The 144,179-nt window shown below is 37.0% G+C and overlaps 1 protein-coding gene across 9 annotated transcripts; it reads right to left on the reverse strand.

Annotated features, from left to right (window-relative positions):
• Window positions 1–34,322: 34,322 nt before the first annotated feature.
• Window positions 34,323–93,881, reverse strand: LOC104603155 (villin-4-like). 9 transcript variants are annotated; one of them, XM_088894044.1, is made up of 26 exons: window positions 93,218–93,792; window positions 92,541–92,579; window positions 91,320–91,383; window positions 89,015–89,136; window positions 83,356–83,455; window positions 80,137–80,205; window positions 79,781–80,017; window positions 79,510–79,687; window positions 79,292–79,424; window positions 78,309–78,471; window positions 78,073–78,220; window positions 77,836–77,936; window positions 77,477–77,671; window positions 71,783–71,851; window positions 71,601–71,669; window positions 71,335–71,472; window positions 61,205–61,333; window positions 58,165–58,312; window positions 58,001–58,011; window positions 56,604–56,744; window positions 56,156–56,281; window positions 55,999–56,064; window positions 35,546–35,867; window positions 35,255–35,463; window positions 34,985–35,174; window positions 34,323–34,709 (listed from the first exon to the last, which is right to left on the reverse strand). In XM_088894044.1, the coding sequence occupies exons 4-25, from the start codon at window positions 89,068–89,070 to the stop codon at window positions 35,061–35,063; spliced, it is 2,922 nt and encodes a 973-aa protein (XP_088750170.1). In that variant the 5' UTR covers window positions 89,071–89,136; window positions 91,320–91,383; window positions 92,541–92,579; window positions 93,218–93,792; the 3' UTR covers window positions 34,323–34,709; window positions 34,985–35,060. The 9 variants fall into 9 exon arrangements, with proteins under 9 accessions (XP_088750170.1, XP_010265403.1, XP_010265405.1 ...); XM_010267101.3 differs by lacking the exon at window positions 92,541–92,579; XM_010267103.3 differs by lacking the exon at window positions 91,320–91,383.
• Window positions 93,882–144,179: the final 50,298 nt, after the last annotated feature.

Genomic DNA, 144,179 nt, shown 5'->3' on the forward strand with positions numbered 1-144,179 from the left:
TGGTTTAGCTAATTGACTAAGTGTATCCTTATTGTTTAAAAATTGACTAACACTACCCTTAATATTTTTAACAATTGACTAATCATTCTTAATCATTAGCATGCGTCAACGGAGATATGAAAAAGACTATTTTACCCTCCACTATAGATTACTCGGATCTCTCCCTCTCCCTCTCATTCTCTTCGTTGGAACTACCGGAATGGCGAATGATGGTCGAATCTCAGATTTGAGTATCTCTCAAATCTCAGATCTAGGTTCCTTACTTAGATCTCTCCCTCTCCCTCTCATTCTCTTTGCCAGAACTGCTAGAACGACGAATGATGATTGAATCTCAGATCTCAGATCTAGGTTCCTTGCAGATATGAGAATATGAGAGATACTCATATATGGGTTCCTCACTCGGATCTCTCCCTCCCTCTCATTCTCTTTGCTAGAACTGTCAAAACCGCAATAGCGGCAACCACCGGTAGAGTGTAGTGGAAGATCTTCCTTGTTCTCCTTTTTTTCTTGTGTGCTTTAGTCAGACCAAGCGACAAAGAGTAGTGGTGGATCTCCCTTGTTTTCCTTTTTTCTTGTGTGTTTTAGCCGGACCAAGTAGTGGAGAGCAGTAGCAGATCTCCCCTATTTAGGGTAAAGGAGAGAAAGAGGGAAAAAGAAGGAGAGAGAGAGAAGGGGGAGGCCGATGGGGAAAGGAGAGAGAAAGAGGGGGAGGTCGGAGGTGGAGGGTAAAATTGGGTTTTTAAAAAAAATATATATCATGTGCCTATGAGTTTTGACGGAATGTTAACAGAACCTCATGGTAAGGGTAGAATTAGTCAATTGTCAGAAACAGTAAGGGTAGTGTTAGTCAATTTTCAAACAGTAAGGGTACACTTAGTCAATTAGGTAAAGCATAAAGGTAGTTTAAGAAATTTACCCTTTTTTTATATAAAGCTTGGTCCACATTTTCAATTACGATTTTTAAGATAGTCATTTGTAGGCAAGGTTTTAAAAACCAACCTAGAAATGGAAGTACTTTTGGCCTCTTAGGTTAGCAATTCAAAAGTCCGGTCCAAATGGATTAGCCCATGACATTTATACAAATTAAAAAAAGAATAAAAATGACCCAAAAAACAATGTTCAAGTTGAACAGTTTAGTAGTTCAATCCAAGGTTCAAAATATCGATATGCTCGCGTATCGATACTTGTTTTTTAGTTTTTTTTTATTTTTTCTCAAAACTGGTTCAGGGGAGACTGTCTAGGACCCCTCCATCCCCTGAACCAGTCTAACCCCCGATACACCCACTGTAAGGGTGTATCGGAAGGGTCCCAGAACGATACGTATCGGCCGATATGGGCCAATACGTAACAATACTTTGAACCTTGGTTCAATCGTTTGATTCAATAGTTTTATTGATCCTATGAGTTTTGATTATAATAGACTCATTGAAAGTTCTAATAGTTTGAAAAGTAAGTATACACTTGTAGCAAATGGATCCTCAATTAAACTCAAAAGACTTATAAAACAAATGATAATCGAAGCACAAAGGACCAGTTGATTCAAATGATGGGTTGAATACTATTTAAGAAAGAAGAAAGCTACAAAGAATAAAAAGAAAAAGAAGACATTAAGCTCTAGAGCCTTTAACATGTTTTAATATTTTTAGGATTTGATGCAATCAGTTGCAAGATACATTACACAGAATTAACTCAAACCTACTTCGGTTATACCAAACCTCAAAGACCAATGGTTAAACTTGAAAAGATTCTTAGGCTCTTCTTGGATTTAAAATTGGACTAAATTGTGAAAATTCTAAGTTTGGGAGGATAAGGAGTCGGTTTCTAAGCTCTAAGAGTCAACTACCATGAAGTTTTCTAAGGTTAGATGTTGTTAATAGTTGACTATCAAGAAGCAGTAATTGAATACCCTTGACAGTTTGATATTGGTGTCACCCAATAGTTGACTACCCTTATGGCAAAAGTCAACTACTTGTGACAGCATCAACAATGCTTAGGGAGGTAAGGTATTGACTATTATGTGTAAGAAATTCTCTCATATGATTTCTTTTTTGACCATTTGGGATACAATAATTCTTTACTCTTTGGAAAAAGTATGATATTTGTTAGAAATCATTTTAAGACTTCCCAATAGAGGATTGAGATCAGTTTCCAATGGCTAAAAAATGGTCATATTGCTTTAGCTATAAAAATCTGTGAGAATAAGAAAAAATTAGGCAAAAATGTGAAATTCAAAGGGCTTAGTAAGAAGAACAAGAGGGAAACATGAGAAAATACAAGGAGAGACTTGAGCCTAGACATTCTTGGTGTTATCTTGCACATTGGGTAAGTTTTGCTCAGTGTTTAAGAAATTAGACTAGACCAGATGGTTGGATTGGTTGAATCATGACATGGGGCCGTAGTTGGTTCGGTCACACTCCAAAAACCAAGAACCAAAATTGTTAAAAAGCAGTGAAAACTAACTAACTAACCAGTTTAACAAGAAAACCAACGAACCAATCCCAATTTCATGAAATCACTTAGGTCATTAGATAATTAAAATTTCAAAACATGTATGATAAGACTTAAAATCCATGACCTCTTATTTTCAAGTATTGCTTAATTACCATTAATCTACTTTTTTTTGTCTTACTTAATTTATTGTAAATATTACTTTATCACACGCATTTTAAAAGATTGTGAACTAAGAGGTTCGAACCCCAGTCATTTGCTTTAAAAATTAAGGAACTTTCCATCTATCAACCATATTTAAGATGATAAAAATTGTATAATATATAATATATATTGTTTATATAACTCGCAATATATATACATATATGCCATGTCATCATTGTCTAGTCTTGATTTGACCCTAATTGAACATCTTACTTGCAAACCTCTCCCTTTTTTGGTTTTATGCCCGGTTTGGTTCTCTAAACATTGTTTTTGCTTGTAATTGTCATATTAACTTATTAAAAGGCATTGTATTTTTTTGAGCTTTTATTGTCATATCTTTGAGATTGTAAAAGGTTTGGATATAACCTATAAGACTATCCGAGGACATCAAGTCTTCAAGGTGTGAATGTAGAGGCACAATGTAGGGTTGTGATAACACACCTAAGTCTATCCGATAAAGGTCTTGTTAGCACTTGTGAAATCCAATTGGCTGTAAAGGTTTTGTTGGTACCCAAGAGGTCCAGCTAGTTGGTGGACATTCTAAGGTGGTGTGCCAGGAGAGTATGTAGGCTGGGTTTGGCCATGCATTTATAAAAATCTTGTGCATTGTATTCTTGTTGTTGTTATTTAAATTTATTTCACAGACTATTGTATGTGTTACATGGTTCTTTGTATTATTGTTCTCCACAACATCAAAATAGCACTTAAAGGTTTTAAAAGGAGATCTGTAGAAGTGAGGAGAACCCAATTCAGCCCCCTCTTGGGTTAGGTCACCTAGCCTATCAAGTTCATTGGTAGATTTTCAATGTTTTTTAGGAAAAATCTAGGTTGGGTGAAAAGTGAAAGGGCAAATTCTTGATTAGTACCCTGAACTTTAGGGGTTGTCACAAGTCAGTCCCCGAACTTGAAACGTGTCTATGTAGTACCCAAACTTTTGGAATGTGTCTAATAGGTCCCCGTTGTTAAAAGTCTATCAGTTAATTTTGGAAATGCCAAAACTACCCATCATGTATCATATAATATTCTTTATCTACAACTTTCACATAAACCAATTGAATCAAAACTCCTCTTGATTTGAGCGAGTCAGAACTACCTGAACTTACATGTCAAAACTACTTGAACTTGTGGAATGCCAGATTATCAGTTACCGGTGATGAATTTGTGGATGGACGACGACAATAGTGGTGATTTCCTTTCTCCCCTCTCTCATTTCGCACTCGGTTCTCATATTCTCCCCTTCTCTTTTTCCCTCTCCCCTAGGTTTTCCCTCCTTTCTGTATCGCTTTTTTCCATCGCTTAGACATTGCCTATCCCTATTTTGCTATCATAGGGATGCTCAATAATTTTCCTGACAAGGGATGCCGAACTTTTGGTGGGTTCGCAAAGAAGGCCCAAAGTTTACACTCCATAGGCATTATAACTCAATTGAAATGGTTGGAGTCTACATCCTCATCAAAATTAAAACTTATCTAAGATAGAATTATCATCCAATTGGGTCTTGACATAGAATTGTGATCCTGCGTATGAAAAAAGGCCAATGCGTCGTGGGCTTAGCGCCTTGGCCTTCATTCAGTCCTTAAATCACAAAGAATCGGACCACACAAAAGCCCTTGTACTTAAGTTGGCATTAAAAGATTGAGAAAATGAGAAAAGATTTCAAGGTGGATAGACTCATTTAGCACCCATCAATAAGGATTGAATTGATACTAGACAATGTTTAAACTGGCGTCCTCCAAATCAATGTTGGGTATGACACCATAGAAATGAACTAGCGTCCTCCCAATCAATGTTTGTTTTGAACAATGGAGGCCAGTGTCGGTTCAATTGTAGGTTCTCACAACAGGAATGAACTGGTCGCCATCCGTCGAGAGGGAGAATCTAGCGTAAGTTCAAGGATTTGATCTTGAAGATTGGAAATGATGAATTCTTTTTTGTGGTTTGACAAGAACAATATCCCCTTGTTTCCATTCATATTTCTAGTGATTTCTCATTGCTTTTCAATGATATGAATTCGTTTAACTATGCAAACAGAATATTAGTTGCTTTTTTTGCATTTTATCTATTCTTGTAATGAATAGTGTCTTCCTTCAAGGTAGAAGACAATGAACAATCTTATTTCGAAGGGTAGTTTTGACATTTTCAAAGTTTTAAGTGGCATATGTCATCACATGATACAAAAAACTGACGGATTGTTAATTGTAGAGACCTATTAGACACATTCTAAAAGTTCAAGTACTGCATAGACACGTTTTGAAGTTCGAGGACTGACTTGAGACAACCCCTAAAGTTTAGGGTACTAATCAAGAATTTTCTAGGTGATTGGTTCTTGTGTTGAATGCTTTGGTTGTTGGGTCAATGATGATTATAAAACCAATGGTTATAAATCCAACATATTACTTGATAAGGACTATAACTTAGGTCTAGGCCCGACTTGGCTTGGATTCAAAGCCTAGTTTTGGGTTTATGACTCTTATATATAATATATTAAATATAGAATATTTTATATTATATGTTTATGATGTGTATAAAATTTATTTTTAATTATATAATACTAGTTTAAGGGCACATGCTATGCACATTTGCAAAGTTAAGGTAAAAGATAAAATTATATAATATTGATACTTTGATTTATGTTTTATGACAACACAAAAGTCAAGGCAACATTCACTTTATATAGTATAGATAATATATTACATATAAAGTATTATAGGTGTCATATTATAATATTTATATAAAAATATAAAATATAACATACAATAACATATACAAATTTGTATAAATATATGTGGGTTAGGTTAGGATGAAGTATCACGCCCAAGCCCAACCTAAGTTGAAAATGATCACTCCTAGTCAATTGTAAGTTTGTCCCTTGAACTCTATTTGTAATAGAGTGAAGATTAATTAGATCCAATTTGAATATGTAAAAACATTGATACATACACATGTTATATTAACAAAGGTGCTTTCTATTAGGCTCACAACTACCGCCCATAAGATAAAACCATGAAGTGCTTAGAACAAAATAGTAACACCCAATAGTAACAAAAATCCAAATAAAGATAAACAAAATGAATAACACTAGTAACATAGAATATTTATGTGCTTTGGCCTTATTGCTTATGTCTACGGAAGAAATGAAAACCATTTTTCACTATGAAAGAAAATAAAAAATATTATACATTACCTTGTGGATTGTTTCCAAACCAACCCAAACCATTATTTACTATTATACCTTTCATCTCTCAACCTAAAGAACTTAAATAGAGAAATGTGTACACTCTTATACCAAAAGTATTCATTCTCTTAACCGAATTTTTCCCCTTAACCTAAAGGAATAACCACACTAATTATTAGATTACAACTTAATTCAATTGTTGAAAAATAAAATGACAATCCCTACAATCTCTACATTGGCTTATTTTTCAACCACCCTGGAGATCCTCAATTTGTGCCTTCACTTGTTTGCAAATATCCCAAATATTCATTGGCTTGAGAAACACTACCAACTACACAACCAAAATCACTTAGTCTTAACAGTTCCTGATTCAAACACTAGAGATAATTCACTTGTGTATCTGCACTCAAGTTAACAACCCTAGTTAAATCTAGAGAGGGACCTCAATCATTCCCCTCTCCCAATAGGAATATTCTTTTTAGCATCACTTGTAGAGTTGTACCTTAGAAACATGTGATATATTTGCCCCAACTATGAAAGAAACTCTCTATGTGGCCACACTATCTTGTACATCTCATTTTTAGCAACTCATGGAGGTTTTGAGAACCTTTGTGCTCTCAACTAAATGTTATAAATCCTTTGTAATTTTTTCCCTTCATCAAGATTATACTATAGCGTTTGGTTTTCTTGACTTCACCTACAACATAGACTTTGCAACATTTGGAGTCCAACAGGCTAAATGATATTAGATTCATACACATCTTTGCGGCATATATTATCTATACTACTATTACAAGTGTAAATGAGAGTGTAGAACTTTTTGTTTTACTAAAATATCCCAATTTTTGAATTTTGTGTAGAACTTTTTGTTTTACTAAAATATCCCAATTTTTGAATTTTGTCTTTTTCTAATTGCAAGGATAAAAATGTATTTTAAACCACATTTCTCTTCATTCACATCCCACTCATTAAGGCTTATATTTAAGGTAATAAATCAAATTAACATTTATTGAATCCTATTTTTGACTCAAATACCACTATATTTTAATTTGGTCCATATCTAATTATGAGGTCACAAAATGTAATTTGAACTGCTACATTTCTTCTCATTCAATTCCCTCATTATGTCTTATATTTAGGGTATTAATTCCATTTCTTTCATTGAATCATATATTAATTAACCACATTAAAGAAAAATAAGTGTAACAAAGAATAGTTATTTTTATTGATGATAGAAATAAAATACAAATTTAAACCAACCCAAAATTGAAGTTGTTTATCTATTTGGTAGCAAGTCAACAATTTAACCTTTTTGGTCAAAATGTATCATTCCTTGATGTTATAGTTAAATAATATTAAAAATTAAAAAAAATGAAAACACACAAAAGTATAAAAATAAAAACGAAATTGTAGAAAACATTTGGGCACTTCTCTAATATCATATATTCATCATATTAAACAAAATTAAATGTGACAAATAAGAATAATTTTTAATGACATAGAAATATAAAAATTGTAAAAAAATTGGAAACATGTTATTTACTAACATTATCATCATAAAAAATTCCCATCTGCAAAGCACGTTTACTAGTACCACCAAAAGTGTGAACCACTAAATCAAACATTTTGATTTTCACAATCTCAACACCAGTGATGTCACAAATAGACCCATCACCAAAGGAGACACCATCGATCTTTATTTCTTGGAATGTATTAAAATATTTCTTTCTAGAGAAGACATGCATAGAGCACCTAGAATTTAAAACCTATTCATCTAGAGAATAAGTGTATATACCTTTAGAGACTATACAAACATATCCATCATCATTTGATGTAACCACTACACTATTAGATTCATCCCCACCCTTTTCCATATAGAACAATTTTTATTAGTATGATCCAATTCCTTATATCTATAACATTGTATCTTGCCCTTTCTCCTGACCTTGGATCTAGACTTACCATTCTTAGGTGTCGTTTAGGTGCATTGACGTGTGATCCCTAAAAAGCAAATCACATATGAAAAATGTAGTATGAAAAAGTTGCATTTATTTTTTGCTTTTTTTGACATTTGAAAGTAGAGAATGTTGCTCTGAAATCTAAATGCTAGATTTTGAGAATGATAGTTGACAACTTTACCCCAAGGGAGGAGAATGTTTGGTAATTGTTACTAGCAATTAATAAAAAAGGTTAAGAAAAAGAAATGGTTAAAAAATGAATAAACTAAAAACTAATTAATAAAGTTATTAAATAATAATAAACTGTATTAAAAATAACAAAATGAATAAAATTTGATAAATTACAAAATAATTAACAAAGTGATTAAATATCAATAAATTTAATTAAAATAATAAAAAGTAATAAGAAAAAATTAAAATTTTATTAAGTTGAATAAAAATTTATACAAGTTATAGAAATGAATGAAATGAATATAAATAATAAACTTATTTCAAATAATGAAATTGATTAGAAATTAATAAGCTGAATAAATAATAATAATAATAATAGTAATAATAATAATAATAGTAATAATAATGATAATAGTAATAATAATAATAATAATAATAATAATAATAATAATAATAATAATAATAATAATAATAATAATAATAATAAATTACTAAATTTTTAAGAATTAATGAAAATACTTAATAAATGGATTTAAAATATTGATAAAAGTGACTAAAATTTATAAAAATGAATAAAAAAGCTTTTGTTAATTATAAATGCAATTAAGTTGTCAGTAACATTTGGAGGTTTGCCCAACTTAACTCTATTTATTAATTTATTATTAATAGTAAATGCTTTTGTTAATTAGTAGAAACCAACAATTTTTAATTAACTATTAATTGTTTATCAACTAATAAATGACTTATTTCTTTAATTTTGTATTTATATATTTTTTTATTTATTATTCAAACTTCAAAGTTGGTGAAATTACATGACCAGTTTGTCTTTTTACGTGTAAAGTTGTCAAAATAATTTGTGGTATAGATTTTAATTTCAACAATGAATCAAGTGACAACAAGATATTTGAACAACTTTAAGTTCAACTCAACTCTATTTATTAATTTATTATTAATAGTAAATGCTTTTGTTAATTAGTAGAAACCAACAATTTTTAATTAACTATTAATTGTTTATCAACTAAAAAATGACTTATTTCTTTAATTTTGTATTTATATATTTCTTTATTTATTATTCAAACTTCAAAGTTGGTGAAATTACATGACCAGTTTGTCTTTTTACGTGTAAAGTTGTCAAAATAATTTGTGGTATAGATTTTAATTTCAACAATGAATCAAGTGACAACAAGATATTTGAACAACTTTAAGTTCGGTTAGAGTTATGAAATGAGGAACCTCTAACTTGGTAGGTGCCAAACGCCCAAAACATTGAAAGTTTTTTTACTGTTAAGCACTGGATACTTTTTTCAATGCAAGCAAACATCCCCTTAGATCTCATATTAGATGATCTTTCTTTCTAATGCTTTCCCTACATAACCATTATACAATCCTACTATTCCTCCTATCCTCATTGGATAGAAGAGATGCAATGACTTTCTCTAACTTTATATTGTCTTTTCTATACAACAATATCATTGTCACCTAATTTTCATATAAATTAGGAAGTGAGATAAGAATAAAAGATCCTTGTTTTTCTCCTCCACCCTAAGTGTTATAGGATTCACACCTTTCTTCTATCTTTAACCCATACAACTACCACTTTAGACATAACTCTGTGATTAAGCTTTACCTCAAATAAAGCTTTTTTAGTTTTTTTTTTTACAACTTTAGTGCAAAATTTTCCTCCATAACGTTAAACATAACATTATTAGCTAGAAGCAAACAATTCATCCTAAAACACCTTGACTCGATGCCCTAATTAGCATCTTCATGTCTTCTAATTTTCCATCATTTCCCTTTAATATTCTAACCAATCCATGTTGAATGGTTTTAACTAGATAAATAACCTAAGAGGGGGGATGAATTTGGTTGTTAACCGATTTTCAATTTTATCTTAAACCTATTATATTTGAATGATTCACAATGAGTTTCTCACTTACCATACTCTATTTGATAGTATGGAAGGTTTGATGAGATGTAACTAATTCAAGCCATCGTTAGGATGATGAATTTCTTGAGATTTTCCAATTTTCTAGACATACAAAGGTGATATCAATCAATAGAACATTTCTTATTAGCATTACCTAGGATGTATATTGTTAAAGGTGTTTATAGTCTTTTACTAACATATCTTTAGCAAATTCTTGCCAATGAGCTCAATTTGCTTGATGAACTAGATCTAGAAAATTAAAGGAGAAATAACAAATAAACAAACATAAGGGACACAAGGATTTATAGTGGTTTGGCCCACCTGGCCTACATCTACTCCCTAAGGAACGCCTTTTTTAAGTCGTAAAATTTTCTCCCAATGGAGGGGTGGCCATCGAAATTTTATTGATGTATGAGAAAAATAGCCTAGGAGGGGGAGCATAGAAGCCTTACCCCTATAACAACCTATACATAGAGCCATCAACTCATAGCTATACAAATTCAATATGATGAACCCTAGAAAAAGGCACTCAACTAACTCAAAGAAAAGGTATACCACTATCAATTTTATCAAGCACATCAGCTACTTGGTTAGATTTCTATAAACATGAATAATTTCCATCTCCAAATGCCTTAAGATATCTAGTGGTACACCCTTCCAATACCACAATCTCCACCGTAGAGGAGATAAGTCCTTCACTATGTTCTACAAAATTTGAGAGTTTGACTAGACCACAACTTTAGAAAGACCCAAGGCCTTGAATAATAGGTATAACTCATCAAGAAGTACAAGGGCCTCCAACACAATATTGGTATCTGAGCCATAAAAATTGTGAAGAACACCAGTTACATGATTATTTCCATCTTGGACAATGCCACCATTGAACATGGGCCTAGGTTTCTCCCTTGAGTCACCATCTACATTAAGCTTCACAAAACTATGCCCAACAAGGTTCAAATAAGAAACTTTCAGTTTCTATTGTTTAGTTGGGTATAATGACAACCATAAAATAGAGTTTGAGAGTTTTTTACCAATATTCAAGGTGTTGGCTCTATGTGTTTTGATAATAACAAACTCATTAAAGGTACCAATGGTTTCAAAAGTACGTGTTTAACTATAAAAAAACCAATCCTCATTTGAGATTAATAATAAGGATGAAGAAGAAATTATTCACATTATGTATGAAAGGACAACTAACAATCCTCATTTATGCTTAACAAAGATGAAGAAAAACTATTTACATAAGGAAAGAAAGAACAATGATTCCTATGATACAACAAAGATGCTTCAAGACACTTAAAAAAAGATAATCCTTAAAATAATAAAACGAAGACACCAAGCACCATCTACAAAGATTAGATACCAAAGGAAGAAGACAGAGAAGACATCAAGCTCCAAAGAACATAATTTGTTTTCATGCTTTTAGGACTTGATGTAACCAAGTGCAAGATATAGGATGGGCTTAAATGAAATCATACTCGGTTAACCAACCTTAGAGACCAAATGGTTAAAGTTGAGTTTGGTTCTTAGACTTTCCTAGACTTTAATTGAGTTAAGAATGTGAAAAATCATGTTTAGAATCCTAAGCGATTGATTTCCAAGCTTTTGAAATGAAAATATCTAAGTATTCTGGGGTTGGAGTTGTTAAAGTAGTAGACTACCCTTGATAACAGAGATCTAAATCATTGTGTAGTCAACTATTCATGAACCTATAGTCGACTACCCTTGACAACAATGACTTAGGAGCATTGTAGTCACTGATAGCTCATATCAATCGACTGATGTATGAAGAGAAATTCTCACATAATTTCTATTCGACCATTTGAATTTCAATGGCTTTATCCTCTTTAGAAAATGGACTACATTCAAATAAAGGTAAAAAATGACTACATTCTTGAGCCTATAAAAAATGTGTGAGAAGAAGAAGAAAGTGTGGTAACCATGTGAAGATTGGAAGGATTTTACAAGAAAACCAAATGGATTCCTATGCTTCTAAGATTTTAGATATTTTGTGCTTCCCTTGGGTTGCAAGGTGAAGATCCTAGAGCTTTTGAGAGAGGTTTGCCCTATTTGAGCCTTGGTTCTTTCATAGTATCATCTTACATTTAGGCTAGTTTGAGCTTGTATTTGTTTCATTAGCCTATTTGAGAGGCACCTTCATGTATTTGAGCTTCAATGTCATATCTGATGTACAAGAGTGGTGTTTAAGGATGAAAACATCAAAAAAGGTTTTGATTGAGACCTAAATGACCAATCAAGGTTTGGTAGACACTTGTAAGTTCTACTAAGTTTGGTTGAGCAAGCACTTGCAAGCTTTTCCATGACATTGCAAGAACTTGAAAGTCCTAGCTATTAGTTGTAACCCATGAAGTCCAACTAAGTTTGGTAGACACTTGTAAGTTCTACTAAGTTTGGTTGGCACCCGTGAAGTCCAACTATTTGTTTTAATGGAAATCCTTAGAGGGTGTTTGAGGTAGAGGATGTAGGTGGGGGTTTTTGCCGAGCCTTTATAAAAAATCCTTGTGTATTGTCTCTTCTTATTCTCTGTGTTTTTCTTTATTCTTGCCCTTAATTTTTTTTTTTTGCAGTTACTTACACTCCTTAATTTTCACTAGTTGCAATTCATTTGCACAGAGCCTTGTATTTTGTATTATTTTGTATATATTTGTATTGTACGTATTTGCATTTGTGCTCTTTCCAAACTGAGCCTAAGCTACAAATTTGTTGGCTTTTATTTACTTATTGTAGTTATTTAAGTCTGTTTCTCATCTACTACTCATACTTGCAACTACTACTTTATCATCTTGTTTGTTCACATTTTATTTGCAAGTTATTTAAAATTGTTCATTTTCTTCAATTATAACAGTGAACCAATGCACATACTATGCCTTAATTTCACTAGAATTAGTTCTAACCAATTAATAATGCTTAGAGAATTCTAGGATTTGGGGGAAGTTTTTTGTTCATACCCAATTCACCTCCTCTTGAGTCTAGAAAACCAAGCAACAAGTGGAACCAAAGCAGGTTATACAAGGAGTATAGATTAACAATTTGGAGAAAAAGATCTCCAATAGCCTAAGGTTCAACCTTTAATCTAGAAAATGGATTTACATAGAAAGTGAAACAATCCAACAAGAGGCATGAAGGATGTAGGACAACAAGGGGAAAGGAAGCTTAGCTCGGCTTGCGATCGAAAAGGAAAGTCTTCTTTAGCTAAGAAGGGTGATAATAAAGTCTTCAACAATCCATTTAGAAAGAAAGTATAGTCGACTACAATGAGGTTTGGCCAAAATTCTTCTTTATATGCTGACTAGTTGTGCTTTGGTGTTTAGGAAATGCTTACCATTGCTATTAATGATGTGCTGTGCTATTAAAGTTTGTCTTTTGGTAATTAGGTTACATTGTTATTGCTATGTTTGCATGACTTCTTTCGTATAAGATGTGGTTAGTATGTTAGTTTCAAACAAACGAAACATTGTATTGTTTTAAATGCTTAAATGAAGCAAGAGCCATTAGCATTTAGGTTTAGGTTTGATTAGAGGATCTGAAACACAAATTCAGATCTGAATTGGTAAGACCTGGTTTCATGTCTTATCAAAATCAAACACATTTCAGATGAGATAAAATGACATTAATGCCCTCTTTATTGTCATCCATTTAACAACAACAACAACAACAACAACAACAATAATAATAATAATAATAATAATAATAATAATCTAATAATAAAAATAATAAATTATTAATATTACTTATCTAAATAATATTATTAAACAATAATATGTTTATTGATAATGATAATTATTTAACATTATTTACTAATAATAATAAATCAATATTGTTATAAATATTTATTATTACTTAATTAATATTATTTCTTTATTTAAATAAATAATAATATTAGTAATAATATATATTTAATAATAATAATAGTAATATTATTATTTAATGATAATAATAAATGCATTACTATTAGATAGTTATTATCATACAATTATAAATAATATCATTTTAATTCAAATAAATATTAATATTTATATAGTAATAAGAAGAATATTTCATAATATATTTATTAGTAATAATTAACATATTTTTTATTATTATCATTTAATAATAATAAATAAATATTATTTTTATTTAAACAATAAATAATTATTTATTTCAAAAAATATAATATTTGTTTATTAGTAGAAACTATTTTTATTATTTACAATATCATCTAACAGTCCATTTCTAAGGGTAAAATAGTAAACTTCACAATTTCAGGTGTTGGAGAATTGCTCCAACTCAAATGATTTTATCATTTTTGAACCTATAAACAATAGAAAATCATTTCTACTTCTTTTCAAATTTTAGACCCAAATAATATCTTTTTAACTTCTTAAATTTTAGATTTCAGATTATCAAACGCCTCCTTAGTCTTTGAAATGTCAAAATAGTCTAGTTTCGAAAAGTCCTAGAGCTTTTATTGCAAGAATGAGAACCTATTCTCGTGATATTTAGGCCTATGAAATATTATTTGGATCACATGGATTTTATTGATTGGTGATCATTGCATAAGCATTCAACTAAACAATTCATGATAATGTTCTTGCAAATTGATCATTTACTTGGGGCAAGTGTAGTAAAAATGAAATTGTTAAGCTCATGTTATGAGTAACAAAATCAACTTCATTTGATGAAAGGTAAAGCTTCAACCATGGCATCTTGAATATGTGAGGATATTAGGAGTGTTAGAGCCATAGACTTAATCTCCTAGCTTAGGTCAAAAGGATATTGTGTGCTACACGAAAGTTTAAAAATTTAAAGGCTTAATAGAAATTACTACTACTTGAAATGATTGTAAGTATGGAGTTCAATATGAAAATCCATGCTTTTCTAATCTATCCTCACTAGGGCCATACTTTGTGATAGATACCTACAAAGGAAATAAATGAGGTGATGTATGAATCTTGTAAAAGTGCATGTATGAGTTCTCAACACGTATTGATCTTTGTCACAAATTTTCATGCAAATGTAATCGCCTTTTGGGACATTTGGACAACAATAAAAATTGTTGAGTTCAAACAAAAAGTTAAAACCTTAGCCTTGGCCTCCAAAACATAAGGCAAGAATGGCTTTTGACTCTTAGATATCTGTCTAGGAGGCTTATAAGCTATGTAGCCTTGACTAGCCCCATATGAGGTATTTGTGTCCTAAATGAAAACCTAGAGATACTAATCTTGGCCTAGGTTTAGAAGAATTCTTTCCTCCATTACTAAAGTTGAGTTCCATGAATGAATTCAGTCTTAGGATTGTGAAGTAGAATAGGATACCTTATAAATAGGAAAACCTAATCCAAGTTACTATTAAATTCCTGGGGTTGATTCGTTTGGTTCGTAGTTAGAATCAGAATTGGAATCAAAATCCTTCGGAATTGGAATCGGAATGGTCTATTTCCATATTCTGTTTGGCTCAAACGGGAATGAGAACAAAAATTTAAATAAGCAAGAATGGGATTTCACGCCCAAGGGAGGGGCAGGGAATGGACATTCCCTCAAATAGGGGAATGCCATTCCAGGAAGAATGGGAATGGGATTCTGATTCCGCCTAACCAAACAGTTGGAATTGGAATAGCCCATTCCGATTCCAATTCTAAACCCCTATTCCTACGAACCAAATGAGGCCCTACTTGTCTAGGTTTTTGAACAAAGGTAGGAAGCTTCCAAGTTGGGAAACCTAGGTATAGCATTGAGAAAAGGATTCAACACTATGCATATTACTATATAGTGTGTAAGGCATGATATTGCTCATTTTAGTAAATGAAAGTTGATGTTTCCATAAGCATGCAATAACATTTAAGAAGTGTTTAAACTTGAAATGAATACTTATCATTCTTGAGTTTAAGTGTCAAACTATTTTAACTTGAACAAAACAATTTAGGTGACCATGCCAACATTATTTAAATCTTACATCATCTTATAATCCTTTACCTTAAGTTGTATACTTGTTGTACCAACCTTTTTCTTAGGGATACTTCAAGGAAAACTTAAAACTATGAGCTACAAACAAGTAACTTCATAAGTAGTAAAACCTAATTAGAAGTTTGGGATAAGGATTAAAGTTTAGTAGCTTTGAAATAAGGCATAACACTAAAATGGAAGAAATTTAATATTCTTCATGAGCATGCTAACACCTTGGAAATTAAGTGCAGTCAAATTTGAAACAAGTATTTATTAAGATGTTTGTGCTTAAGTGTAAATCCATTTGAAATCATTAAGGTACACATGCTAACATTATATATATTGCCTTATATCAATAAAGAATCTTTTGCCTTATGTTGTCTAGTAGGGATACTAACCTTGTGCTTAGAATTGCTTTAAAGATAACATAGGACCATAAGCTTTCTCAAGCAAATGTAATTAATGTTTAAAGGGTTAGGATCCACCATATGGATGGCCGAACCATGATAGACCAGATTTTGAAAAACTGCATTTTTCATGATCGATCTTGCACTAAGCTAAACTAGATTTGAAACCAAACAAAGAGGGAGACTTGTACTTGATACGGATACCATAAAAGTAGATCCCAAGGTGGAAGTTCATGCCCAAATCAGTCCTAAAACCAGCCTCCACTGAAGATGGTGCAATGTATATGTGAAGTTGATTCAATAACACAGTTTTCAACAAAACTGAGATCCAACTACTTGAATTGAACTGAGGATGATGAGCCTGATATCCTTGAATTTTTCTTGCAAAAATCAGAGGAAAAACTGCTCTATATTAGTCCTAGATAGCTGATGTCAAATTAGGAAAATTTGGGAGACAAAAGGGTGCAAAGAGAATTAGAAACTGCAAAAATATGAAACTATCTTGGACTGGTCCGCCCTCTCTTCTTTTATAATCTTTTATGGAAGGCTTGGCCAAATTCACTACTAAATGTAGTGAACCCCTGAGCACATCACTATGGGCTCAATATGAGCCCAACATTTACACTTAAATGAATTTCTTCATCCATACTACTTATTATGCAACCTCACTTATGATAATGTGCTTGGTTTTGATCGTGAACTATTTTTCTTACTACAAAAGGTCCCAAAGTATCCAGATATAGACTTTCTATCATTTAGGTCAGGCTAAAAGTCGACATCAATATAACCAACCATCTGTAGTGAACTACCATCGAAGATAATACAATAGTCTTTAATCCTTCGTAGGTATTTTATTATGTTTTTCATAACAGTCCAATACTCTTATCCTGGGTATGATTGGTATCTACTTACAACACTAACAACCTGAGCAATGTCTAGTTGAATACACAACATAACATACATGATACTCCCTATTGCTGAGGCATAGGTAACCTCTCTCATGTCCTCAATCTCCTTAGTGGTCTTAGGTGACATTCATTTAGAGAGAATGACTTCATTCCTGAAAGGAACAAATCCCTTTTTGGGGTTCTACATATTGTATCTCTTGATGATATTGTCAACGTAAATAGATTGGGATAATTCAATTATCCTCTTCGATCTATCTCTATAGAGTTGAAGTCTCAAGATACAAAAGGCTTCTCCAAGATCTTTCATGGAGAATTGCTGCAAAAGATATACTTTCACCATAATCAACATTCCTACAACATTCCCAATGAGTAGAATGCCATCTACATAAAAAATCATAAATGTAACTTTATCTTCCACAGTCATTTTGTAAACATATGGAATCAAATTGTTTGACAGTTAAGTCAAATCAAATGCTCCAACTTCTGGAAGCTTGCTTCAACCCATAAATGGATCTATTTAGCTTACACACCATATATTCCTAACCCTTAGCAACAAAGCCTTGTGACTGTTGCATAAAGATATATTCAGTAAGATCTCCATTCAGGAACATAGTTTTAACATCCATTTGTCAAATTTCATAATCATAGTATGTAGCTATAGCTAATAGTATCCATATGGATTTGAGCATGGCCACCAGAGAAAATGTCTCCTCATAGTCGATTCCTTTCTAAGTGTACCCTTTCGCTACAAGATGAGCTTTATAAGTCTCAATAACTTTTCCACTATGGCCCTTCTTCCTCATTGTCCATAACTTTCATCAAATAATTTTCTTGATCATAGCCGTAACGTACTAGAGGTCTAGAAACTCGGGTAAATCTTCTAACCAAGATATTATTATATAGAATTAGTGGAATATCACCCACTATTTCTTAGCTCTCTTCATTAAGAACAAATTCCTCACGATGATTGTTCAGGATGTAGTCTTCCTCCAAAAATTGACATTTCAACTAACAAACAATTTTTGTTCTCGTGGGTCATAGAATAGATACCTTATGAGTCCTTGGGGTATCCTACAAATAGGCAACGACTAGATTTGGATTTCAATTTGTCTGCACTTGTCTTTTGGACATGCGCTGGACAACCCCATATTTTCAAGTGTCTTACACTTTGTTTCTTACTGGTCCATAGCTCGTAAAAGTCTTAGAAATCGACTTGGTTGGAACCTAGTTTTGTAGGTAAATTATATTCTGCAATGCATGCCCCCAAAAGGATACGGATAACTCTAAGTGGACGAGGAGTGATAAGACCATATCTAATAGAGTCTGATTTCTTTTCTCTTACACACCATTTATTTGTAGTGCAGCAGGAGGAGACAATTGTGCTTGAAATTCTTAAAAGTAGTTAGGGACAAGTAGAACCTAGGAAGATGTATAAAAATTTAGAAGGATTGCTAATGGACTACCAAATTTCAAGTAGTTTGACTATTTGAATGATTGTTGTTACAAAGAGACAACTACTTACTAGTAATAATCAACTACTTTGTGTAACCCTACTACATTTTTAGATTTCCTGATTCTGCTTCATCCATTCAAGGGTTTGTTATCAAGAAACTCATCAAATGATCTTAAGATAAAAGTGATTGTTTAATTATGTAGAGATAAATCTACATTGAGCATACTTATGGTTAAGGAGGTTAATTATCTGGGAGGATGAGATGATCACGAGAAATTTTAAAAAGGACTAGCCATTAAAGCATTAGAGCCATATAAGCAAAAATAAGTAAATCTTCTCTTAATCTAAGAGAAGCATGTTGGTCTCCTGTGTAATAGGATAGAATGTAGTTACCCATTAAAGCAAGTTTTTTCCTCAAGAGCAACTTTTTATTCTCCCTACTATTACCTATACTAATCCACTGGTCCAACAAAGAGTGATCATTTTCATTTGGGCCTTCAAGAGTTGAGTTAGTCGTCAACGATATTTGTTTTTAAAAGGAGAATTTCTTAAAAAATATGTTTAATACCTTCCTCATCTTCAGAAAACAACAAGATCCATCATTATTAACTCCGCTCTTCCTAAGGTTGCTTTTTGTAGGGAGTTTGTTGTTAAGAAGAAAATAGAAAAAGTTTTAATTTTTGGAGGACACTTGATGTTCCAAACATTTGCTAGCCAATTAGTAGATTCATTTTGACCCAATATTAAAGAGAGTTTAGCATATATGTTGATTTAATAGTAAATGACCCTTTAGGGTTACAACCCCAGATTACCTCGTCCTCCATTGATTTAAGTGAAACAAATATTGGTTTAATTTTCTGCCAAATATGGTTAGGGACCTTTTCTTGAATTTTTTCTTCAATCCAGCATGCTCTTTCATGATCTATCACGTCTAAAACAAGAAGGTCATTGTTCTATATATTTTCTTCGTTAATTGTTTCAGCTAGAGATTTATCGGTCACCCAATTATCATGCTAGAAATATATTGATCTCCCATTCCCACTAGCCACCAAATCCCTTTTTCAATAAGGCCTTGAGCATGGACAACCCCATATTTTCAACTGTCTTACACTTGAATTCTTGTTGGTCCATAGCTCGTAACGAGTCTAAGGAATCAAATTGGTTGGAACGTAGTTTAGCAAGTAAATTATAGTCTCCAATGCATGCCCCCAAAAGGATATGGGTAACTCTAAGTAGACGAGGAGTGATAAGACCATATTTAATAGAGTCTGATTTCTTTTTTCTCTTACACATCATTTAATTGTGGTGCAACAGGAGGAGACAATTGTGCTTAAAATTCTTAAAAGTAGTTATGGGCAAATAGAACCTAGGAAGAGGTTTAAAGATTTAGAAGGATTGCTAATGGACTACCAAATTTCAAGTAGTTTGACTACTTAAATGATTGTTGTCACAAATAAACAACTACGTACTAGTAATAATCAACTACTTTGTCTAACCCTACTACATTTTTAAATATCCTGACTCTGCTCCATCCATTAAAGTGTTTTTTATCAAGAAATTCATCAAATAATCTTAAGATAAAAGTGATTGTTTAAATATGTAGGGATAAATTTACATTGAGCATACTTATGGTTAAGGAGGTTAATTATCTGGGAGGATGAGATGATCACGAGATATTTTGAAAAGGACAAGCCATTAAAGCATTAGAGCCTAATAATCAAGAATAAGTAAGTATTCTCTTAATCTAAGAGAAACATGTTATTCTCCTATGTAATAGGCTAGAATGTAGTTAGCCATTAAAGCAAGTTTTTTCCTCAAGAGCAACTTTTTATTCTCCCTACTATTACCTATACTAATCCACTAGTCCAACAAAGAGTGATCATTTTCATTTGGGCCTTCAAGAGTTGAGTAAGTCGTCAACGATATTTGTTTTTAAAAGGAGAATTTCTTAAAAAATATGTTTAGTACCTTCCTCATCTTCAGAAAACAACAAGATCCATCATTATTAACTCCACTCTTCCTAGGGTTGCTTTTTGTAGGGAGTTTGTTGTTAAGATGAAAATAGAAAAAGTTTTAATTTTTGGAGGACAGTTGATGTTCCAAACATTTGCTAGCCAATTAGTAGATTCATTTTGACCCAATATTAAGGAGACTTTAGCATATATGTTGATTTAATAGTAAATGACCCTTTAGGGTTACAACCCCAGATTACTTCGTCCTCCATTGAGTAAGGCGAAAAAAATATTGTTTAATTTTCTACCAAATATGGTTAGGGACTTTTTCTTGAATTTTTTTTTTTCAATCCAGCATGCTCTTTCATGATCTATCACCTCCAAAACAAGAAGGTCATTGTTCTCTATATTTTCCTGGTTAATTGTTTCAGCTAGAGATTTATCGGTCACCCACTTATCATGCTAGAAATATATTGATCTCCCATTCCCGACTAACCACCAAATCCCTTTTCCAATAAGGCCTCGAGCATGGACAACCCCATATTTTCAAGTGTCTTACACTTAGATTGTTGCTGGTCCATAACTCGTAAGGAGTCTTAGGAATCGACTTGCTTTGAACCCAGTTCAGCAGGTAAATTATAGTCTCCAATGCATGCCCCCAAAAGAATATAGGTAACTCTAAGTGGACGAGGAGTGATAAGACTATATGTAATAGAGTCTGATTTGTTTTCTCTTACACACCATTTAATTGTGGTGCAACAGGAGGAGACAATTGTGCTTGAAATTCTTAAAAGTAGTTAGGGTCAAGTAGAACCTAGGAAGAGGTTTAAAGATTTATAAGGATTGCTAACGGACTACCAAATTTCAAATAGTTTGACTACTTGAATGATTGTTGTTAATAAGAGACAACTACTTACTAGTAATAATCAACTACTTTATGTAACCCTACTAGATTTTTATATTTCCAGACTCTGCTCCATCCATTCAAGTGTTTCTTATCAAGAAACTCATCAAATGATCTTAAGATAAAAGTGATTGTTTTAATATGTAGGGATAAATTTACATTGAGCATACTTGTGGTTAAGGAGGTTAATTGTCTGGGAGGATGGGATGATCACGAGATATTTTAAAAAGGACTAGCCATTAAAGCATTAGAGCCTAATAAGTTAGAATAAGTAAGTATTCTCTTAATCTAAGAGAAACATGTTAGTCTCCTATGTAATAGGCTAGAATGTAGTTACCCATTAATGCAAGTTTTTTCCTCAAGAGCAACTTTTTATTCTCCCTACTATTACCTATACTAATCCACTGGTCCAACAAAGAGTGATCATTTTCATTTGGGCCTTCAAGAGTTGAGTTAGTCGGCAACGATATTTGTTTTTAAAAGGAGAATTTCTTAAAAAAATATGTTTAGTACCTTCCTCATTTTCAGAAAACAACAAGATCCATCATTATTAACTCCGCTCTTCCTAGGGTTGCTTTTTGTTGGGAGTTTGTTGTTAAGAAGAAAATAGAAAAAGTTTTAATTTTTGGAGGACACTTGATGTTCCAAACATTTGCTAGCCAATTAGTAGATTCATTTTGAACAAATATTAAGGAGAGTTTAGCATATATGTTGATTTAATAGTAAATGACCCTTTAGGGTTACAACCCCAGATTACTTCGTCCTCCATTGAGTTAGGCGAAACAAATATTGGTTTAATTTTCTGCCAAATATGGTTCACGACCTTTTGTTGAATTTTTTCTTCAATCCAGCATGCTCTTTCATGATCTATCACGTCCAAAACAAGAAGGTCATTGTTCTCTATATTTTCCTGGTTAATTGTTTCTGCTAGAGTTTTATCGGTCACCCAATTATCATGCTAGAAATATATTGATCTCCCATTCCCCACTATCCACCAAATCCCTTTTTCAATAAGGCCTCGAGCATGGATGACCCCATATGTTAGTGTCTTACACTTGGTGTTTTGCTGGTCCATAGCGTAAGGAGTGTTTGGAATCGACTTGGTTGAAACCTAGTTCAACAGGTAAATTATAGGTAACTCTAAGTGGGCTACCAAACCTACTTCAACAGGAATCGACTTGGAAGTGGTTTAAAGATTTAGAAGGATTGCTAATGGGCTACCAAATTTCAAGTAATTTGACTACTTGAATGATTGTTTTAACAAGTAGACAACTACTTAGTAGTAATAATCAACTACTTTGTGTAACCTTACTTGATTTTTAGATTTCTTGACTCTACTCCATCCATTAAAATGTTTCTTATCAAGAAACTCATCAAATGATCTTAAGATAAAAGTGATTGTTTTAATATGTAGGGATAAATCTACTTTGAGCAAACTTATGGTTAAGGATGTTATTTATCTAGGAGGATGAGATGATCACGAGATATTTTAAAAAGGACTAGCCATTAAAGCATTAGAGCCAAATAAGCTAGAATAAGTAAGTCTTCTCTTAATCTAAGAGAAGCATGTTGGTCTCCTATGTAATAGGCTAGAATGTAGTTAGCAATTAAAGCAAGTTTTTTTCTGCAAAAGCAACTTTTTATTCTCCCTACTCTTACCCATCCTAATCCGCTGGTCCAACAAAGAGTGATCATTTTCATTTGGGCCTTCAAGTGGTTAGTTAGTCGTCATCCATATTTGTTTTTAAAAGGAGAATTTCTTAAAAAATATGTTTAGTACCTTCCTCGTCTTCAGAAAACAACAAGATCCATCTTTATTTACTCCCTTTTTCCTAAGGTTGCTTTTTGTAGGGAGTTTGTTGTTAAGAAGAAAATAGAAAAAGTTTTAGTTTTTGGACGACACTTGATGTTCCAAACATTTGCTAGCCAATTAGTAGATTCCTTTTGACCCAATATTAAGGAGAGTTTAGCATATATGTTGATTTAATAGTAAATGACTCTTTAGGATTACAACCCTAGATTACTTCGTCCTCCATTGAGTTAGGCGAAACAGATATTGGTTTAATTTTCTGCCAAATTTTGTTTGGGACCTCTTCTTGAATTTTTTCTTCAATCCCGCATGATCTTCCCTGATCTATCACGTCCAAAACAAGAAGGTCATTGTTCTCTATATTTTCCTGGTTAATTGTTTCAGCTAGAGATTTATCGGTCACCCAATTATCATGCTAGAAATATATTGATCTCCCATTCCCTTATAGCCACCAAATCCCCTTTTCAATAAGGCCTCGAGCATGAACAACCCCATATTTTTAAGTGTCTTACTCTTGGTTTCTTGCTGGTCCATAGCTCGTATAGAGTCTTAGGAATCGACTTGGTTGGAACCTAGTTCAGCAGGTAAATTTTAGTTTCCAATGCATGCCCCCAAAAGGATATGGGTAACTCTAAGTGTACGAGGAGTGATAAGACCATATCTAATAGAGTCTGATTTCTTTTCTCTTACACACCATTTAATTGTGGTGCAGCAGGAGGAGACAATTGTGCTTGAAATTCTTAAAAGTAGTTAGGGACAAGTAGAACCTAGGAAGAGGTATAAAGATTTAGAAGGATTGCTAATGGACTATCGAATTTCAAGTCGTTTGACTATTTTAATGATTGTTGTTAAAAGTAGACAACTACTTACTAGTAATAATCAACTACTTTGTGTAACCCTACTAGATTTTTAGATTTCCTGACTCTGCTCCATCCATTCAATGGTTTCTTATCAAGAAACTCATCAAATGATCTTAAGATAAAAGTGATTGTTTAAATATGTAGGGATAAATATACATTGAGCATACTTATGGTTAAGGAGGTTAATTATCTGGGAGGATGAGATGATCACGAGATATTTTAAAAAGTACTAGCCATTAAAGCATTAGAGCCTTATAAGCTAAAATAAGTAAATCTTCTCTTAATCTAAGAGAAGCATGTTGGTCTCCTGTGTAATAGGCTAGAATGTAGTTAGCCATTAAAGCAAGTTTTTTCCTCAAGCAACTTTTTATTCTCCCTACTTTTACCTATCCTAATCCGCTGGTCCAACAAAGAGTGATCATTTTCATTTGGGCCTTCAAGAGGTGAGTTAGTCGTCATCCATATTTGTTTTTAAAAGGAGAATTTCTTTAAAAATATGTTTAGTACCTTCCTCATCTTCAGAAAACAACAAGATCCATCATTATTAACTCCGCTCTTCCTAGGGTTGCTTTTTGTAGGGAGTTTGTTGTTAAGAAGAAAACAGAAAAAGTTTTAGTTTTTGGAGGACACTTGATGTTCCAAACATTTGCTAGCCAATTAGTAGATTCATTTTGACCAAATATTAAGGAGATTTTAGCATATATGTTGATTTAATAGTAAATGGCCCTTTAGGGTTACAACCCCAGATTACTTCGTCCTCCATTGAGTTAGGCGAAACAAATATTGGTTTCATTTTCTGCCAAATATGGTTAGGGACTTTTTCTTGATTTTTTTTTCAATCCAGCATGCTCGTTCATGATCTATCACCTCCAAAACAAGGTCATTGTTCTCTATATTTTCCTCGTTAATTGTTTCAGCTAGAGATTTATCAGTCACCCACTTATCATGCTAGAAATATAATGATCTCCCATTCCCGACTAACCACCAAATCCCTTTTCCAATAAGGCCTTGAGCATGAACAACCCCATATTTTCAAGTGTCTTACACTTGGTTTTTGCTGGTCCGTAGCTCGTAAGGAGTCATAGGAATCGACTTGGTTGGAACCTAGTTCAGCAGGTAAATTATAGTTTCCAATGCATGCCCCCAAAAGGATATGGGTAACTCTAAGTGGACGAGGAGTGATAAGACCCTATGTAATAGAGTCTAATTTATTTTCTCTTATACACCATTTAATTGTGGTGCAGAAGGAGGAGATAATTGTGCTTGAAATTCTTAAAAGTAGTTAGGGACAAATAGAACCTAGGAAGATGTTTAATGATTTATATGGATTGCTAACGGACTACCAAATTTCAAGTAATTTGACTAGTTGAATGATTGTTGTTACAGGTAGACAACTACTTAGTAGTAACAATCAACTACTTTGTGTAACCCTACTAGATTTTTAGATTTCCAGACTCTGCTCCATCCATTCAAGTGTTTCTTATCAAGAAACTCATCAAATGATCTTAAGATAAAAGTGATTGTTTAAATATGTAGGGATAAATCTACTTTGAGCAAGCATATGGTTAAGGAGGTTAATTATTTGGGAGGATGAGATGATCACGAGATATTTTAAAAAGGACTAGCCATTAAAGCATTAGAGCCTAATAAGCTAGAATAAGTAAGTATTCTCTTAATCTAAGAGAAGCATGTTGGTCTCCTATGTAATAGGCTAGAATGTAGTTAGCCATTAAAGCAAGTTTTTTCCTCAGGAGCAAATTTTTATTCTACCTACTATTACCTATCCTAATTCGCTGGTCCAACAAAGAGTGATAATTTTCATTTGGGCCTTCAATAGGTGAGTTAGTCATCATCCATATTTGTTTTGAAAAGGAGAATTTCTTAAAAATATGTTTAGTACCTTCCTCATCTTCAGAAAATAACAAGATCCATCATCATTAACTCCCCTCTTCCTATGGTTGCTTTTTGTAGGGAGTTTGTTGTTAAGAAGAAAATAGAAAAAGTTTTAATTTTTGGAGGACAGTTGATGTTCCAAACATTTGCTAGCCAATTAGTAGATTCATTTTGACCCAATATTAAGGAGACTTTAGCATATATGTTGATTTAATAGTAGATGAACCTTTATGGTTACACCCCAGATTACTTCGTCCTCCATTGAGTTAGGCGAAACAAATATTGGTTTAATTTTTTGCCAAGTATGGTTACGGACTTTTTCTTGAATTTTTTCTTCAACCCAGCATGCTCTTTCATGATCTATCATGTCCAAAACAAGGTCATTGTTCTCTATATTTTCCTGGTTAATTGTTTCAGGTAGAGATTTATCGGTCACCCAATTGTCATGCTAAAAATATATTGTTCTCCCATTCCCCACTAGCCACCAAATCCCTTTTTCAATAAGGCCTCGAGCATGGAGAATACCGCTCCATGCCCAAAGGTTATCTTCATCACTTTGAATTTTCCATGCTAACTTGACCAGATTTTCCTCATTAATCCAATGAAGTTTTCCACTTCAAGATATGCGTGGGTTTCTTCTCCTTGGAATTAAATAATAGAAAATCTCTCTGGAGTCTGTCTATTTCATCTATATCATTTACAGGAACTTTAAAAGATCTCATGATGTACTGTGTCATCATGTTAGTGGTAAACTTGAGTTAATCTACTAGCTAAAGATAAAGATATATATATTTTTTTTCAATAAGCATGTTTTTGGATCATTTTCTCTTTGATGTTAGCAAAGGTACTCATTTTGTGGTTATGATAGCTCCCAAGTAATTTTTTGGGTTAGTTTTGATGGGAATTCTAAGCATTTTAAATAGCATTTTTTGGAATCTAAGGAGAACATTCTTAGAGAATAGAATAGAAGACTTGATATAATTTGGGCACCGGCCAGAGGCTTTTGCATAATTAGAAAGGATTTCCTTTGTTTTCAAACAAGTAGGGATGGTGGTATTTGCAAACATAATACAATCATCTACAAACTATAGGATGGGGATCTTTGGCCCACCTCTTGAAAATCCACTTGAGGAGATATGAAAAATGATGTGGTGCAAACTGTAAACGAGATATATTGTAATTGGAAACCACAAATCCTTGAAATTTTAAAGAAAAAAGTAGAAAATAAATAAAAAAGTAAAATAAAAAGAAAAGATGCAAAGATGAACACAAGAGAAAAGAAAAAGTGGTGGGATAAGAATAAGGAAGGAGGAGAAACAATTTCTATTTTTAAATTTCATATAGGGGCACTTTTATCTAATAAACTTACATTTCACCATTGTTTTCAAGACCTAATTGAAATTGTTAATTTATAAAATCCTATCATTTGTATTCTAGAAACTCCTATAATAATTAAGTATTTGTTGGGACTCGTGCAATGCACAAGCTTTTGTTAAGTGAAATTGAAGCGAAAGGAGGCCATGAAATTAAAGTAGAAGTATAGATGAACATGGGTCAAGCTGATCCTTGTATGGCTTTTAGCTTATTCTTGTAGAGACTAGGGATCAAATCACATTGCCACCAAGGATTTTGAGGTTATGGGTATGGTCTGCACTCCATTGTGTCCCAATGAACTAAAAGAAAAAAAAAGATCCCAAGCCAAATTATGATACTATAGTAATAACTTTTTAGAGCTACTCGTGCTTGACCCGACCCACACCTTGAGCCTAATAATATTTATCTAAACTTGGGATAGGGACATGTTTGCTCATTATAAACTATGATTTTTTTTTAAATTAAAGTTTTTATTTAATTTTAGTCAATTATAGAAAAATATATACAAATTTGTTATCTATATATAAATATACTATACCATATGTCTATGTAAAATTTATTACCTAAATATTATATATAATATTTACCATATATATATAACTTCTAGGTTGGGCTTAGGGTTTGCTTAGATTAGAACTAACCCACATTATGTGTTAGCTTGGTGGGGATCTGAGTTGGGCCTATTCTAGAAGAAAAAAATTGCTTGAAATTGGGAATTTTTAGGTCTAGTTAGGCATGACTAGGTCATAAATGATCATCCCTAAGTAGGAGCCCTTATGACATTCCAATTAAGCCATTGTTTTTTATTATTTTTATGCAAAATGGTTCATTTTTATTACTTTTAATAAATTTTAATTTATGAAATATTAACTTTTATTAATTTCTTAGTTTTTAATAATTGTTAGATAAAAACTTGCTAAACTTTATTATTTTTATTAACTTTAGAAGTTTTTATTAATTTTAGTTATTGCATTTTAAATTATAATTTTATGACAATTAATTGACTAAATGAAATTTTAGTATGTTGAACCTATGCGTTTTATTAATAACAAATTCATTGAGAGTATTGATGATTAGAGATATAAGTGTGCAATCATACCAACTATTCCCCTAAATGGTCTGAAGGCTATCCAAGGAATGTTAGTCTACTCTCTTGAATAAGAAGAAGAAGATATCAAGTTCTAGAGTCTTCAAGTTATTAAATTTATTAGTACTTGATGTAATTAGTTTACAAGATGCACTACTATGGGGTCAGTTTGCAAGAAGCACTACTATGGGCTTAACCTTAAAAATTAATAGTTAAGTTAGGAAAGGTTCTTAGGCTTTTTTCCAAATTCTATCTTGGACAAGATTCTGAAATTTCTATGTTTGGAACCTCAAGGAGTCAACTCTCAGATCCTAGGAGTGATCTAAGGTTGGGTTGTACTTAGTAGTTAAATATCTAAGTGGTAATAATCAACTAGTTTTGACAGTTGAGCCTGTTGTCACTTAGCAATTGACTACCTAGAAGGTGATAGCAATTGGTTGTGACAATCGAGCCCTGTGTCACTTAATTGTCAACTATTTGAAAGGTAGTAGTTGACTGGTTATGACAATCAAGATTGGACTTTATTAAGTAGTCAACTATCAAAAAGGTAGTAGTTATGAACTACCAGAGAAAAAAGGTTCTCTTGCACATGCTAGTTGATTACTTAGACTTGATAGTAGACTACCTACCCTATGACAAGATGAAGCAGTAGACTACTAAGTCATGATAGTTGACTACCTCATGATGTAAAGTTAGATTTTTGAATGTTTGAAGGCCCAATGACTCTTTCCACTTTTTGTAAACCTTCAACCTCATTGGGAACAAGCTCTGAATGTTTCCCATAGTGGTTTCATACTCTCCCAATGACTCAATAATGATTACAAGTGCTCTAGCTTTTGATTCATCAAATTTATGCATGAGTTTGAGATGAAGATAGTAAAGGAACTGAATTGATCAAAAAGGTTCAATTGAAAAAGAGTACAGCAAGAGAGAAAAGGAGTGTGAAGATATTTTGTGCTAAAAGATTTTCACATTTGTGATGAATGTTAAAAAACCATTGTGCTTGATTGATTATCACCAAGAAACTATGAGTTTCTTTAAGTGTTATAGTCCATACATTGTTGTGCATTCTCTTATATCTAAGTAGCTTGTCTTTTACTTGCATATCAGCCTTATAGAGGCATCATTTCAATTGTTATTTGTTGTCATATATATTGCACTTTTTGTGATTGATTAGCTAGTGAGTTTTTAGATGGATTGGTTGTGTTCTAGGATAGGACACAAGAAGGTTTGAATAGAACCTAGGAAACTATTTGATGACTATCAGTGGTTTAGTTAGAACCCAAGAAGGCCAACTATATATTGGAGTTGAATTTTTCAAGAGGTTGTGGATAGCTAAGCCTCTATAAATCTTGTGTGTTTGTTCTTGTGGATTGCACTTGTCTATTCTATCTCTTATTCTTACTTATTCTTGTACATCTTGTATATCTTGGGCATTGTTTTTATTGCTTAAAGAGGGAAAGCTAGCTAAGTAGGTTTTAGTACCTAATTCACCCCCCTCTTGGGTTAGGTTACTTAGGTAACAAGGGGTATGAGACCCAGGTTCACCATTGGATAGTAACTTAATAGCAAGGTGATATAGATTGACCACTTAACCTAGCACTTCACATGATGAAGGGCAATTCATTACTAGACCACCATTTTTTAATGGTACAAACTACAACTACTGGAAGGAAATAATGAGAGTCTCTCTCATTTCCCTATGAGCTTTGGCAAGTAGCCGAGAAGAGACCTTATAGGCTAACCAAGAAGGTAGGAGAGGAAATAGTAAAAAAATCCCTTAGAATGGCTTGAGGACGAAAAGGAAGATATCTTTGAATGCTAAGGCTATGAAAAACCTATAATGTGCCTTAGATGGAAATGAATTCAATAGGACCTCAACATGTGAGTCTGCTTAAGAAATTTGGAGGACACTGGAAGTTATCCATGGGGGAACTAACTTGGTCAAAGAATCTAGGATAAACATGTCAATACATGCATATAGATTGTTCAGAATGAAATTTGAAGAATCTATTGCTAACATACTTACCATATTTACAAATATTATCAATGGCCTTAGATATCTTGTTAAATCCGGAGGTGGAGAAAGTAAGAAAGATTCCTAGGTCTCTCCCAAAGAGTTTGGAAGCCAAAGTAACTGCAATTCAAGAAGCCAAGGATCTCAACACCCTAACCATGGGCAAACTCATTTGGTCTCTAGTCACTTATGAAATGAGGCTGAAGGAGAACGATGAAGATGAGGGCTGCAATAACAAAAGGAACATTGCACTCAAAAGTACTTTTGTGAAATCACTTTTACAAAAGTACTTTTATAAAAACATTTTAATAAAAGAACTTTTATGAAAGTGCTTTTAATAAAAGCACTTTTACGATTTATGAAGAATCTATTGCTAACATACTTACCATATTTACAAATATTATCAATGGCCTTAGATATCTTGTTAAATCCGGAGGTGGAGAAGGTAAGAAAGATTCCTAGGTCTCTCCCAAAGAGTTTGGAAGCCAAAGTAACTGCAATTCAAGAAGCCAAGGATCTCAACACCCTAACCATGGGCAAACTCATTTGGTCTCTAGTCACTTATGAAATGAGGCTGAAGGAGAACGATGAAGATGAGGGCTGCAATAACAAAAGGAACATTGCACTCAAATGTGTTGCTGATAGCAAGGTTGAAGAAGAATAAGAAGGTTGCAATGAGTAAGAAGAGATAACACTTTCATTAAGGAAAATTTTGAAGAATAAGAGGGCCTCTACTAAGGCCATGTTTGGGAGTGCTTATGTTAAAAATAAGTGATTAAAAACAAGTGCTTATTCCAATAAGCACTTATTTGCATTTGGCACCCAACTTTTTCAAGTGCTTATTTTAAAAAATAAGCACTTATTTTATATCGGGTGTTTGGTAGTCTTTTTCTCCAATAAGCACTTAAATAAGCATTTGTTCCTTCATTTTCTTTCAAATTTTACGAAAGCACTTACAAAAGTACTTTTATGAAAGCACTTTTATAAAGTATTTTTATAAAAGCACTTTTATGAAAGTACTTTTAGGAAAGTACTTTTAGGAAAGCACTTTTACGAAAGTACTTTTGTGAAAGCACTTTTATAAAAGTACTTTTATGAAAACATTTTAATAAAAGAACTTTTATGAAAGTGCTTTTAATAAAAGCACTTTTACGATTGTACTTTTATAAAATAACTTTTATATAAAAGTACTTTTATGAAAGAACTTTTACAAAAGTACTTTTATGAAAGCACTTTTACAGAAGTACTTTTATAAAAGTATTTATGAAAGCACTTTTATAAAATTTAATTCGGGATAATTTTATGTGGTATTTTAAAATTCAACTAGGGATAATTTTACAGTTAATCTCAAACTCCAGCAATTTGAATGTTGAATTAACTGTAGAAGAATTCAACATGCTTTAGAAGAATTATTAGAAGAGATAGAGCAAGATATTAACTGTAAAGAATAGAAAACTTAGGAAGATAATTAAAAATCTTACAATGTAGTCCACTAGCTTAAAGAATCAAAATATTATACTTGCTTCCTCTAATTCAAAGCTAAAGGCTGGAAATGAAGAGCTAAGAAAGAAGAATGAGGAATTAGATAAATCCTTTCAAGAATTGAAAAATGAATGTATTGATCTAAAAGTTGAAAAGTTATGTATTGAAAATCTTAGGTAAATTTACTAGTGGAACTAATAATTTCAATAAAATGTTAGGAAGCCAGAAAATGAGTAATGAAAGGAAGGGGATTGGATACTCCTATTCCCGAAAAGACCAACCCTTTAAAACTAAATTTGTAAGAGGATCAAGTTCAAGGCGTGTAAAATTAACATGTACATATTGTTGTAGATTAGGTCGTTCAGCCTATCATTGTTTCGTTATTATAGCAGAAATCCTAAGAATCCTAGAGTTAAATGAATTCTCAAGGCTTTGTTTGTTTGTGATATAAACGCCGAACCGGGATATTTATGTACCTTGGTTTGTGTTTGCGAGCATTTGTTTGATATATCAAATCAAAAATGTATTTTTTGACAGTTTTGTACTCTGAGAAGAGAGCATTATTGTACCTAATTTTTGGATACAATTTTGTGTTCTTTTGATAATTAACTTTTTGACCAAAGTTAAGACATTGGAGTATAGGATAATTGGAGTATTTAATGATGAGCCCACACTTTGCACCAATTTCAAACAAACAAGATGAGTGCAAAAACGGTTTAAAATGTGAACCATATTTGCATTCATGAACCATAAAAAATGGTTAATATGCAGTGTATATCTTTGCATTTGCATTGCAACCAAATCTTTTTTACATTTGCATTTCCCCCTCTTGGGTTAAGCTACCTCGGTAACCAATCAGACTGGACTACAATGACAATAGAGGACTCCAATTTTGATTAGAGGAGTGGGTAAGAATGGACGGCCAAGAGACTATTGAACTCGATGATATAAGTTTGCTCACTAGAGGAATCTATACCGACCAGTTATGTTGTTGATACAATGGAATTTTATAGAAATTAGTGATATCCTACCATACCATGTGTCGATCTTATCAAAATCCAATATGCATATATTTTAAACTTTGGGTTTAGACAAGGTTAAAATCTTAATATTGGAAAATACTTCGGTATATAATATGCAAGAATACGGTGGATTAATCAGAGCGCAGTTAGTGTAATTCACAAAAATCCTTCATGTATGTCAATACTATAAGAAATTTGCATCACCATCAAGACATATTTAAGAAACATTGAGAAATGATTAATGCTTTGAGGTCAAAATGATTTTCTGTAGCATTTAAAAATACTAATTTTAACGATTAAAAACTTTTATAAATCCAATTAATACTAATTTTAGCGATCAATTAAGTATTTTCTTTATTTTCTATTTTTTAGGTGATACACAACAGTAAAACCCAAAATAGGTGATTTAAAAACTTAAAAGTTTATAAACGCTGTTATAGAAAATTCATAATCACTCGGGATTTCTACTCACTTTTCCTACCCATTCTGTACCCGCGGTGAATTGAAACCACACCTCTATTATGAATTGAGAGATGTGTGGCTACCAACACTCCCAACTCTGTCCCAACAAACCATTACAGTGGCACATCAGAAGCATCTCCAATGATAAGGGAGATGTTCCCAATGTGCAGCTGCAATGATCTGTTGGGACAGTGTTGGAAAAAAAAGTGCTGCAGGTTAGGACCCATCCAGCCTACCACTCCCAAGTCCCAAGACATCAGATGGCTGGGACCAACATTAGGTTATAGCTAGCCTTTTTAAAATTTTAAAGGTAAAATCTTAGAAACCAATGCAAGCTTTCTGTCCACATCTCTAAACGACAATTTCATCATCTGTAATACCACATTTTTTTCAATCTCTTTGTTCAGATCCTGAAGAGAATCAATCGGTAATCAACGGACCACAGGCATATAGAAACAGAAATCAACAAAATAGCCAATGGCTATCAACAGAGTTCGAGCATCTAAACAAGATGAAAACGAATTTAACAGTAGATGCTCTCCGGCTCTCTTAGAAGATCAGTGAAAGTAGTATAAATGTTCAGACTCCAATGGATAAGATCTGAATGATCCTTTCTAACCTTTGGTTCTTCCAGGATACAGATACCTGAGTAGTGCTAGTAAACGAGTTTATGCAATTCATGGATTTCTTTGCCCAATAAAGAAGGTGGGATCCGTCTAAAGGCATATTCTAACTCCTCAGGAATTGCATGAACTCATTGTTTACTGCCCTCTTCCCCCATCATAATAATAATAATGAAGGAAAAAAGAAAAATAAAAGGAAAAACAGGAAAACAGACAAAGAAACCTATTTAGAAAGAAATAAAATAAAGGAAAAAAAGACTTTATTATGGGAGAAATGGACACTGCTGGTATTTGCATCAAATGATTTTACACTGCTGTACACATCACCTTCCATAGTTGGTTATGCAAGACAACAATCTAAGTGGTCTGCAATAACAAGCCCTATGATCTCTCAGGTAGAAACAATTTTTGAATAAAAAAATCAAAGAAACAAAAATGCAAGCTCAGAACCAATCTGGACCTTAAAGAATACCAAGCATATCACTCGGAAAAAAAGAAGAAAAAGCCTGGACAAGCAACAAACAAAAATGGCAAAACCTGGCAACTGTCCTAAAACACGCTTCTGGGGAGCAGAAGCAGCTAAAAATGCACTGATGCCCACCCCTCCACGCCTAACAATTTGCATCCTCCCTGCAAGAGACAAAGCAAGCAATTAAATTAAATTTCAGGAATCTAATCTACAATAAGAATCAAAGTAAAAGGTTAAGTATAAAATAACTAATAGAGAAATTCTACAATACAGAAACATGTCTCAAAGCACTGGTACAAAGAAATCATCAAAGGGATGTAAAATCTTGTGTACTAGGGCTATAAATATTGCAACATGAGACCACTGTAAACTGCTGAAAATGTTTCTGTAGCATAAAATTTGCATAAATAATAAGATGGAGAAAAAAAAACCCTACAACTTCACAAGCATGCATTCATCCATCTGCATCTTTATTACAGGAATCTGAAGAGAAATGGTGATGGTAAGTAAACTCAGAACAACTCGAGAGCCATTTTAAGCTTATTCTGCTTCCATTTGGGTAACTTATAGAAAGCATCCTTTGTCATCTCGAATTTCTCCCGGAACTCTTGTGAAGATAGGTAAGTCTGCATGCATCCAATTCCAGAACCTTAGAATTTGCATGGTGGACACCTCAATTTACGATGGCATATCTTAAAAATTTTACCTCTCTCTTGGTGACATCAATATCTGTAACAGGATCTGTTGATGATATTTTAAGGCGTTCGTAGGGATATATCAGAAGTCCCTCCTCATCTTCAGCTTCACCCTCCTTCACATCCTCCTCTATGGTTAAAGCTTCAATTCTACTGCTCATGGAATTGCTGTTATCCTTAATGTTGCTATCTGGTTTTGTTTTGTAAGATTCAGGGCTCGCTTCATCCACAAGACAATAATATTTCAAATTCCATGATAGGAATAAATATTCTCTGGTCAATTTATCATGCCAGTATTATACCTTTAGGAGTGTGGGATACAATGTTTTCACGGACTGGCTGTTCAAAAGTTGCAGTAAGGGCTGCTATTGCTGCTGATCTTGAAGCCAGTTTTGATGACTCTGGGGTCACAGACTTCGGATAGAGCTTTCTAACCACAGGAGGTGGAGTTGAAAGGTTCCTGGTACTTGGGTTCTCAAAGTTAGCAGCGAGTGCATTGAAAGCTGGAGATCTGCCTCTCACACGAACACGATCAGGACTAAAAGACATGCTTCTGGACCGCTGTGATTTTTCTGTCACACTAGACCTTCCACCGTATGATACTGGTGTTCTCCTCTTGGGCTTCTGGTCATGCCAAAGACAATTAATCAGAAATTTATTTTGAACACAATACTAACTTTATTATGAAAATCAAAGAAATTGCATATAGATTGTAAAAAATAAAAATAGCTTAAATGTTATTAAGGTATAAACAACATTTAACAGATGCTAGAGAACAGTTTTTGAACTGAAAGCTTTGTTGTTTAAGTTCTAAATTAATACTTCAATATTACCACTTAGACTATTGGTCAACATGATTTCTATCTTTCCTCAGACTATTGAAGGTTTGAATTCTTGCATCCTTTTTTTTTCATCAGAACAGCTGAAGTGATTGCTATAGAAGTTACAAATAAGATGAAAAATTAGGACCACCACTTTTCAAAACTTAGATCATCTGAAATGGTTTTCCATAATTCATAATACATGCCAAGGGTTCAGAAAAGGAGTAGAAATGAATTACGATGAAATAATTCCTGATAATAACCTGTTATTGTGAAACCTTGTAAATATGGAGATAGGTTAACAAGAATGCAATAGCTGGTCAGAAGGCTGTGCTGCTGTGGAACCAATAATAATGCTCTACACCAGTCATATACATGGGGCCCACAACCATGCAACCTTTTACTGTGGGCCCATGTAATTTATCACTGGCGTGGGGCATTATCATTGGTTCCACAGCCTGCTACACAGCTAATACATTCAGCTAATACGAATTCGTAAATATGAGATGTGGCTGAAATAGATGATAGCAAATTAGGTTTAGACAAGAAAACAGCAAAGAAAAATAAAGGAGAAGAGAAGCAGCAGAAGAGAAAAATGAGACAAGAAACAAAGGAGAGGTAAAGCGGAGCTGGTTCTGTCACCCCACTCATTACTATTTATATGAAAAATTAAAAATAAGTTACAATGACTGTTATACCCCGGTCGCCTATAAGATAAAGAAAAACAAATAATAGAATAGTAAAACAGCAATAAATGAGCTTAAAAAGAACATGGGACCACACTTAAATAATAGACCAAAATTGATCTATTGTATCTCTACACTCTCCCTCAAGTTGGGAATAGATATTGGTGATTCCTAACTTGAGTAAATCTATCTCCAACTAGACTTTAGTGGCTACTTTGGTGAAGAGATCAGCAAGCAACATGTCAGAGGCAATATATGGCAGACACACTTCCTAAGTGGCAACTTTCTCTCTTTGATAAAATGCCAACCCACCTTAATATGCTTTGTTCTAATATGCTGTATTGAGTTGTGGGCAATTCTAATGGCAGCTTGGTTGTCACAATACAATATCAAAGGCCTTTCATACTCAATACCTAACTCTTCAATAAAGGATCACAACCATAATGCCTTATCCATTTTGTGAGACATATACCTATACACCTCTTTAAAACTTGAATGGGCAACAACATTCTGTTTCTTACTCCTCCAAGACACAAACTTCTCTCCAATAAAAGCATAACCCCCTACAGTGGACCTCCTATCATCAAAACATTTGGCCCAATTAGCACCAATGTACACTTCTATCTTCATATGACCATTATCCTTAAAAAGGATACCCCGGCTTGGACACCTCTTCAAGTAGGCAAGAATCCTCTCTACTGAAAGAATCCTAATTTCTAGGAGAATTCATGTATTGACTAACATTGACAACATAGGTAATGTCAAGGCATGTTAGATAAAGATAATAAAAGCTTTCCTACAAGACGTTGATGCAGGCTTTGTCTTCAAGAAGCTCACACCCTTTCCACTAATCTTGTGATTCAATTCAATCAGTGTGCCAATAGGTTTAACTCCTAATTTCTTAGTTTCCTTTAGAAGATCAAGGACATACGTCCCCTAGGAAATAAAAATACCATTCTTGGACTGGGCCACCTCAATTCCTAGGAAATATCACAAATCACACAAATCACACAAATCATTCACTTCAAACTCTTTGTTGAGAAGCGCTACTTAAGGGAATTAATCTCACCAGTATTATTACCTATCACTACAATGTCATCTACATACACAACAAGGAGAGTCAAGGAAGATCCATTCTTAATAAATGGAGTGTGATTTGATTGAGTCTATACATAACCAAATCTTTCCAAAGCAAGTCTAAACTTGTCAAACCATGTCTCGGAGATTGTTTTAGACCATATAATGCTTTCTTTAACTTGCAAACCATCTTCCCTTCATTTGTGTCATAAAACCCAGGGGAAACTCCTTATAAACCTCCTCCTATAGATCACCATTAAGAAAAGTATTCTTGTATGTACATTGGAAATAATAGCCATGAGAACCTAATGAGGGACAATAACACTCTGAGAGTATTCATCTTGGCAACTAGGAAAAAGGTCTCCAAGTAATTCCTGCCATAAGTCTATGTGTATCCTTTGCAACCAATCATGCCCACAAAGCATCTACATTATACTTTACTGTAAACACTCATCTGCATTGAACTAGTTTCTTTCCTTTTGTTTGATCCACCAACTCCCAAGTCTTAATTTTAATGAGGGCATCCATTTTTGCTTTAATTGCATCTTTTCACTTAAGTACTAATAGGGTTTTCTGTACATTTTTTGGGAATGGAGATAGCAGAAATTGATGTGAAATAGGATTTATAAGATGGCAAAAGATGGTTATAAGATAGGAACTGGGAAATGTAGTGGGCAGTGAAAGTAGTGTAACAACACTTTTCTTTGAGAAAAGCAATACAGAGGTCAAGATCTAGTGTTTGTAAAGGCCCAATGGCTATGGGTGAGGGGCTAGGAGGTAAGGTAGCAATGTCATTTGTGGATGAAGGAAATAGTAGCAGTAGTACCTAAATTTGGCAATGTAGAGGAAATTGGAATTGATTTGGGCTGATCACAACAACCAAAATCAACCTGCCTCCAACTCCTATGAAACACTCGTAATCCTTATACTTCTCATTAACAAACTCCCATCAAGGTTCCTTATAACCTTCACTCTCCTCATCAACTACTCTTCCTTGATGAACCTCCTTTTAATCTACCCCTTAAGGTCTTTGGTTGTTGTTGAAGATTAATTAGTTTTATGATGTTTTTCTGAGTAGATGTTTTATGTTAGTTGTTAGATAGGAGGTGGGGACCACAGTAGTTATGTAAGTCCAAATTTTATTATGTTTTTTGAGTGTTATATATGCTGTTTTATGTTTTTCCGCCCTATAAGGGCATAGTAGTCTTTGTACTGTTCTATTTAGTATAAATAATAAGTGAAGGGGGCGGCCAGATTATTTCTCTCTTTTCTTCTCTTCTTCTCTTCTTCTCTTCTTCTCTTCTTCTCTTCTTCTCCTTCTCTCTTCCTTCTCTCTTCAATAAACTACTTTCTTTCATATTTTTTAATTCAGCAGATTTCTACTTGGTATCATAGCATCGGCTAGGGTTTTTTGAAGCATTCTCATGCAGCCCTAAATCAGCCGACTGCATGAAGTAGTAAAGGGCTGATCGATCTCCTATAGATTGCCCAGTTCTTGGAGTTTTTGGTGGGATCTAGACATCAAGAAGGTGATCTACTGTTTGACATAAAAAACAAGAAGAACTGGAGTACGGGGAAGAGTCCCAGAAAAGTTGGACTCTTTGTTTTTGATCTGATCTTGGGCGCCCAGGTATTGTTAGTTTTCTTTTGATTTTCAGAAGAGGGCGGTTTTGTTTATGAAATTTTCTAGGGCTCTCGGAGTGATCGATTCACTTCTCTCTGTTGGGAGGCGTGGGGAGGAGAGAGATTTCCCTCCAGCTAGGGTTTTCTTCTTCCGGAAGGGTTGGTTTCTGTGTGTGTGGTATTAAATTATTTTTTGAAGGTCTCCAATCTATTTTTTCTTACTGTTGAACTGTTTGAAGTAAAATGGAGAGTTGGAATACCGAGATGAAATCTACCGGTACTGTGGGGTAGTAGTGATATTTTTGGGTCTGGGATCATTACTACAGTAAAACTTGATGGTATAAATTATTTGGAGTGGGCATAATCAGCTAAGATGGCTATTGGTGCTCGTGGAAAATTAGGGTATCTCACTGGGGAGAAGAAAGCTGATACAGACTCTTCCCGATGGGTGCAAGAGAATTACATGGTAATGTCTTGGCTGTGTAATTCTATGTTACCTCATATTGCAAAATATTTCCTATGGGCTAATACTGCTAAGGAGATTTGGGATGGAGTGACTGAAACCTATTCTCAAAAGCAAAATGAAGCCAGAGCCTACTAGTTAAGAAATCAGGTGATAAGTATGTAATAGGGAGAAAAACCTCTTGCTATGTATTTCTCCATGCTGAAAACCCTATGGCAGGAAATAGATCACTTAGAAACTGTGGTATGGGAAAGTATAAATGATGCAGCGACTTATCACAAACTGGTAGAGAGGAATAGGGATTTTGAGTTCTTGGCAGGGCTGAACCCTGAATTTGGCATTGCTAGGCAACATATTCTTTCTAGGGAGGGTGCGACACTCTCTCAAGCCTATGCTTTTGTCTTTGGAGAGGAGAGTAGGAGGAATGTAATGCTGAGACAGCCTAGGATTGACCAGTCGACTATGGTTGGTACAACAAAACCTAAGCCGAATGGAGACAAGGGGAGTAGTGAGACTAGAAGGGAAGATAAGGACTTGGTGTGTGATTATTGCAAGAAGCCTAAGCATACCGGGGACACTTGTTGGAAGCTTCATCCAAATCTTATGCCTGCTCGAATAAGAAACAAGAAGGGAAATGCAAATGTAGCCACTACAGGAGACAACTACACCACTTCCTTTGCACATACAGGTAGTTCATATGCAACTGCGAATCTTGCATCCACTTCAGGTAAGGAGGGACCTCCCTGGATTATAGACTCAGGAGCATCTGAGCATATGACTAATGCCCCTACCATTTTCAGTTCCTATCAGTTGTGCTCTGGTACAGCAGATGGTTCACATATGACCATTGCTGGGAAGGGGACAATTAGAGTGACCAATGATATAACTCTGTTCTCTGTTTTACATGTCCCTAGACTTCATACCAACCTACTGTCTGTTAGTTCTTTGACAAAAAATTTGAATTGTTCTGTGACCTTTCTTCCTGGTAATTGTGTTTTGCAAGATCAGGAGTCAAAGAAGATGATTGGGAGTGGTCGTGAGGTGAATGGAGTCTACCTTTTGGATAAGATTTCGAGACATCAAGCCCATCATGTTAGCAGCAGCAGTAGTAGTGGGTCAGAATCAATAAACCAGATTATGCTTTGGCACAATCGCTTGGGACATCTTCCTTTTAGTTCTTTGAAATGTCTTTTCCCAAAGTTGTTTGAGTCTGTTCAATACTACCATTTAGACTCCTTTTTTCAAATGGAGAGATATTTCATATACCTCTGAGGGTTTTTGGTTGTGTTTCTTTTGTTCACATTCTTGGCCCTCATCGCAAGAAATTGGATCCTAAGGCCAAGAAATGTGTTTTTCTTGGGTATGTTCAAAACCAAAAGGGGTATTGCTGTTATGACCCAGTGTCGAGGAGCAGATTTATCACTATGGATATTACCTTTTTTGAATCCACATTCTTCTTCTCGAGTGGTTCTCCTCAGGGGGAGAGTTTTAGGGAGAACTCACAATCTGTTCCTCTTCCTGTTTCTGTGGTGCCTCCATTAGTTCAGCCAGCATCTACATCAGTTCAGCCACCACCTGCACCATCAGCTCAACCAGCACCTGCACCTCCAGTTTCATTACCTGAGCCACTACGGGCAGCCTCACAGCAATATCAACGTCGGCAAATGATGGTTGACTCCACACATCCTCGACCTACACCACTCTCTATCAGTCCTTCTGAAACTCCAGATTTGGTGGATACAGTTCTAGGTATTCCTCTTAAGTCTGTTATGTTTTCTGATGATAATGTTTTTGTCCCTAACACCATTGTTGCAGTTGATCCCACTGACCTTGATCTTCCCATTGCACTTCGTAAGGGGAAGAGAAAGTGTACAGCCCACTGCATTTCACACCATCTTTCCTACAATGCCTTATCACCCTCCTACCGTGCTTTTCTTTCTTCCCTAGATTCTATGTCTATACCCAGGAATGCTACTGAGGCTCTCTCCAAACCTGAGTGGAAAACAACCATGCAAGATGAGATGGATGCTTTGGTCAAAAACCAAATTTGGGAAATAGTTGATCTCCCCCCAGACAAGGAGACAATCGGATGTCGATGGGTATTCATAGTGAAGTATAAGGCCGATGGCAAGATAGAGAGGTACAAGGCAAGGTTGGTAGCAAAACGGTATACTCAGATCTATGGTGTTGATTATCTGGAAACCTTTGCACCAGTAGCTAAGATGAGTTCAGTTCGTATCCTTTTACCTCTAGCAGCTACCTATTCATGGCCCTTGTTCCAGCTTGATGTCAAAAATGCTTTCCTCAATGGTGACTTACAGGAGGAGGTATATATGGACATTCCAGGAGGCTTTTATGAAAATGTTGGTGAATGAAAGGTGTGCAAACTTAGAAAATCTCTGTATGGACTGAAACAGTCACCTAGAGCTTGGTTTGACAGGTTCAAAGGGGCACTCATCTGTTTTGGATACACACAAACATAGTCTGATATCACCCTCTATGTGAAGAGGAGAGATGCTTTGGTGTCAATTCTGATTGTGTATGTGGATGATATAGTGGTGACAGGAAATGATCTGGAGGAGATTGATGATCTCAAAAAGTCATTGTAGCAAGAATTTGAGATCAAAGATCTTGATGAGCTCAAATACTTTTTAGGGATTGAATTTGGAAGATCCAAGCATGGGATCTTCATTTCATAGAGAAAGTGTGTTCTTCACCTACTGCGAGAGACTGGGAAGCTGGGGACCAAACCAGCAGACACTCCTATTGATCCAAATCACAGAATTAATGGTGTGGATGGTGAATTGGTAAAGGATGTGGGGAGATATCAAAGAATGGTAGGCCGACTGCTGTATTTGTGTATGACACGACCAGATATTTCTTATGTTGTCAGTGTTGTGAGTCAGTACATGCATGCACCTCGGGTTCAGCATTGGGAAGCTATTGAGAGAATACTTGCATATCTGAAAAAGCACTCTGGCAGAGGCATTCTTTTCTCAAATCATGAGAATCTGAAGCTAGAATCCTATACAGATGCAGACTGGGCAGGATGCTTAGATGACAGGAGGTCTACATCAGGAGTATGTACCTTTGTAGGTGGAAATTCGATCTCCTAGAAGAGTAAGAAGCAAGCGGTTATGGCAAGGTCAAGTGCAGAGGCTGAGTATAGATCCATGGCTCATGGTGTCTTAGAACTTCTTTGGGTTAGATCTCTTTTGAGTGAGATTGGGGTGAAAGCAGAGGAACATATGATGTTATACTGTGACAATCAGGCTGCAATCAATATTGCCCACAATCCAATTCAGCATGATAGGACGAAACAAATTGAAGTTGATAGACACTTCATAAGAGAAAGGGTAACAACCGGAAAAGTTTGTTTACCTTATGTCTCTTCAGAGTTGTAGCTAGCTGATGTTCTCACTAAAGGGGTGGCAAGGAACAAGCTTGAACATGATCTACGCAAGTTGGGAATGTGTGACATTTTCTCCCAACTTGAGAGGGAGTGTTGAAGATTAATTAGTTTTATGATGTTTTTCTGAGTAGATGTTTTATGTTAGTTGTTAGATAGGAGGTGGGGACCACAGTAGTTATGTGAGTCCAAATTTTATTATGTTTTTTGAGTGTTATATATGCTGTTTTATGTTTTTCTGCCCTATAAGGACATAGTTGTCTTTGTACTGTTCTATTATTTTAGTATAAATAATAAGTGAAGGGGGGCGGCCAGATTATTGCTCTCTTTTCTTTCAACTTCTCTTCTTCTCTTCTTCTCCTTCTCTCTTCCTTCTCTCTTCAAGAAACTACTTTCTTTCATATTTTTTAATTCAGCAGATTTCTATTCTTGTGTTTGTTTTGTTCATGATATGAGTCCTTCCCAGCGCAAGTTTGATCCTAAATCCATTAAGTGTGTATTCCTTAGTTACTCTCTAGTCCAAAAAGGCTATAGATGCTTTGATGCTCTCTGGAAAGAGATATTGTCTCTAAGGATGTTACATTTTTTAATCCTCTTCCTTTTTCCAGTCATCCCATCCTTCTCTCTTCAGGGGTGGGGGGAGTGCAAGTGAAGATCGGATTCTCTTCTGCCTTCCTTTTCCTACCTCTATTCCTTCTCCTCCTCCTCCTCCTCCTCCTATGTATCGACCTCAGTCCTAGCAGCAGTTTTTCATCAGGCGCAGTAAGAAGGTGGCTCCTGAAGCAGAATGCCCATCACAATCTGATTTCCCCTTAAACCTCCTGACAATCCTATTATTGATTCTGACCTTGATCTTCCTATTGCCATTCGAAAAGGGAAGATGACATGTAGCAAGTATCCTATCACTAACTATATGTCTTATGATGCTCTCTCCCCTTCCTATTGTGCATATATTTCTGCTATCTCTTCTTTTTCCATCCCTCGTAGTATTATAGAGGCAATGCAGTGCCCCAATTGGAAGGAAGCTATGAACCAAGAAATGTAAGCCCTAATAAAGAACCAGACTTGGGAGGCTGTTCCTTGCCCTAAAGATAAGATTCCTGTTGGGTGTAAGTGGGTTTATACTGTTAAGCACAAGGCAGATGGCTCAATTGAAAGATACAAAGCTCAGCTTGTATCCAAAGGATACACTCAGACTTATGGCATTGATTATTTGGAAACCTTTGCTCCAATTGCTAAAATGAACTCTATTCATGTGATCATGTCTCTTACCGCCCATTACTCATGGCCTTTATATCAGATGGATGTAAAGAACACCTTCCTTAATGGGGACTTACAAGAGAAAGTGTATATGAACTTACCACCTAGGGTAAGTTTCCCTAACAGTGATGGAAAAGTGTGCTGCTTGAAGAAACCTTTGTATGGGCTAAAACAGTCTCCAAGAGCATGGTTTGACAAGTTCAGGAATGCCATCTTAAAGATTGTTTTTTCTCAATCTCAAGCTGACCACACCTTATTTATTAGAAGAGTTGATGGTAAAGTAACAATGTTGATAGTATATGTTGATGACATTGTTGTGATAGGTGATGATATCACAGGTATCTCTCAGTTAAAGTCATTCCTTGCTTCTGAATTTGAGATTAAGGACCCTAGTGATCTCCGATACTTTCTTAACATTGAAGTTGCAAGATCAAAGAAGGGGATTTTTCTGTCACAAAGGAAATATGTACTTGATTTGCTTCATGAGATTGGGAAATTAGGGTGTAAGCCTGTAGAAACTCCAATTGATCCGAACCACAGGTTGAACTCTACCGAAAAAGTTCTTCCAAACAGGGGGGTATATTAGAGATTGGTGGGATGCCTTTTGTATCTTTGTTTGACTAGACCTGACATTTCCTATTTTGTTGGAGTGGTTAGCCAATATATGCATGAACCCAAGACATCTCATATGCAGGCAATTAACAGAATTTTAGCCTACTTGAAAGGATCCCCTAGCAAAGGGATGTTGTATTCCAACCACAGCCATCTAAAGATTGAGGCTTACACAGATGCTGATTAGGCAGGGTCCTTCGATGAAAGAAGATCTACATCCGGTTATTGTATCTTAGTTGGAGGCAATGTGGTTTCCTGGAGAAGTAAGAAACAATCTGTGGTTGCTCGTTCTAGTGCTGAGGCAGAGTACAGGGCAATGGCTCATGGAGCGTCTGAACTACTTTGGTTCCAATGAGATGGGCATCCAAGTAGATGTTCCAATGAGACTATATTGTGACAATCAAGCAGCCATAAATATTGCTCACAATCCTATCCAACATGATCGTACAAAGCATATTGAGATGGATAGACACTTTATTGAGAAAGAATTGCCAGCGGAGAGATTTGCCTTCCTTTTGTAAGGCCAAAAGACCAACTAGCTGATTGCCTCACTAAAGGTGTTCACCATCCAAAGTTTGCTAAGTTGCCAAGTTGGGCATGATTGACGTATATGCTTAGCTTGAAGGGGAGTGTTGAGAAGGGTTAGACAGGGGTGTTTTTGCTCATTTTCTCCTTTCTTATACTCTCTCTATATTTGGGCACCTAGATAGGGGCCTTCTTGTAATTATTAATTTTTAATTATGAAGTGAACTTTTGAGGGTGTGAATAGTGAACTTCACACACCTCTTAACACATTGCTTTCTTCTTCCTCTTCTTTTCTTCTCTTCTTTCTCTCTCTCTCTCTCTCTCTTGAAACCCTAGTTTCTGCAACTAACTAGAGTATGGATACAATAGACTAATGAGGAATACACACTTGGAAGCTGTAGGAACAAACTTAGAATGATGAGGTCCCAAAATCTAAACAAAGTTGGTGCACCGAAAAGCCTTAAGAGGAATAGTGAATAGATCTTTATCAGGATACAATAGACTAAAAGGGGATTCCATACACAAAATCCGGAAAGGAACTCTATTTATCAAGTACATGATTGTACGAATGGCATCCCTTCAAAAACGTGTAGGGACATTGGAATGCAACATAATACTTTTGGCAATTTCAAGGATATGTTTGTTTTTTCTCTCAGTTACTCCATTTTACTGAGGGCTATGAGGAAAAGTGCTCTAGTGGATAACCCCATACTCAAGGAAGTATGAGGCTAAGGTTTAGCAAGGTACTCCTTTGCATTATCAGATCTAAGAATTTTGATTCTAACTCCAAATTGGGTGAGAACCATTTAATGGAAAAAATTGGTCAAAGTGAGAACCACGTCTTGAGAAAGCATAAGATAAACCCATGAGAAACATGAATAATAATCAACAAAAAATAAGTACTTATATCCCCCCATAGTGATAATATGATATGGCCCCCAAACATCAATATGCACAATTTTAAAAGGGATAATGCCTCTTTTATTATTCAAAGAATAAGTTGATCTAATCTTTTGGAAGCTAACAACTCTCACACCTCAAATTAGACCCCTTGAACTAACATAAACAAAGTAGGAAAAAGATTCTTCAAAGACTCAAAAGATAAATGACCCAATTGATTATGCCAAAATATAATTTGAGTCACAGACTATGAAACAAAAGACTTTCCAATTCCTTTATTACTTCTAGGTAGGTGCTCAAGCAAGTAAGTTTAATTCACCTCATGGCTAGTCCTAATCACCTTCCTTGTCACCAAATCTTGGAAAACACAATGGTTAGGAAAGAAAGTTATTGAACAATTCTAATTTTTGGTAAGGCTATTGATTGAAAATAAATTAGTACTATGCTTGGGAACATGTAGTACTAAGGAAAAGTTAATGGCATCAAACATCTTGATGTCTCCTTGCCAAAAATAGGGACAAGAGAGCCATTAGAAATGGACACTCGGTCTTTGCTAGAGGATAAAAGAATAGGAGGTGAACAAAGAGGATATACTAGTCATATGCTCAAAGCACCCAAATCTACTATCCAAAAATAATTGGAGTTACCTAGAGTCAAAGAATGATAGGTAGTAGCCCTTGTACCTGAATGTACAAAAGTTGAAGTAGGAATAGGTGCTCCAACAATAGGCTAGGATGATCCAATAATACTAGCATCACTCTCAAACAGAGTCAAAGTTATAGAGAGATTGGGCCAAATGCACCCCAGTATCTTTCTTGTAGTATGTTATTTATTTATTTGTTAGCGAATGGGCCTATCTTATGGGCCTGTTATTTCTTTTTTGTTTGATCTCTTTATGTTACTAGCTGGCTGCCCACTTAAGGGCATACTTGTAATTAACCTAAGATTGAAGTTTAACAAAAGGATTAGAGAAGGGAGGGAAGAGACACTCAAACTCTTCTTCTTCTTCCTCTTCTTTTCTCCATCTTCTTCCTTTGTGTTGCTGTTCTCTATTTTTTCCTCCTTCTTTCTCTCTAAATTTTACCAAGTTTATATCAGTTTTACAGGACCAATTTACATCTTGGTATCAAAGCAGGTTTCTTCTTCCTTCTTTTCCAGTTTTCTCTTTTCCCATACACCCTTCGATTAAGAGAGTGTATGGAGGGTGTTGTAAGGCTTATTTAATTGTTACTTTATAGTTGTTGTTAGTAGGTTGTCCTCTTAAGATACTGTCAGTTAGTTATTTTTCCTTTTCTCCTTATTAGTTTGTTTCTAGGGTGTGCCGCCAGAGGCATACTTGTAAATTTCTATTCTTTTTTATTAAGTTAATATAAATAGTGAACTGGCGGCAGCCAAAGATTGTTTTTCTTTTTCTCTCAATCGTATCTCCCTTTCCTTTTCTTTCTCTCTCTCGTCTCCCACTCTCCATGAATGATTACATGGTATCAGAAAAATTTTTTGGGCTATAAAAGAATTTCAGTCCCTCCTGTTTGGAACCTGCTTCGCCTTTTTTTTCCTTCTTTAAATTCTTGGACGTGGAAGACAGAGAAACCCTAGCAGATTACTGGCGGCACCTCCTGTGGGTTCTTCCTTGGTCGTAATATCAAGGAAACCCTAGTCGAAGAAGGGCGATGCTGATAGAGACTCCCTTTCTTCTATGTTCGATGCTGTGAAGTCGATTTCTGGTTGGCACCTTCGTACAGGTGCTGGACAGGTGTGTTCTTGTTTTTGTCTTTCTTTGGCCAATGGTGTGAAGGCCTTATTCCTTGGTTCTATACATTCGTTTGGATACTAGATAGTTAGACTGTATGGGCTTTAGTCGGACTGATAGTAACGTCTGCCTTGGCTGTGTTGGACTGATTATCGGGTTGGTTTAATGATTGAACCATCACAGAGTTGATTTCAGCAGTTTCTTGTTTTCTTCCTCACATTCTACAAGTAAATTTCTTGAGGGTTGGTATTCTGCTTGTGGCTGTTGTGTAGTTGTGTGGGATTTGGACTGTTTTCAGCAGTATTCTATGGCAAATTATGAATCAACTTCATCGGGGGTTACACTGACCCTCAACAACGTGTGTTTGCCTTCTTGTTGAGACTGAACCCTGCCTATGAACCTTTGAGGGTTCAGATCCTAGGAAGCAAAGAGTTGTCGTCGGTTCACGAGGTATACTCCCTTGTTTAATCGGAAGAAAGTAGGCAGAGTGTGATGGTTACAGCTGAGAGGGAGCAACAAGTTGCTTTGGCTGCGATGAATAATAACTCTACGGGGAAGAAAAGTGACACTAAGAAGACTGATGATAAAGACAAGTTGTTTTGTACCAATTGTCGGCGTTCACGGCATACACGAGACACATGTTGGGACATCCACGGGAAACCCATGTGGCAACCCAAGATACTCAGGTTGCCGGTACTACCCGGGACCACCTTAATAATTCTGACCCCAAGGAAGATATAATGAATTCCTTCAGAGAACACCTAGAGTCTTATGGTAGGGCTTTGCAACAAATGGATAGCTCAGTCACTGGTACTCCCTCTACTTCATTTGCATCTACATCAGGTAATACGGCTTTTGCATTCCATGTTACTCCCACGGGATCATTGACTCAGGGGCCTCCAACCACATGACCGGTAAGCCGAACTTGTTTCAGACTTATAGCCTTTTGTCAGGAAGGGATAGAGTGAGACTTGCAGATGGCTCATTTTCCTCCATTAGAGGCCAAGGATCAATATCTCTTCCCCATGGCCTTAACCTGAATTGTGTATTGCATGTCCCTCAACTTCCTATAAATTTGCTTTCAATTAATAGTATCACAAGCTCTTTAAATTGTAGTGTAACCTTTTTCCTAGCTCATGTGTTTTTTAGGACCTAACTTCTGGGAGGACGATTGGTAGAGGGAGCCTAGTGAATGGTCTCTACATTCTCAACAACAAAGTTGGTCTCTCGGAGTCACATAGTCAATCAAATAAGAGTCAAATTTTTTTGTGGCATAGTCGTTTAGGTCATGTTTCTTTTGAAATAGTAAAGTCTTTGTTTCTGGTTTTATTTAAGTCATGTTCAATGTCAGAGTTCCAATGTCAAACGTGTCAGTTGAGCAAACAATGTAGAACAACTTTTCACTCAAGTATTAAAAGATCAAGTGTTCCTTTTCATGTTGTGTATTCTGATGTATGGGGGCCTACTAATGTAATCTCTGAGGGCGGATATAAGTACTTTATCACATTGATCGATGATTACTCTCGCTATACATGGGTATTTCCTATGCGTAGTAGAGACGAAGTTCCAAAGATTGTGAAAGACTTCCAGAGGATGGTATTTACGTAGTTCCATGTTGAAATACAGATCTTCCAATCCGACAATGCAAAAGAATACTTCCATGGTGAGCTCAATGAGTTCTTTGTCTCCCATGGATCTATTCATAGGAGCTCATGCGCCAGAACACCACAACAAAATGGTGTTGCACAAAGAAAAAACAGACACCTCCTTGAGATAGCTCGCGGGATGATGTTGCACATCAATGTTCCAAAAAGGTTTTGGGTGGATACTATACTTGCAGTTGCTTATGTCATCAATCGCATGCCCTCCAAAGTGTTGAACTACATGGCCCCTATCAGTTATTGTACCCTCAGTACCCTTTATTTTCCATTCCCATGAGAGTCTTTGGTTGTCGTGCCTTTGTCCATGATTTGTCTCCATCTCAAGGTAAGTTAGACCCTCGGTCCATTCCTTGTATCTTTTTGGGGTATCCCTCCTCTCGAAAAGGGTATCGGTTCTTTGATCCCGTTAGTCATAAGTTTTTTGTGTCTATGGATGTGTCCTTCATTGAATCTGAACCATTCTTCCCTGCTTCTCCTCAAGGGGAGAGTAGTAGCGTGGAAGAGGAGAACCAGGTTCTGGTCCGCCAAGTATCTCTTCCTTCTATTCCGGACCTTGCTCCCTTTCGTGTCTTCCAATGTACACACCGTAGAGATCAGAAATGTGATTGAGATGTGGAGCAGCCAAACATTGAGCAACCGACACCGTTAGACTCCCAGGAGGTAAGTCCAATTCCTGTTGCACCTACTGATACCCCTACTCCTACTGTGGATGACCTTGACATTCCTATTGCTCAACGAAAGGAGTCAGGTCATGCACTACCAAACATACCATTACCCATTTTGTCTCCTATGATCACATTTGCCCCTCATACCGAGCCTTCCTATCTACAGTTGATTGCATCCCTGTTCCCAGAAACGTTGCAGAAGCCTTAAAATGCCCCAAATGGACAGATGCCATGAAGGAGGAGATTAATGCTCTTCACAAAAATCAAACTTGGGAATTGGTGGATCTTCCAAAGGGGAAAGACCCCGTGGGGTGTAAATGGGTGTTTACGGTTAAACACAAGGCAAACGAAACAGTTGAAAGGTACAAAGCAAGATTAGTAGCCAAAGGGTACACACAAGTGTACGGGGTTGACTATGATGAGACTTTTGCTCCAGTAGCTAAGATGAACTCAATTAGGGTTCTCCTGTCATTAGCTGCTAATCTTGACAGGGAATTGCATCAACTGGACATAAAGAATGCTTTTCTGAATGGTGACTTAGAGGAGGAAGTATTCATGGTTCAACCCCCTGGATTCTGTGCCAAGGAAAGTGAAAATAAGGTGTGCAAGCTGCGAAAGTCTCTTTATGGCTTAAAACAATCTCCCAGAGCTTGGTTCAGTAAGTTTCACATGGCAGTTCAGTAGATGGGCTTCAAACAATGTCAGGAACAGGTTGTTGTAATGATAGTGTATGTGGATGATATCATCATTACAGGAAATTGGAGTTCAGAAATACAAAAATTGAAACAATTCCTTGCATCTAAATTTGAAGTGAAAGATCTAGGTCCCCTGAAGTATTTCCTTGGGATTGAAGTCGCCCGCTCAGAAAAGGGTATCTTTATCTCTCAAAGGAAATACACCCTTGATCTATTACAGGACATAGGAAAATTAGGTGCAAGGCCAGCAGATACTCCCATGGATGTTGACCACAAATTGGGTGACTGTGATGGTGAACCTCTGAAAGATGTGAAATAGTTCCAAAAGTTAGTGGGAAAGCTGATTTATTTGTCCATGACCCGTCCAGACATTGCCTATTCAGTTGGGGTTCTAAGCCAATTCATGCACTCTCCTAAGAAACCACACATGGAGGCAGTAGAGAGAGTTCTTAGATACTTGAAAAAATATCTCGTAACAGGTCTACTATTCTGTAAACATAATCATCTAAAGGTGGAAGTCTTTACAGATGCTGATTGAGCAGGTGCTGTGGATGACAGAAAGTCCACGAGTGGGTATTGCACATTTGTGGGAGGAAACCTAGTGACCTAGAAAAGCAAGAAACAAAGTGTGGTAGCAAGGTCAAGCACTGAAGCCGAATATAGAGCTATGGCACATGAGGTGGCTAAAGTCCTTTGGCTAAAGAATCTTCTAGGGGAGCTTGGAGTTTTTGTTCATAATCCTATGTCTCTTTACTGTGACAACAAGGCAGCAATAAACATCGCCAGCAACCCTGTCCTACATGAGAGGACCAAGCACATTGAGGTGGACAAACACTTCATAAGGGAAAAATTGGAAAAAAGATAAATTTGCATCCCTTATGTTAACTCCAAGGAACAACTTGCTGATGTCCTCACAAAAGGGCTTCCATACTCGCGGTACAACGAATTATGTGACAAGTTGAGCATGATAGACATATTCAACACAACTTGAGGGGGAGTGTTGTAAGGCTTATTTAATTGTTACTTTATAGTTGTTGTTAGTAGGTTGTCCTCTTAAGATACTGTCAATTAGTTATTTTTCCTTTTTTCCTTATTAGTTTGTTTCTAGGGTGTGCTGCCAGGGGCATACTTGTAATTTCTATTCTTTTTTATTAAATTAATATAAATAGTGAACTGGCGGCAGCCAGAGATTGTTTCTCTTTTTCTCTCAATCGTATCTCCCTTTCCTTCTCTTTCTCTCTCTCTCATCTCCCACTTTCCATGAATGATTACAAAGGGATAGGTTCTCTATAGTTCAGAGGACCTTTTTCCTAGTTGGTAAAGGGTTTGGAGTTGAATTCTGGTCAGAAACTGCCACAAAGTGATGTTGTACTGTTTCTGCCCAAAACCCTAGCCGATTAGAGATTTTCAAAGTTACAAGTAAAAGTGAAGCTTTGAGTGTGGTGCTCTATGCTTGGGAGGTGCCTTTTAACTTCTAAAAGAGGGTGGTTCAGTTTTGGAAGAGATTGGGAAGCTCTGGTAGGAGCGGTTGCATCTTCTCTCTTCCTCCCCGACAGCTAGGTTCAGTGAAACCCTAGTTTTCAAGCATCTGGGTACCTTGATGATACTATGGTCACGAGTAATGACACCTAGGAGGTCAGTAAACTCAAAAGGTTTCTTAACTCTAAATTTGAAATCAAGGATTTAGGAGATCTCCGATATATTTTGGGCATTGAAGTGGCTAGATCTAAGGATGGTATCTTCATTTCTCAGATGGTGAGACTTGGTGCTAAACCAGCCTCCACTCCTATTGATCCCAATCATAAGCTTTCTGCTACAGATGGTGAACTTTTATCTAATAGAGGAGTGTTTCAGAGACTGCTTGGAAAATTGTTATATCTCTACATGAGTCGGCCAGACATTTCCTATGCAGTGAGTGTTATTAGTCAATTTATGCATTCTCCCAGAGATATTCATTTAGCTGCTGCAGAAAGAGTTCTGTGTTACTTAAAACGTATTCTATTTTCCAAACATGGACACATGAAGCTGGAAGCATACACTGGTGCTGATTGGGTAGGATGTATTGATGATAGGAGATCCACCTCGGGTTATTGTGCTTTGGTGGTAGGGAACATTGTTTCATGGAGTAAGAAACAATCAGTAGTTGCTAGATCCTCTGTTGAAGTAAAATAGAGGGCAATGGCACATGGTGTGTCAGAATTACTATGGCTATGATCACTTTTAGAAAAATTGGGGGTTGACTATGAGAAGCCAATGATGCTCTACTATGACAACCAAGCACCTATCAATTTTGCACAATATTGCACATAATCCTGTTCAACATGACAGAACTAAGCACATTGAGATTGATAGACATTTTATGTGGGAAAGAGTTTCCTCAGGAGAAGTTTGTTTGCCATTCATCACCTTAGAAAAACAGTTGGCTTGAGCCTTGCAAGCACAAGCTTGGAATGGAGCTTCTAGTGGGTGTCTCTAGTGTGTATTGGGCCTCTTAGCTTCTTGCCATAATCACAGAACACCTACCTTTTATCTTCTTCACTTCTTTCTCCTTATCATCACCTTGTTTCTGCTTCATAATTGATAGGGTTGATTCTAATGAAGTTTGTGACATAAATTACTTCCCACTCTCTTAACTATGTACTAAAGAATAAGCTTGGGACAAAGTGACATTGTCCTTAGTAAGAAGTTGTGTCTCACAATGTCATAATCAGAGTTTAACCCAGCAAGGAATTCAAAAATTGTGTTTCCTTGACCAACTTCCTATAAATGGTCAATCTCATACAATAAAGATTTCAAGGTAGAGTAATAGATCAAAATTGGTTTCTCCCCCTACTCAAGGCTCAAAATTTTGTCATGTATTAGCCTGTATTGGCTGATATGTATTGTACCGGTGGATCACCAATACACAAAATATAGGTGTTTCGGGCTTTTGACTTATTTCAGGGTGTAGATAGGCCTAAAACCTACTTCCTGACCTATTTTCGAAAAAAACGAAAACTAAAAAAAAGGGTGGGTGCATGGTTCAAAGTACTGACACACCCCTTGTGCCATATCCGGGTGCATCGATACTTTAAACCTTGTCCCAACTAAGATTATTCACTGCACTCCTCAACTCATAGGCCCTAGCAACATCAAGTGGATGAAAATAAGTTTCTTTCATATTATCCCAAATATCCTTAGCTGTCTTCACTTAGAAGTTATTCCTACTAATATGTGAATGCATGGAATTACACAACCAAGTCATCACTAAGTAATTTTCTTGAACCCATTTGGCATGGGAGGGATCTTCTTGTGCCGCTTTCTTAGTGTCACCAATCAAACACCCTAATTTTCCTCTTCTTCCAATGGCCATCATGGCCGACTTAGCCCACTCTGAATAGTCTGATCCATCAAACTTGATTGTAGTAATATCTTACCTTCTTTAAAAAAAAAATAGACTAGTAATCTGAAAAGAGTTACCACTTACTATCTGCCACAATAACAGCCCCGCAAAAGGCCTTCTCCATGAGAAAGATTCATTCCTAGTAGTTTCCATGTTGTACACAATAGTCAAACTTTAAAAAGAGTCCAATTCTCTTCTTCTTCAAGTAGAAAAATCCTCCCAGGAGTAGTACACCAACTAACAGAGATGTAACAGTCCACAACTCTCTTAGAATCCCAAAGAAAAGGTTTATCCAAGAAAGAACTCATCCGACTAACAAGTACTGGTCAATTCCAGGAGAAAACCGTAGGACAGCCCCGGAGAAAGCAGAGAAAAGTGAACCACTACCTCCAAAGGCTTCCAAAATATTCTTGCTTGCTGTTGATCTCTAAGAGAAGGAAAAAACTGCTCAGAGAACCCTGAGCGCAACTTCCAATCCAAGGTTTAATTACCAAACTTAAATCCCATCTGATTTCTTTGGCTCTTCCTGGTGACTGGGCAATCTCCAAAGCTGAGACTCTGGGCAGCAGTTACAATCTCCAATAACCTCCAAGAATCACGGCATAAAAACTGGAAACTCCAGACTTAATATCTCATGTGACCAGCTGGATCAAGCCCACATCAGAGCACCATTCATCCCTAAACCTGGATTTGATACCAACTTGGCTGAAATAGCTGATAGCAAATTGGGTTTAGGCAAGAGCAAAGAAAAAGGGGAAAAAGGGGAGCAGATTGTAATGGTTCTGCCACCCCACTCATTACTATTTATATGAACAATTAAAAATAAGCTACAATGACTGTTAGTTATACCCCTGCTGCGTATAAGATAAAGAAAAACAAATAACAGAATAGTAAAACAACAATAAGCGAGTTTAAAAAGAACATGGGACCGCACTCAAATAATAGATCAAGACAATCTATTGTATGCACAAAAAGGGCATATATATATATTTATATATATATATAGATATATAGATATATATATATATATATGTATGTATGTATGTATGTATATATACACATTACACAAGCTGGGGTTAATTTAAATATGGAAAAATGAAATAAAATGTGAGACTGAAAAAATCAAGAATGTAGGGATATTCTTCAATGAAACAAATGAGGGTAACAGTGATCAAATTTTAGATGGAGCCAATCCACTCAACATGGTAATAGTTATATGCTCTTACATCAAGGGTCGGAGTGAGTCCATTCTTCACTATTGCAAGTTTCCTCTGGAACGAGTTTCCATGCATCTGTACCCACAGAAAGTATTAATAAATTGTTCAAGGTTCAAGATGTATAAGAACCAGTTACAGAGTTTTCCATGAATATATGATAGCTTACTGCAGATTTCGAAGAGTCCCATGAGAAAAAACGTGTAAAGAAGGGTGGTTCACTTCCTTCCGTTATAATAAAGATTGGAGTTTCATGAGATAAATTTTCTAGAAGAAAATCATGTTCAAGAAATTTCTGTACAAAGTAAGAAAAAGAGTTAGAAGCACATCCAAGAAATATCTACATTACATAAACCTTTCCATGTGCTCAATGCATTCTGAAGTTGTAGTTAATAGAAACTTCAATAAATTTAGCCTGGTAAATTCTAACCATGGTCCAATAAGTAGGTCACATAGGTCGAACCATAGGACTAGGCTGAAAAACCAACTTTCAGCACTGTCAAGGTTCTAGAAGTCTCAAATATGTTACTGTACTATTTATTTTACCAGCATATCAGACCTCACAACTTAAGTTTCTACAACCTTCTTACTTCTGTACAGAGTCTAATAAAAAGTACCTCTGCAATGGTCAAAGCATGCATTCTATTCTTTGGTTCCACTTGCTGCCCAATCCAAACAAAAATGTCCGAGTGACAATCCAGAATAAATATATCTTCTGTCATCAAATCGTCTTGGGAGAAGTTGAATATCTCTGTCACCTGCAAGGTGATGAAACCTTGACTTATATTTTGAAATTTTAACATGCATAACAAATATTATACTGTAAAATTTTCATGACTATGACTTGCCAAAATTCAAGGGGACTAATCATGCATCATGAGATGTTTTTCTTCCATAAAATTTAACTTTAAATAGTTTCACATTGTATCTGAGTATATAGGTGAATGCATGGAGAAGCATGTAGTGAGAGTCTAGTACATGCAATGTTGACAGATGTGTTAAAGAACTCTTATAAAAGGAATATAACACGAATGCCTAATCTGAAGTACTATTACTATACCAAACAACCAAATTTATTCAAATAATAGATAAAGGGTCATAGAACCTATTTAAATCCATATGCATGCATGAAAATGTGAAAAGCAACTATAAAAAACTCCTTTCTTTTGCATTAGACAGCATGCAAAACAACTTTGATATGATGCATTCAGATATATATACTTGCCAGCTACATGCATGTATGAAAGAAAACTATCTGGATTTTTGTCCATTATCCCTTCAATAGTGCATTTGTATATGAATGTTTAATTTATGATAATCTAATGGCTCAAGTGGTAGTTTTGAGTTGCTATATGATCTTGGAATAAAACTTCATGCTTTAATATTCTTTGTTCTTTTTTCCCCTTAACATTAAAAGAGTTCCATGCTGATCTAGAAAGGATATGACCACTGATAGAGATGAAGAGAGAAACAGGATTAGCAAGACTAACCCCAAAGAATTTGCATAATGATTAGATAGTGAATTTAATTTTAACCAAAATCTCCATGTAAATTTGAGGAAGTTCTCACACAAAGTATTCAAGTAGTTGACTTGTTTAGTACTGAATTGGGATCAAGAAAGAAATGGTTCTTCCATAGATGAAATTCATGATTCCCTTGTAGAAATAGGCAAATGATCTGATTCGAGATTTCATAAGAATGGACTTAGTAGTGAAGTCCCCTATTAAGTATATTGAAAAAGGAATGGCCCAGCAAGTTCATGATTGATTTCTGATAACTGATATCACAGAAATAGAAATCCTCTTTAGTCCAAGGCAAGGATTCAACAATTACTTAGTCAACATCAAGGAATTATTTGTACATTGTTGAATAGCAATAAGGAATGCCAATCTTTGATGATTTTGGCATGTCTACCAATTGCCAACACTATAACTGAGACTGGTATTTCTACAATGCATGGAGCATTTGACTGGACTACAAGGGGAAATGCAAAAAGCTACGGACATGAAGTTACCTTAAGGTTGCCTGCAGGTCAGAATGCATTCCAGTAGTGATTGATTCAGTCGAACACCAAATGTATCAAAGACAAACATGGAATGGAACATCAAATGTATAAAAGAAACGGAATGGAAATAAATAGGAAATAATTTTATAATCAAGAGATACTGTTCTGTCTACCTTTTGAGAAAGTGCATGAAAATAGGTGAGGATCACTTTCTTCTGCTCTTACGATTTTTTGATCAGGGTATTCAGATTTACCTCCAAGCAAATCCCAAAATTGTTCACTTTCTGTGCCTTCCTTTTGTGGTTTTGACTGCACATTTGGCTGAAAAAAACAAGCAAATTACATGGATACATGAACATGAAGAAATAATTAACAAAAGAAGAAAATTTGTTTGAAGCCAGGGTTGTCAATGAAAATTATAGCACGGACAAGTTTATGAGCATACACAAGTGCACAACACACACACACACACACACACACATTGATTCCCAATGATTCGTTTATTTTCAGTTTTTCCCACCCTAAGGGCACACAGAAATCAACCTTGATAGTTACATTTGTTAAACAATTTAAAATATAAACATGTCAGTCTTAAGATGCATAACTTAAAGTTCTAAGCAATGGCACCCCTCAATGATATTACACTTCCCAAGGATTAATGAGAAAAATATATACATGGTTTGGACTGGTTTATAAGTGTCTAATACAGGATAGAAAAGTATTTTTTTATTTTTACTTTTGATCAGTAATTGTTTAGAATTTTATTAACTGGGGGTAAGAAATTACATTTATCTGTATGATGCTGGTTTTTATAGGTAGCTAGCCTCAGCTAAACGCCACTTTGCTCCTCAATTAAATATTCTTCCTTGGGGTACTATACACCAAAAGATTTGATTTTTTGACACCACTTGTCTGCTAGGCTGTTAGCAGATTTAGGTACCTATTTGATACTTTTCCTCAGCTCCTTCATTAACCTTTTAATCTCTCCAAGAGCATTTCTATACATTCAAGATCCCTCCTAGTTTCTTCCCAACCATATGAGAAATGACTTGCCACAAACCACAACACCATAGGGGACTTTACCACCAAGTCCCATTATAGTAAATCCCACCTTGAACTTTGTTTATCACCATCATCCATGAGAATCTGTCTTAAATTATGATACAACATCAACTGGCACAATGAAGCATCTAATGAAAAAAAAAAAATAGTGTTAGTGCATAAAATGCTAAATGCCAAATAGTAACTTATCATTTACCATTCATCTTAGTTTTCTAATTAATGAAATCTTTTCAGAGTTATTAATAAAAAAAAAAATTACCATTCATCTAAGATAACAAGAAAAATGCTATCATGAAATCCAGGGTGCATCATCTGTCTTTAGAGCCACTACAGAAATGATAGGACTAATGAGAAGACATACTAAAAGAAAAATATTTGGCATGACTTTTCAAGGGTCCCACCATGTCAGTAGTAGCGCTGATGGAGATGCACACTAGCATTGCTTGCTAGCATTGTTCATGTAATTTAGGTAGAATTCTCAAATTGCCATATACCATGGTACAGTGATTTCAAAGGCACACCTAGGCACACAAGCAAGGTGCATTTTAGGGTAGGTGCCTCGCCCAGGTCCTAGGCTCAACCCTTCCAAAAGTTGCACACCTAGTGCACCTAGGCATGTGCCTAGTGCGCCTTGCACCTCAGCCCAGGCATGCGCCTTTTTATAAATTTGCCGCTTTTTGCTTTTTTGTGCCAAATTTTCAAAATTTGACGCCTTTTGAAAATTTGTTCACTCACTTCGTTCACTCACCGAAGTTTCGAGAACCCCTATTTGGTAATGTTGTTCATTCATTCAACCTTATAAAATATCTTCTTATAAAGCAATTAAAACTATAAAATCATTATTTTTTGTGTGAGAACTAAGAATTTAAGACCTAACGTGGACTTGTTTGGGCTTGTCTCGAGGAGCGTGGCACAAAGGCGGCTCATAGAACCAAGAATGTAATATGTTTTACATCACATTATTTTTAAATTCTCATTTGAATATACTTTACATGTTATATTTATGTATTTTAATTTTAGATAATTGGTTTTTTAAAACATTTATTTTAAAATTTAAGTTTATATTTTTATTAATATTATGTTTAATAATTTTTTTATTTTTTTGCATTTTTGAATTTTTTGGAATTTTTTTATTTTTTGCACCTTCCTTAAAAATAAAGCAGAGAAGAGTGGTAGAATATTTTTTGGAATATCCTTGTGCCTTGCGCCTGAAGCGCAAATTGACCATTGCGCCTTGTGCTTTTAAAACACTGCCATGGTAGAATATTTATGACAATAAAGCAGAGAAGAGTGGTAGAAGAAAATTATATTGAAGAAATCTCCGAAAACTTGGTCTGAAAGGAAGGAAATAGGGTTTGGAAGCAAAAGATAGGCCTTTGTGGATCTATTGGCTAGGAAAAGGAGAAAGTGGAAGCTTTATTCAAATTTTAATATACAGAAAATTGCTTCTATGAAACAATTGTTTTAGCCCCTTACATAGCCTAAAAATATATAAAAACACGAAGGCCTTGATATTAAACCTATCTGATAAGTCTCTGGATTCTAGCAGCTGAACTGGTCAATGAAGGCCTTCCCGTGATCCTATCTTCCTAAAATTTTCAGGACTCCTACTCCCAAGAATTCTAAGATATCAAGATTCAGCTTAGATCAATGGCTGGATTGACAGATTATTCTTGCATGTTCAGCCTAGAATTGTTTTCTCCTATATTTTCTGCAGAGTTGTTTTGTCCTATATTTTCTTCTTTAAATTCTCCTTGTGATATTTAGAAAATGCTATCTGAAACTCATTTACATTGGACAAGATAAGATCATGTAGGATGGGTATCTAGCAGGTTCCTCCTGCCCTAACGAGCTGTACAATAATAGTGTGTAGAGGAGTGCAAGGTGTTTATTTCTAGTGGCTGCATCACAATATTTGCAACTTGATTTAAAGATGACTAAAATACAAACTTAAAACAGAGAGTTTGACTTATATTTGTAGTACAGAACAATCTGATTTTAAAGTGGTTAATCTAGAAGGAATATCATCATTTCACCATACATTAAATTGTTCACCTTTGCTAATTAAAGGGAATTACAAAATCCTTTTTAAATAACAATGGTCATCACCAGGCTTTCAAAAAAAAAAAAAAAAAAACAGAAATAACTTACCCTTATGTGATCAAGCAGTCGCTCAACAAGCTCTTGGTTCTCTGAGGTGGTTAGGCTTCCAGACCAGGTGAAGACAGAGGAACCACTATGTAATATGTAACAATAAGAGGAATTTAGAGATGATGCCACCTAATTCGAAAAAAATACAATGTTAGTAAAGCTGTATTTGAATATAACATCTTATTGACTTTGCATCTTTGATAATCTTTTAGTGTTTGAACTGAAACTCATTTTACTACACCACATTGCAAAGTATAGAGTGCCCTAATTGATAACCAAAAGAGCAAAACATGTCAAGCATTAAAAGAGCATAAAGTAACATGTGCTATTCAGGGATAACAGTTTTAAAAAGAGGGATATGTAAAGGAGTAGTTACTCTTACTTGATCTTTCTTTTCTTTCTCGTATCCCATTGTTTTAATATGGGCCATGCTGTAGCTTATCATTCTTGTATATGCCAATGGGCATCTTTGTAATTGTATATATTTGTTTCCCTTTGACAAAATTTATCCTTTGGTGGTGGGGAGACACTCATTTCATTACAATCTTTCTGTTTTTTTTTTCAACTGGTTAGTTGTCTGAAGCCAATGAGGTTCAGACCTATTTAGCAACGAGAAGTCAGAAATGAAGAAGAAAACAGAGATTAAGAGAAGAGAAGAGAAGGGAAGAAGAGAGGAGAAAGAAAGAATAGAAGAAAAGGGTTCAGAATCTTTTAGTCTGCCGCCCCAAGTGCTATTTATATTAGGCTTAAAAGAGGTACAATGAAAGGAACACCCTTGTCACTAGAAACAACAGAAAAGAGCATTCTAACAGCAATATAATCAAAGGAAACATATGAAGAGATGGGACCACAAGCTGGTCAATCATTTTCTCTACACTCCCCCTCAAGTTGGGAAAACATATTTATCATTCCCAACCTGCTTAAATCTGTCTCAAGCTTGATTCTGTTGACTGCCTTGGTGAAGACATCAAGAAGCTGCATATTAGTGGCAACATAAGGAAGGCATACTTCTTGAGAGGCAACTTTCTCTCGGATGAAATGTCTGTCAACTTCAATGCGTTTGGTTCTATCATGCTGTATTGGGTTGTAAGCAATGTTAATGGCCGACTAGTTATCACAATACAGCATCAAGGGTCTTTCAAATTCAATTCCAAATTCTGTAAGGAGAGATTTCAGCCATAATATTTCAGCAACACCATTAGCCATAGACCTGTATTCGGCTTCAACATTAGAGCGAGCAACAACATTTTGTTTCTTGCTCCTCCAAGAGACTAGATTTCCTCCAACAAAGGCACAATACCCTGAAGTAGATCTCCTATCATCAATACAACCTACCCAATCTGCATCAGTGTATACTTCTATTTTCATATGGCCATTATTTTTAAAAAGTATACCTCGGCCTGGACACCTTTTCAAGTAGGCTAAAATCCTCACAATACCATAAGTTTGAGTGTATCCCTTAGCAACCAGTCTAGTTTTATCTTTCAACTATACCATCGGCATTATACTCCACTGTGAATATCCACCTACACCCAACAAGTTTCTTCCCTCTAAGGGCATCCATCTCAACCTTCATTCCTTCCTTCCACTTAGGGACAATTAGGGCTTCTTGCATTGTTCTAGGAATATGAATGGCAGCAATGGAGGCTAAAAAAGACTTATACGATGATGAAAGGTGGTCATAAGAAAGGAAATGGGAGACACAATGGGCAGTGGATGAGGTACACTGACGCTTCCCCTTGTGTATTGCAATTGAGAGGTCAAGGTCATTTGAGGATGGCTGAGGCTCAATAGTAAATCTGGTGCCGCAGAAGAGACAGGAATTGGCCTAGACTGATCATTACTGGAACCAACTTGCCTCCACCATCTTCTATAAAACACCCTCAATTCTTTACACTTTTAACAACTCCCCTCATTACACTTCCCTTCACTCATAGGAATGGGCAAAGGAACATCTTGAGCAAAAGTCCCCTGCTCACCACTCTCCCCCTGAGGTGGAACTCTAGGGTAATAGGGGGCATCTTCAAAGAAGGTGGCATCCATAGATACAAACCCGGTTCTTGAGATAGGGTCATAACAGCAATACCCCTTTATATTTTGTGCATAGCCAAGGAAGATACATTTGGCAGTCTTAGGGTCAAATTTTGAATGGGTAGTAAACCCAAGGATTTGGACAAAACAGGTGTAACCAAAAGTTTTGGGAAGAATAGAAAACTGCTCCTTATTAGGATACAACAAGTTAAAAGGAGCTTTCATGTCCAAGACCCATGAAGGAATCCTGTTAATGAGATAAACAATAGTAAGAATGGCATCCCCCTAGAAATGTATAGGAACATTAGAGTTCAACATGATGCTTCTTGCAACTTCAAGGATGTTCCTGTTTTTCCTCTCAGCTACCCATTTTGCTGAGGTGTATGTGGACAAGTGCTTTGATGAATAACTCCATGTTCAAGGAGATAAGAAGCTAAGGGTTTTGCAAAATATTCTTTGGCATTATCAGATCTGAGATTTTTATTTTAATCCCAAAATGAGTCATGATCATTTGATGAAAAACATGGGTCAAAGTGGGAACCTCATCTCGAGAGTGCATGAGGTAAACACATGAAAACCGATAGTAGTCATCAACAAATAATAGAAAGTATTTGTACCCTCTCATAGCAGGAATATGATAGGGCCCCCAAACGTCGATATGCACAATTTCAAAAGGAAAAGCACTTCTTTTATTACTTTGTGAATAAGTTGATCTATAATGCTTTGCCAACTCAAAGCTCTCACACTTCAAAATGGACACTTGGAATTAAAGACCCAAAAGAAAATGACCCAATCGATTATGCCAAAGCATAATCTGACTCACAGACTATGACACAAAAGTCTTCCCAGCTTCTTTACTCTTCCAATTGGATGTTCAAGCAAGTAGATCTTATTCATCTCACAGCCAATTCCAATCACTTTCCTCATTGCCAGATCCTGTAAAACACAATGATCAAGGAAAAAGGTCACTGAACAGTTCTGGTGTTTTGTGATACTACTGATTGAAAGTAAATTAGTATTTAGTTTAGGAACATGCAGAACCGAGGATAAGGAAATAGCATCAGAGACTTTGATGTCTCCCTTGCCTGAAATAGGGACAAGAGAGCCATCAGCAATAGACACTTTGCCTCTGCCAAAGGACAAGCAATAAGTGTGAAATAAGGAAGACAAACTGGTCATATGATCAGATGCTCCTGAATCTACAATCCAAAAATGGCTAGTGTTACCTAGGGTTGAGGCATGATAAGAAGTGGCCCTTGTACCTGATTGAGCAAAAGCAGAAGTGGGAGGAGTTGAATGAGACTATCTAGAGATGTCAACTTCATTCTCCAGCTGAGATAAAGCATCCATAACTACAACCAATGCATCAAGAGAACTGGATCTAGTATTGGGTGTGGATGAAGTTCCTGTGGTTACAACTGCATTTGCATTTCCTTTCTTATTCCTAAGTCTTTCTGGAATTAGCCGAGTTTTGGCTTCTTATAATATTCACAAAACACATCCCCCTCTTTCCTTCCTTCTTTACTTCCTTCTCCTTATCACCTCCAGTTTTCGGTTTTATGGCTGCTAAAGTTGATTCCATAAATGGAATTCGTAACATAACTTTTCTCCTACTTTCCTCAATATGTACCAAAGAGTAGGCTTGAGATAAACAGACACCATCTCTAGTGAGAAGTTGTTGTCTTACAATGTCATAATCAGAGTTTAGCACAGCTAGGAATTCACACTTTCTATTTTTCTCAACTAATTTCTTGCATGTGGCAGCATCATTCTAGCTCTCCCACTCAATAGTCTCAAGATGATCAATCTCATGCCACAATGATTTCAAGGTGGAGAAATAAACTGACACAAGTTTCTCCTCCTGTTTAAGATTCACCTCAATTTTCAGTTCATAGGTTCTAGCAACATTAAGGGGCTGAGAATAGGTTTCTTTCATATATTGTCCCAAATCTTCTTAGTTGTCTTTGCTCAAAGATAGTTTCTACTGATATGAGGCTGCATGGAATTGCATAACCAAGTCATAGCCAGATAATTTTCTTGGACCCGTTTAGCAAGGGAAGGATCCTCCTGAGCTGGTTTCTGTGTCTCCCATCACATACCCCAACTTTCTCCTTCCCCCAATGGCCATCACAACTGATTGGGCCCATTCCAAATAGTTTGTTCCATCTAATTTGACTGTAGTAATCTGAAACGAACTGCTATCAATAGAATTTCTAGCTCCTACAAGTCCTCCATATGGTTTGTTCTCATTTCTGGTCATTTCCATGTTGTAATGAACAATAGATATTCATAGAATGGAAGGTACAGCACTGTCCAACTCCCTTTTCAATAAAAAAAAATTACTTCAAGTACTGTCCAACAGCACCCAGAAGAAAAAATAAAAAAAAATTAGAGGCTTTTCTACGAATACAAGGTGGGTGGCTGAAGTGAACAGTCAACAACTCAACCCAGAAGCACAGTCCACAAAGAAACCCAAAAAACAGTCCAAGAGAAGAAATAAGACAGCCGATCCTCCCAGAGGATTCCAAAAAACTTCGGACTTCTATCAATCCAAAAGGAATGAAAAAAGAACCCAGAAAGTACTGAGCACCACTCCCAATCTCTAATTTAAGCCCTAAATTAGAAACCAACCTGTTTTCTCTGATTCTTCCTAGTCACCGGGCAGCTCTCCAAGTTTTCTGAACCTTGGGCACCTTCTTCAATCACCAATGACCTCCAAGAACTAGGCGAATTAAGCTGAAACTTCCAGCCCTAGAAATGCTCTCATGTAGTCGGCTGGACTACACTTACATGAGAGCCCTAATCAGTCTTAGGCCTGCTCTGATACCAAGTTGTCTGAAACCAATGAGGTTCATACCTATTTAAAAAGGAGAAGTCAGAAAATGAAGAAGAAAACAGAGATGAAGAGAAGAGAAGGGAAGAAGAGAGGAGAAAGACATAAGCAAAGAATTATCCTATTCCGATTTCGCAAATTTCCTTCGCATTGGAGAGGAACATGTAATTACGGGCCATATGAGGCTGCATCAAACACATCAGCCATGACATAAGCAAAGAATTATCCTATTCCGATTTCGCAAACTTGGGGTCATCAGGTTTTGGCTTCCCCTCCTTAATGAATCCTAGCTTACCCCTACCTCCAATAATAAGCTTAGCTAATTGAGACCACTCAAGGAAGTTGGTTCCATCAAGTTTCACTGTGGTTGTCATACCACTAAAGACATCAACATAGGTCAAGAGCATTTTGCAAACAATTTGTACTTCCTTAGGCAATTCCATTTGGTTTGGATTGCTTTCTTGACAGCTCTAAAACACTTTGTTGGAGACCAATACGAGACCAAAAACTGAATTGGCGGCAATTTATGAGGACTTTATCTCCTAAAAAAATACCTTGGGCTCAGAAAATGTGGAACAACTTCCCATACCTCTAGAAGAGTCAAATGACTCAAGGACAACAGGTTTCAAGCAAGTTCCAACCCCAGATACAGGGAAAAAATCCAAACATCGAACCAGTATTTTTTTTGTAATTTCTGATTGTAAAATCCGAGAAAAATCATGGGAGCATCAAATGAAGATGAGAGCCATACCAAAAAATCCCTAAAATCAGGGCACACCAAACTGAACCACTTTTAAGAGTTTGTTGCCAGTACCTGTACAGACTGTTGACATAATCCGACAGTAGTCTGACATCACCAAGTCTTCATGAGTTCAGGAGTTGACAAAAAAGGCTCTTCCAAGATTCCTCCTTGCTCTGATACCAAGTTGTAAGAGTGTGGGAGAAAGATAAGAGGAGGAACAAGAGAGTTACGGGAGAAGAGGGTGTGTGACTGTTCACACCCAAATGTTCGTTTTATATCAAAGAAGAAAAATTACAATTGTGCTCCTATATGGGCGCCCAAATACAACTAGGAAGGAAAGAGAATAATGCCCCTTGACAAATACATATTCTTAACAGATTCAAAGAGATTTTCCTTTGAATAGTAAAGATTCAAAGAGAATTTTGTTCAACTGATTTGTGAATCAGGATTGTTTGAGGTCTCTAAATTCCTTGAGAATATTAAACAATTGCATTATACATCTTTCTACCTTCCCTATCACCCACTCCTCACTTTTCCTTTGAAAGATTCTTTTATTGCATTCCATCCAAATGGACCAACAAAGGGCATTGGAATAAGCTTCAACAATATCTTACTCCATTTATTAAAAGCATTACGTTTCCAAGAAGTGATCAGATTTGGGAGGTCACATGGCAGCACCCAGCATACTAATAAACAATTTCAGAAAGTAAGACCATATATTCAACGAAAAGGGGAACTCAAGCAAGAGATGGATTGAGAATCAGCCACCTGATTACACAAAGGGCACTGATTGTCTATAGCCAAATCCTCTAGATAACAGTGTTCAGTCATGACGATTTTGTTTAAGATGGCTGTCCACAAGAGAGATTGCAACAAGAAGAATACCGTAGGGCAGAATCAACCCTACACTGTTCCAAGTGGAGAAACCTCTACCAGTGCTACTATTAGAAACCAGAAGATAGATGCTACTCACAATGGAGAGTCTAAAATTCCACCAAACCAAAAGCACGCATTAGATTTTGTCAGAAAACGTTTAGGAAAACCTGAGTGCCAATCTTACCATTCCTAGACAACAATGACCACTGAAGTTTTTTGATTTTCATATGAAAACTCCAAGAATTTTCCTTGTGAAAAGAAAACAATTAATCTATATCCAAAAAAAATCATCCAAGATCAGGCACTATTTTCCTTAAATCAACCAGGCAATGAAATACTCAATGCAGTATGTTGATCCTATCAGTGCATGGGCACAACTCAAGTCCAACTTGCTCTGATATTAACTTGTCATTTATGATAAACAATCTGATTTGATTTAAAAAAGAAAGGAGAAAAACAAAAAGAGAATAAGCGGTATAAGTTATGAGAAGAATAGAGGAAGAATGGGAACAGTGTTGGCTATATACTCCTTTCAATATCCTAATACAAGTATAACTTGAAGAAAGATGACAAACTACCCCTGTTGGCAACAATAAAAAAAAGACAAAAAACAACAACAAAAGCAACAAAGAAAGTTATTAAGTATGACTAAAAGTGGATGTCAAAAATGTGCAAGGCAAACCATTGCAAATTTATTAATGCTGCAAACATTCTACCCATCAAATGGTCCCTTCTAACATTCTTGTTAGAAGGATGTCATGGACATTGAGATGCATGTCCTGATCGATAATGATGTCTGGGGTGTGGTTCGCCTTCCTCTGTATGTCTCCTCTATTAGTAGCAAATGTGAATCCCTTTTTAAGCTCAAGGTTGACAGAAGTATTGAATTATACAAGGCAAGATTAGTTTCCAGGGATATAAGCAAGAGTATGGCCTTGATTATTAGGAGAGGTTTGCTCTTGTTATCAAGATGATTACTGTTCATACTATTCATGCTTTATTAGTATTGTTACCTCTCTGTTAGTGGTCAGATTTTCAAATGGATGTCACAAAAACCTTCCTTCATGGCTAGTTAAAAGAATTTGTCTCTATGAAGCCTCCACCTGGCTGCTACATAGATCAAGCTACAGTCTGCCATCTCAAGAAATTTTTTTATGGGCGCTTAAACATGCTTGGTTTGAGGACTTTTGTAATGTTTTTATGGAGGCTGGTTACAAACAAAGTGCTTATGACTCATCCCTATTTGCTTCAGTGAGTTAAAAGGCGTACCTAGGCGCACAGGCGAGGCACATTTTGGGGTATGCGCCTCGCCCAGGTCCTAGGCGCATGGGGCGTGCGCCTAGGCGTGCACCTGATGCACCTTGCGCCTCAGCCCAGGAGTGCGCCTTTTCAAAATTTTGCGCTTTTTGCTTTTTTTAGTCTAACGGCTGGGCCGGGGGCTCCGCCCCTGGACCCCTGACCACGCCTCTCAAGGCAAGCCTGAACATGTCTATGTTAGGGTCTGAAATTCTTATTTCTCACATAAAAAATAAAGATTTTATAACATTCATTGCCTTTTAAGAAGATATTTTATTGCAATGAATGAATGAACAACATTAGCAAATTCACCTATTGACACCAGCATCAATGGTTAGGTGTCGTCTGATGGTTTGGTGGTGAAAAGGTCTAGAGAGATTGAGAGTAAAAGACGCTCCTTGCACCTTTTTTTGAATTTTCTGACTTTTTTTTTATTTTTTAGCTGTTTTTTTTTTGTAATTTTGTGCCTTTCTCAAGAAGGCACGAGCCTCGCCTTGCGCCTCAGACACAAATTGGCCCTTGCGCTTTTAAAACACTGATTTGCTTACAGTTGTTCTTAGAGCCCCACTCTTTTGCTTTATGTAGATGGCATCTTCATTAATAGTGATGATATAGAGGGTATTCAATAGTTTAAATTATTGTTCCAAATCTCCTTTTGTATGAAGGATCTTGTCCCCTTGACATACTCCAGGTTAAAGATTCACTTCTCACCTTGGGACATTTTGTAGACCAAAGAAAATATACCTTGTATCTAATTAAGCTTGTTCATCTGAACAAGACAAAACAAGTCGATACTCTTTGTTTCTTTCCGCATTCTATGGGGTTTGATTTTGTGGGTCTGGTTTTGATGGGATGGTTTTATATCTTTGGGTGTCTTAAGAGTTTTGTCGGTTGTTCTCTAGGTGTTTTATCTTTTTCATTCGAGTGATTGCTTATCACCTTTTTCTTGTATCCTATTTCTGTTTTAATTTAATTTTATTTATCTTCAAAAAAAAAAACTTTTGCAAGACCTCACCTTGTACCGGTAACTTGTTGGCAATCTCATCTTACGATGATACATCTAACATGATTCATGTTGTCCAAAGTTTGAATTAGTTTGACACTTCTTGGTGTGATTTTCATCTCTCTACAGTTCACTAGATCGTTTGCTATCTTCAAGGCACCATCTAGAGGGGTTTATCTTTTCCCTCATCATACCAATCAACTTTGGACCTAATCTGATGCTGATTAGTTTGGCTGTCCTGATACTTATCGCTCCACAACTGAATGGTGTGTAATTCTTGGTGACTCCCTCATTCTCGGAATTGCAATAAGCAACTGATAATGTTCAAATCTTCAGCTGGAGCTGAACATCATGCTTTGTCTACTGCTTGAAGTTAGATTGCTTTTTATGAGGTTTCCTTCAAGGAATTAAGTATATCTATCTCCCATACCACACCTCTTTATGTGGACAACTTAAGCACCATGAACATCACCTCTAACCCTGCTTTTCATGAGAACACCAAACATATTGAGGTTGATGTTATTTCATCTGGGGCCAATTTCTTGCAGAAATGATCTCTCTTCCTCACATCTCCTCTAAGTATCAACTTTGCTGAGCTCACCATGAGTATCTTGTAGGCAAATGGATGATGTCCCCACATCAGTTTGAGGGGGAGTAACCCTTGGAGTGCCAATCTCCAAGGGGTGATAACAATAGAATAAAATGCTATTAGAACCTTTAAGCAACTCATCAATAATCATCTCCCTATGGGGCATCAATGTTGTGGAACTTATTCCAAGTATAAAATGATTGCTATTGGAAAGAGTTCAAGATGAAAAACAAATCAACAGTAATGATTCAGGTAAATTAATGTACTTGCCCACATCTTAGCCACCAATGAAATATTTCTAAAAATAAGAGTACTTGGAGTGTCAAACAACTGCTATGTGTATTATCATGAATTAGAGGTTAAGTTGAACTTTAATAAATGATGATGTATGAAGTTCTCATACAGGATCAAACATAAACTGCAAAAGACAATTGTTTTTTAAAGGAATTGCTTCGAGTAATTCTTATCAAGATTATAATCAGGTAGTTGTTCATATTACAATAAATTTACTGTATAAACACATAAAATGGATTTTTAAACCATAGGAAACTTACTTTCTAAATAAGATGCATAGTTGCATACTATGTTCATAGTTCTTAATCAAGAGTATGGAAACACAAACTGAATAAACACATAGAAGACCAATCTTTGAGCCATGTTAAATTATTCATTCAAAAAAAAAATAATCTTAATGAATAAATTTCACTTTTACCAATCACATAAAAAATAAGGAGCCAAACCAAAGTTGGTCAGTATGTACCGGTTCAACTTGAATTGCTTGCATGTTTTCAGGTCCGGAACCTTGAACTCTGAACAATGCAAGGCCATCCTCATTATATGTTTCATTTGTGATTTCTTTCTCTGCAATGTAATTCTTATACCCAGAACTACGGCCACCCTTTAAATTTGACACAAATTGTTATCAGCATTATTGATGAAATAAATATAATACAATCACATGTAATGAAAGATCATAAATGTTTGTTCCATGTAAAGTTCCTTTCCGAAAGTTAAATTTATACAAACCTTAAACACAATAAAGGTCTGAAAAATTGAAAAGAACTGAATTGGTTCATTCCCTTCAAAGATACGAGCCTGTAGATGCAAAATCAAGAAAAAATGTGGAAATATAAAATGCAGCCCAGTATACAACAACTTGGTTTACCAATAAACCCAATCACCACCAAAAAGGAAAACTACTATACTACCTGAGCAGCCTGGAACTTTAAGGACTCAACCATCTTGCTTGACAGTGAGAGTGCTGAAGTTCTTTCTTCCTGCATTATCCATAACAAAAATTAAACCAAAAAGATGATAGCATCCAGAAAACATAGGATATAATTTTTAATAGAAAAAAAAATCTTGGAATCTACAAAATCATTATTTAAGAAATTATGACCTTTGAGTGGAATGAGTAACAGGATTTATGTTGCCAACCCCCACATAGATGTGATGGGGCAAATAATGATTTCTCCTGGTTGGGATAGCATAATTAAAGGCATTACTTTCTATATGTTGATTTATCCTCTAAGGCCTTCAGTTACCTTTCCTAGAATAACACAGATATCATTTGACAAAAAGGGAAGAAAAAGAGGGTCGATGACTGACAACATAGAGAAATATTCTAACTCAACAATAAAACTCATATGCAGTAATCTTTTACCGAGAACATCTCAATATAAGTTGCTCACTGGTAGGCTGTTGCCAACTCTTCTTTGGTGAGACCTCACTCTTATTTGGTGTGGAGCCACCTATGAATGAACACATCAAGCTGAATTTTGATGAATGCAGCCAAGGTAACCCTGGCATCTCTGGTATTGGAGGAATATTTAGGGACAGTGATGGACATATATCAAGCTTCTACCCTAGCCCCATAGGTGTTGCGGACTCCACAAGAGAAAAGGTTTTGATGATGCTACAAGGGTTAGAAACAGAAAGATCACTCAATCAGGGCACTTGAAGTTGGTTCTGGGATGGATTAAAAACTATCAAAAAGGTTTATGGGTGCATAGAAACAATATGAGAGAGGTCAGAGACTGAGGAAATGACAGCAAGTGTCGATGAGTTGAGATTAGCAAATAGTCTTTCTGTATTGGGGCTTTGTTTCCTGGGAGAGTGATAGCAAGGAAAATAAATTGAAATGGAATAGGTAGATTGGGGCCAAGCCTACATTAAGCAGGGTATTCTTGGCATACTTCAAACTTATGTACAATGTAACAAAAATATTCTTTTCTACAATTAATAAGTTGATCTAAATGGTTGCTGATCAAGAAAAAACAGTATAGTTCATAGGTCTTCCTCAGGAAAGGAGGTTAGATGGGTGGAAAGCTAAGGAGGTTAGAAGTGTCCTGTCAAGTCTTCCAACCTATTACCTACCTTTGCTGAAAATACCACCTAAGGTGGCTGAAAGAATCGAGAAGGTTCAGAGGGATTTTCTTTGGGAGGGGGAGGCGTGGGCAAGAAATACCATTTAGTGATCTGGGAGACTGGAACAAGGTGTGCAATCCAAAGGAGAGGGGAGGGTTGGGGAGGTTTGGGGATAAGGAGAGAGCGAATTTTTAACAGGGCCTTCATGGGGAAACGGCTTTGGAGATTTAGTTTATGGAGAGAACTCATTGTGGAGGAGGGTTGTGGTTGGGAAGTATGGAGTTGTAAGATTCATCTGGGAATCAAGGGAGGTGAGGACTTCCTATGGGATGAGTGTGTGGAAGGGAGGTGTGCAATCCAAAGACAGTTTTTTCTTTTTCTCTCAATCATATCTCCCTTTCCTTCTCTTTCTCTCTCTCTCGTCTCCCACTCTCCATGAATGATTACATGGTATCAGAGCCAGGTTTTTGGGCTGTAAAGGAATTTCGGTCCCTCCTGTTTTGAACCTGCTTTGCCTTTTTTTCCCTTCTTTAAATTCTTGGACGTGGAAGACAGAGAAACCCTAGCAGATTACTGGCGGCACCTCCTGTGGATTCTTCCTTGGTCATAATATCAAGGAAACCCTAGTCGAAGAAGGGCAATGCTGATAGAGACTCTTCTCTGTTCGATGCTGTGAAGTCGATTTCTGGTTGGCACCTTCGTACAGGTGCTGGACAGGTGTGTTCTTGTTTCTGTCTTTTTTTGGCCAATGGTGTGAAGGCCTTATTCCTTGGTTCTATACATTCATTTGGATGTTGGATTGTTAGACTGTATGGGCTGTAGTCGGACTGATAGTAACATCTGCCTTGGCTGTGTTGGACTGATTACTGGACTGGTTTAATGACTGAACCATCACAGAAATGATTTCAGCAGTTTCTTGTTTTCTTGAGGGTTGGTATTCTGCTTGTGGCTGTTGTGTAGTTGTGTGGGATTTGGACTGTTTTCAGCAGTATTCTATGGCAAATTATGAATCAACTTCATCGGGGGTTACACCGACCCGCAACACAGCTGGTATGGGAGGTGAAAACATGATGTTTCCCATGCCAAGTACCCCTTTAAATTGTCTGAACTACCTGGAGTGGGCTAAAAGTGTAAAACTCTATGTAACGGCAAGGGGAAAAGCTGGTTACATAAATGGAAGGGTGAAAGAACCCAAGGGTGAGACAGCTGAACATGATAGGTGGGACCAAGAAAACAGTATGGTGATGTCTTGGCTCCTTGCAGCCATAGAACCTGATGTGAAGAAGAACTTTATGTGGACAGACACCGCTAGTGAGATCTGGGAACAGACCAAAACTACCTATTCTGAGCAAAGGCATTATGCCAAGGTTTACCAGTTACAAGCTGAATCTTCAACCTGTAAACAGGGAAATCATAGTTTGTCTTCATATTATTTAGCCCTTACTTCCATATGGAAAGAATTGGATCATTATCAGGCTATAGAGTGGAAACATGATGATGATGCTAAGGCCTACAGGAAGCTGGTCTCTCAACAACGTGTGTTTGCCTTCTTGTTGAGACTAAACCCTGCTTATGAACCTTTGAGGGTTCAGATCCTAGGAAGCAAAGAGTTGCCGTCGGTTCACGAGGTATACTCCCTTGTTCAATCGGAAGAAAGTAGGCGGAGTGTGATGGTTATAGCTGAGGGGGAGCAACAAGTTGCTTTGGCTGCGATGAATAATAACTCCACGGGGAAGAAAAGTGACACCAAGAAGACTGATGATAAAGATAAGTTGTTTTGTACCCACTGCCGGTGTTCACGGCATACACGTGACACATGTTGGGACATCCACGGGAAACCCAAGTGGGCAGTGAAGAACCAAGAACAAGGTAAAGGTCAAGGTCAGAAGAAGATGAACACAACACAAAATGCAGCACATGTGGCAACCCAAGATACTCAGGTTGCCGGAACTACCCGGGACCACCTTAATAATTCTGACCCCAAGGAAGATATAATGAATTCCTTCAGAGAACACCTGGAGTCTTATGGTAGGGCTTTGCGACAAATGGATAGCTCAGTCACTGGTACTCCCTCTACTTCATTTGCATCTACATCAGGTAATACGGCTTCTACAACCCATGTCACTCCCACAGGTTCCCCTTGGATCATTAACTCAAGGGCCTCTAACCGGTAAGCCAAACTTGTTTCAGACCTATAGCCTTTTGTTAGGAAGGGATAAAGTGAGGCTTGTAGATGGCTCATTCTCCTCCATTGTAGGCCAAGGATCAATCTCTTCCCCATGGCCTTAACCTGAATTGTGTATTGCATGTCCCTCAACTTCCTATAAATTTGCTTTCAATTAATAGTATCACAAGCTCATTAAACTGTGGTGTAACATTTTTTCCTGGCTCATGTGTTTTTCAAGACCTAAATTCTGAGAGGACGATTGGTAGAGGGAGCCTAGTGGATGGTCTCTACATTCTCGACAACAAAGCTGGTCTCTCGGTGTCATCCTCAGAGTCACATAGTCAGTCAAATAAGAGTCAATTTTTTTTTGTGGCATAGTCGTTTAGGTCATGTTTCTTTTGAAATATCAACTTCCTATAAATTTGCTTTCAATTAGTAGTATCACAAGCTCATTAAACTGTGGTGTAACATTTTTTCCTGGCTCATGTGTTTTTCAGGACCTAAATTCTGGGAGGACGATTGGTAGAGGGAGCCTAGTGGATGGTCTCTACATTCTCGACAACAAAGCTGGTCTCTCGGTGTCATCCTCAGAGTCACATAGTCAGTCAAATAAGAGTCAATTTTTTTTGTGGCATAGTCGTTTAAGTCATGTTTCTTTTGAAATAGTAAAGTCTTTGTTTCCGGTTTTATTTAAGTCATGTTCAATGTCAGAGTTCCAGTGTCAAACATGTCAGTTCAGCAAACAATGTAGAACAACTTTTCACTCAAGTATTAAAAGATCAAGTGGTCATTTTCATGTTGTGTATTCTAATGTATAGGGGCCTACTAATGTAATCTCTAAGGGCGGATATAAGTACTTAATCACATTGATCGATGATTACTCTCGCTATACATGGGTATTTCCTATGCGTAGTAGAGACGAAGTTCCAAAGATTGTGAAAGACTTCTAGAGGATGGTATTTACGCAGTTTCATGTTGAAATACAGATCTTCCAATCTGACAATGCAAAAGAATACTTCCATGGTGAGCTCAATGAGTTCTTTGTCTCCCACGAATCTATTCATAGGAGCTCATGCGCCAGAACACCACAACAAAATGGTGTTGCACAAAGAAAAAACAGACACCTCCTTGAGGTAGCTCGCGGGATGATGTTGCACATCAATGTTCCAAAAAGGTTTTGTGTGGATACTATACTTGCAGCTACTTATGTCATCAATCACATGCCCTCCAAAGTGCTAAACTACATGGCCCCTCATCAGTTATTGTACCCTCAGTACCCTTTATTTTCCATTCCCACGAGTCTTTGGTTGTCGTGCCTTTGTCCATGATTTGTCTCCATCTCGAGGTAAGTTAGACCCTCGGTACCCTCCAAAGTGCATCCCATTTGCAGTATCATGGAACATATGGAAGGAGAGGAAGAGAAGATCTTCAAAGACAAAGCCTAGAGTATGGATAAGATGGTTGCAGCTGTTAGCAGATCAGTGACAAATTGGATGCTGATTCTCCCAGATTTCAGACAGAAAAGGACGACTTGGGAAATAGGTTAGGGGAGGTCCTGGGTTTTCATATATGTAATGTGGAGTTTGCTCATTAGTCTTAAGTTGGTCTTTGTATTTGGGTGATAACTTGCCACCCTCTCTTTTTTCTTTAATAAAATATTTATTTGCTTATCAAAAACGAAAAAAAGAATTTTTTTGGATCAGCAAGAAGGAACCAACTGAAAAACACATTACATAAGTTACAAATTACAATAAACAGTTGGAAACAAGCCCAAAAAGATTACAAAACATCTGCTACCCATGGACCCCCTGCTTGGCTAAAGTGTCAGCCATCCCATTTGCAGTCCTTCTAATCCAAGTAAAGGTGGCATTAAGTGTGTAATAACAAGGCAGGTGCCTCATTATAACATCATTTATATTATTGCATCTTATTAATATGTGTGTTAACACATTATATAATATACTATATATATATCATTTATACTTTGTCTCCCTCAGGAAGATCTAATAACAACTTCTAATTATTTATTATTTAAGAAAGAAATAAAGAAAGAAACCAACATAAATTCTTTTTTCTATATTAAAAAATCTATCCTATCTTTACTGGGAAACTACTGCAAAAGAAACTGGGAAACTACTGCAAAAGAAAAGGCCCAAAAAGTTTTTGAACAAAATGCAAAGAAAAGCTCTGTGAATACAAAAGTTTTCATGCATAGATGGGACCCATGCATGACATTTCTCCTCTTTGAGTGCCTTGCTGTTTCCTTCTAACATGCAGCCATGAGATGTAGGAATTATGGAAAATCTGCTAAACATATATTCATAAGAAGAAAAGATGGTGGATACAATAGGCTCAAGAAATTCTTCACCTCAATACTCTGCTTTCCAAACCAAGTGCCAATAAGGTGTTCTTCTTTGTCTTCTCCTGGGTATGAATACTGAAAAATATAGCAATCTCCACTGTAAAATTTTGACAGCTCTGAAGACTGAAGCATAACTTTTTCCTGCTCATTTACACGCCAAACCTGTTTATCCAGGCTGGAAACTAGAGTTAGCAATTGGACCTGAAAATGCATTTTGAAAGCTTGTCTTACAGCAAGCAAAATACCCCAGTTCAATCTGCAAATTGAGTAAAAGATACATAAATACATATATACATACATATGTATTTATGTATGTATGGAATGTATTGTATGTATGTATGTATGTATGTATATCATAATAGCACCTGCAGATTGCCTGTGCAATCAATATATGGCTGAGGTTCTTCTTTCACAGGAGAAGCTTTCAGGAGACCCTTGACATTAAATCCTTGACGTCTTAGAAGTGCTACAAAATCATTGGAAACATAACAGTTCTAAAAGTTAGAAGACAAAGAACAACTTGAATTGTAAAAGCCAGTAAGTAGACAATATATTCAAGTCACAGTTTTCAAGTTATGTAATACATAGATTTAGTTACTGACCAGCAACTTTGCCTCTACCATCCTCTGATATAGTCACATCACTCGTCTGAGACCATGAATCAAATTTTGAGCGGAATGCCACTGTTTCAAACCCCTCAATAGCACGAATTATGTGAGAGTTTGGTCGCTCAGGGCTATGAGTCAACTCCTGTGTATTGAAATTGTGTAATGCATCGAGGATATAAGTTTGCATACAAAGAACTAGTGTTAAGTATGATATGTTAAGTAGGTATTACTTCTGCAGCTGCACTAGCAGTTTTTCTTTCATCAAGAGATGTATTTCTCCCCATCCATACAAAAACTTCAACCCCACAATCCAGAAGGAAACATTTGTTTGTATCTAGCAAATCCCTTGTAAACGAATCAGCCTGCACAGGCTCTGACTGCCCCTTGACAATCCTAAAATGATAAACACATTTTGTCAAAACCAATATATAATGTGAAAAAGATTGTACTGCCATCCCAATGGATACTGCACCCCATGACATGGAAAATGAAAATAAATAAAATCCAAATAGAAATGCCTATGTCGTAATAAAAAATCTTGTTCTTGGGAACTATTTATGTAATGAATTATTTGTTTCTTTCAATTTTTCATTGTGACATCAGAAACTTTAAGAAAAACAGAAAGGAAAAACATAATATAATATCTATATCATAAATATGCAACTTCTTTGGTTCTGAAACATGTGTTTCTGTAATAGTACTATTAAAGCACAGTAGGCTGAAAATATAGAAAAATAAAAATATAGTATCCCTATAATATTACATTTGGGAAGGCTTAGTTGAGTTGACTAGTATTTATCATAACTCATAAATATGCAAATTCTTTGGTTTGGAAACATGCTCTGTGTAGAAGTTAATTACAGTACTGTTAAAGTACCATAAGCTGCAAAAGTTGCAAATAAATATTAGATCCAATGTTTGCAACAGAGTGCTATAATGTTGCACCTCGTGTATGACCTACAGTCACAACACCAACATCCCAAGTGTGCAAGATTTATAACCCTACACTGTTATTGCAATACTGGTACCACAAAACATGTTTTTGTACATAGAATTTCTCAACTTAGAATAACCTAGGATTGTTAATCTACAAGCAACAAGTTCTTGATAAAGAAATAGTCCCCATCTTTTCTGATACAAAAAAAAAAGAAAAAGTGTCAATCATTACATTATAGAATGATAAAATGGAGATTGAACTCATGAAAGAACATACTGGAGTAACTTCGGGGGGAAAGCTTCAATGGTTTTATCTTCTTCAGATGCAGCCTTTCTTGGGAGTGGAGCAAAGCCACCAAAGAAACTCCAGAACTCTCCAGTTTCAGCATCAGCCATTAGCTTCCCATCCTCTGTAATAACTCAACTCAGAATGCTGTTACTTGTTTAATACTTAATATATCATCATTTGACCTCCCAATTAATATTTCAACTTACCAATGGTAGCTACCTCACATTTCCCATTATGATATGTGTCTTTGACATACTGGACAACTTCTAGAGCTTTGGCCCTCTCTTGAATAGATGAATTTGAACCATTAAATTGAAAAATTTTAGATTCAGTATCCAAAATGAAAATGTCATCATGATTGAGTGAGGATCGAGCAAATGGGACCTGTCCAAAGGAAAAGAAAATTAATGAAAACTACAAATGAAAAAAAAAATGCAAAAATATTCAAATTGGAGAATATCAAGTGCAAATACTTGCCTCTTTTACATGGACAACATGTTTCCCTTTGCATACATATAAGCGTGTTTGGTGCTGTTCAGCCTCAGCATGCTTGAAGCCCGATGAAACTCCACCTTTTTGAGGTATTATACATGGTTTAAAATAAGATAGAAACTTCTCAGTTTCATGACCCTGTACCTCCCTGTATTGAACAGCACGTCCACCAAGAGCTGCATCCAGTTCAACTGTCTTGATTGCTGCAGTACCAGCTTCATCCTATTTATTTTCACAGACAGAAGGATGTCAAACTATAAATATCTCTGCAGATATTGGATCCTATTTTCCATAACAAATGAATAGTGAGTAAAAAAAATTATATAGAAGCAGCACCACACCTGGGTGGTATCTGTACCAAGCCAATAATGGATATCATGACGGAATGCACCACTTTTTAAGGCTGTAGTCTGCACAAAGTATATAAGCTTTAAGCGTATTGCAACAGTTTTTAACATATAATTGCAATTATAATGAAGAAATACATTTTTGAAAACAAAAGGGAACTTGAAGGAATGGTTATTATATAAATAAGCTAAAAGCTGTTCACACTACCACCTAATCTAAACCTTCCTTGTTTGATAAGAGCCAATTATGTTTGTTACTCGCTATAGGGAGGTGACATCAACAAGAAAACAGAACAGTGTTTAAAATGTGGAGGCATAAAGCAAGGTACCAGGACCTTTAGCTGCATGACTTACCATTTCTTGAAAAATAATATGAAATTAAAGTGAGAAAAGTGTTGAAACATGCAAAAAATGAGCATAATTTCTATTGGGAAGTACATGAATAGTTGATCACTTAAAGAACAACTATAAGAATGTTAGGAGCTCACAAATCATTTAATTACAACTCAAAAGTGTTAAGTGGAAAATAATATCATTTTAAATATGTTGAAGCATAGATACAATCACATATACATACACTTTTACATATCATTTCAACACGAGCCGTGAGGAACATACCTTATACTTTCAGGCTGAGCCACGAGACTTTGCCTCAACGAATTTTCCTTGAGCCTCACATAGAGGTGACATCCAAGGCATAAGTAATAAGAACACTCTGGAAATATGTTTGTTAGGATGGATATTAAGGATCTGTTTGGTTTGCAGTGAACCAAATGGGGCCTAAGTTATTAACAGGTCAAACTGTTAATATCCCCAAACTCTTAGTATTTTACATTTCAGTGGCCTTTGAAACCAGGCATATCATGTCAATGCTTTAATTTTTTCCTCAAAAGTCATATTTCTTGTTAACCATTTGAATTTCTTAATATCATCCTTGTAACACCAAATTTCAGTATCTGGCTCCTCAGCCAACCCACCACCAGCTATGAATAACCTTCAATCATCAAGTTTTCCAGTTTCAACTCATTTCCAATCTATATTCCTTGTATTGCAGCAAGTAAGTCAGCCCTAAGAGATCCCTCTACTCCAAATAGACCCAAAACAAAGCAATTACATGTCCTCCTTCAGTCATTGGCCAGGCTGTTTACACTTCTAGGGATCCACTCATGAGGTATTCAAATTTCAACCTAGCAGAAGACCCTGTCTTACTAAAGATCTAAGTTGTCATGGTAATATCCTCTCTATCTTTCAACCAGGATATGATTGCCTGGCAGTCCCTTTTATGTTAATCTCAATCCACCCCTTCGTGTCAGCAAATTTCGTCCCTTGAACTCAGATTCTAGAGAGCTGGTTGCTCCTGTTGGCCTTGAAAATCTCACTAGAATGCTACGTTGTCCCTTATTACGCCTCCAATTCCTGAAAGTCCCCAACTTCCTAAACTGCATCCATCAAATTGAGCTTCAACCTTGCCCTAGCCAGTACTTCCCTTGCTCCCTTCTTTGCATTTTATTGCATTTTATCCCTTTAATATGCAGCAAACGTTCCCCACTCCCTTAAAACGTCACTCAATGATTAAATTCATCACAAACCATTACCCAATGTGCAATCCTCACAATTGTGAGTTCAATAAATCTTCCCACCTACATAGATTTATCCTCAAATATTCTTGCATTCCCCCCCCCATCCATGAGCTCCATAACATTGCAGCTTTTGTAGACTGCCAGAGGATCTGCTCCTTTTTTGTATGACAAGACTGCAAACGTATTGTGAAACACACCATGACATCACCTGGAGCTAACCACATGCCTCTAAGGCTTGAGGCAAAATAACTCCACTCCTGAGCAGCATAATGACAATTTAACAGAAAATGGTTAGCACTTTCTCCACTACTCAAGCAAAGAGCACACACATAAGGGGAAAGGCACCAGGTGTTCCTTTTTCTTTAAAGCCTCTCATAAGTATTCTTGATTTGATTACTGCTTCCCAACAGAAAAGCTTCACTTTTGTTGGACTGCACATTTCCAAACAGCTATAAAAGGGAAGGGCTTAATGGGAGTTTGAAGACACAAGGATTTAAAGAAGGAACAAACAGAGAATTGATCATTATATTTATTTACTTATTTGTTTTAGGTTTTCTTGACAAATTTCATTTTCCATCCTTCTGTGCAGGGCAAACTCCAAACCCCATCAAACTTGGTTGCCCCTTGTATCCATATTCCATAGAGAGAAAACCTCCTACAAAATTCTATTGAAAATTTTCAACCCCCAATTTGAAACTTCTCACAATATTGGGACAAATCCATACTTGATACAATTAACCCATGATATCCTTCCAAACCTAACCAATCTCTACCTTCAATCATAAAATCGTCATTAAACTTTTTTCTAGTTAACTAATACCTTCCTAGACTCACCATTCAGTCATACCATCTTGCATCAAATTGGTACAGAGCTACTAATCCTCCATCGCTAGGTCAGCATACCCTACAAAGAACCTAATTTTCAACTCTCAACCAAATTTCTAACATGACAGTATAGATAAAAAAAAAACATAACAAAGAGTAAAGGTTATATAATAGAATAAAGGAATATGAGGTAGATTACATAGATATTATCGTCACTAGAGAACCAGAAACATAAAGGATTATATCGTATAAATAGGACTTCTGATCAGTATAGAAGCAAAAAAAGTTACATTTTTTTATAGTAAATGAAAAGGAAATCTTCATTAAAATAAAAAGGTTGTAGAAAAGATCAATGTGATGAGGCATCGCCCACTACAACAATACATACAAAAATAAAATATAACCAACTTATCAACCTGACCATCCATTTTCTATATAAGTTAGCCTAAAAACTGGATCCAAAAGATTCTGTATTGTCTCCCTTAAAAGTTAAATCTCCTTTAGATAGGATTTGCATCTTGGGGTATTTATAATTGTTTTCTTCAACACCAAAACCAAATGAATATATAAAGGCTCACAAGAATATCAAGTAATTTAAATGCTTAAAATGAGGCTTTATGGTTTCATTTTTTTTCTTAAAACATGATGCATATATTCAATCACAACATTCCTCATAACCAGAAACTACTAGCATAACTTAATACATGCAACATTGCCTAGAGCCATTCTTTCTAATCCAAGCCTCCATGGACTTGTGAATATGCAACTTGTTAACTTCATACAATTGGATTAAGATATAATTACTAACCTTTAAAATTATATACGAGTCACCTGTGAAAAACTTTCCATACGAGGACTTTGGAACAGGCACAGGATGAAAGTTTTCAATACGCCATATTTCCATGCCACTATATTTTGTCAAGGATTACAAATGCATATGAGCCCGAAACAAAATATCAAAAAACAAATAAGAAGATAAATAGAACTAATGCTGCTACTTTAATTACTAATATTAACAACAACACAAAGAAAAGAATTATAAGAACAAGATTTTTTTGAGTAATCAAAAAATATTTTATAAGGTTATATATTTAGACATACTAAAAAGGCCCAATCCAGATCTTCACAGTATACCACCCTCTACACCCAAAACATCATGATGCAGATTAGGATACACAATAATATGGAGTCATGTATTTATTTCTTTTTTCTTTGTATTTTTTATTCATTCTTTAATAGTACATAAATTTTGACTAACATATATAGTGGACCATTTAGGGATAGAGGTCATCATTTTTGAACCACATAGAGTTGTGGTTTTCTAGTATGCCTCACCAGAATTACATGGTACCAAGCCAACTCTAGGAGGGACCTCCTCCGTTTTTATTTTCTTTTTTTTTTTTTTTTTATAAGCAACACAGAAGTCCATTAGTCCATTCATTCATTAACTTTAAGAAGAAAATATTACAACAAGAAGCTGTGAAAAGCTGCTGTCAAACCCATTACAGGACAGACCCACCCAACTGTATTACAAATGATCCCAGTACATATGTTGTCTTTGAATCCCTTGTTTAGCTAAGCCATCCATCAGAGTATTATCAGATCTCCTAACCCACTTTATTTGAATAGTCGTATCTTTTAATAGCCCATTTGAAGCGCCTGAATTCATTTCTATGCTGCCAAATCACCCCCTCACCTTTACTTAACTACCCCATTACCAGCTTCAAATCACCTTCAAGAACCAACCTCCCAATTCTTTAGCCATTTTTACCCCCAAAAACTGCAGCTTAGAATTATGCTCTTACAGAATCACCTTGCTCAATTGGGCCTGAGTACAAGGCATGTATAATACCACCCTCATCTCTTATCACCCCTCCAATTCCTAAAAGACCTGGATTGCCCACACTACTACCACCAACGTTCAATTTCAACCACCTTCCCATTCGGGGAGACCACACCTCTAGTGGAGATTTTGTTTCCTAGAGGAAGACCTACCTATTGGCCCCCAATTCCTGAAGAAATTTTCCACCTTAAAGTTTGAGAACAGATTCAAAGCCTTCACCTAAAATTCTACTCTCGTTATGATTTCTACCAATGCCTCCTTGCTACTCCCCTCAAAACTTCTTGAGTTTCTTTCTTCTCATGCTGTCCAAATCACTGATGCCTGTGCGCCCCTCTATAGAATCCTGCTTCTCCTATAGTCCTATTTGTACATCTCAACACAGAAGGGCTAAACAACCTTTCCAAGTTGGCAGGACGGTTTCTCCTAAAACCAAAAAGGGAAAAGCACCCTTCTCAAATACAGTGAACAAAGGAACAGAAGATTAAGAGAAAAAAAGTAGTCTCACCATGCAACTTACATAAGAAACACCAGTTAGGGGGAAAAGACCAGTTTGGTCTTTTCTTCTACAGCAGCTCATAAGTATTAATGCTTTCCATGAAGATTTCCTAACAAAAAGCACTGACCTTGGAGGAATAGGGAACACCAAAATTCTTTATAGGGAAGGAAGGAGGGAGGAGTAATGGCAATAAGGGCCTTGAAGATTTACAAGTAAACACCCCAACAGTATTAAGGGCCCAGACTCAATTATCCAAACCCTCATCATCTAGGACTAGAGAATCCAAAAGATGCATCAAACTAGACATAGAGGAGATTTCCAACTCCCTGGAATTTCGAGTGAAACCCAAATTCCAATTCAACCCAGAAGGTGAGAGATGAGAAATAAGAAAATCAGACATAGGCATTTCTTTGAGGTTGGAAAGAACAAACAGAGAGGGAAAAGCATCTTTCAAGGGAGATTCCCCTACCCCAAACACGTTCCCAGGACCTTATTTTCAAACCTGAAGCCAAGTCATACCTCACATGATTAAGAGAATAAGGATACCGTGTATAGCTTTCCAGGGTGTATAGCAAGAGTAGCTCTATGCAGCCAACCAGCATCCCATCCATTGCTTGATAGCCCGTGAATACTAGCCACAACCTATCATTGTCCACAAGAAACCACCACAACCACTTGCTCAAGAGAGCAAAGTATTATATACTCACATTGCCAATTCCTAATCCCCTTTCTTCCTTCCTTTTGATCACCTTTTCCCATCTAACTAAATGGTTTTTTTTCCCTTCCCCTGGATCCCATAAAAAGTCCCTCATTAACTTCTCAATCCTTTTCACAACTGTCTGGGGAATTCTGAAGACTGACAAGAAATAGACTAGAAAGTTAGCTCAAGTGGATTTAAACAAAGTAATCCCCCCCCCCAAAGAGATATAGATCCTTTTCCACCCAACCTACCTCTTCTAAAACCTCTAAACCACTGGGTTCCGAAAACTAACCAATCTAGGGTTGTCAACAAGGGGTAACCTTAAGTATTTTAAAGGCCACTCCCCACTCTCACACCCTAGAGTCTCCACCGTAGTCCTCAACACCCCTTCTTCTAAATCGATACCTGCCACCACAGTTTTATCCCAATTTACACTTAGGTTGGACATTCTCTCAAAAAAGGCTAGCTACCAACTTTAGGTGTATAACCCCTTCACTATTCACCCCATCATAAAAGATCAAAATATCGTCTACAAATTGTAAGTGAGTCACCAAAACTATCTCTCCTTACTGTCCAACCCCTCAAAAGTTACAAAGATTTGGCTCTTGATATCAACCTACTAAGAACCTTAGCCACCAAAGTAAACAGAAAAGGTGAGAGTGCATCACCTTGTCAAATGCCTCGAATCCCCTCAAAGAAATCTACCACTGACCCATTAACAATGACTAAGAAATGACTTGTTTGTAACATCCTTTGATCCACTTGCACCACAACTCTCCAAAACCATAGCTTCTCATGATGTTAATTAGGAACTCCCAGTCCACTAGATCATAGGCTTTCTCCAAGTCCAATTTGATTGTTACTCCCTTTTTCCTTAATCTTTTTTGGGCCTCTACACATTCATTCGCAATTAAAATTTGTTAAACAATCAGCTTATCCTAAATAAAGGCCCCTTGAAACTAGGAGATTAATGAGGGGAGCACCTTTTTTGATCCTTAGAGGCAGAACTTTAACAATTATCTTGTAAATGCTAATCACTAAACTGATTGGCCTGAAATCTTTTGGGTGGAAAGCATCACTTTTCCTTGGCACCCAAGCAATAAATGTCAAGTTCAACCCAGACTGATAATTCCCCTTCTATGAAATTCTCTAAACATTTTGATGAAGTCCACCCTAATTATGTCCCTACAATCCTGATAAAAGGCCATTATAAATCCATTTTCACCAGATCCCATCCAATTCTTCTCAAAACCTCTCTACCCTCTAGTCTTCCCTTTTTTATGAATAAAAATTTGGACCATTTCTCGATTTGTGTGTGTCTTCCCCTTCATTCAGGCCATAAACATTTGTAATTAGACATTTGAACCTATCTGCTAGTTCCAACAGAGCCAAGGTGGTAAACAGCCCTATCTCTTCATCCAAGTTGGTCAACTTAAGTTTGCCCTACATCATGAGAATCCCAGAAACCATTCTTGTAACCCCTTTATAAGACCAATCAAATATGTTAATCCCCTCACCCCCATAGTTCTGGCTAGTGAAGAGCTAATCATATGAAGCTTTGTCTATAGTTTTCAAGGTGTCTCAGCAATTCTAGACAGCAATGAGGTGTCTAATCAACTATTTGCCTAGGCTATAAGAATTTTATAATATAAAGAGCTAACTTTTTGGCTAGTTCCCTTGTTTTATATACCATTCAACATGCATATTAATTTTAATTGAAAAAAATACCAATTCTCCTTATTAAAAACATTAAATTTCCTTTAAAAATGTGGCAAATCATCATATCTGAAAGACAAAAAACTTTTAAATACATTAAATTCACTATTTTAAAAACTAATACTACTAATAATAAGTATTTAGTAGAGCAATTTGATATCAATTAGCAACTAAAGAAGGTTATTAACTTTATATGATAAAAATTCAAGATGGAAAATAAAATAGAAAAAAAAAATGGATGCAGTTGTTGTTTTATTTAATTAAAGAGAGTAGGAAAAAAAAGAAAAGAACCTCTCTATACTTCTATTCTTTTTTTCTCTCCACAAAACCTTTTTTCATCTCTTAAGTTTCAATAGTAAAACATTAAAACAAAAGTATAATGATATATACTATATAATAGGAGAATAACCACATCTGGGCAGCTTCCCTTTATCACCAAACTAACCAAGACCCTATGTCTCCCTGAACCAAGCCCCCCTAACATACCAAAATAAATAATATAGTACAGTTATTATTCCATAGTTTGGAAGTAAAATTTTTGAAGCTGAAATATTTTATTTCCACCCCTTCTATAGTAAAAATACCTTGTTTTTCACACTATATATTTTTATGTAAATGGAAAGAAAACAACATTTCCATCATTAAAAACATGGATCAGATATATTTTTGATTGGTAAACAAAGTTCAAATATTTCAGATGGATAAAATTTTGCACTCATTTTATGTAGAAACAAGTGTGGACTAAACTTTTTTCTTGTGCTACCTTCATATCTATAACCCTTCTTTAAACCGTCCTAAATCTTCCCAACATAAAACCCTAGCTTAATATCCCACCTTTCTTCAACATTTCTTCAGGTTTTTTCATCTTTATAACAGTCCACTAATACTAACCAATTTGTCCAAGATTATCTGATTTATATGCTGCACATGTTAGAAAAATCAGCACTCAACCATACCAAATCCTTAATCAAGAACAAATAATCCAAAAACACCCTAACCATTCAACCAGAAAACTTTAGTCTACAAGCATTCTTTAGTAACCTACATAACAGGCAGCAAAAATCTTAAGATGATTCTCCAAATTCATGTCCTTATTGCCATCAAATTCTTCTCTGAAAGGTTAATGCCAGTATTGAGTTGCAAATTTGCAATTATTCCCAGAAAAGACCTAACTTCTAACTTGAACAATCCCCTGTGTAAAATCATCAAAAGCATCACCAATTTTCACTTTTTTCCACTAACAGAGGCAAGTCATTTGATAAATTGGTTGCCAGTGATAAGATAAAAAGAAAGACATAGCCATGCAAATAGATTCTTTTGAGCTTAATACAATTTAAAACTAAATCCTAAGTTCAGCTTGACTCACTTTATTTTCACTGACCATAACTGCTGGGAAGATGTAATAGTTTCAGTATCAACATCAACATCTTTCCACATGATCACCTGTGTATGCATGTATGAAGTGTGTGCTGTGATATTCACAGAACTTGTTTCTGTTTTTATTATTATTTTTTTTTTTTGCCAATTCACATTTGGGACTCTGTATGTTCAGGGGTAAGGCTGCGCACATCTGTCATCGTGCACTAGGCTGCCCTTTTGTCAATTCACATCACTAACTAGAATATCAAAATGGAAATATGATCACACTAATGAAGTCTATTAAATTGGATAAGAAATCTTTATATTGAAATATTCCACAAGCAAAAGGATACGCCTTTTGTCCAGCTCCCTGAAAAGCAGGATCCAAGTCCCTCATGGAAACAGCCATACCGTTCTATGGGTTTATAAAATTGCTTCACACTACTTTGGACTGCAACTTCCGATCAAAGATATCCTGTAAAACAAACACTATTTGCAAAATGAGCAGAGGGTGGAAACAAGACAGGATAAAAGATGAAAAGAAGGAAAAGCATTGGAAAGTTTCAAGTACCTAAACTTGTAAAATAAACTATACTGTCCAGACACTTTTTTTCAGTAAATCAAATTTATTAATATATACACCATCAAGAGGAAGAGAAAGTACAGAGGAAAAACAAACTACAAAAATAACCCCATCAGCCCACATTGAGTAATTACCCCAAAGCAAAACAAAGTATCAACACCATTTCGGGAAATAGAAAGCATAACAAGGGAGCTGAATGTTGTCCTTAAATGGATGAGAAGAACAGCAAATTGGATGGTGGATGTTTTGGCTAAGCAAGGGAACAGCTAGGCACCAAATGTTTAGGGAAAAATTATAAATTATAAATTTATCTTTGGGGTGGAGAAAGCTCCCACCTTATTGTAATACTTGAACTTGAATTTAATAAAATTTTCTCTTATTGATCAAAAATATATGAAGTATCAACACCAATCCAAGAGAAAATATGACCCAATCTTGACAGTTTGCAATTGCTTGGTGATGAGGTAAGCATTTCTGGGGATTCAGGGTAAGTCAGTTCACCAGTGGTCCAATTTCGAATGCTATTGAAAAATGTAAGCTAAAACAGAGAACAAATCCTGTTTACAAGCAATATTCAGACTGGTAAACTATGAGGTTTCTTTTATAATTAATTTATCTGGCAACTTTATTTATTGGAAATAAAAATTAATAATGAGGTGTGGGAGAAGAATTTGTACACTGTCACCTCCACGAAAAATGAAGAATATCCCCAGCTACCTTCCCTATCAAAGAACCCTTATCCAGTAATTTGAAGGATCTTACCTCAGGGGATTTAACCTCCAAAATACAATTAATTTCTGTTTAAATCTACCCTAGCAACTAGCAAAGGTGTCAGCCATGCCATTTTCTGATCTTGGAACCCATCAAGATGTGGAATTGAGAAATCTGCCAAAGATTTCACCTCCCTGATTGTATATTATGCTGCAAAGGACCTACATTGTTGCTTCTCTGCAACCCTAGTATCACCCTTTGACCTAAAGATTATTAGAGCCAAACGAGAGTCCCTCAGCCCTTCAACAAAGCTAATAATTCAGCCTGAATGGAATCCCCAAGCCCAAAATGGTCCTGAGAACACAATGACAACATCACCTCCGTTATTTCTGAGTACTTCACCAATTCCTAAATTGTCAAGGTTGCCCAAGCTACAGCTATTGAATTCAGCTTCATCACCAGTGAAGGAGTGGGAGTCTAGCTCATGGGGGTAATGGATCAAGAATCAGAAGAAGAAGCAGAATGTTGCCAAAACAATGAGGACTCTCTTTCAACCTTTAGATTAACCAGCAATTCTAACACATTTCTAATCAAGGTTCACAAATAGGGGATAATAAGTCTCATGCAAAGATCAGCAGATATTCATCTAGAAATGAGGATACAGAACATTTGATAGATACTCATTTTAAGGAATAGGCAAATATTAAGTACTCAAATATCATGACTAGAATGAACATAGAACAAGTACAAGCCTATATATTTTCCCATGTCCATACAATTGTTTCCACTTGCAACTTTCCTTTTTTCAGAACTTTTTTGTTCAATTTCTAATCAACAAGTTACAGGATCAAAAGAATTTTATATCATAAAAGATGTGAAACATAACCTCAAGCCCCTCAAAGATCAAAGAGTTGGGAGACCACAGTTGTAAAACCAACAATAGAATGCATATAGATCACATTAAATGCAGGGTACAAAATTCTCAATACAAAGAACCTCTAGTCACTGTTTCTCTTGCTATGTTGTCTGCAACAGAGTTGGCAGTCCTATCGATCAAAAAGGGGAATAGATAGTCTTGGAACCACCTGAATGAGCGCTATTCCCTAGCCACCAAAAGTTTTTCTTCCCTTAGGAAATGACATAGAACCATGCTTATTTTAGCAAAATTCAGTTTTACAATCTCCCATGACAAGTTCCAATGCCTGTTGTGGAGGTTGCCTAGAATGGATAGTCAATATCCCATGTCAACCTTTTTATTAATGAGCTCAGAAAGACACCTTCTGATTCTTAACTCTAATTGTTTTTAGCTCCCCAGATATTGGAGCTATATACAGACAGCAGGTCTGACCCAACAAACTAATTACCTGAGGACCATTTTGCCAAACGCCAAGCTGAAGTTGTCACTACTATTTTTCCAGCCTTCATGCACTGCATTCAGGCAAGAACCTATTATTGTCTTGTAAATTATTCCATTCACAGAATAACCTTAACAGAAGACTGATGCTGACCTACATATTGATTAGAAAATATAAAATGAATCATTATCTGACCTAAGGCTCGGTTTGGGAAGAGTACAAATACAAATATGTACAATGCGAAACAAGGTTTAGAGATATAATATACAAGGCTTTGCACTGTACATATTTGTATTTGTACTCTTCTCAAATGGAACATAAAGCTGCGTTTGGAAACAATGCAAATAAGTGTGAATGAAAATATGTAGAGTGTAAAACGGTTCATATAAATTGCAAAATTGGGTTAGTTTTGCACTGACATATTTACCTTCTTACCAAACAGACTTTTAGCTGTAATGGATGCAAACATGAATTCCAATAAAGCATATGCTTTTTTTTTTACCAAAAGCCCACTTGAATGCAAATTTACTTCTTTTTTGTTGATGTACTTTTACATCTTATTATCAATGTAAATATGCATTGGTCTGTCATTTGTCAATGCATAAATGTAATGTTACCAAACACAGGCAAAAGTGAACCAGAGTGCAAATTCACCCTGAACTGGGATTTACACTCCATTTGCTTGTTTCCAAAAGCAGCCTAAGGAATGATTACTCTTTTCCCTTTTTTAACTCATTATTAACATTTTCAGGTGTACTCCATGTATTTTCTTTTCTATACTAGTATAGGTCCAGGCCTTTTAAATCATATAATCAATACTAGAAGGATTAGAACAAATTCCTGAAAGTAAATACAAAATTTTTTAAGAAAAGGAGAAATGAAATAGTTATGGAAATATGATGAATAGATAGGCAGTTGGGCACATTACAAGGAAGGCAATTAAAATTGAACAGAATAATAACACAACCATTAAAAGGTACAGAGAAGTTACAGTATTTTGGAATGATAAAGTTGATAGCTCAAGACTTCAAGACATAAAAAAGGGAAAAAATAGACAATAGCATTGACAAATAAGGAAGGTATTTCACCGGTGATAATATTGGTCTTAAGAGAGAGAAAGAGAGAGAGAGAGAGAGAGAGAGAAATTTTGTTTGTGAGACAATGGCATGTAAAATATGGGGTTGCATTTGCTATTGTAAGGTGAATTGCATGGGATTAGACTTGACTTACCTGAATATCTAGACAAGAAAAAGAAAATCCAAAATCTGACTGCATAAATAAATAAATAAGAATAATAAGGAAAGATATGCAGAAATCAATACCCAACAAAATCTAGAGAAGTTAACCTATGTCTGCACAAGGATGAAAATCTGAGAAATTAAAACAGGAAAATGAAAGGGTTGATTCAAACTAATTCCGAAAACTCTACGACATTGAACTGAATCCAACAAAATGGTTTGTGCAGGCATCAATTCCAATTTCAAGTCATCACAAACAACCAAAAACAATAGTAATTTAATGCTAAAACCAACAAAGAAAAGTCCCATCTTGCAAACAAAATTAGGATGCCCGGTGGAAATTCAATGAAACCCAAGCAAGCCCGAGACAACCCACGATACTGGATTGAACTCGGACCGTTAATTCAAGTATATATAGAGATACCACCTTCATTTCCTCTCGAAATCTCAATTCCAAAAGAAAAGATCCAATCGAATTAAAACCATCCCAATTCAGACTGCAAAACCATATAAATAATAAAACTATAACGTCTCTAAATCAACATCTCTTCCCATCAAACATCCAAAAAGAAGTTCTCTTCCAACAAAATTAACCAATGCCAACATTGATTCACCAGAAACCCAATAAATTTCAAAACAAAAGAAAAAGTCCATATCTTTCAATCGTACCTGGCTTAAAACTCTGCCCAAGAAAGCGCCGAATCCACTCCGATTGATCACCAAAACCCCTACGGCCAAACCAAATCGATCCCGCAGCAGCAGAAGCAACGAAACGTTTCAGAAAAAAGTTATCAAATTTGGGGAAAGTAAAAGTCGAAGATGCACAGCAAAAACATTCCAGACAGTGAGAGAAGGGGTCGAAGGGAATGATGAGTGCCAGGCGTGCTTATCACTAACGGAAAGCAAAGAAAGATGATCTGTGATGTACTGTAATTCTCAATTTTAAAATTATTTCATTATAAATCTCCCTTTCTTAATTAAACCCAAAAAAAAAATCTGTAAAATTCCCAGAAGCTTTTACTCTACCATTCAACACCTAGGTAAAAGTAAAACAAAAACCAAAAGGTGAAAATTAAACAAAACAAATCCAGGGAAAAGAGTGGTATACGACTTATACGTCTCAGTGTCTCAGAGAAAAAAATCAAAAAGTCTGTCTGCCTGATTATTTAATTATAATTCATTGATCAAAGTTGAAAAAAAAAATGCTTTTGGGGGGCCGTTGTGGTTGTGGTTTTATGCGTGGCTTTCGCTTTCCGTGAGACTAAGACTGGAAGGTCGGTCACCGGCCTTCATCATCATGACCCAAAAAGGTAACGGCAACACCAACTGACGATGAACAGTCCCTATCTGGCTCTCTCCCTTTTTTTCACAAATTTTTTCTCTTTTTTTATTTTTTGAAATTGTCTCCGTTTTCCACAGATAAAGCCGGAAATTGAGCAACGTCCTTGTCGTCCTGATTTTTGGGTCGGAAAATTAAAAAACAAAATAGAAAATTGGAATATTTTATTTATTTTTCTCCTTAATTATCTCATTTATTGTTATTTGAATAATAATGAATTTCCATTTTTACCCTTCTCCCTAGGGTTATTACTTGTTTTTGAATGTGTGCGTTGTGCATATGGACGTAAGAAGATTCAGTTGCTTTAAGGCACATGGCCAGCGAATGAGAGGTGGGTAACACTACAGAATGAAACGAGAGCAATGATAATGCGTGAACGTTCACACTGAGCCAACCGTGTACACCCTACGTGTCTAATCTTCATTGGACCAAGATCTTGCAAAGCAAACGCGTAGGGTCCAGGTAAAAAGTTGCTGACGTGTTCATTCTCCTTTAGGCTGAGTTGGATAACATGCCAGTCGCACTTTGAGAATATCCCCCGTATTTACATATTGTCATTTATTCGAGATATTCCCAATGCACCGCTGCAACATGCAAAGTGTTAGGTTCTGTGAGAGGAGTAACTCCGAATTCAAGGCGTGGGCCCGAGGATATACGTGGGGAGCATAATTGGGTTTTGATTCGATGGCAGGTCCCACACATGTGAGTCATCTTACTGTGTTGCCAGATTGGAATCTAGCTTCCAACATGGACCCCAGCTCATATCTTTTCACTGGGCAACGGGATCCTTCATTGTCGTCTATCAGTTGATCCGTGAGGCGCCCTTCGTGCCGTTGGATGTGGCTCAGACAATGTTGTTTCAGGTGGTCCCACTGAATTTTGGGCGTTCTTGCGAATTTAATATTTTTTGTTTTGGGGGAGAGATCAAAATTAGAAATTAATTAAAAAAAAGGAATAGAAAAGACAAGTCCTTGAGTTCTATGATAATGACAAAGAAGTCCTCTCAGTTACTCAGTCCAATTGTGGGGTGTCGGGGTCCCGTGCCAGGGATGGTGGGGACGGGAGAATATAATTGGGGTTTTTCTATAGAGAAATACAAGAATGGGGACTACTAAGGTGTCAGGCAGAAGCCGAGGAGAAAACATTATTATAATGAATTGCTGACTGACAGGTGTCGTTTCCGAGGTGTCGATGACCGAAAGGCAGAACACGAGGTCCGACATCGTGGCCAAGTGAGACCGGTTGCTGCGTCTCGAAACTTTACTGAATGCTGATGCCAGCTAAGCCTTTGCTTTTTGCTTACCTCAAATGGGTTGCTGGCTATTTACGGTTTTGCCACTAGAAGTGGTAGCCGTAGCGCTACTGATTAGGGTTTACGCTCTCGAGAATCGGGAAGAATGATTCTTTCGTCCCGGAATTATACTTGTTTGAGCTTCGAAAAGAGACACGCTACAGCGAGGCCGTCCTCAATGTAGGAGATTTTTCTTGTTTTTTGGCAGAGGTTAAAATATAGAAAGGGTTTAACAATTATTTTTCTTTAACCCTAAATCCCATAAAGCCTCCCCAAACTAGTACAAGCTGGATTAGACCCCAGGTCTTTACTTACCAACCAACCCGTTGACATTTTGGCATAGGATGTTAAAATTAAATTAATAAAAATATTTAATTATAATTTATTGTTGTTTGTACAATAGAAAACAAAACTTAAAAAGAAAAAAATTGAATATTTAAAAAACCCTTAGTACAAATATTGATATAAATAATTTACTTTTCAAAAACTTATGAATAATTTTCTGAGTTGATATGAATTTTGAAAATATTTTCAAAATTTATTGATATGAATAATTTAATTTTCGAAAATTATGAATTTATGAATAACTAATTAATGAAAATATAAACGTTTCAGTAATTTAATTTTTTTGAATTAACTTTCAGTAATTTAAATTATCAAAAACATGAAAATTACTTTATGGAAATCAATAAATTAAAATTTCCCAATAAATACAAAAAACCAATGTAAATTATGATAATTATAGAAATTATTAATATTTCCCAAATATAAATTATCAATATTAAAATTCCCCTATAATTTTTTATTTAATAATTTCCAAAAACCATTGTAAATTACTAATAATTAATTATGGAATTTATTAAAAGTTTCCAATTTAATAATTCTCAAAAAAATATTAAATTTTCTAAATAACTATGCAAATTATAAATATAGTTAAAATTTCCCAATAATTTTTCAATTTAATATTTAATAATTGCCAAAAACCATGTAAATGAGAATATCAGTAAATGATTTTTTATGAAGGGTGATTTAGCCCGACCTAGTAATAGGGGGACACGTGGACACGACCTGACTAATAGATGATAACTCAGCCTGACATACCAAGACCGCAACAGATCGAACTTGGATAATCAAACCACCTCGGCATGGGTCACCTCGGGACGAGGTCACCATGGTGCAAGGTCGCATCAGGACCACCTCGGTCCCAAGGCACTTCAGGGTTCACTCCAGTTCGGGACTGAAGAGCATCAGTTCGGGGTTCCTCCTACGTCAAGTAGCCACCTTGGTTGAGGGGGGACCCCGCCACCAGAAACAGGAACGTGTATTGTCACTTTTACAAAGATTACGGTCATATATCGAAAATTGTAGAAACCTCCGCAACGAGATCGAAGAGCTCATCCGTCAGGGATACCTAAAAAAATTCATACAAAAAGAAAATAAGAACAAAGCAGATCGGCAGGAGGAGCAAAGAAGAAATGCTCCCAAGTCCAGTAGTAGGCAAAATGAGCAGTTGCAGAGACAGTTACCAGAAGAAAGGCTGATCCGCGGAGTAATCAACATGATTATTGGTGGGTCCATCATCGTGGGTTGCACCTCAGCAGCGAGTAAAGTTTCAATCCGTGAACTAGAGAATGAAGAGCAGAATCCACCGAAGTGACCCAGGCTCGAAGATCCCATTTACTTCACAGAAGATGATGCTCGCAGGATCCAATACCCCCACGACAATGCACTGGTAATAAAGCTGAGGATAAATGACATTGAAATCAAACGCGTCTTAGTGGATTCGGGCAGTTTGGCCGATATTCTGTTCAAGGATGCCTACAACAAGCTCCAACTCCAAGAAAGCGATCTCAAGTCAACAGATACTCCCCTGTTAGGTTTCAGCGGCAAAGAGGCCAGACCTCTAGGGCGAGTCTCAGTACCTGTAGAGTCGGCACATGGCCCAACATTGCAAGGTTCGAGCACACATTCCTAGTGGTCGCAACTCCCTCCCCGTACAACTCCATAGTAGGTCGGCCTATTACCCACACACTACGCGCGGTAGTGTCCACCTACTACTTGGCCATGAAGTTCCCGACGGACTATGGAGTAGGGGTTGTGTGAGGCGACCAGCTCGAGTCTTGCAAGTGCTACATTGCCACCCTTAAGGGAAAAGCCAAGCTAGTGGCTGACATCAAACTCGAGCGACCTATGGAATACAACAAAGAGTGAGCTACACCAACGGAAGAGACGATCCATATCCCGGTCTCAATGGATGATCCAGCTAAGACTCTCCAGATCGGTGCTTCGATCGAGGAACCGCTCCGGTCTCAACTGGTAAGTTTTTTAATTAAAAATTTAGGTGTATTTGCTTGGTCCGCGACAGAAGTGCCCGGCATAGATTCCAGAATCTTAACTAACAAGTTAAACACTGATCCCATAGTCAGGCCTGTTAGACAGAAAAAACGCAACCTCACCCCGGAGCGCTGGAGGATAGTCGACGAAGAGGTCGGGAAGCTCCTTGCAGCCGATTTCTTTAGGGAGGTCCATTACCCGAGTTGGGTAGCTAACCCAGTCCTGGTAAAAAATGCCAACAGTAAATGGCGCATGTGTGTCGATTATACCGACTTGAATCGAGCTTGCCCAAATGACTGTTTCCCGCTGCCCAAGGTCGACCGTCTAGTGGACGCAACCTCAAGGTATGAGTTGCTAAACTTTCTGGATGCGTACTCGGGATACAACCAAATCAGGATGGACCCTGCCAACGAGGAAAAAATAACCTTTATAACCGAGCTTGGACTGTACTGTTACAAGGTTATGCCCTTCAGACTAAAAAATGCCTGGGCGACCTTCCAAAGACTTGTAAATAGAATTTTTGAGCCGTTGATTGGCAACAAGGTTGAATGCTATGTAGATGATATGGTCGTTAAGACCCAGTTTTCAAAATTTTTAATGAATGATTTGCAAAGTGTCTTTGAAATTTTGCATAGGTATAACATAAAACTAAATCCTAACAAGTGTGTCTTCAGTGTCACCTCGGGTAAATTCCTGGGCTACATAGTCAACTGACGTGGCATCGAAGCTAACCCCGAGAAAATAAAGGCCATCCTGGATATGAGGCCACCTTGCAAATTGAAGGAGGTTCAGAGGATGGACGGTCGTACAGCCGCTTTGACCCGCTTCATGTCTAAATTGGCAGATCGCTGTCTGCCTTTCTTTAAGGCTATTAAGAAAAGTAAAGACTTCGAGTGGACCACAGAGTGACAGCTCACCTTTGACGAGCTGAAAAAATATCTAGTTAGTATCCCGATTTTGACCCAACCCGAGGAAGGGAATATTTTAAAGTTGTACCTCTCCGCGAGTGATGAGGTAGTCAGCTTGGTACTGATAAAGAAAGTAGATCGGGTCTAACGACCCATCTACTATGTTAGTAAAATTTTGCAGGATGCTGAAACGAGGTATCCAGAGATCGAGAAACTGGCATACGAGTTGGTTATAGCAGCTCGGAAGCTTCGTCCATACTTCCAAGCCCACATCGTCATCGTCCTCTGAGGCAAATCCTACTCAAGCCCGAGGTGTCTGGCAGACTGACGAAATGGGCCATCGAATTCAGTGAGTACGACATCCGGTACGAACCTCAGACGGTGATTAAGGCCCAAGCCTTGGTCGATTTCGTGGCAGAATGCACGTTCAGCACCGTGACCCTTGAACTAGCTTAGCTTGGGCACGCGGAGGAAGCTTCAACCAGTGTGGCACCAATCCTGGTTCGACCAAGCCCGACCTAGGACGAGGAGCCCTGAATCCTCCACGTCGACGGCTCGTCCAATCAACAAGGAAGCAGAGCGGGCATAATTCTATACGGACCAAGCGGGGTGAAACTGGAATACGTGCTCCGATTCGGGTTCGCATCGTCTAACAACGAAACAAAGTACGAAGCGTTAGTAGTCGGGCTCACCTTAGCAAAGGAGGTGAAAGTCAAACATCTCATCATCTGCAGTGACTCCCAGCTCGTGGTCAACCAGGTCAGCGGCGACTTCCAATCTTATTTTATCAGGCAGATCCCAAGATCTGAGAACACTGAGGTCGAGCCGAGCTGGATTGACCCACTCGCGAGCTATCTGCTTCACGAGACTCCCCTACGGATCGCAATGCGGCCCGAAGGGTAGAGCGTCATTATAGACGGACAATTGTACCAGAGATCTTTCACGCTCCCCTACTTACGCTGCTTGCGACCTTCAGAGGCCGAGCTTGTTCTCCACGATACTCATTAAGGCTTGTGTGGTGGACACTTGGGGGGCAGGGCTCTCGTCAAGAAAGTGTTGCGATAGGGGTACTATTGCCCCACAATGAAGTCAGACGCACTCGAGCTCGTCAAGAAGTGCGATAAATTTCAATGACATGCCAACATCCACCACCGACCTGCTGCCGATCTCAAATATCTCACCAGCCCATGGCCCTTTGCATAGTGGGGAATCAACATTCTTGGCCCATTCCCACCAGCGACAGGACAAAGGAGATTCCTGGTGGTAGTAGTGGATTACTTCACGAAGTGGGTGGAAGTGGAACCCCTAACGACGATCACAGCCCGCAACATACAAAATTTATTTTGGAGAAATATAGTATGTCGCTTCGAGCTACCTCGGGTACTCATCTCCGACAACGGAAAGCAGTTCGAGGACATCAAGTTCCATAATTGGTGTGCCGAGATGGAAATACAACAAAACTTCACCTTGGTGGCACACCCTCAGGCAAACGGGCAAGCGAAAGTCACAAACAGAGCCATACTCCGTGGACCGAAAGCTCGCTTAGCTAGAGCCAAAGGACTATGGGTAGACGAACTGCCCAGTGTATTATGGGCCTATCGGACTACCGTCAAGACCACCATGGGTGAGACCCCCTTCAACCTCACCTACGACACGGAAGCGGTGAACCCAGTAGAGATCGTGGTGCCAACACTACGCTTGGAGGCCTACAACGAGGAAACAAACGACGATGAGCTCCGTACCAACCTCGACTTGGTGGAAGAAGTACGGGACCTGACATACATTCGGACTGCAGCCTACCAGCAGAGAGTGGCTCGGTACTATAACGCCTGGGTCAAGAAACGACATTTCCGTGTCAACGACCTGGTCCTTCGGAAAGTTATGGTACCTAAGCCCGGCGTCGGTAAGCTCGGACCGAATTGGGAAGGTCCGTACCGAGTAAGGCGGGTACTCGAGGAAGGTATGTACGAGCTCGAAACCTTAGAAGGAAAACAGGTACCTCGAGCGTAGAACATCGGCAACCTAAGGCGATACTACCTGTGATCACCGAATTGGAGAGAGGACTGCGAGTCACTCACAGAAGTCCAAGGGCCATGATGTTGAGCTGACACAAGACCTCGGCACCATGACAAGTCCCAGTTGCCTCCTCGGCATGGGCAGACAAGTCACAGTCGCCTCCTCGGCATGGGCAAATAAGTCCTAGTCACCTTCTCGGCATGGGCAAATCACTCCCCACGCCTAAGGCATAGACAGTTTGGGTATAAACCTTATGATGTCTAGCCCAGTTCGACGTATAATAATAGGTTGAACCCGCTAGCTCTAAGGGACAATCGACATTTGAGTAGCTCGTGCATAGATGGGTTGTGTATATACCCTACAATGTCCGCGCACCTTGGCGTACATCATGCGAAGTTACCCCTACTAGTAGTCCAACTCAGTAGCTCGATAGTTTGGGATAACCAACACTTAGAAAAATTTTTAGATATTCCAACTTCTGTTTGGTTTAGTTTGTCAGTTTGGAAATTGCTCACACTTGGAAAATTTTGCACAAAAAGTCAAAATGTTCTCATTTCATTTCATGTAAAGATGTCGAGTACGAAGGAAAAGAAAAAGCAAAAACTTTCATTATAGTCCAAGCTCAGAGACTCGGGGTGTACATCAAAACGGTCTAAGGAGAAAGACAAGGATCACGCAGTCGAACTGCTAGGTAGGTCGGTCTCCATATGTTCCACCTCCACGTCCTCCTGACCTGATGGGCCCGCCTCAAGGACTTCATCGTTGCTTTCTTCTTCGGAAGAACCAGGCTCTTCATTCGCCGCTTTTGCCACTTCCGGGGTAAGATTTGACATAGAAACGACTCCGAGGTCCAGCTCGGGGAACTTCTGCCGCATCAAATACTTACACAATTTGAAGCCGGAACGATACGAGCTCGATCCATCTTCGACCTAGAGGTTGTGGAACTCCGGAGACTCCTTGAAGCTCTCGATGGCATGCTTCTTCTCTTCAGCCCACGCCTCTTGTATGGTGGTTTCAAAGATCTCGGTGCACTCTCAAATCATTGCTTCAAGGTTCTCGTTTTCCCGTTGAAGCTTCCCCTTCTCCTCGGTTAGCGCCAAGATCAGCTCCTGTTGGCTCCGAGCTCCCTTCTTGGCCCAATGAATCTCGCCCCGAGCTATGTCCAGCTCATGGTAAAGTTTCTGTGCCTTTTATTCGGCTTCTCGAGCTTGCTTCAGGCGGACCTCGGACTAGTAGACCAATGAATGAATGGCAAAGTTCACCTAGTAAAGGAAATAGAGGTAAGTACATTTAAAAGACTGACGAGGAAATGAAATGTAAAGTAAGGTACTTACCACCATGCAGTAGCTGGCAGCCCGACCTCCGAGTTGACTCGTAGGCATGTCGGCCCACTCCACGACCTCAGTAGGAAAAACGACATCCTTGCTCTTGAGCAGACCGAGCCGAGGGGTCATTATACTTTCCTTTGGGAGCTGAGGCTCGGGTGCCGAAGTGCTCTCTGGTTCATGAGTCAGAACGCTTTCCTCCTGGTCTTCGTCTAGGTCCACAATGGGAGGCCGAGGGTGGGCCTCCTCCTCCTCCGAGAGCTCAGCGAAGATCGGCTCCGGCGTGATGACCTCAGATGGAATAGGGGCAGAAGGACCAGCCTCCCGGCGAGACTTCTTCAAAGCCTTCCTCTTCTTCCCTCCTCTCTGGAAGCTCTTCAGAAGGTTCTCAGCATCGACCTCCAGCATGGCTGCTGCAAGAAGAAAAGAAAAGGTTAGTCACGAACTAAGGAAAACTTAATGTAAGTACGTACCGAGGTGAAGACCTACCAGGAGGGCTCAGTCTAGCTCGCACAAGCTTCTCCTCGGCCAAGAAATTTTTCATCTCCAGGCCGAGGTCCCTCCAAGAGTTAACAACTGCCCTAGTCTCCACGTCTAAGCTCACCCCGGGATCATTGATAGCCACCCTCCAGTGAGTCGGGAAAGGCCATCTCTTAGGATTCCGAACAAAAAAGTACCTTCTCTTCCAGGCCGGCACTTTGTTCGGGCTACCGAGCAGGATTTTAAACCCGGGCCGATGAGAGATATAGTAACTTTTTCGGACGTCCCCGCGTAGACAAGCGGAATTCTTTTTAATTGAATAGATCGAGCTAAAAACGTCTAAAGACAGAGGTCGGTTGTATGCGTGGATCAAAGAGATGGTACCTACTATAGTCCGGATTGAGTTCAGGTGAAGTTGGTCGATAGTGATGTTAAAAAACTTGACTATTTCTATAATGAAGGGATGGAGCGAGAAGCGCAGCCCAACTACGAGCTTCTCTTCGAAAACTGCGAGTTCATGGTGATCGTGAGCCCAAGGGTACTGACCTAGGGGAACGCTAAAAACTAAACTATCAGGGAGACAGTAGCGAGCTACCAAAGATAGTAGCCTATCTGAGGTCACGGTAGAAGGACCAAAGTCATCTAGATCCCGACCCCGAGAAGAAGATGGGACCTCCTCTTTGGAGGTCGGTCCCTCCTCCCGAGCTTCAGGCTCCACAGGCCGAGATGGCCTAACTTCAGGTAAGGAAGTTTCCTCTAAGGGGCAAAGGGGGGAGCTACCTAGCGAGGAACTGACCTTGCTAGCGGGAGCCGAGGACTGCACCTCGGCACCCTCGAGCTCGCTAGAATCACCTAGGAGCCTATCTATCCTAGCACTAGACATGATTAAAACAAGAATAACAAAGGAGAACAAACTAAGAAAAAACGAACTCACCAAAAGAAGAACGACCTCGAAATACAAAGAAAGAGCGAGCTAAAAGACTCCGACGCGACCTCGGGAGAGCTCAACCACAGAATTTTTGGCGAAGAAGAGGGGTCCCTCGGCCCCCTATTTATAGTTCACCATGAGGCGATCAACAGCTGAGATCTGCGTGATCCAATGGTTCTCATGAAAACTGGTTGCACGATGCTCGAGGACGAAATCGGTTGAGTGCGTTTTTTATGTCTGCGGAGTCCATAAATGGCGTGACGTCTGCGCGTACACCCAATGCGACTTGGGCTACTGCTGGTTAAATTGAAGGTTCGAATAGGTCCAATCGGCTGATCCGCTCGACAGACCGCCTAGACCTCGTGCCAAATCCAGCTAGACTCGTCATGAACACCCCGCACCGGGTCGGGACCCCCAGCTTGGGGAGTGGGGGACAATTGATGAAGGGTGATTTGGCCCAACCTAGTAATAGGGGGATACGTGGACACGACCTGACTAATAGATGACAACTTGACCCGACATACCAAGACCGCAACAGGTCGAACTCGGATAATCAAACCACCTCGGCATGGGTCACCTTAGGACGAGGTCACCATGGTGCAAGGTCACATCAGGACCACCTCGGTCCCAAGGCACTTTGGGGTTCACTCCAGTTCGGGACTGAAGATCATCAGTTCTGGGATACTGACTCAGACCACTACTTGACGACCCTGGAAACCTTGCCATCAGATTCCGAACCTTACGGGATCATGCCTCGTAACGACAAGGCTTATCTTCCTCCCCACCCGGTTCGGGTGGAATAGATAAGCCTTATCAATTAGCAATGTTATCCCCTAATTAACGTGGAAAAGGATCTCGTCGTAACGAGGATCCGGGAACAGCTCCGCGAAACCCACGAGGACTTCACTATTTAAAGGTTCCAACCCCGAAGGCACAAGGTACGTGTGATTTCTCTGCTCTCTAGCTCTCTATTTTCTCAAGCTATTTCAGCTCGCAACAAGTATACTAACTTAAGCATCGAAGCGACCTTGCCGGGCTAGCCACCCCGGGTTCTCTAATCGTCTCCTTGCAGATCAACCTCGTCCGTCGTCTGACTAGAAGCCAGGTCACCTCCAGCGGGGAGCAGATAGATCGTGCTACATCAATTTTTATTTCCAAAATTAAATTTTAAAATCAATAATTTTCTAAAATTACCCAGAATTTGCTAATAATTAATTTTTTGAAATTTTAAAAATAAATAATTTTCTTTAAATTAGTAAAATTTTCATGTAATAATTATCAATTTCAAATATGGCTAATATATAATTAATTTTATACAATAATATATTAATATTTAAATATCAAAATTTGATTATTCAATAATGATTAATATGAATAAATTAATTTTCAAACATTTATGTATTTTATGAATAGTTAATCACTATATCAAAATAAATTGATATTTTTATTATTTTGATTATCTTATAAGTTTAATGTTTGGGAAGTTTCCAACTTTGTTATGGCATAGGCAAGGTGACATGGCCAAAGGCTAAGAGCCAAATAATGTGGCAAAATGAAGGGCCTGGGTAAGGTAAAGGTAAACCTGTATTGAACTAACTTGTTGTTTTTAATTTTTATTATTTTAAAATTAAATTTAAATAAAGTTTAGATTAATAATTTTATTAAATTTTTATTATTATTTTATTATTTAATTTTTATTATTAAGTAAATTGTTATTGATGCGTAATTTAAGTTAAGATATTATGCTAAGTTTATTACTATTTAAAATTTTTAATCTTGTTAGAATTTGTTATTATAAATTAAGTATAATATTATTGTAATTAATTTTTAACATGTTAGAATTAAAAATAGTAATTTATTTTGAACTTTCTATTATGTTAATCATTAAATCAAAATTATATTAATTTTTTAATTAATAAATTATGGATGTTTTTTGCTAAGGTCAAAATACAGGGAGGGCTAAAATTGTTGCTACATGGGGCTACACAACCGGCAGATCATCCCCTAAATCCATAAATCCCCCAACCTTAATGAAAGTCGGATTCAATCCTTTGTCTCTACTACATTGAGACAAACCTTACCAACCAACCAATTGATACTTCTAATAAAAAAACAATTGATACTATGGGCTGAGATGTTTAAGACTAAATTAATAAAAAATCTCTATTTATTGTTGTTTGCACAACAAAAAAATAAAAAATAGAAACAAAAATTTTTGAATTTATGAGTAATTAATTCTTGAAAATATAAAATATTTTCAATAAATTAGAACTTTTTTAAAATTAACTTTCACTAAATTAAAATTCCAAAAACATGAAAATTAGTTTATAAGAATTACTCAATTAAAATTTCCCAATAAATACCAAAGATCAATGTAAATTACTAATAATTATAGAAATTATTAATAATTACCAAATGTAAATATCAATAGTATAATTCCCTCATAATTTTATAATTTAATAATTACCAAAATATGATGTAAATTACCAATAATTAATTATGGAAGTTATGAAAATTTTCCATTTTAATATTTGTCAAAAAATATTAAATTTTTTGAATAGTTATGGAAATTATAAATATAGTTAAAATTCACTAATAGTTTTCCAATTTGATATTTAATAATTTCTAGAAACCAATGTAAATGAAAATATCAATAAATATTTTTTATTACCAAAATTATTTATCAAAATCAATAATTTTCTAAAATTAACTAAAAATTGCTAAAAAATAATAATATAAATAATTATCTAAAAATAATTATGAATTTTAGATAATAATAATAATACATTGCTAAAAATAAATACTAATCTATAATTAATTTAAGGTAATACTAATATAAATAATTATTCTTTTTAGATAATTATAAAAATAAATAACTATCTAAAAATTGCTAAATGTTTTAGGTAAAAATTATTGATGATGCGCGATATGGTGCAACTCAGACATCGGGGTAGTGAGGTCGCCTAGTCGAGCTACAAGAAAAGGTGGTCAGAGTGTCCAGGGTGCTTTACCCGGTGTGGGCACTCCAATGCTTAAGTCAGCCAACTAAAGGTTTTGAGAGAGTTGAATATCGTGGGCCTCACGATGGATGCCCGAGATCCTCAGCCCGTTTGGTTTGGAGTTGGTTTCGTACCCAAAGACGGACTCCGTGTAAGCTGATAAGGCTTATCCAAGTCTGTCTGAATCGGGCGGGGAGAAGATGAACTCCGTTGATGTGGTGCCATGATCTCGAGGAGATTGGAGACAATTGGTTTGCTTATGGAGAGAGGTTACGTGGCATCTCGGCAAATCGGTGCATTTAGTTGAGCTATTCAAGCCTTGGTCTAGTTGGGTGACCCAGGGTGCGCGACGTAGCTGGGATCGCTAAGGTCATCGAGGTCGCTGAGGTGTCACCTCATCGTTCTATCACTCCATGTGTCACCGCATCATTTGACAGACCAAATTATCCCTCATCAATTGCCCCCCACTCCCGAGCCCATCGTGGTCAACTTGGGGCACAAGTATCAACGAGCCTAGGAGATTTGGTCTGGACTTTGACTCAGTTGTGATTCAACCAACGATTCAGATCTAGTCAACTCAATTGGTTCGACCTTAGGGGTGAGGTTGCATCTCGTGTATGCATGGACATCATGCGAGCATTAAGCTCCATAGACATAAAAAACGTGCTCAATTGTTTTCGCCTTGGAATACAAACAGTTGCACCCCTGAGGATTGTCCATTGCTTGGCTTAAACGGTTATAAGTAGGGCCCTTGGGGACCCATTTCTTTCATCTCAACTGAGTTCTAATGCAAATTGAGGTCGTGGAGCATGGTGTTGTCGGAGTTTTCAATCAGGTCAGCGAGGTCGGTCACTTCGTTCCTTAGGTGAGTCATCTTCCCTTACCTTTTCCATTATATCTAGTGGTGTGTTTTGAGAGGAGAGAGGGCAGCCCAATCGGGCCGAGGAGGGGTCCTCAGTCCAAGACCGGCGAGGTTCCCATAAAGGGGCTTCATCTTCCCGTCAGCCATCTAAGGCCAAGGTACTAAACCACTTCAGTCCCATTGAATTTTATGCCAATGAGGTTTACAGACTCACGGCTCAGTATGGAATCCCCGACTAGTTCGGCTACTCCCTTCCTCTTGGGGCGTTCCCCTGGGAGCATGAGGAGAACGAAGACGTCGTCTCCAAGGAGGTTCTAAAGGTAAGTCTCTGGTTTCCTCTCCATGCATTTGTCCCCGAGGTCCTAAAGTATTACAATATTATTCTCTGTCAGCTATGCCCGAACTCAATCCGCACTCTGATCGGTACAACTTCCCTTTGTCATCACATTGGCCTTATCCTAGATGTTAGGACCTTTGTTAGCCTCTACTAAATAAAACACAACCCAACCCTGCCAACACCTTGGGTAGGGATAGTTACTACTTGTCTTTCTGACCTGGGTACAAGCTTTTACATGGCTTCCCTTCCAAAGTGATGGTCTGGAAGAGGAAGTATCTTCCTTGAGCTGCCTGGTGGATGGTCGTTCTCGACGTCCTGGAGAGAGAGAGTGACAGACTCCGATGATGAGACCTTAAGCGAGCAGGTGTAGGCCAGAGTGTGGAACCTTGTGGACCGCCAGTTGATGCTGAGTGAGTTCTTGGCCGAGGAAAAGCTTATCTAGGTTGGGCTAAGTCCTCCAGGTAGGTCATCGTCTCAGGCTCGGGCATTCCCTTTCTTTACTTTATTTTAGTTTGACTAACTCTTAGGCTTCTCGTGTAGGAGACATGTCAAGCATACCAACCATCGGGTTGCTTCAAAACATGAGGAGGAAGAAGAGAAAGGTAGCCAACGAGGAAGCACTTCGGGTATTGGCTCCCAAGCCTACAGTGCTGAGTGCTGCTGAGGCGGCCCCGATGGTCAACTTGGTTAGAGAAGTTCAGCTAGAGAGGACCTCACTAGAGACTGAGGCAGCCCAGACATCCAAGGCGCGTCATCTACCACTCGGGGCCGTAGTGACCAATAGTTCAGACATAGAGGGTGTTCCCAAGGGGAGACATACCATCATGGATTTCTGGACCACCATGGTTAAGAGCAAGGAGGCCATCTTCCCCGAGGAGGTCGCTAAACTTCGTGAAGCACATCCTAGCGAGCTCGACGGCAAAATCATGCGCTATCTCATGATGGTATGTTCCCAATCTCCTCGTCGTGTTATTCCCAATCTGTGTTCCATACTTAGCTTCTGTTTACTTTTGTTGGCAAACACCTTGACTCACTCCCTGGTCGGGCAATTTGAAAGGCATCTGGCAAGGGCCGAATCTGCCGAGGCGGTGGCGAGCGAGTACTAGTCTCAGGTTGAATGGGCTATTTCATTCATTGGTGACTTGAAGACCAACCTCGTTGACTTGATCTTGGTGGGGATAACAGCCTCTATCCCATACATTAGATTGAAGGGAGTCTCTCCATTTTCCATTTTAATTATAATTCGGTAGGCCCAAAGAAGATTGGGTAGCTTGTCCACCCACAAACCCTTAGCTCAGGAAAGCCGAGCTTTAAGTCCGTGGAGGATTATCCTATTCGTTATCTCGGCCTACCCGTTTGCTTGGGGATGATCTACTAAGGTGAAATTCTACTAGATCCCCATCTCGACACACCAATTTTTGAATTTGATGCCTTCTGCTTCCCGTTGTTTGATATCAACACTTTGGGGAGTCTTAACCTGCAAACGATGCTCTTCTAGAAAAAGTTCTGCACATTCTGGGTTGTGATGGATATCAACAACTCAGCTTCCACCCACTTTGTAAAATAGTCAATCGTCATGACCAAGAATGTTCTTTGCCCGGTCACAGGTGGGAAGGGACTAAGGATGTCTATGCCCCACTAAGTGAATGACCATGGGCTGGTAAGGTACATCAAGCCGGCAATGGGCTAGTGTGGTAAGTTAGCAAGCCTCTAGCAATGATTACACCTCCAAACAAGCTCTATTACGCCCACCTTTATCGTAGGCCAGTAATATATCCTTGCCCTATGCCCCCCAGGTGTCCTCTAGAGAAATCTTCATGGATCTCACATAGCAACTACCTTGCCTCGAATGGACATAAGCAGGGCAGGTAGGGAAGAAAACAACCTGCTATACAACTGCTCACCGATGATGACGCAGTGAGCTGATTGCTGCTACATCCTCCGAGCTGCGTTGTGATCTACCGGTAGGGTCCTATAGCGTAGGTAGTCGATGAGCGAATCCATCTAGCTCAGCTCTACAACCAAAATAGAAGCGACCTCTTCTACCACCCTTTCTATACTAGGTCATGGTAGGTCTTTGACATAAACTGTTCTGCTTGTAATTTCTATTACATCGACCAGCTTTGAAAGCATGTTGGCCTTAGTGTTTGTTGGATGTACCAGGAGTGGAAGTTGGACAGGAGCTCTCTCACCTTGGCTAAATAGGCCGACATGGCAGGCTCCCAGGCCTCATACTACCCATTCACCTGGTTCACTACCAATTGAGAGTCACTACACACCACGAGGTGCTTTGCACTAACCTCCTTCGCTAATCATAGCCTAGCTATTAGTGCCTCGTACTCCACTTCATTATTTGATGCTCTAAACGTAAACTAGAGGGCGTACTCCAGCTTCACCTTAATAGGTCAATAAAGGATCAGTCTAGCTCCGCTTCCACGCTGGTTGGACAAGCCAACCACATGGAGGATCCAAGGCTCCTTGTCCTAGGTCGGGTTGGGTTCTGCACTAGTAGATGCCTCCGAAGTTGTAGCAAGCTCCGTTGCTCTAGGGGTAGGCGTGCTGAACATGTACTCAGTGACAAAGTCAGTCATGACCTACGCTTTGATTGCTGGGCACAGCTCGAACCAGATGTCATATTCGCTCAGCTTGATGGTTCACTTCGTCAGTCTTCCCGAGACCTCGGGCTTTTGAAAAACTTGCATCAGAGGTCAATCGGTTAGGACTACAACGGTATGGTATTGAAAGTAAGGGTGCGACTTCTGACCTACCAATACCAAGACAAAGGCCAACTTTTCTATATCGGGATACCTGGTCTCAGCGGCATGCAATACTTTGCTTATATAGTAAATAGGTCATTGCACCCTGTCCACTTCTCGAATCAGTATCGAGCTAACCACTTCGTTACTCGCAAAGAGGTAATATTCTACTTTATCTCGGGGTTCTGGTCTGGTCAATAAGGGTGGTAAACAGAGGTACCTTTTGAGCTCATCAAATGCGAGTTGACACTCCTTGGTCCACTAAAAAATCTTGGTTTTTCTTTATAGCCTTAAGAAATGGAAGACACCACCCAACCAACTTAAAACATAAACCGATTCAGGGTGGCTATCCGGCTTGTTAGTTTTTGAACTTCTTTAATTAACCTAGGTGGTTTCATATCTAAGATTGCCTAGATTTTGTTTGGGTTGGCTTCAATGCCACGTCGGTGCACTATGTAACCAAGGAACTTGCCCAACGTAACCTTGGAGAAACACTTGTTTGGGTTGAGCTTCATGTTATATTTTCTCAAAATTTCAAAAACACAATTCAGGTCGAAAATTAAATAATTAGAAAACTAAGTCTTTACTACCATGTCATCAACATATGCCTCTATTTTATTTCCAATTAAATTTGAGAAAATTTTGTTTACAAGATGCTAGAAAGTTGCTCTGTCATTTTTCAAGCCAAAGGACATTACTTTATAATAGTATAAGCTCAGTTCAGTTATAAACACAGTCTTTTCCTAGGTGGTTGGGTCCATTCAGATCTGGTTATAACTGGAGTATGCGTCCATGAAGCTCAATAACTCATGCCCTAAGGTCCTGTTTAGTAGGCAGTCAATCCTAGAGAGTAGGAAATTGTCCTTTGGGCAAGCTCTATTGAGGTTGGTGTAGTCAACACACATGCGTCACTTGCCATTGGCTTTCTTTACGAGCACTGGGTTGGAAACTCAACTTGGGTATTGGACCTCTCTAAAAAAGTCTGTTGCGAGAAGCTTCCTGACCTCCTCATCTACTACCCTCCACCGCTCCGGGGTGAGGTTCCTCTTCCTCTACTAGATTGGTTTGACTAAAGGGTCGAAATTCAACCTATGAGTTATGAAAGAGAGCTCTATCTCGGGCATTTCTACTACCAACCAAGCAAAAATATCTAAATTGTTAAGTAAAAAACTTACTAGCTCAAAACGTAGTGGTTCTGTGAGGCGAGCTCTGATCTGCATTGTCTTCTCGAGCTTGGTGTCTGAGGTTGGTACCAAGACGGTGTCCTCCATGGGGCAAGCTCGTTCGTCAGTGTTCTCTAGGGGCGGTTCCAGGTTGACGTCGTTGGCTAGGTTCCCTTTGCCCTTCAGCACATCCACATAGCACTTGTGAGACTATAGTTGGTCACCTCACACCACCCCTACTCCGTAGTTTGTCGAGAACTTCATCGACAAGTAGTAGGTTGACACTATTGCGTAGAGTGCATGCGGGATAGGTCAACCCAAAATGGCTTTGTAGGGGGATGGGGTCGCGACCACTAGAAAGTCATGCTCGAAGCGGACTGAGTTTGGCGTCGAGCCTATTGTCACTGGCACTCTGATCTGGCCTAGGGGCCGCACCACTTCTCCACTAAAGTCGACAAGGGAGACGTCGGCCGATTGCAAGCTCTTCCTCTTGAGTTGCATCCACTCGAACACCTCTAGAAATATGATTTCGTTCGAGCTTCTGGAGTCGACCAGAATTCACTTTACCTTGAAGTTGCTCATGATCAATTTGACTATGAGGGCATCATCATGTGGATACTGGATTCCACGAGTGTCATCCTCAGTGAAGTACATTACCTCCTCCACACGGTGGTGCTTCGGTGGGTTCTTGTCCTCGTGCTTGAATTCCTAGACCAAGTTTTTCCCTGCTACTATACTTCACCTTGCCATGATGGATCCGCTCGTGATCATGTTGATCACTCCACGAATGGGACGCTTTGGTACTGGTGGATCCTGAGGTGGCTAGTCACTATTTTGATTCTCGCTTGACTCTAACACTTATCTTGGCTAGTCGATAGGTCAGCTCTAGTCATCTAGCTTGACAAACTACTTCAGATAGCCTCGATGGATCAGTTCTTCAATCTCGTCCTTGAGGTTGTGGCAGTTCTCCATATCATGGTCGATGTCACGGTGGAAGTGGCAGTAGTTGTTGGGGTTTCTATTGGCTAGGTTGCCTCTCATCCTAGATGGCCACTTGATGTACTCGATCGTCTTGGTCTACAATAGGATTTCCCCTCTCTTTACATTGAGGGTGATGTAGCTTCTGTTTTGGATGAGAGGAGTCCTCAAATGCGATACTGACGACATGTTGCTCCTGTATGGAGACTTGCTTCTTCTTCGGGGTGACCTGCTACGTCTATTACGGGAGGACCTATTCTTCTGCCTATGCTTGTTGCTCCCTGCCTCTTCCTTTGTTCTTTTCCTCTTCCCACTCATCTCTAACTAGAATCTGAGCGCCTCTTCAGCCTTAGTAAACTTGTTGGCCTGATGGAGGAACTCCTTCATAGAAGATATAGGGTTCAACTCGACCTCCTAGCATAAGTTAAGGTGTCAGACTCCATTGACCACTGCGGTGAGCTGAACGCGGGTCGAGGTTCAGGATCTATAGGCGCTCCAGGTTGAACCACTTGATGTAGTCCTAGAGCATCTCATCAGGTCGCTGGACCATATTCAAGAGGCAGGTCATTGAATTCGGGTATCTCTTTCTTGTGGCAAAATGCGTTGTGAACATGTTGGCAAACTGGTTCCAACTCTTGGTGGAGCCTATAGCCAGCCCTGAATACCACATCCGTGTTGTGCCCCAGAAAGTGGTCGGGAAGGCCATGCAAAGGCTCGCGTCATTCACCACATGTAGTTGCATCCAGGCCTGGAAGCTGTCTAGGTGGGTGACTGGGTTAGTGGTCCCGTTGTAGGACTCTAGGCTCGGGGCTTTAAAGTACTTAGGTTGTGGGGCCATAAGGATCTCTGGTGCTAGTGGGGAGGTGCGAGTCGCTAGTTGTGATACTAGCAGGACAGTGACTTAGCTCACCTCCTCTTTCCTTCCTGCCTCCTTGTTATTGTTGGTGGGAGTGAGGTGGCTTCTTCCTGTGTTGCGGCATGCACGTTGGCGACCCCTTCTCTTCGACACCTCAGTCGAGTTAGTTGCTTCAGTCCTTATTAGTGCATTTGCTTGGCTGAGCTCTTTGACTAGGATCTGGTTTCAGTCATCAGCACGACAAGGAGGATATGGAACCTAGTCATGATTTTGATCACCGGGTTGTTGGTTTTGGTTCTGGTTCATATGCCGCTGCTACTGCTATTGGTTCTGGTTCATATGTCATTGCCGTTGTTGTTGTTGCTGTTCGGCCATTGCTACGAAGCGGTCCTCCCATGTTCTCATCTTTAGGTCTATCCCACGGACGAATTGCATCGACTTGTTGAACTAGTGCGGGTCAATCCTAATAGGAACCACTAGAGGCTCAACTAGAGGGAGAGGTGTGTTAACATTGGGTTGTTGTACATTGGGATTCTGAATGATTGGAATGCCTGGAAAAGTTAGAGGTACAGTAAACTGCTTGATGGTCACAAAGGAGATCTCGGGGTTTATTGCCCCCTGTGACTTGGTTGTTGTTGTTGGCGGGTTGGTTTCTTGAGGATTTCATCGGGCTAGTAGTAGTGAAGTGAGGTGAGAACTTGGCTATTATAGCATTTCCCACAGATGACACCAATTGATGATGTGCGATCTGGGACAAGAAAAGGAGGTCAGAGTGTTCGGGGTGCTTTACCCGGTGTGGGCACTTCAATGCTTAAGTTAGCGAACTAGAGGTTTTTGAGAGAGTTGAAAGCAAGATTGCTAGAGTATTGAGAGAGTTGAATCACGCGTACCTTGTGAGGTTGGAGGCGAGGCCTTTATATAGGTGAGCTGTCATGGGCCTCACGATGCATGTCCAAGATCCTCGGCCCATTTGGTCCGAAGTTGGTTTCGTTCCCAAAGGGACTGCGCATAAGATGATAAGGCTTATCCAGGTCCATCCTACTCGGACAAGGAGAAGATGAACTCCGTTGACGTAATGTCGTGATTCCAATGAGATCAGAGACAGTTGGCTTGCTTCTATATAGAGGTTATGTGGCATCTCGGTAGATCGGTGCATATAGTTGAGCTATTCGAGCCTCGGTCTAGCTGGGTGACCCGAGGTGCGTGAAGTAGCTAGGGTCGCTAAGGTCACCAAGGTCGCTGAGGTGTCACCTCATCGTTCTGTCATTCCATGTGTCACTACATCATTTAACATACCAAATTATCCCTCATCAATTATCAATTTCAGATAATACTAATATTTAATTAATTGTATATAATAATAAATTACTATTTAAAAATTAAAACCTGATTTTTCAATAATTATTGATATGAATAAATTAATTTTCAAAAAACTATATATTCTAGTTTATTTTCAAAAAACGTAGCAGAGTTGCTGGTCACTGATATATCATCCACATAGCAGAGTTGCTAGTCTCAGATAATTTTCACCTGCAAATAAGAGGCTGGTTCTTCATCAATGCTAGGACGTCTTGTACCATCCATAGTGCGAAAGTATTCTTGTAAGACAATAACCACATGGCAACTAATAAATTCTCTTCCAAAGGGAACATGATAGCTCCGATAGCCTTTGTGTGAGGAACTATATCCAAGGAATATGCATTGTAGAGACCGAAAGTTTAACTTGTGACGTGCATAAGGTCGAAGATAGGGATAACAAGCACATCCGAATGTGCAAAGTAAGGAGTAATTAGGATGGCGTCCAAACAATTTAAACATAAGTGTCATACCACAGAAAGCTGTACTCGGTAAACAATTGATCATGGAAACAACCGTAGAGACTGCATCGGCTCACAAATTCTGAGGCAAACAAGACTTGGCCAAAAGTTCTAATGCAGATTCAATAACATGACAGTGGCATCTCTCTACCACACCATTCTGTTCATGAGTGTGGAAACAAATCTTTGGATGAATTATGCCTTGAGAGTCAAGATAAGTAGATAGAGATCAAAACTCTCCACCCCAATCAGTTTGCATCATCTTGATCTTAGTAGAGAACAACATCTCAACATGCCGTTGGAAAGAGATAAACACATTCATCGCATCAGACTTTTGAGTGATAGGATAAACCCATGAAAATTTTCTATAATCATCAATGAATATAACATAATATTGAAAACCTTGAATAGAAAGCACTGGTGTCACAAGTGACCACTTTTTCGTGCCATCAAGTGCCATCACCACGCCCACAACATGCCATCCGAGTGTCCAAGTGTGTGTCTTGGGTGGGGTATTGCATGTATTTTGTATAGGGGATTGTTAATGGCATTATTGTAATTCCATAGTATGATTTTTCCCTATTTTGATATTTCTTTATGACACTCCCCAAAAACTTAATGTACTCTTTGAGAGGGGTATGTAGTCGAGTGAATCAGGAGCACGTAAAGGTTAAGCACGAGATCCCCTCGACACTAAATTGTATACTTGTGCTTGCCATCCATTAATGCAATACAAATAGCCTTTTGACTAATTCGTGTGCTATCTTCTTGCCTTTTATTGTGTTGTTGCTTGTTGTTTAGACTTACTCGTCGCATTCGAGTGCCGCACGGGGCCCGAACAAATAGCCCCGTGACACTGGGGCAAGTCCCCAAACATTTGAATAAATTAACCCAAGAGGTTCATCAACTGAAACATGAGTAGAATTAAATGGCTGTTGATAGCTCTTGGCCATCCGACATGACTCACAAATACAACTACTATTACTACTAGAGTGCTACCGAATAGGTAAATTATATTGACTAACAATACTTTGAACTAACTTAAGAGAAGCATGACCCATGTGTTCATGCCAACCTTGTAGACTAGTCTTCTCACCAATAAGGGCTAAAACTTAGTTCAGCTTATTGAGTCCTACTCTTACTGCAACGACAGTTGGCATCTGATAGAGGCCCCCACAATTACTGCTGTGGAGCAACACCTTCACCCATTTGTCCTTGATCAAGAAGTAATCCTTGTGAAATTCAAACACAACATCATTGTTAAATTTACTCACTGATAAAAGATTTTTGGTAATGTGAGGGACATGACAGATATTATTCATATTATGACCATTGAACTGAAAACGAGTAGATCCAATATGCTGTATAGGAAGAGAATTACCGTTGCCAATCTTGACTTGCTCATTACCCATATAATCAACCTTGCTTTGCATGTTGTTCATATTAGGGGTGAAGTGATGGGTGGCTTCAAATTCTGGATACCAATTCAGAAGTTCCAACATTATAAGCAGTTGGCTCTAAGGACTGATTATTCACCATGATAAGCAAGATCGAAACGTCTCCTACACTGAAGAGCTCCATGGCCAGGCTTACTGCATACCTGACAAACAATCTTAGGTTGTCTGGACCCACGATCACCATGAGAATTTCCACTACCACGACTACAACCTCTGAAGTTGTATTGATTAGGTTGATTATTATATGAATGCTTGTTTTTAGAGCTTGAATGAGCAACATTAGTAGCTGGTCCATCAACAAGTTGAGCATGTTGCTCAATCCATGCCTCATGATTTAGTAACAGACCCACATGATCATTAAAACTCATGGTTTTAACATCTGGTCCATTGGCAATTGCCATCACCAGTGATTCATACTCATTGCTTAACCCAGATAGTATGTAAAGTATAAGATCAAAATTAGATATGGGCTCTAAAATTGCTGAGAGCTTGTCAGATATGGCCTTTTCCTTTTGTATATAATCAGAAATGGAGAGTGAGCCCTTTTTCAGTGTTTGCAATTGCCTTTTGAGCTGCAATATACGAGCTCTTGACTGAGTTGAAAAAGAATGACTTAAAGCATTCCATACCTCTGCTGCTATTGAATAACATACCACTTGTGCAAGGATTATCAGTCAATGATGATACAAGCCAACTTAGGACTAGTTAATCTGCCTAGAACCAATTCTAGTAATCTGGGTTCAGCTTTTATTCTCTAGGATGCTCAAGGTCTACAATCATCTTTGGTGGAGCTTCCTTTGTTCCATCAAAGTACCTCATTAAATGATGAGTGCGGAGAACTGGAAGAATTTGTGCCTTCCAAAGTAGATAATTATCACTTGTGAGCTTAATGGTGATATGATGGGAGATGTTAGGAAAATGAAAGGCTGGTAAAACTGCTGTTACGCCTGTAATAGTCATGGCTGGTTGATTTGAACTTGAAGCAGCGTTGGAGATGTTGATGGTTGTCTGTAGATCTAATACTATCTAATGGAAAACAATTGAGAGGAAAGAAAACCCAGTGAGTTCGGTGAGTTCTGGGTGCTGCATTTATACTTGTACATGAAGAGTTTTACAAATACAGGGAACCAGAAAGATAAGGGAACTGAGGGAACATAGGCTAAGAAAGTGTGAGGGGATTGAGTTTAAAGTACAACTTTTTAATAATTGTGTATAGTTATCTTCAGATATCTAAGTCTTCTTAGAAGATGACATGGCATGTATATCCTCTATATATAGGGTGAAGGTAAACCCATACTAAACCTGACTTGTGTTTATTTTTCATTATTTTAAAATTAAATCCAAATTAAGTTTAAATTAATAATTTTTACTTTTATGAAATTTTAATTTATTTAATAAATTGTAATTTATGCGTAATTTAAGTTATGATATTATGCTAAGTTTATTATTCCTTAAAATTTTTAATAATGTTAGTATCCTCTAGGCCCCAAATTACTATGTTGATAAAGAGTAAAAGCTTGGCTCGAGCCTAGCTCAACCCGACCCGTGAATAGGTCAAGTAGTAGGTGGTGAAGTTCCTTAACTTAGCTCCATACTGATCCAATAAGTCTGAAACCTCAGAATTCTTGAAGGATAGGGCATTGCCTACTAAAACCCTCATAGGTACCCTGAGCTTGTATATGATGTTCTAGCATATGAAGTTGGCTACATTTGTTGCAATAACTTTCTTAAGTGGTACTAATTCTTCCCATTTTGTAAAGTAATCTGTAGCTACTAGAATCTAGCAATATCCACAAGAAGGGGGTGTGATTTTTCCTATCAAGTCCATACGCTAAGTGTGGAAGGGCCATACTGTGACGATGAGGTTGAGAGGTTGGGCAGGTTTATGTATCAATGGTGCATGGATTTGACACTGTTTGTAGGTTCAAACATGTGCCATGGTGTCATGTAGCATGGTAGGGCAATAGAATCCTAGTTTGATGATGTGGTCACATAGTGCTTGTTGGCCTTGGTGGGTGGCAAGCTCTTGGCTATGTGCTAAAGGTAATGCTTCTTCTTGGACCTCACCTCCTCCAAAGCATCCTAGAGGTTTACCTATGAAAGACCTCTTGAATTGTATTTTATCTACTAGGTGGTATCTCTTAGTTTTTCTTATTAAGGATGTCGCAACTTTGGCACTTGCGAGGAGGGGTCCTTCACTTAAGTAATCTCTATAGGGTTGTCTCCAATTTTCTTCTACTATGTTTAGGCATTCATGTCTATCCACCATTGGTAAGCACTCTGCACAATCTTCTTGTCTCTACTTAGCTTGTGTTTTCATTTCGGGCCAGTAATAACCCAATCTTTACAACTTCTTGTACAGGCTGGTCATCTGGTTTCCATAAACCTATCTATCTACTTCCTTTAGCATTCTTTTACTTTCTTTAAGACCCAAACATCTTGCTGATACTCTATCTACCATCATACAACTTGTTACCTAGGATTTGGAACTTAGTAAGGAAGTGATTATCTTCTATTGAAGTTATTGAAGTTGTGGGGTTTGGCTTTTTTTTTTTTTTTTTTTTCTGCACTACCTTGTATCTCCAATCCTCTTCGGATATGTTGTTCGAGTATTCTATAAAATGGGCTAGGGTATATTGTACTCTTTTGTGGACTATCATTGTAGCTTTTTCCCCTTCAAACTATATCTACAACCCTAGTGTTGCCAGTGTATCTACGAACCTATTCTTTGCTCCATTTATGTACTAGAAGGTGTTGGTTAAGTCCTACAAGAGTTGGTTGATCAGGGTCCTGTAAGGTAAGAGTGAGATCTCTTTCATCACCATATCTTTTGGCTCTATATGCAATTCTTTTAATTCCCATTTCCTGGGTTAGGAGTCCTAATGCAATTGTCTCATACTCCACAACATTATGCAATCCTAGGAACTGTAGTTTGAAGGCTCTATCTATTTTCACACCTAGGGATGGCAGTTTTTCCCATTTCTCCGATCCCCATGGGGACCCGTCCCATGGGGATGATTTTCCTCCTACAGGGATGGGGATGGGGAAATTTTCATTCCCGTTAGCGGGGATAGGGAGAGCACTCCCCATCCCATAGGGACCCCGATCCCCGCCCCATGGGATCCCTACTAATGTATATGTATATCTGTATGCATGCATTATATATGTATATATGTACATATACATCTATATACTAATATTTTTAAAAATATGGTTGAATATGTTTCAATATTTTCTAATACGATTGTAAATTTTTGTTATTTTATTTTTATTTTTTAGATAAAATAAAAAACAAAAACAAAATGGCTAACATTATAAAAAATCATAGGGAGTGGGGATCCCCGTGGGGACGGGGATGGGGATAACCTTGTCTCTGTTAGTGGGGATGGGGAGAGGCTCGCTGTCCCTGCCCCACCCCATTGCCATTCCTATTCACACTGCCTAGAGATTGTAACACTACTCCTGCTCCTACTTCTAGGTCATGGCTCCATAAAAAAAATAGGCTACATCCTGCTTCTTCTATGAGTCGAACTACGGGTAGTTCTCTACATATATCTTCATTTATTTCTAGATTGTTTATGGTGGAGAACATTTCTAGAAGGTCCATGAGTTCCTAGGATTTTATTGCTTTAGGTGGTTTAACTTTATTGAAAATTCGCTGAGTTGCATCAACCATATAACTAATCATCCTAACAGGGTGGCCTCTCAACAAAATACTTTACTGGGTCATTTCTGCTTAGTAGGAAGGTCTCATGACCTGGTAAGTAGTGTCTGAACTTTCAGACCACAAATATTAAGGCTAAGCACTACTTCTCCATTTTTTAGTAGTTCAACTCAGTTTCCCTTAGTACTCTGCTACCATAATATATTGGTTTATTCTATGTGTTCCTCATTTTCTTAGGCCAGAAGGCAACATATGGCTTCAAGGTTGGCTATTATGTATACAAAGAATAGTTTTCCCTCTATGGGTGGACTTATTGTCTAGGCATTGATCAAGGTGTCCTTTATTCTTGTGAAGGCTCTCTCATGCTCCTCATTCAACTCAAAGGCTTTATTATTCTTGGTCAATTTCATCAAAGTTTTAGCTACTAAGGCTAGTCCGGGAATGAATCTTCTAAGGTATGATGTCTTCCCTAGGAAAGTCTTTAACTACTTCTCTATGGTTGGTGCTAATATGTCTAAGATGGCCTTAACTTTGGCTTCATCAGCGTGGATTCCTTTACTATCTACTCTACACCCCAAAAGCTTCTTGTCTATATTCTAAATGCACACTTCAATGGATTCAACCTGAGGTTATACTCTTTACATTTAGTGAATATCCTCTAACACTATTAGGTGGTCCTCCCTTTTTTGCCTGTGTAGCTATGCCATCTATATAACACTCAATCTCCTTATGGATCATATCGTAAAACATATAATCATAGCTCTCTAGTAGGTTGCTCTTGCATTATTCAATTCGAAAGGCATTACTTTGTAGTAAAAGTGTCCTATGGGAGTCCTGAAGGTTGTAAGTGGTGCATCTATTGGATTCATGAGTATCTCGTTCCCTATGGTGGAGTATAATAGTAGCTCTATGTTTGGAAAATGGAAACTTGTCTTTGGGGCATGCCTTATTAAGGTCCCGAAAATCAATGCAAAACCTACAAGGTTTTCGTTGTTATTGTATTAGGGAGGATTGTGTTGAGGATATGTTTAAAACCTGATTTATCCGTTCTATGCTGATACTATGTTGGTTAAACATCACAGATGTGCTATTGGCTTAATGAATCCTACTTTTAACAGCTTATCTATTTCTTCTTTTATTTTGAGCATGATGTTGGGGTGAAACACTCGCGGTGGTTGCTTTATTGGATGTGTTGTGGGTTCTATGTGCAAGGAGTGGGTTGTTAGCCCAAGGTTGAGCCCTAGTATTTCATTGTACGACCAAGCAAAAATGTCTTTAAACTCTTTTAATAGGTTAGTCAGTTCTACCTTTGTGTTTTAGTTAATTATGTGGAACTGAAAAGTAGTTCTTCTCCTCATCTGAATCTAAGATGCTGATTTCTTCTAGATTTTCCTAAAATACTTCTGTTGTCTCCTGGAATGTCCACAGGGCTAGTGGTTTCTCAGCCACGTACTCTATTGTCTCACTTGTGTCCTCATCTGCTAAGGTTGTTCTATTGTGCTCTCTAGTTGCATGCGTATTGTCATTGAATTTTGAGTACCATTTGTAAGACATTGTAGTAATATGCTTTATTCATAATGATATTTGTAGATACAATAAGTGCTTCTTGCATAGATTCAAAATATGACAAATAACTTTCTCATTTTGCATGAATTTTGACTATAGACATTTCTATGTAAAAAACCTATCATCTTTGATGAAATAAGTTGATGATAATAAAGGAATGGTAGAGATGAAAATTTTAGGGAACTAATTCTTGTGCATAAGGAGATGAAGATAACTTAAGTTATCATGTGATATCTTAATTAATCATATTAGTAATGGGCCTTAGGCCTATTTTCTTTAATGGTTCACTTCCCAAGGTGTTGCATGGCCACTTTGGGCCTGAATATTGTATGACATGGGACCCACAAAAGGTCTCATACAAGTTCATAAGGGTCCGGTCCCACCTTTGGTAGAGGTTAGGCCGAATTCACTACTTGGGGGCATTGAACTCCTGACCTTATCAGCTTTGGCTCAGTTTGGGTTCAACATTTATACATAAATGATCAATAGATTCAGCCATTCATACAGTTGCAATTCAGTGTCAATAATTTAGGTTTCCATCCGAGAGAGTGTAAATTTTAATATTCACTTTGCCTCACAAAGGGGTCAATTCTATCACTATGATTAGCCACTCGGGTAATTTCCTAAACTACCCCAACATCCCCAGGCATTTGACCTTTGATGGATATCATTGATTGGCATATCAAAGATTGCTCAATCCAAAACCTAGTATAGTATCATAATCAAGTTTGGGGTTAAGTACAAGTTTCCAGTTTTTCCCCATTTATCTCCAAGGTCCAGGGCATAAGTAGAAATTGGTCTGCGTTTAGTGTTTCTTCTAAACACGCACTGGTTGTGCTTGGGGTTTCACCCTATTAATCAAGACAAGTTGTTCCACTTGTTTGGCAGTACACCAGTATTAGCCTTGTTAGGATAAATTCCCCAAGTCTATTCAATGGTTGAGAATATTTTAAACTAACACGAGTCTCATAAGTATCCAATTTAATGAGTAATTCCCAGAAACACACTAATAAGAACATTAAATAATATTGTACTTTATTCATTTAATGATAAATGTTTATGTACATCAATCTTATTAGAGTTAAAGTCATACGTTATCTAACAGCTCTCACTTGCATTTAAGTCCAATCAAGTTTTTCTTTAGTCTCATACTATCCATGTGTCCTTCAAACACTTTATGTGTAAGTGGCTTAGTTAATGGGTCTGCCACTTTTTTCATTGATGCTACCTTTAGAATTTGGATGCCTCCTCTACCAACAATCTCCTGTAGAATGTGATACTTCCTCTCGAGTGCTTTGACTTTGAGTGGGCTCTCGGCTCCTTAGCTTGAGTGATAAATCATGTGTTGTCACATAATAGTGGAATAGGTGATTTGCTTGATAGCATCACTTCTAATTCCTGAATGAATTTTTTCATCACTATTTCCTTGGCAGTTTCACTTGCGGTAATATACTCAGCCTTGATCATGGAGTCTACTGTGGACCCTTGTTTACTATTTCTCCAACTAACTACACATGATCCCAACATAAAGATGCGTCTAAATGTAGACTTTTTACCATCTGGGTTAGATTGAAAGTTGGCATCTATATAACCGATCATCTATAGTGAATTACCATCGAAGACAAGACTCTTTAGTTCTTCGTAGCTATTTTAGCATATTCTTCATAGCTGTCCAATGTTCTTGTCTTAAGTTAGATTGGTATCTTCTCACAACACTAACAGCCTGAGCAGTGTTAGGTCAAGTGCACAACATAGCATACACGACGCTTCTTATGGCAAAGACATAGAGAACTTTTCTTATGTTATCTATGTCCTCAAGGGTCTTAAGTGACATTCATTTGGAGAGAGTGACTTCATATTTGAAATGAATGAATCTCTTCTTGGAATCTTACATGTTAAATCTTTTGACAATTTTGTCAATGTAAGTAGATTGAGACAATCTAATTAACCTCTTTGATCTATCTTTATAGAATCAAAGTTCTAAGATATAAGAAGCTTCTCCAAGATCTTTCATTGAGAAATGATGCGAAAGTCATACCTTCACCATTGTTAACATTCCTACATCATTCCTTATGAGAAGAATATCGTCTACATGTAGAACTAAGAATTTAACATTGTCTTTCATTGTCTTTTTGTAAACACAGGGTTCATTAAGATTTTTCTCAAAGTCAAATTGTTTGACTGTTAAGTCAAAATGGAAGTTCCAACTTCTAGAATCTTTCTTCAATCCGTATATGGATCTATTGAGCTTACACACCATGTATTCCTGACCCTTGGAAACAAAACATTCCAGTTGTTGCATATAGATATTTTCTGTAAAATCTCCATTTATAAACGTAATTTTGACATCCATTTGCCAGATTTCATAATCGTAGTGTGTAGCTATAAGCAATAATATTGTAATGGACTTAAGCATGGTTGCAGGTGATAAGGTTTTCTCATAGACGACTCATTCTTTGTGAGTGTAACCTTTCACCACAAGTCGAGCTTTGTAGGCCTAAACCTTTCCATTAGGGCTCTTCTTCCTCTTGTAAATCTACTTAAAACCGATTGCTTTAACCCTAAGGGGTGAGTCTACCAGAGTTTAGACTCTGTTGGTATTTATTGAGTCTATCTCGACTTTCATGGCATCTACTCATTTTAAGGAGTCCATGTCTAACATAGCTTCCATAAGTCTAGAGATCTTCCTCACTATTCATGGCTTCCATCAAGTAACATTATTGATTATAGCCAAAATGTACAAGAGGTTTAGATACCCGAGTAGATTTTGTAGGTTGGGTATTGATATCTATAACTTACAGGTTATCTTCCACTACCCTTAAGCCCTCCCCATCAAGAATAACTTCTTGATGATGATTGCTGAAGATTCAATCATCTTTTAAGAAGTGGGCATTTTGACCAATAAAGATGTTTTAGTTTCTTGGGTCATAAAAGAGATACTCAATAGTATCCTTAGGGTAGCTTACAAATAGGCAATGATTGGTTTTAGATTCTGATTTGTCTGCACTTGTCTTTTCTATGTATGTTGGACAATCCCACACTTTAAAGTGTTTAACACTTAGGATCCGTTAGGTTTGCATTTGGAATTGGAATCAAAATCCTTTGGAATCAGAATTGAAATAGCCTATTCCCTTAGTTTGTTTGGTTAAGACAAGAATGGGAATGAGAATTGGAATCAACAAGAATGAGATTTCATTCCCAAGATAGGGGTAGGGAATGGCCATTCCCTCAAACAAGGGAATGCCATGGGAATGGGATTCCGATTCTACGAAACTAAACAACTAGAATTGGAATAGCCCATTCCGATTTCAATTCCAAACCCCTATTCCTGAGAACCAAACAGGGCCTTAGTTTCTTTCCAGTCAAGAGCTCATATGGAAATCTTAGGAACTGACTTAGTTGGAACCTGTATGTATAAGGTCAATTGTGCTTGTATTTCTTTTAGGCTTACCTATAAATGACCTCTTTGTCATTTTGCCTTGAAGGAAAGATTTACAAGTTGGTGGGTCTTCTGCTATGAGAAAATCTAGAGGACCATCTTGCACCAATCTTGTAATTCTTTCTATGTTTATGTGGCTAAGCTGATAATGCCACAAACATGTGGGAAGGACAATTTATCATGTTCTTTTCCTGGAGATATGTTCCAAGGTTGTTTTGGTCACATTTGTTTATAGAGAATGATGGAGTACATAAAGAGCATTCTCAAGTTCTCTATAAGAAAGGAATTTGTTATTCAACTTAATTATAATCTTATTATTGAATAAAATAGAATAAACATCCTTACATAATTTAGAAACTGAAATCAAGTTTTTCCTAAGCTATGAACTATAAAGATAATCTTTCAAGGTAATTATCCATTTTCTAAAAACTAAATATACTAATCCTATAACAACAATTACAATAGTTGTAGATGTACCCATGTAGAGCATGATCTCATCATCTCTTAGCCTTTTACATTCCTTGAACCTCTGCAAATTATTACATGCATGAGTAGAAGCCCAAAGTCAATACACTAGGGGGAAGAAGTAACCAGCATATTGGTTTCTATGACTTGAGTTTTGAAAATAATTTTTTTCTTCTTCTTAAAGGATTCCAAATATTGAGGATAAATCATCTTTTAGTGCTTGGTCTGCTTGTAAAAGTGACACTCATCTAATGACTTGTCTATTTTCTACTTCTTTGGTTTGCTAACCTTCTTCTGAGTCAACTTCTTCTCTTATGTTTCTTCTTGCTAGATTTTCTTCCTTCAACAAGCATTGTTACTGGCTTGTCTTTTCTGATCAGTTCCTCGACTCTTTGCAACATATTATTGAGTTCTTACAAGCTAGCTTTGAGCTTGTTCATGTTGTAGTTAAGGGCAAACTAGTTAAAGGACATGGGTAGGGAATTCAAGATGACATTAGTTTTTGTATCATCATCTAATTTGGAGCCATGAAACTCTAGTTCATTTATGAACCCTATTATCTTCATGACATGGTCATGAACAGACTCATTCTCAGACATCCTAGTGATCATCAATAATTTGAGGACCTTTTGTTGTGTAAAATGAATATGCTCCTCATACATGGCCTTTAAGTTATCTAGAATTTCTTTACAAATTGTTATTTTTATCAAATTGTCTCTAAGTAGAATTATCTAGTGAGGTGATGATGTAACAACTAGCAAAAGAGTTATTCTCTTCCCATTCATGATATTCCTTTTTAGCCTCAGTATCTCTTTCACCAGGACTTTTCGGTGCCTTTTTTGGTAGACATTAGGCTGAATTCACTGCTTAGGTGCAGTGAACCCTGACCCAATCAGCTTGGGCTCAATTTGAGCCCAACATAAAAGATCTTTGGATTTATTCACCTTGTGAGGACCTAAGGATAATGGGCTTATGTATGATAAAGCCCATCAGGTAATCAACCCTATAAAGGTCTCTTGCACCTAACCTCTCGGCCCATATTCATCAAAACACTACTCATAGGAAAGAACCTCTTCTTTGACTATGAAATGCAGTGTCACACTCTCTACTTGGAAGGATCCTGGGATTAAAACCTTCTACAAACTTTTTTCATAAAATAGTAATATAACATATAAATATACTTTTCAAATCAGATTTTAAATACAATTGAAATCCACTCCCAGTAGTTTAGATTTTCATCAGAGAGTAAACCATTATGTTCACTTTGTCTAACAAAGGGGTTGATCCTATCACTATGATCACCCATTCAAGTAATTTATCAAACTGCCCCAACATCCTTAGGTAGTTGACCCTTGATGGATCTCACTAGTTAGCATATTAAAGACAACTTAATCCAAAACCTAGTGTAGTATCAGAATCATGTTTGGGGTTAAGTGCAACTTTCCAGTTTTGCCCATCTATCTCCAAGGTCTAGGGCATAATTGGAAATTAGTTTGCGTTCAATGTTTCTTTTAAACATGCACTGGCTGTGCTTGGGGTTTAACCCTAGTAATTAAGGCAAGTTGCTCCACTATTTTGGCAACACACCAGTGTTAGCCTTGTTTGGATAAACTCTCCAAGTCTATCCAATGGTTGAGAAAATTCTAAACTATCACGAGTCTCATAAGTATCCAATTTAAGGAGTAATTCACATAAACAAATCAATAAGAACATGAAACAATAATGTACTTTATTCATTTACTAATAAATATTTATGTACATTAATATGATTGGAGGTAAGGGCATACAATGTCTAATAGAAGAAACCCCAATTAAAGGTGAAGGTGGATTCTTTCACAATGCAACTGAAATGCCCATTCACTTTGGATCCCAAGCATTTAGGGCAATAGGACATGTTTAGGATGATATTATGTTTCAAATTAGTCAACGCTATAGCCTCCCCTTGAATCATGCTAGGCAAAGGACCAATAGAGGAAGGCATTTAGCTAGAGCTTGATTTATGTCTAAACTTGAATTATCTCTCTTGAATATTACTTATATCTATCTTGTTTGGTTATGCTTGCATGGATTGTGAACAAAAGCACTAAATACTAACTTCTATATTTATGTTAAGTTAGGATTGATAAATGCATTATAAAAACTATTCATATTTGGTTATTATTTCTTTAATATTAATATAAGAAATGCCTATAATTAGGTGAGGACCAATGTATGCATGTCGGTGTGGGTGAATGAAACTTTGGATAGCAAAACCTATGAAACTATGGAAGGTAGTTTTTCAAATGCCCATCGACAAGATATATTTTAATACATTAGCATGTTTTTTCTAACCATTGATGAATGTATTGTTGTAACAAATGTGTGGTTATTTTTTCAGCCATACCCCTCCAACTTCAATTGGGCTGATGATTATGACCTAGGAAACCATGAAGTGGAAACAAAAATTCAAACACCTATCACCATAAAGCAACCCCATATAGTGAATAAGGCACAAATGGTTATAATTGGTGCATGTATTTGTTGCTCTTTAAGGACGTGTTTGATCATTGTAATGTTACTTATGATTATTTTCGTGGCGGTGTCAAAGTAGAGAACATACTAAACACTTTAGATTGAATGATAATATAGTTAAAGTGGATTTTAATCCATGTGTTTTTGTACAATGATGCAAGTGTGACATTTTGGGCCACATGTATATTTCACATAGGTTTTATGTGATAGTGTTGGTGGGGCTACACAACCCATTTTGCAGTTCTAAGGGTTGGTGGGCCCACATTAGTGTTTTTTATAAGTTTTGTGTGTTAATGGAGCCCATACACCCCATTTCTACTTTTCGGTGCTAGTGGGCCCACACCTTTGTTTCTTATAGGTTCAAGACAAGGTTTTAAATTTCGCAACGTATCGGCTGATACGTATCGTTTCGGAGGAGTTCCGATACATGGAACATGCCTAATTTCAAGCTTTCGTATTTTTTTGTCTATATCAGACCGATACGGGTCTGTATCGACTTTGTATCAGGTATGTATTGGCCGATACATACCCGAAATGGACTGATACACATTATGTTTCCCTCTTCTTTTTTAATTTAAATTTAATTTATCTCTTCTCTCTTGTTAATATCAATTTTAATTAAGTCTTAAAGTTTGTGACGTCACTAAATGCTAATATAATTTAATTAAATGCTCATTTAAGTTACCTTTGATTACAACATTTAATAATGCCACTAAATGCTATTTAAGTGAAATAACTTGTTAAAAATCACAAACCAAATGTAACAAGTTTCGAACCCAAGTCATATGCTTATAACAATAATTAATTAACCATTATGTCAACATTAATTACTTATTAGAAAGACATGTTTTTTTATACTTAAAGTAATCTTTCTTGCCTTGGTGGAAGTTTCCCGACAAATGCTATAAATTTGATTATTAATATTTATATAATAATAAGATGAATACAAGTTATATTGATTTATTAAAAATTAAGGTATATATTAACTTGTATACATAATAAATGTTATCTAATTCTATATATAATAAATATTAACTAATAAATGATTTCAAAAAAAATATTAACTAATAAATATTAGTATATATACAAACATTTTAGTTCTTTTATTATTTTTCAATGGTTACTAATTATATCTCGATACTTTATATAAATCATTAAAGAATGGTTTTTATGTTTAAATAAATTAGTTAAACTCAATGAAACTCATTTTTATTATTATTCATATTTTTAATGATTTTTTTGGATTTTCTAGTGTATACATGTGTATCTTGATTTTTCATCTATATCGATATGTTTCCAAAGCGTATCTCGATATGTCTCTTAAAATTACCTTTCCGATACACATTGCATTTCCGATACTTTGAACCTTGGTTCTAGATGTTAGTGGCACCCACACAACTTATTTCTATAGTCTTGGGTGTTGGTGGGCCTACATTAGTGTCTAACATTTGTGTTTAAATAGGTTCTAGGTGTTGAAGGGGCCCACACACGCATTTTCTACTTTTTTTTTATGTTAGTGGGTCCACATTAGTGTTTTTACAGGTTCTAGGTGTTGGTAGGGCCCAAATAACCCATTTATGTAGTTTTGGAGGTTGGTGGACCCACATTAGTGTTTTTATAGGTTATGGGTGTTAATGGGGTCCGTAGAAAAAGAGGGGAGAAGCCAAAAACCCCCCCAAAAAAAACAAAAAAAAGAAAAAAACAAGGGGCTTGTAAATTTTTAAGAGGTATTGAAGGTTAAGTGCGATATAGACCTAGTGCGTTGTGATGGAGAGTGCGATGTGATAATAAAGTGTGGGAAAGGTAGACGGGTATGATTTAGGTGCGATGAAGGCATTCTGAGATGAGATGCTAATGTTCTAAGGTGCGAAGAGCGGGTACTAAGGTGCGTTGGGTATGTCTTGAGGTGCGATGGAGGCCTTATAAGGTGCAATGGAAGCTTTCTAAGGTGTGATGGAGGCTTTCTAAGGTGCAATGAAGGCTCTTTAATGTGTGATAAAATCTTTCTAAGGTGCGATTTTGGTGTTCTAGGCTGCGATGAGCTGAAGGGAGTTGCGATTTTGATGTTCTAGTTTGCGATTGAGATGAAAGGAGTTGCAATTTTGATGTTTTGGGTTACAATGAGCAAGTTTTGAGGTGAAATTTTGAAGTTTTGGGTTGTGATGAAGCTAAAGGGAGGTGCAATTTTGATGTTCTAGGCTACGGTGGAGTTAAAGGGAGCTGTAATTTTGAACTTCTGGGTTGCGATGGAGATGAAAGGAGCTGCGATTTTAAATTTTTGGGTTATGATGGAGATGAAAGGAGTTGTGATTTTGAACTTCTGGGTTGCGATGGGGATGAAAGGAGCTACAATTTTGATGGAGACACTATTCCAAGGGAGATTTTGGATGCGATTTTGGTTGAGGTGGAGGCTTAGGATGTGATTTTGATTATAGGTGCAACAAGGTAAGGTGCACTAAGTTAGGTATTGCCAAGTTGTAATTTGAGTCTAAATTGGGGTCTTCCACGCTAAGCATTACTGAAATGTGATTTTAGATCGCTGGGAGGGGATCTCACTATGGTAAAAAGTGTTGAAATGCAATTTTGCCAAGCTGGGCAGGTCCTTCACGACAAGCTTCTTTAAGTTGCAATTTTAATTCACATTCCAGTAACTTTTAAACTTTTCAAGTCTTAAAATCGTACAACAAAAGGCGCAGAAATGGACCCAAACAACACCCCATAACAATCCTTATTACCTCCTTAGTGGAGTCGTTAGCTGTGAGCTCCAGGAAGCTTATGGCCGGCAAAAAAAAAAAATTGCCACCCATTTTTTAGAGAAAATGGGCTCTCATTTTCAGATTCAAAAATTTGATTTATCTCTTTGATAGTCTCTGTTCTCCACAAAAAAAGGCACACAACTAAGAGAATTTGGGTCTCAAGGATTGGGAGAGGGAATGTGTTAGGCACCCCTCTCTCCAAGCTGATGTAGTAACCTAATATGGGAGTTGTTTTGGCTCTATTTCTTACAAAAAACAATAGAAATTATTATTGAAATTTCTAAAATTTGGAGAAACATGCTCTCAACTTCTCTTGAGACCGACTTTGAGGCGATGTTATCAAGTCTTAGGTACTAGTTTCCCAAAGACCCTTGCCTCTTGCCTTTATTCTCAGTCTAGAAGAAGTTGAGAACAATGGTTTTCCAAAGTCTTAGAACTTCAAGCAACCTAGAAAAAACAAACTCGAGATACAAATGGGTTCAAAGACATACCTCTCGTGTGTAACCTTGTCAGCGATATTCTAGCAATCAAATTGATCAAAAGAGTGGTTGAATTAGCTTAATAGAGGTTTGGTCTGGTTGACTTCTTGGAGGTTTTGTGCAAATTTCAGGTTTGAAACACAGTTGATGGATTTAGAGTTTTACAAAGGTATAGTTGGGAATGGGATTTCTATAGAGGTTAGGGAATGCTTTTGAGGTCTCTCCTTTGTTTCTCCTTTCTTTAGATCTACCCTAGGTCTGCCCAAGGTCCTCCCTCTAGATCGAGTTGGGTTTGTATTTATAGAGAAAAAGAGGGAAGAGTTCTAAAATTTATTAAATCAGAGAGCCTCTGGACATGAAGACAACTTTTTCACAAAAATGGGTAAAGATTTTTCAAAGAAAATGGTGCCCAATAAATCTTTCTTCTTTAGTGAAACATAGCAGTTTCTTATTTGGGGCTTTCGGTGACATTAAATGTAAATTTGACCCACTTACAAAAACTATTTTGTCTTTTCTTAGTTTTAAACGGGGGTATCTTTAGGTTTTTTGGCTTTTTGGGTCTATTAGACTCAATTTCATTGGTCCAGATGTTTGAATAAGTGAAGAATGAGTTTGACATCAACTATCACCCTTTTGAGGTTTTAGATTGGGATAAATGATGTGGTGATTTAATCTAGTGCGTCGAAATGGTATATTTTTAGTTTAATGGTCGAATTGATGAATTAGGTAGTGAAATTTGATGTGCTGGGTTTTCTTGGTGGGTAGGTACTTTTGAATGTCCTGAATTTGATGGAAGTGATGGATCTTTGATCAGAGGTGTAGATTTACAAATTTGGTTCAAATCATGGTCTTAGCTTATGGTTTATCAATCAACAAGAGGGCCCGAAATGAAATTTCCCTTTTTCAATGGTGAAATGGAGGAGTTTGGTCATGAAATTTGATGTGTTGGGGTTTTTTGAGTTTCTTAACATAGTGGCGACGTTTGATTGGTCAAATAAAATTGGGATGATGGATGATAAATTCTAATCAACGAGGTTTGCTGAAATAGGATTTAGGCTTAATGGTGGGTCAAATGGGAGAATTTCGAATTGGAATTTGGTGGGTAGGCACAGATTAAGAAAGAAATGGTCAATCTTGGTAATCATTTAAGGCCATCAAAATGGGACCTTTGTGTTTTTATAGTTGATTATCATAGATTTGTGGCATGATTTGCTAGTTGATTGTATCGTAGTGATCTTGAGGTGATGGATGTGTTAGATTTGATTTTGGGGCTGTTAGAAAGGGAATTGGCACAATAAACAGTGGATGTGTGACTAATTTATAGTTTCTTAAGTCTGTAGGCCATATTTGATTGGGTGTCGAGATGTTGATCTCAAGGTTTTTATTTGTCCCATGAATTGTATTAAAAGAGGAAATTTTGGTTTTGTAAAGTCTTAATTTAATCTGGTTGTGATTTTAAGTTTTGGGGTTTAAAAGGAGGGTATGAAGAGGTAAGGTGAAAGGACCAAGCAAAAATTGGATTCTCACAATTAGTAAATAAAAAGATTTTATTTTCTATTATTAGTACATTAATAAATTAATTATCTTGAATTAACCAATTATTTATTTAACTATTTTTATCATATAAAATACTTTTTTCTAAGGTGGATGATGTAGTGTTTGCATTTCTTCTTAATCTCTTCTATCATCATATTGGATATTGGATTTTCCTGTGCATTGTACGACCCTTGCTAGTAACTTTATAAGATGCCCTTTTAGGCTGCCATGTGTTTAAGCTAAAGAGATCAAAACACATAAAAAAGATAAATTAACAATAGTATTTTAGTGTCATTTTTATTAAGTTTATATTATCAAAATTTTATGTTTTAAGTAATTATTTAATTAATTTTAGTATAAACCAAATTATCCCAATTATTTAATCGGAATGGTTCTACGGCCAAGATTTTGTCTCAATTAATCATTGGTTTAAGATTGGGACCACCTTGTCCCAACCCAAACCCAACCTGTTTGACAGCCCTATCCTTCCCTAGAATTCATTATTTTCTAAAAAACAAAAAAGAATGTACTAGCTTGTATTTTTAGTCCTCACTCCTCAGGCATGGATTATTTGTTTAGCTGGGCTTGGATCTAGCCTTTAGGTAATTTGGATTTGGGCCAAGTTTATCTTTAATCCTATTTTAATCTAAACTTGGCCCAATTCTACACATATACATATATATCAAATTTCTATGTTCACTGATTAATCAATAAGAGCTTCTAACCCAATAAAACAAAAACCCAAACAGAAGTCCTATTCGGACTCAAACCCACTTAAATGCATCAAAAAATTCAGCATCAACTGAATGTCCCGTTTGTTTCTTGGGAATAAGGGTTTGGGATTGGAATCAGAATGGGCTATTTCGATTTTAATTATTTGGTTGAATGGAATCAGAATCTCATTCCCATTTCTACTGAGATAGCTATTCTTTCCCCTCTTTTAGGAATAAAATCCCATTTCAATTTTCATTTTCATTTTTATTTGAACTAAACAAACTATAAAAATAGATCATTCCGATTCTAACTCTAAAAGATTTCGATTTTTAAATCTAACCCAATCCGCCCCATTTGTACCGGACTCTATTGATTGGGCATTTGCATTTACAGAGAAGAGGAATGCCATGTCAGCGACAGACGACAGTTTTACTTTAAATTTTTTGGGTTGTGTGTTAGGTGGTCCGACACAGACTCTCTGTTAGGGTGGTGATATCATTTTCCACAAGCCTCCCATTAGGCTTCTGACAACGAACCCACCTCTCTTCAGATTGGCGAGCATAATGCGTGAACTGCACGTGGGCAATGATAAAAAGGTCTCTGCTTTAATTGGATGGAACAGTCTGTTTTGGTTTCTACTTTTATCACTTGGTACTTTCATTTACGAATTCACATCTCCGCGCCACAGCACATCTCTTCCGTGTATTGGGAATATCTCCATCGGGAGTGATATTATCATCGAAATATATTCTTAATACACGACGGAGATGTACTGTGGGGCGGCTCCTTGTGAGGCGGAGATGTGAACTGTTCATTTACCAGCCTAATCGTATGGTTGGTGTCTGACAATTATGGAGGCGTTTGACAAGGTAATGTTGCACCTGTTTACCAGATTGCTCATTTTGGAGCAAACATCCTGATGCAGAATTGTGCTCAGCACCCGCCATTAAAGCACGGAGCCATAGCAAATTAGCAATGCAAACAGGAATTGTGTTCAGGTTTTGTTGGCCGGTTTTAAGATTTTGAGCAACAGTGGTTACAGAAAATGTGAGCTTATTTATTTATTTGGTAAGATTTACATATCTGCAAAAATAATAACAAGAAAAATTAAAAAAGTATGAGAGAAGATGCAAGTCAAACCTTTCGTGTTCTTCCTTTTTTTCTTCTCTCTCTCAGACCTTTGAGATTGTTAATTGAAATTGGAACTTTTAAAGTCTCAATCTGGACCTCCAACCCACAATTATCCACAGCACAGGACACTACAGCTTGTACATTGAGAAGATTTCCCATGTATAGAGTGATATGTCGGTAGGGTTCTGGTGGGTAGGAGATTTGAACACCTAAAAACCACCATCTTTCCCCAAAAGCATGTACCAAGGTATCACACTTTCTCGCTAGCTCCTTTTCTGACTTTTTCCAAAGGGAACTATTACTAATGTATTAAATATAAGGAAAATCTATGATGCGGGAAAGATATGGTATGGGAAGAGCTTTGACCAATCAAAGCCCACATGTGAATTTTGTTAAATACCATCTGATTGGTTAATAAGTTTATGATATTGGTTGATTGGTCACAAGTTTTTCAGATATGATGTCTTTCCGGTGTCAAAGTTGAACCCATTAGTCAGAAGAAAAAAAAAACGTAATTCCAGACTTATGATCTTGCTTAATTCTGTAACTACTTTGAAGGTCTTTTTTCATGCATGTTTCCATTTGTTTGCTACTACTATAAACAATTCATTAGCCATAAGAAGCACCATCAATAATCATAGATAATCACTTAGTCCTACTTAAAGAATAAGACCAATTAATGCAACTTTACCAATTAACTTTGAAAAGGGAACTCAAATGTTCCTTTCCTTTTAGGCCTTTTCGTATTTTCAGTAAGTTATTTATTTGGGTAAATGCAATTACTTGGGTAAGTTTTTTCTGTGAAACACTTACTTGGGTAAGTATTGGCAACTTACCCACTATGTGGGAAATTTATTGATCCATCTATGAGATGGGATACCCAGGAAAATAAACTTTCCCTGATCCCCACATAAAACTGAAAAAGAACATGGGATTCTTGGTCAATGGGAACCAAAATCTCATTGACCAACTTTCCCCCCTCTCAAAATCCAAAAAAAGAATGCCCCCTTAGTAGAAATTAACAATCTTATTATCATCTTGAAAACCCTTATACTACAAATAAGAAAATACAAATCTTTGCACACCATGTTTGTTTGTACGAACTTGTCAAAAACTTCCTCCATTGTTGATCGACCTTGCCCAGCTCTTTCGACCAATGCTGTATTCTTATGTTTCACCTCCTCTGGCATAATCGAATCTCATAAACCTTCTCTTCGGTGGGGTAGAAGAGCCTGTAGTTATTCTTAGAGGTTGTGCTCAGCTTCTTGTTTTCATTAAACAAGGCAAACAAGCAAATGCTGATCTTCTTGTGGTCTCAGTGGCGTACCACCCCCAATGAATACCACCCTATGTGAGTGTCGGAAAATGGTTCACTTCGGCTGATTTGGAGTTCCCACCCATCATTTGAAAGAAGCGGAGGTGATGGGCCCTTAGGGAGCTGTGTTTAAAATCTTTTGGCTTTGATAGTGACTCCAAACCCAAGAAACTGGATGAACCAGTCTAGGTAAGAGTCATAATGGAGAGGGAAGGGTTTAGGCACTCCTCTCCCATTTCTAATGGGTGAGGCTCACAATTGGGGGGGGGGGGGGGGGGGGGTCCTAAAACAAGCTTAAGCACGAAATTGTTTTGTCATTATTAGTTTATTTATTTATTTATTTACTATTATACTAGTGGAGGAGCCCCTGAAAAACATGATGGTAAGTGGCTTGTCAAAGGTAAATTATTATATAGGAAAAAAATTTGTGAAAGGTAAATTTTTTAATTAAAAGTTTATTGAAAAAAGGTCTATTTAAAATAAATAAGAATTTATGGATAATAATATATTTATTTTAATAAAATAAGTAAATAATCACATTCATCAAGCAATAGAGTGAAAGAGGGAGAGATGACTTTTGTCATTGTATTTTTGTTTTATATAGTGGAATAATTGTAAATAGTTAAATACTAATTAATTTAATTTAGTGAATATATAAATTTAGTAAAATAAATGAGATAAATAGACAATCAAGTGAGAGAGTAAATATATATAAACATATACACGATTCTATGTCTTACTTTGCTAGCAATAATAATTTATTAGATTATTAAATTATTAACTAATTAAATAATTTAGTAAAATAAGTAAATTAAATAAAAATTTGTATTATCAACACAAGATTGGTAAAGGCTATATCAAATCATTTAATTAATTAATTTAGCATTGTTAATGGGTCGGGCTGAACTATTAGTCTACCAAACCCATGAACAAGCTTAGCCCAGTTTGTGGTTCGGCCTGGCCTAAGACTTGGTCCATTGACCAACCCGGTCCGCGGCACGACACGGGCTAAAATAAAATTTTTAAGATCTTTTTTTTATTTTTTGTCTATTTTTTAATCTAGGTTAAAAGTTTCATTTTTTTTTTCAAAATTTTTAAAAAACATGACTTAGCCTAGTTCGTGGCCTGACCTGGCCTAAGACTTGGCCCGTGGACTAGCCCAGCCCATGGCATAGCACGGTCCTGTGTGGGCTCGGGCCATATATATATATATACAATAATTATATAATACATTAATATATAATTTTATTTTCAATTTTATTATGTTATTTCATTTTATTAGTGGCATCATTGTAAATAGTTAGCAATGGCACCATTGTAAATAATTATATGTTTATTAAACAAGTTATGATTGTTTTTTTTTTTTTGTTTTATTCAATGGAATCATTGTAATTAATTAAATTTGTAATGGTAATGGTTAAAAGCATGAAAAGGAAAAGATTATAAGATTTTATTTAGGTTATATAAAAAAAACATTCCATTTGGCAAATGCATCCACCATGCAACCTTTTGCTTTTAGGTTATATATATAAATGTAAGTTTTTATTTCTATTTATGCTTTTTACTTTTTATTTTATATTTTATTATTTTTTAAAAAAGAAAAGCAAGAAGAAAAAGAAAGCCTAGTTAACTAAGGTGGGACCCACATGGGAAACTCCTAGAGTGAAAAGCACGAAGTAAGGCTATATATAACAAGTGAAATATTCAACAACATTGTTAAGCACAAGGTTTTAAAAACTGACTCGAAATTGGAACTGATGTGCGATCTGATCACTCCCTGCTGGAAGGTAGCTCAAACATCACTCTAACGCGTGGCTGGTCGAATTGTAAGAAAATAGTATCAGAGGTCCCAAGGTACTTTACCCGGTGTGGGTACTTCGAAGCTTAAGTTAGCGAATTAGAGATTTTAGAGAGAGCTGAAAGCAATAATGCTAGTATCTGAGAGATAAATCACGCATACCTCACAAGGATGATGGTGGTCCCTTTATATAGGTGAGCTTCCGTAGTTTCTAGAAGAGTGCTATGTGGCACCTTGGCAGGTCAGGACATGACAAGCTGCTCGGACCTCGATTTTAGTTGAGGTACCCGAGGTGCCCGAGCTAACCTGGCGTGTTGAGGTGTTGGAAAATGTTGAGATGTCATCTAATCAACAGGTCGCTCCACGTGTCCGCATGCTAATGGGTCGTGCCAAATTACCCCTCATCAGGAACCATTCTAGCCACCAGTTTCCGAGTCGATGGTTCGGATATACGGCTCATTCCAACTTAAAAAAAAAAGTTAAAATAAAAAACAGCCAATAACTGTTGATCGAGTCGAACGGGTCAATAATTCAATTGCCTAGGTCAGCAAGTCGCTGATCAAGTCAACAGTTTTTGGTCAATAACCAGGTTGAAGATGAAACGGAACTAGTTGCCTAAGCTGAACGGTCCAACCATCTGGGTCAGCGACGCTTCGGAAACACTAGCTAAAGAACATAATACAGGAATTATATTGCTCACTCATCATCACGTAGATAGAAAAGGTAAACACATATAATGCTTAATAACAAACACATTAACTGAAATAAAAGCTACTTAATAGCAAACACACTGAATATTTAATAACAAATGCATTAACTGAAAACAAAACTACTTTTTTTATAGCAGAATCAAAGCTACTTAATATCTTAAGCCGGGAACCACTTGTTTGTAGAAATAATTTCTGAGTGAGATCTATCTAAGGATGAATGGGGGAGGAAGAACGTTTGAATCCAAAAATAAAGCATCGATCATAAAAAAAAAGGATAAGTGGGAAATTACTGAACTCACTGGGTTCATCAGTTTCTTTAGCCTATACATGAAAGTGTGAAATTCAAATTCGGTATCCTCTTCAGGTTATGATCAAACATTGAACAGAGAATACGAAATACCAATAGAAAATAAAAATAGTAGAATCCAACCCACTAGAGCATTTGCTACGAACAACTGCAATTGTAGCCTTCGGATAAAAAAAAAAAAATGCTCTTACAAAATAAATGGGAATCAATAGAAGAATAAAACACGAGCTTCAAAGTTGAGAATGACGGTCCTGTAGTGCAAATAAGAAAAAACACTGCAGAGTTCCTTTTAGCATGTAGTTTGTTCCAATGTTTTACAACATTTAATATGCTATGTATCATGTACATATATATTATATATAATATATTTTACAATATTTAATATGCTTAAATATGATGGATGGATGGTAAGTGCTTATTTTTTAAAACAAATGACTAGGGTTCAAGTCTTTTAATTTATATATATTTTTTAAATATGTGCCCGTATCACATTGTATTGGTGATTCGAATCGATATCCAATGATACTCATATGCACACATGTGATTTCTATTAAAATATGCAGTTAGGGTGATTCAAACATATATAGATTGATTAGTGCACTTAGTAGTTTAGCACCAAAGTCCTTAAATCACTAAGCCACTTAGTTTTCTATGACTAAAAATGAAATAAAATAATATTTATCAATTGTATTCTCTAATTGCAATCCCAATAAACAATACATATTTATATATAACAATTCCAACTAAAAATTAAAAAGAATAATATTTAAAATTAGTATTTTATAAAATAATGGAATAAATAATTTATCAAATTACATTTATATCAAAAGATTATTTGAATATCAAGAAATTAATACAAATAAAATATTAATAATAGAATAATAAATTTTAGTACTTAAAATTTATAAATTTTACATGGTTTGTATCTTAAATATTATAAATATTTATAATTATTAATTAATGTTTTAATTTACATTAAATAACAACATACTTATTATTTACAAAAATAAAAAATTATACAATATTCAAGAATATAATATTAAATTGAACCTATCAATGCTACTACTCTACATTTATATCAAAAATGATTTTTAATTTTAAAATTATAAAAATAAAAGTATTAATAATGGAATAATGATAACTATGCATTTTGATGCCTTAAGGGCATCATTTTAGGGGTATTTTCGGCCTTAGAATAGTCAAAGTATGTCATTTTCCCTGTTAAATTCAATGTTGTGACCTCTGAGGGTCTCTGTGCAAATTCTGTGGAAAACTAGGAAAATTACATGGCTGAAATGTAGTTTTTAAGAAGCTGGTGTGAGGTCTAAATGAGAGGGGGTGTTTTTTGTGAAAAATTGAGAACAGGAGGGCGCTTCTTATCTGCTAAACCCAGTTTGGCGCCCCTCCTATTGTATTAGCATGCTCCCCTCTCCTTGGCAAACCTTAGGGTGCCTTTTAACTTATTCTTTTGCTCCTTAGCAAACCCTAGCCGCCCCCAACTGTTTAATCTCCACCCTCCACTCTTTCTAATCTCCACCACTCATTCTAGGGTACTCCCTTTGAAATTTTTAAACCCTAGGGCGCCACCTAACTACTAATCCTCACAATTCAGCCCCTAACCACTAGATCTCAGCCCTCCATTCCATATTCTATCTCAGCCATCCATTCTAGGGCGCCACTCACCTCTTTTAATCTCCACCTTTCAACCCTAGGCGCCTCAATCTCCTCCATTCATTTCTAGGTGCCCAAATCTTAGCCCTACATAATATTGGGCGCCCTCTCCTTTTCTTCAAAGCCTTAGGATCAACTTAGAACCATCCTAAACCCTTCATTAGAAACCCTAGGGTGCCCATATCTTTGCTAGAACCCAGTTGTCGCCCCCCTCTTTCTCTATAATCTCAGTTGTATCCACCCTTCTCTATAAAAAGGATCCAAGAGCTCCTAAGAAAGGGTTGGTTTCTACCCCCAGGTAAGACGAAAGGCTGATCTTGAGAAGTTCTCAAGAGTAGAGGAAGAAGAGGATGCCCAGGCAAGAGGAGGGGTTCCTGCTTGCAGTTCGCCTAAGCCACTACTGCCACCTCTAGATTCGGATCCCAACCATTACCTTTAGTTTTAATTTTTGTTCTTTTATTTCTAGTTCCGTTATTTTTTTTTTTGCAATTTATTTTCATTCTGTTTGATCTTCGTTTTCTTTTCTGTAGATCTGGAATTCGGCCAAGTAAGACAGAAGAACTAGCTCGAGAAGTTCGAGGGTTAAAGGGGAGATCCGAAGACTGCTACCTCTGATCGGATTACAGACATTTTAATTAGTTTCATTTGTTTATATTTTTGTATTCATTTAATTTTTTGCACTTTTAATTTCTGCAATGATCAAATTCTATCTGTTTTAGTTTAATTAATTAATTTTTATATTTCTGCACTTCCCTCTTGTGTTCTCTTGTACGAATTTGAGTATGTATAAAATTTTCCCTCTCTTCCCTGTGGATACGACCAGTTCTCATCCTTTTACTACGTTTGTAATTGTTTGAGAATTACCAAATCTTTTATAAATATTAAACTAGTGTTCTGAAGTGATTAACGACACGCTCCGGACACACCAAGTTTTTTGCGTTGTTGCCGGGGAAGCACGGAGAAAAAATTTTATTTACTTTGTCCGGATTTGTTTCATTATTTTTTTTTTTATTTTCGTTTGATTACTTGATCTGTTATCTCAGTTTAATTCTTGTTTCTCTTCGATTTTGCAGGACGTAATAGTGAAAGGTGGGGTACCGGAGTGTTGCGGGACTGCGGGAGAGAAGGGAAGAGAAGAGAAATTGGATTGCGTTTCAGGTGTAGTCGTCCCATTTTATTTTTGATTTTTGATTTCTATTTAAAATCTCTTTTTTTTTTGGTAGAGTAGTGATTTTTGATTTTTTTAATTAATTTTTTTCATCCGATTTATTTTTTTTAGTATTATTTTTCTTTCTTTATTTTAATTTCTTATTCGGATTTCTGTCTTATTAGGTTTGTGTTTTTCTTTTATTTCAGATAAAAAAACAAAAAAATAGTTTATTTTATTTTATTTATTGTTGCATAATTTTCTTTTGTTTATTTTATTTTTGGTTTGATTTTTAGAATATCAATTTTGCTTGTTAGAATTTATTTTGGTAGTAGTTAATTTCGTTTTTAGCATAATTATTTCTTTTATTTTCTGTTTGTTATAATTAGTTGTTGCATTATTTAATTCCTTTTTTTAGTTATTTAATTGAATAATTAATTGTCAAATAGGAAATTGTTCAAATTTTTGAATTTCAGTTTAAATTACAAATTTGAATTTAAATTTAATTTTTAATTCGAATCTGAATTTAAATTTAAATTTCGAATCTCCAATTTCAAAAAAAAATAAGAAATAATAAAAAAGTAAAAATAAAAAAAATTAATATTTTAAAATTCTTGCATTTGCATTCCAACAATTAGGGTTTCATATTCTATAGCATGTATCATATAGGCTTATTTAATTGTTGAAATCATCTTGTTAGTTGTGAATGTGTTAGGTTTTCTTCTTTTTACTATTTTAATTATTCCTTTTGCTTAATTAGTTTGTTTTATTCTTTTATGTTATATTGCTGAATTGCATTTTAGAAATAATTGTTCATGCATTGTAATTAGTTGCATTTGTTTTGTTTATTTTGTTTTTCTGTTAATCCATTTCAGGGCATCCAACTTAAATAAGATAAGGTGGGGATTTCATCACCCTTCCTTGACCCAAAAATCACTACCCTTCACGTGCAGTTCGCCCTAAACCCTAATTTAAAATTTGGATAGCAAGATCCTTTAGGGAAGCCTCACACTTGGTTCAAAGGTGTGCTGAATTTTAGGGAAACTTGTGATTACTTCCCATAACCGGCGGTTGGTGTCTAAGGAAAGAGGTTAAACGGCTACACCTAAGTGGGTTTTGTGGTTACTTAATTAGGTCATTGCGAGAGCAAGGGGAGCCTCCTACATCCCCAGCTCTTACCTAACTAACCAAAGGAAGTGGTATAATTCCAAGTGAACCTAAGAGGATTCACATTGGTTGAACCACTAGTTTAGGAAACCCTAGGTCAGCCCTAGGTTGTGTGGTTGATTTTCTTTCATTTTTTTTAATTTTAAAAATTCAAATTTGAATTTAAATTTCAGGAACTTAAATTTTGAAATCTGAATTTGAATTTAAATTTCAAAAATTTAATTTTCAAATTTCAAAAAAAGAGAAAATTAAAAAAATTAAAAATTCAAATTTGAATTTAAATTTCAGGAATTTAAGTTTCAAAATCTAAATTGAATTTAAATTTCAAAATTCAAAAAAAAAAAGAAGAAAAAGGGTGGTTAAAACAAAATAAGATAAAATGAATTCAATGGCCAGAGTTTGTGGAACGAGAAACTACTTCCAACTTGATCCACAGATAGATTGGAACCATGTGTCTCGACAACTGGACAAGATTAATGGGATGACCCAAAGACTTGACCAAGTCTTTGCTTGTCGTCAACAAAGTGGCCCATACCCAACCTTGTCATCCTATCCAACATGCTCTATCTGTGCAAGCCCATCCCATCATGTTAGCTAGTGCCCTACAACGGGCCCATGTCAACCAGTCATTCACAACCAAGTACATGCGGCCAACAGATTTTTCCAACCCAATGCTAACCCATTCTTTCGCCCATATAATCCTGGGTGGGAAAATCAACCCAACTTCACCTATAAGGCCCAAGTCCAAGAAACCCCCCTGCCAGACGTGCACTCTCAATTGTCTGAAGCCCAGACTCATTGGGAGTACAATGATTACCTTGGGACTCAACCGGCTCAACCATGTCAAACCAACACACAGTCCCAACAGTATCATCATCCATCTAACTCTACAGCCTAGCAATTTCAGAGGCCACAAGTATAAAACCAATTCTAGCAGATGTACCCTAGGAATCAACCAGCTCAAGCTTATCAGGCTCACCCACAACCTCCTCAGACCCGTACAGTAGATGACAAATTCATGCAACTTCAGTAGCTGATCCTAAATCAGTAGTAGTCCATCGATAGATTAGAGAGCCAAATAGGATAGCTGGCAAAAGCAAAGGCAAAGAGAGAAGTAGGGAAAATACCAAGTCAACTGGTTGTGAACCCTAAGAATCAGCCATCGAGTTTTCCTCCATAGTAGATTTAACCACCTCCTAAGGACCCTTAGCTTGAAAATACCAAGGCTATTACAACCTTAAGGAGTGAGAGGATTTTAGAGGACCCGTTTGAGAAAAAGAGAGTTAGTGAAGAAGAAAAGGAGCAGGAAGACCATAAGTTGGGGGAGGAAAAAAAAGGAAAGGAAAATTTAGAAGAAGAGCCTATAGTGAACCAACCCGTAGTTCCCTTTCCAAGTGCACTCACAGCCG

This window comes from Nelumbo nucifera, chromosome 8 (assembly GCF_055504915.1).
Source record: "Nelumbo nucifera cultivar China Antique chromosome 8, China Antique-T2T, whole genome shotgun sequence".
Taxonomy (NCBI): Eukaryota; Viridiplantae; Streptophyta; class Magnoliopsida; order Proteales; family Nelumbonaceae; genus Nelumbo; species Nelumbo nucifera.

Coding starts and splice junctions, on each gene's coding strand:
- LOC104603155 (XM_010267100.3), bottom strand. CDS start 89,070: ATGGCTGTTTCCATGAGGGACTTGGATCCTGCTTTTCAGGGAGCTGGA. Junction 71,852..77,476: donor TTGGAAAGCAGAGTATTGAG/GTGAAGAATTTC, acceptor TGGATAATGCAG/GAAGAAAGAACTTCAGCACT. Junction 35,175..35,254: donor TTGATGTCACCAAGAGAGAG/GTAAAATTTTTA, acceptor GGATGCATGCAG/ACTTACCTATCTTCACAAGA.